Below are 144,179 nucleotides of genomic sequence, written 5' to 3'. Positions count from 1 at the left end.
GACTCCGCGCTAATTAGGCCTCAACTGGAGTTTTGTCTCCAGTTCTGGGTGCCACATTTCAGGAATGACGTGGACAAATTGGAGAAGAGAAGAAGTCCAGAGAAGAGCGACAAAAATGATTCGAGGTCTAGAAAACCTGACCTATGAGGGAAGATTGAAAAAATTGGATGTGTTTAATCTGGAAAAGAGAAGACTGAGAGTGGACATGATAACAGCTTTCAAGTATGCAAAAGGTTGTTACAAGGAGGAGGGAAGTAAATTGTTCTCCTTAACCTCTGAGGTTAGGACAAGAAGCAATGGGCTTAAATTGCAGCAAGGGAGGTTTAGGTTGGACATTAGGAAAAAATTCCTGTCAAGGTGATTAACCACTGGAATAAATTGCCTAGGGAGCAGGGATGAAAGTAGGCCAGTAAGGACCAGTGCAGTGTACTACTAAGAAGCCGGTACCAGACCGTACGCAGCCAAAGTTAAAGTGCTGCCACGGCAGTGCTTGAACATCATTGCCCCTTTTTCACCCTCCCCCCCCCCCCGGGCCACCGACGGGCGTGGGGCAAAATGGGCAGCTGCCCCGGGCCCGGTGATTTAAAAGGGCCCGGGGCTCCTGGCCACCTCTACCACGGCAATGACCGGAGCCCCGGGCCCTTTTAAATCACCATTGGAGCCCCAGGCAGCGTGGATGGTCTGGTTGTGGGAGGCGGATCCCCGAGGCCCCGCCCCTTGCGCCCGAGGCCCCGCCCCATCCAGGCCCCCGAAGTCGAGCCCCCGTACCGGTAAGTGTTTAATATTACCTTCACCCCTGCTAGGGAGGTTGTGGAATCTCCATCATTGGAGATTTTTAAGAGCAGGTTAGACAAACACTTGTCAGGGATGGTCTAGATAATACTTATGCCTGCCATGAGTGCAGGGGACTGGACTAGATGAACTCTTGAGGTCCCTTCCAGTTCTATGATCCAATGAATGTAAAAAAATTGCTTGAGCCCTGGCTCCTCTTTCATTATAAATTGAGCACCGGCCGATACACATATTACACACTAGCCCATTCCTCCCAAGGCCTGGGCAGGAGAAGGAGGCCTAGCAATGCTCCCCACAAATAATTAGCCCTTTGTTTCCCCAGTAGAGGAGGAAAGATTCCACGAATAGGAAACCTACAGAATTTGCTAGCTTCCGGTACCTTCCACATTACTTTCAGAATGCAGTGAATGGAAAACCCTCTTTAATGAACCATAACTATGTTGTGATTAAGGCTTATTCTGTCTAAATATTTACTCAGATAACATTTTCTCTGGAAGAACCCACCGTAGCCCGTGAATCCAGCAACAAAAGATGGAAAGATGAATACGAAAGATGATTTTTCTGCTTGTTTGAAGAGAGGCTCGATACAGCCCAATGCAGCCAAGTCTCTAGTTATGTATAAGATCCAGCCAAACAGTTTTCAAGAGGCAACACTTTCCTATTCTCTCCCTGAGCTTTCAAAGTTCAGTAGAATAGCCCTGTCTTTCCCCCTCTGGAGCACAGCTGGCAGGCACTGCTATAGGAACAGAGAGGTAGGAATTTGTGTAAAACAACTCTATTGTCTGGGAGCAAAGATTAAACAAGAAGTCTTGCAAACCCTATTGAAGGATAACTGCTGGTCCTTTGACCTGCACCTGCAGGTAAAATCAGAACAAGTGAGGCATTTGGATACTAATCCCGGCCTAAAGAATCTAGAAGAGGAACAGGCTGACTGATCTTTGGAAAAAGAAAAAAGACTAATTAGAGCAGAGAGTGCTTGAAAAGTTTAGCTCAAAAGGACATTTTTTTCTGTACATTTGGACTCATGCTTGTGCCAATTTGTACAGTGTGATGTTTGCTCTCTCTCATTCTAAAAGCATAAGACTATGTTTTTAATGAATAAGCTGTATTGGTAAGAAAGGCACTTGGGTGGGAAAAGTGTTTAAAACATTTCTGTTCTACTTATTTGTATTATTTATTAATTGTATCAAAGTAGCCACTAACTGAAATTGGAGCCTTATTTTGCTAACCAGTGTACATACATTACCCCAAACAGCTTATTGTCTACACAGGTAAAAGATGGGTGAAAACCGGTATTATCATCCCCATGGGAAATTGAGTCACGGAGAGATTAAGTGATTGCCCAAGGTCACACAGAAATTCTATGGCAGAGCAGGGAATTGAAGCTACACCTCCTTAGTCCCAGTCCTGCGCTTTATGCACAAGATCATCATTCCTGTAGTCCACTGTACTACACAATAGACAGCTACATAATGGAAATAATATGATATAACCACGGGTGCTTAAATCACTGAGAACCCAGTGAGCGAACAGGCCTTTGAAATGGAAGGGCACAATACAACGTGAGAAGACGGAGAATTTTGTCTATTGATTCGACCGGATCATCGTGACAGGACTGCTGGGTTCTAAATTCCCAGATCTGCCACTGATTAGCTATGTGAATTTGGGCAGGTCGTTTAATCTCTCTGTGCCTCCATCCATCCGTTTGTAAAATACACAACAATTAACGTATTTCAAAGGGGCATTGTGAGGGTTATTTAATGTTTGTGAAGTGCTCTGTGACCTACAAATGAAGAACTCAAAATGTTATTGGTAATATTATAATAAATATCAGGTGCTTAAAATGGTGTTGAGTACGTTTCTTTAATAGGTATGACTTTTCCCCCTGACCCGTTTCCCCCTTCAACATTCCTGGTGCCACCAACATAGAGAAGTGAAGAGGGACAGAACATTAAAACCATGTGCTGCCCCCGAGAGACAGGTTTCTACATTCAGCTCAGAAACTATCCAAGTTGTTATAAGCAGCATTATTCTGCTTGAGGCACATTCCATTAACACACACAACGCTGCCACGAATTAAGCGACAGAGCCCCTCCAGCTGATTCTTCGGTCCCATGAGTAATGATTCCTGCAATGTATCTGAGTTTAAACCATCATCTCACCAACAGACGTGTGCCATCAGCCCAGTTGGTGGTGTTCGCTTCACAGTGACAGCGCACTCTGAAAGATCAGCCAGGCACTAAGATGGCATAAAACAGAATCTCTATCATCAAAAGATCGGTCTCTCTCTAAAGACGTAACAACACGGCTCTAGAGGTCATCCATATAGGGGCTACGTCTGACCATACTGTCTCATCAGCTGAGGCAGCAGCTTCACATACATATTAGACGGAAGAATTTGGTGACAGAACCAATCCATGCTCCACAGAGGACTTCTCAACACTGACTTATCCCTCGCAAAGCAGAAATTAATTAATTCACCCAATCCAGTGCTCTCATTCCTCATCACTGTTTTCCACAAGCTATGAGTAGGGTCCTACCAATTTCACAGCCATGAAAAACACGTCACGGACCGTGAAATAAGCCCTTCCCTGTGAAATCCGAGGTCCCCTTGTTCATAGGAGCACCCCAGCAAAGGGCGCTCTGGGGCGGGGATGGGGAGAGACCAGACCCACCTCCAGGTGCCTCCCCCTGCTGCAGGATGCTCTGGGACGGGGCAGCAGCCCCAGAGGTTTCTGCAGCTGGAGACTTGTGGAGTTGCGTCCGATCTTCCCTGTGCTGCTGGGAGTGCCCCAGCAAAGGGGGCTCCTAGCTCCGGCTGGGGTGGGGAGGGACAGGACTTGTCCATCCCCTGCACAGCTGTTCGGGGTCGGGGGGGGAAAGGAGATCAGACCCACCTCCATTCCGGGAGCCTCCTGAGGCTGCAGGAAGCTCTGTGGTTGCTGCCTTAAGAGTCCAGCTCTGAAAGAAGCACGGAAGTGAGGATGGCAATCCCAAGACCCCCCTACAACAGGTTTGCAAAACCCACACACACACACACACACAATTCCCTTTTAGGTCAGGACCCCCATGCTTACAACACTGTGAAATTTCAGATTTAAACATCTGAAAATGTGAAATTTACCCATTTTCAAATCCTATGGCTGTGAAATTGACCATAATGGACTGTGAATTTGGTAGGGTCCTCACGATGAGCCATCCAACCCCCTTCTACTTCGCAGACACTGTAGAACCCAAGCAGGGTAGCATATGCACTTGTGCCCTCTTTTCTTGCTCTTTATGACCCTAGAAGCTGGTCTAGCTTTAATGCAGCCAAGGATATTTTGTTGAGGAAGACAGGAAATCACTCACAGCACTCTGGCAATCAGATTTCTTCAAGCAAGAGACACCACCATCCTGCCTGTCACTCAGGCCTGTAACTTGGGCGTTATCTTTGACTCGGTCCTCTCTCAAGGCCCTCACATCCAGGCTAGGTCTAAATCTTGCCATTTCTTTCTGCATAAGATCTCTAAGAAACGGCCTTTCCTACCCAGCCACACAGCTAGAGCTTTCGCCCAGGCTCGCATCATCTTGCATCTCCGTTACTGCCACATCCTTCTCTCTGGCCTTGACAAGCGCAATCTTGCCCTGCTCAGATCCAAGCAGAATGCTGCTATAAAGACCAATTTTCCTAGCCCACCCCTTTGACCTTGTGTCACGGGTTTTGCTATTCATGATTGGGATGCCGCCTTGTGGCTCATCTGGGAATTAGCTCTCGACCAGTCAAACACCCCCGCCCTCAGTTGCTCACCATGTGGTGTCTCCGTCTCTCTCTGGACTCAGGTTACTCCCACTCTGTGACTCGGTCCTCCGCCCGGATCACTACAGTCCGTCCCTTCTGGGATAACAAAGGCGCACCAGCCAAATGATCTACCTGCAGTCTCAGTCTTCTGATGCACTTCTCAGTCTGTACCACTGTCCCGGAGGCCAGCAGGGGAACCAAGCCCCCCTTGGTACTCCAAGTTCCAGCCCAGGGACCCTATGCCCAGCAACCATGATCTACCCAAACTCAGACTCCCTGTACTCCTTCCAACCTCCCTTCTTTATCACACGGCCCACTGCTGGATTTACCAGCCCAGGCTTCCTTCGCTCCCAGTGGCTACTCCCCCCTCTCAGCTTCTTGCCAGACTCTGTAGTTCAGGGCAGGATGCCAGGGTTTACTCTCTCCCACTAGTCCCTAACCAAGCCCCTTTCTCTCTAGGGAGTGACTGCAGAGCTCCTGGCTGCAGCCCCCTCCTGCTTTCACCTTGCTGGCTTTATACAAGCTCCGCTTTCCCTGGCCCAGCAAGGCTTCATCATCTATTAGACTTTATCAGGTCCCACCACTCCTTCAGGTGCAGCCTATAAGGTTAATTGGCCCTTTTTAACCTTCTCAGGTCTTGGGTGGGGTGGTCACCCCATCACACCATGTCACCCCTGTCTTTGCATCCCCCTACAGGTTCCCCCTTCTCTATCACATCAAACCTTGTCTTCACTTTCAAGGTCCTTTCACTATCCCAACCCTCCCTATCCTCTCTCATTCAATATCAAGACATCAACTCCTGCCCCTTCAAGCAACCCCAGGGACCAGCTTCCACTGCCAACTTGTTACATTTTAAAACAAGCACCTTTGTGCTTTCTTACATGCTTCCCCTCATGCTTGGGAGGAGCTCCCTGTAAACGGCCCCAAAGCTACCCCATTTGGCTCCTTCAAAACCCTCCTCACAACTTTCCTTTCCATGAGGCCTCCAGAAACTTGACAACAGCAAGGCAGCTGGTGCGCTGAGATCGCAGCTGATCAAGCTAACCAATGTGGTCTCATTGTTTCCTTGTACTCCCGTCAGTCAGTCTGTATCCACCTGTTGTCTCTCGTCTTATACTTAGATTGTAAGCTTTTAGGAGAGGGACTTTTTGTTTCATGTCTGTACAGCTCCTAGCACAACCGGGTCCAGGTCCACGACCAGGGCTCATAGGCACTACAGTAATGCAAATAATACATAATAATATCTGGATAAAGCAGGCTCTTGACCACTCTAAACAGATCCTCCAGGCAGGTCCTTGCCTTGCCTACAGCTGAAGCCAAACAATTCTTTGTTCCTGCATATTACAGCCAAGGCTGAGCCACCAGACCCCCTCCGAGCAGTGTCAGCACTTCAGAGCACACATGCCGATTACAGACAAACACCTGCTCCTCCAACACAACTTGGCTCATCACATATCAGTAAAAAAGGTCACCGTTTTCTGTTCTTTCAACAGCCTGTGCGGTTTCCCTCTGAAGAGCTTCGCAGGTTATTTTCCAAGGAATACAGTATGTGTACTTGAAACAGTATTAATCAATAATAATAGCACTTTTAACTGAAGTATCTTGGACTAGATTACTTCACAGACTTAAGTAGAGCCCCACGACCTTCTTGTGTAATATATTATTGTACCCATTTACACATGAACAAACAGAGAAACACAGCGATTAAGGGCAAATTTGGCTGCCTAAAGTGGGCAGTGAGGCATGCATTTTTAAAGGCACAAACAGCAGTTAGGATAAATACATTAAAGATTGTGAAGTGCTTTTGAGATCTACTGATGAAAAGCGCCACATAAGGAAAAGGCATTATTGATATCCACACTGTACAAGCAAAGCCCCAGATTCTGGTTCTCTATTCTACCAGCTTTCTTCTGCTCTGCCAGTGTAAATCAGGCAGAAAGCCAGGTTAACCAGCTAACTAGGGATTCTCCACGGGATGTAGCACCAGTTATGTCAGCTCTCTGCCATCCCCCACTACTGGCATTTGTGCTTTTGAAAAACCTCTCCTCCCCTAATTCCACCTAAAGAAGTGGTCTGATTTTCAGAGCTGCTAAACATCCTCAGATCACAGTGAGGTCAATGAAAGTTGCCAGTGCTCACTGCCTCTGAAAATCAAGTTAGTTATTTACTACCTGAAGGGGATGGAGCTCAGCTGTTCTCATCGGTGGCAGATGACAGAACACGGAGCAGTGGTCTCAAGTTGCAGTGAGGGTTGGAGATTAGGAAAAACTATTTCACTAGGAGGGTGGTGAAACACTGGAAGGGGTTACCTAGTGAGGTGGTGGAATCTCCATCCTTCGAGGTTTTTAAGGCCTGGCCTGGCTGAGATGATTTAGTTGGGGTTGGTCCTGCTTTGAGCACGAGGTTGAACTAGATGACCTCCTGAGGTCTCCTCCACCCCTAATCTTCTACGATTCTGTGATTTAGGCACATAATTATGGGCACCTACATTTGAAAATATTGTCCTAGGTGACTTGCCCATGGTCATACTGAGTCAGTATTAGTAGCAGAGCCACAAATAATTACAAGGCTCATAATTTTCTCTACATTTTTAGAAGGCAGAGAGACATCCTTAAAATCAAGGATTTGTATTTTAATCCCTCTTTCATTGTTCCTGAGTTGTTCTCAGAACAATTTTGTAGAAATCTCATAAAGGCAGTTGATCTTGCAAGATTTCCACCATCTTGAGCTGCATCACAAAGCTAGTGAAATACACTGAGACACAAAAACCTCCCAGGAAACATTCCACATTTCTCAAAGTAGGGAATTACCCACCATCCACTCACATTTAATGTGGTAGTTTAGATTTACTCTCTAAATTGTACCCATAGACTGAAAGAACAACGGTATATTTCTGGGAAGTACTGCCTTCAAAAACTAGTTTATCTGAGATCGATATTGGTGAGCATCTATAAGGTTATCTTGACTATCTCTCGTGGGTAGACCTAAGCAACCAAATACTCCCAGCAAAGAAATGTCAAACACTTAATCAAAAACCTGACCTAGGAAGCAGGAGGAATCCCCCACATAACCCTAAATTCTGATGTTACATGTGCAAGGGAATTTTTAACATTATTTAGTATTTTAGAATGGACTCACTCAGAGAAAAGACAATTATATTAAATAGGAAACCAATGAAAGTTAACATGTCTGAAATTGCAATCCTAGCAGTGAACTGAAATTCAAGTCTCTCCAGTAGTGTCTAGTAATTTTTGTGGGGCAATGTTTAATGGTAAGAAATGAGAACAGTATTATTTGTATCATTTGAAGTCTAGTTATTTGTTGCAGCCTGATTCAGCAAAGTGCTTAAGGATGTGCTTAACTTTAATCATAGCCTTAAGTCCCATTAAAGTCAGTAGGCCAGATTTTCATTTACACTAAGGCCCCTTATATTGCTCCAGTGATGTAGAAGGCCCTTACTGGAAATGAGAATAAGGCCCACTAGGACCTATGTGTGTGCCTGCTGAATAGGAAAGGCTTGCTGAATTGGGGCCTGTGACCTTACAGGATGGGGGACTTTATCCGGGAAGCAGTGACTCTGCAAAAGATTTAAAGGTCATGGTGGATAATCAGATGAACATGAGCTCCCAGTGTGATGTTGTGGCCAAAAGGGCAAATGCAATCCTTGGATACATAAACAGGGAATCTCTAGTAATTTAACCGCTGTATTTCAAACTGGTGCCACCACTGCTGGACTACTGTGCCCAGTTCTGGTTTTCACAATTCAAGAAGGATGTTGATAAATCGGAGAGGGTTCAGAGAAGAGCCACAAGTATGAATAGAGGATTAGAAAACATGCCTTATAGCGATAGACTCAAGGAGCTCAGTCTTGAGAAGGCTAAGGGTGATCGATTAGAGTCTATAAGTGTCTACAAGGGAAAAATATTTAGTAATGCACTCTTCAGTCTAACACAGAAAGGTATAACATGATCCAACGGCTGAAAGTTGAAGCTAGATAAATTCAGATGGGAAATAAGGCATAGGTTTTTAATGGTGAAGATAATTAACCATTGGAACAAATTACTGGGGATCATGGTAGATTCTCCATCACTGACACTTTTAAAATCAAGATTGGCAATGGATCAGCATTCTCGTCACACCACAGGGAAGCTAATGATCCTCCAGCAAACTGAATTCTGCAATCTTATACTTGAAGAATTACAGTATCACCACTTCCAGTAACTCTAAGAATGTGCAGACCTGTGATTTCCATACCATCGGGCCCGCACTCCGAGTCTCAACTCAACATTGAAGGTTTATCAACAGCCAAGTGACATTTAATTGGCGCTCTCGCATATCAACATGCTATCGATGTGATCCGCATACAAAAAACTCATATTTCATCATATGAAGCTGACCGATATAAGGTTGATGGCTTCGACCTGATATGTCATGCTGCACTGCCAAAGCTTGCCCATGCCGCATATGTTCAGGCTACCATTGCAGACACAGTCCATTTGTTATCTATTGAATACTGTGATGTCATCAAGATCAGCATATTTTGGATAGCAAACACCTATAAGCCTCATAGCATTACCTGGGGTCAACAGACCCTTCCATGCTTATCGCTCCCAGCTGTTTACATTGGAGACTTTAATAGCATCATACAGGTTGGGGCTACTAAGTGGCTGATGACAGCAGTGCTGACTGAGCCTCACAAAATAACCTCTCTCTCTCATTCATGATCCAAAACAGCTCAGGACATTCCATTCTTCTAGATGGAACCACGACATGTGTTGGGTCAATTCAATACACGGCAACCCACATCCAGCATCATGCCACGTCTTGCACAACTTTCCACACAGCCAGCAGAGACCATCACTGATCCATATTGGCCTTCGGCTACCAATCATCATGAGCACAAAGAAATACTGGAGGAATAGGAGCAAAGCCAACTGGAAGAAATACAGTGAGGTACTCGAATGAAGCATTGTAACGATACTGCCCTGCTACATCCCAATAAAGCATGCTTACAGGAGTTTCTGTAGTACCATCTACAAAACAGCCACCAGAACCATTCCATGTGGATATCGCCCCGTGTACATCCCCTGCCTTGAAGAGGAGTGTGCCACTCTACTCAAGAGGTAGAAGTCAACTGGTGACCCGGATGTGGCCAACCACTTAATTGAAGCTTTGAGTTGTGCTTGCCAAGCCAAATGGGAGGAAAAGACCAAGAACCAGGACTTTACTCGTTTCATCCAGAAATGCTGGAGTTTACTTGGTCATCTTGGAGTAGCCCAGCGACCACCAACACCAAGTCAACCATCTGAGAGTGCTAACCAAGGAGCCAGTCACCTGCTTAGCATGGGAAAGAAACCTCTGGAAAACGAAGTGAAGAGTCAAGTCCAGAGTGAGTGGAGGGTCTTCTGCAGACAGCACAAATCCAGAGATTGCCCTGACCCTTTCAGAGTTCCAGAGCTAGACAGAGTGCTATATAACATCAAGTCTGGCACCAATGCCAGCTATGACCATGTCCTTTCAGAGTTCCTGGAACGTCTTGGCCCATGCGCCCAGTCTAGGCTAGCTTAGTTGTTCACAAGAGTCACCAAAGAGGGAAGACTGCTGAAAATCTGGAGCAAGTCATTGGCCTCCCAAAACCTGGTAAAGAGGCAAACCAGGCATCAAACTACTGCCCGATATCGCTGCTTTCTGTGTGTCTCAAGGTTCTAGAGCACCTAATTTTACAGCGAATAAAACCAGAGATGGAGAACATCTTGAATGTCAAGCAATCAGGCTTTTAATAAGTTCGAAGCACATGTGACCAAGTACTTGAGCTAATCACATTAATCAAAAATGGTTTTCAAAGAAACCTGAAAACAGGTGCTATTTTCCTTGACCTCACTGCAGTGTATGATATGGTGTGGCACACGGGTCTACTTGTTAAAATATCAAGAGTCCTCCAGACACAATCTTGTTCAATCTATACATCAATGACCTGCCACCGTCCCAGTCATGGAAATTAATCTATGCAATGACATCTGCTGCAGGTCATAGGCTCCAACTTTCTCTGAGCTGGAGAAGACCCTGAATGATGATGCTGCAAAGCTAGCCATCTACTGAAAGACATGGTGCTTTCAGCCTAGCACCAGCAAGACAGTCTCGAGCACATTCCAACTCCACCATGCCAAAGCTAAGAGGGAATTAAACATCATAATGAATGGCCAGAGGCTGAAGCTTACCCAGTTTACTTAGGCATGACCCTTGACCAAACACTGACATACAAAAGCCACCTGAGCAAGATATCAGCGAAGGTCAAAACACACAACCTTCTCAACAAACCGGCAGGTCCTTCATGGGGAGCAGATGCCCCAACCCTAAGGACCTCAGCCCTTGCCATCTTGTACTCAATAGCAGAGTACTCTGTGCCAGTATGGAATCGGTCAGCACACACCAAACTTCTTGATGTGCAACTCAAGTCAACAATGCACACCATCACAGGAACTCTCCCGACTGGCTCATCTTCCATAACTTCCAGTTCTGAGCCACATTACATCAAGAGGGAGACTGCAGCTGGCAAGCTGCTTGAGAAGGTACATGCCAATCCAAGCTTGCCCTTGTTCAGTGATCTTTTTAGCCCACCAGCTGCATGTCTTTCATCACAACACCCACTGTGGTTGAGGCTGCCATGCCAGGGCATGACAGCGGAGTCCCTGTGGTGGGAAGACTGATGCTTAACATCAACCACCCTGCCACACCATTAGTGAGCCCTTCTTAACTGATTCTGGACTTGGCAAGACCTCTGTGCAGCCAACCAGCATCGTTGGGGTCTTCAAGACAATCCAAGCTGCAGCAATGATCTACTTATTGGAATGCCCACTAACCAAATTCAGTAGAGGGCTACGGGAGCTCCACTTGGCCGCTAAGAACGCTATTGCTTGGCTTGGTGAATATTCAAATGCTAAATAAATAACTAAATCTAAAAGGTCTGCTCTAGGAATTATTTGGGGAAAGTTCTGTGGCATGTGCTATATACGAGGTCAGACTAGATGATAACAATGGTTCCTTCTGGCCTTAGAATCTATGAAAAATTTCTAGGACAAAGGTATACAAAACAGCTTCTCCTTCCCTTAGCTGTGAGACCTCTCATGACTTGGGGGGTATCCCCACAGCCATGGTGGGGCCTTCAGCAAAAGATAAGAGGAAATCAAAAGTATCTGACAATTACTTTTTCCATTGTAGTGCCACTTTCACAAACAGAGCCTCCTGCCCACCAGCCTTTTCGTATTACAGCCCCAATGCGACTGTAAAGTCCCCAAAGCTGGGGTCTGCAGTTCCAGCATTTCAAGATGGGCAGGCAGGAGAAGTGTGCAGGTTAGCAAAGTGTTTGCAGAAGATAAAATTGTTATTCTCTTTAAAAAAATAAATAAATACCTAACCCAGCAGATTTCACAAGCCTATTGCCAAAAACCTTAGAGTGATGTTTTGTCTTTGTACCGACTGCAGAGATCAGGCCTCATTTCAGGACATGCATCACAGTATCTGGCTTACCTTGTGTTTCACTGATATATAGGTGATGGGGGTGGAAAAGCAACATAAAGACAGAAACTAAAGTGGAAGAATTGTGGGAGCCAGGCTGGTAGTGGTGTTGATGCTAAAGTATTCCCTGTGATTGCTAGCTGGCAAATGAAGTGGACACCCAGATATTTGAAACAATGCCAAATAGTTTGGCATGACTCTTACTGGCACGAAACAGTCTTGGGTACAGCCTCCTGCTGCTGCTGGCACTCTTACAGCTGTCTTTCTTCATCTTGCTCTTCCCACTGCAGCAGCCAGTCAACAGGTGTTGCCACAGACGCAGTGAGTTTGACAGCTTACAAGCTTTCAGTATTATCTCCTGCATACATTTTCCCCCTCCAACAGCATGATTTGGGTCCGTTGCTCCAAGGCAAAGCGAGGCAGGCATGGCAACCAGAACATCTGACCAACTGGAATTGCAAGGGAGGGGTTGATATGTTTGGGCCGTCATGTATGCTGCTTTGAAAGGAATCTGGCTGATAAGAGTGACAGGAGAAGATCAAACTTTAGCACGTCCCCTGAACATTGACCTATGACTGACAGAATTTAGCTGAAATTTTCCTCTCTTCTTTAGCTCAACCAGAACTTTCCTTTCCTTTCCCTACCTGGATCCCTTTCCTTGATCTCAATCAGTGCCTGGCTTTCCACTTTCTTTCCTTGACTTTGAAGAGATTCCATAACTACCCAGCTCTTGATTATATTGCCCCAAGATGAAGGTTTCCTGGCTAGAATTCTCTTTGCCCACCTCTGGCTGCCAGCAGTCTTCAGATCTGATGAGTTTGGAAGATTTGCTAGGGTCAGATCCTGAGACAACAAACTAAGATTTCAAGACAGGAAATGGCCAAGCAGAAGTTTCTCAACCTGGCGAGACCCAGAGATCCAGCACCGTTGAGAAGAAAGTTTATCCAAACTGCAAAATTAACATTCATGGTTTCGCTGGGACCCAGGCCAGTTCTCATTGTCTTTCTTATTGGCTTGCTCGTCCTTAGTTAGAGTTTAGGATCCTTTTTTTTTTTTTTTTTGCCATGACTAGGCATTATTATTTTGCTGCCATTGTAGTACCCATAGAATATTCTCAGCTCCTTGGGGAGTGCGTTAAGAGGTCCAAGACTTGCTAGTTTAGGTAAGCTGTCTTGATTTTTAATTTTTAATTTTTTTTTTTTTTGGCAAATGGTGGATTCTGGAAAATGTGCTGAAGATATTTCTCACAAATGTATATGCAAGATCCACCAAAAGGACTTTTTTTTCTAAGTCAATCACTCTCATATACACACTCCCACCTATAAACTGTAGATAGGATTATTAAGAACATGTCTCATAGTATCTCTGAATAAAACAATGCATTAATTCTTAGTCCAGAACATCATAAGCAGTTGCTTTATGATCAGGACCTACTCCAAGTCTGTTAAAGCCATCTTCCACTCCAATGTTGCCATTAATATGTAAAAGCTTAAGCTTGCTAAAGGGATTATTTCACATCCTATCTGATTGTAAACTGGCATTTCAATGATTACATGTATCTTTTTGTCATTTTCTCGTAAAACATCTTACTCTTGAGCGGCATAATTGGCCTCTTACTAATGTTTAACGAATGATTAAATCAGCATAAATGCAACATACAGCTTTACATGGAAAGCATGTTTGCAACCTCCAGGGCCACAGAGATGTATTTTTACACTATTGTTTTTAAATCTTTATAATTTACTAATGATATGCTCTTTGGTATATGTTGCCTGATGTCTATGGAGTGGGGGAGTTTTCCTATATGTATACAGTGGCAACAAATTTATTAATCACACAGTGGGGGTGCAGGGGTTTCACTCAGAGGCCAGCAGCCCATGGCTCATCAATTCCCAGGTGCCCCAGAGTTCTCACTACAAGGGGGAGAGTGGGGGAGGGAGAGAAGGTAGGAGGACCCAGGCCCTCCCTCTCCACCAAGTCCCAGCCAAGGGGCCAAAGGGGAAAGGCATGAAATGTCTTGTTCTCCTCTTCCTGACTGCCTCTCTTGGGCCAGTTCCTACTTCCCCACTCTCGCTTCAGTCTGGGGTGTGGTCACAGCCCCCTTTCCTCCCAGCGAGAGTTCCCAATCAGTCCTTGCAGTTGTCAGTCAGTCAACAGAGCATTCCCAGCTCTATTCCCAGCATCCAGCAGGGAGTGAGGGAGGAAAAAGAGGTAGGCCTCTATCCTCCCAGTGGGGTCTTACTCCTGCTCCAGCCTCTCTACTATGGATCACTTTGTCACCAGAAGCTACAAACTGGCTTTCTCCTTTCAACCAGCTTCTCCCTCTCTGCTTGACTATCAAAGTCCCCTTTTGAGCAGACCCTCCATTTGGAGCATGCTCTGCAGCTGCTGAGGGGTGGAGGCCTATTGGTCCAGTACTGCTTCATCACTCCCTTATTCTCTATGTGGGGTCTGTAAACCCCATCATAGGCCTTCCCCCTCAGGACTGGAGTTGCAGGGTTGCTGTGTGTTGGCAAGTTTCCTCTGTCGCATGAGAAGAAGTCTGCATTCTTGTGATCTTTTCCTGCTCGGTGCAACACCTCAACCAACATGACATGAGCTGAGCTTTGTGGTCTTTCAGGGCATGGAACCACTGGAGGGGTGTATGGCCCATCACCAGGTGGAATCGCTGGCCCCAAGGGCCTTGAGAGCCCACTTCACTGCCAGAGCTTCCTTCTCAATTACTGAGTATGAGACATCTTGGGAGAACAATTTTTGGCTGATGTAAGGATTGGGCGTTCTACTCCTTCCACCTCCTGGGACAACATGGCCCCCAGGCCAATGTCTGAAACATCAGCCTGTAAGACAAAAATCTTTGAAAACTAGAGTGGAACAAGATAAGTTCTCAAGCCAAATGATTCTTCAACATTCTTAGAGCCTTAAACCTTGAGAGCACCAGACCTACTTTCACCAAGTTCGTCAGTGGGGCAGCAATTATGGCGAAGTTTGGGATGAACTACCCTGCTAATCCCAGGAAATGTCCTACCTGCCTTTTTGCAGTAGGCATGGGGAATTCTGCCAAGGCTTGCATCTTTCCCACCAGGGGATGTAGGCAACCCCATCCCACTGCAAGTACATCACCTCTTGGTTAGCTGAGTGGCATTTGGATGCGCTGGCTGTAAGCCCCATGCTTTTGAGAGCCTGCAGGATCACAGCGACATATTTCATGTGATCATTCCAAGTCCTGCTAAAATCCTTCTTTTGACCTGTCCATTGGCATTCCAGGCAGCAGAGACAGTACTCTTGCACTTCTTTGTGGACACATGGCCAATAGAAGTGGAGTGTCACTCTGTCAAGTTTTTCTACCAGCTGAGGTGTCTTCCACTGGATATTGTGTATGACAGCATAATATTTCCATCCAGTACTGGATTTGCAAGCATTCATTGGGGCTGGTGAGGCTAGATGTGTTTGTAAGAGTTCGAAATACTGAGTCACTTCATTATAAATATTTCCTGTACACTTTTCACAGGCAGGTTTTTGAAATCAGGATCATTGTTATAACTCTTAACAAAAGATCCTCCAAATCAGTGAATAGTTTATATTTGGCCACTTTCTACCACTAGTAAAATTCTTCAGTTCCACATAAACGCTTTCCAGTGCCCCCCAAGGCTGTAGAACATATCAAAAGCTGGTGCCCTTCCCAGAAGAAGGAATTTAACATCTCTGTCCAAAACATGGAGAGCAAGAATGTTCGGTTCCATCTACTCTACCATACAGTGTCTAGATACCACAGTGACTGGCACACTGGAAACACACAGATTAAATAGATTTTTTCCTTTGTATAATCCTGTCGTTCACACTGACACACAGACACCCGCTGTCTCTTTTTGAAATCCCCATCCTTCTTTATAAAGGAAGGCTAAAATGAGCTCTATTTAGATTGCTGTTAATTTAACCCTCCATCAGCCAGGAAGGGATGCTGTTGAGCAAAAAAACCAATCATGTCCAGACAGAATGATGGGGTACATAAACGACTCATTAATTTATTAAGTACACAACATGAGGTGTCATCCAAGGGACAGAGGTCCTGATCCAAAGCCCATTGAAGTTAATGGGGCACTTCAGTGGGTAGTAGATCAAGTCAGGAGAAGGTCACTCACTCCCAGCTGTCCAGGAAACAAGCCTGGGGGGTTATATTAAGGGTTTGCCCCCAATAATGCATAGCGCTTATAGAAAAAAGTATGAAAGCTGCTGAAATGTCATGGGCCGGATTCTCCTACCACACTAATTTTTCACTGATGTAATTCCACTGAAGAATGGAATTATTCACGTTTACACTGGTGAGAGGAAAGCTGGGCTGAATGTATATATTCTAGCTATCTCTATATTGTTACCTGCAGTGTTCAGAAGGAAAAGTTTGTCAGCAAAACCTATGAGCAAAGAACCACAGTACAGCAGCATTGTTAGGTCACGTACCAGGTATGTGGCATTTGAGTGCTACCTCTCCATAGTAAGCGGGAAGAAAGCTTGACACAGATTGAGAAGCACTGACAGCTAAACATTAAGTCCTCCAGCATCGTTCAGATTATTCATGTCAGTTACTCCATTCCACTCAAAGTAAATTTAGTTAGCATCAAATTACAGATTGGCTTAAACAAAAATTCAGGTTCAGTTAAAGGCTAAGTTCATCAAAAGGAACTGTCAAAGCCTGACATCTTGTTTGGTTAGAACACTGCAGTAAGATTACTCTCGCAAACACGATCAGCTGGCTAACTTTCTGTACCAGATCGGAATTAGCACCTGTTCTCAAGTTATTGAACAAGAGTCGGCTTGTGCCAACAAAGCTTAGCTCATACTTATTTAGTCAAAATAGAGTCCAGCAGGTTAAAAGAAAATAACGACAGGCAATTGCTTTAAAAACATTAATATTTACTCAGAGCAAGTCAGGTACAGGAAAAGCTGCTTAAAGTATTTTACAGCACATTTGATGGTGTGGTTAGCGATACGTGTAACACATGGGAGACCAGCAAACAGCCTGAGGATTTTCTGGGACTGGTGCAGAGGTGACATTCCCACTGTGTATGGGCAGAGGGTAAAGATTGCTTTTGTCTCTCTGAAACACTCTTAATTAATGGGTAGCAGCCCCCGTATAGGCTAGCTGACTGGATTTCTTTTTGCAGAGTGTGTCCTGAGTATTATTTAGGGGGGTGTTTTTTAAGGGTGGCCAAAACCGTATTATAAAAAGTACGTATAAGAATATGGCTTAAAGGTAAAAGGATGGCATGCTTAGGGTAGGTATAAAAGAAGAATATGCGAGTGGTAAGAATAAATATAAAAATTAATAATTTCTATAGCACTTTCACCTGAGGATTGCAAAAGACTTCAGCAACGTTAACCAATTAACCCTCACAACGCCTGTAGGAAATAATGAGGAATGTGTACACACTTTTCACCCACTACAGAAATGCATCCACAGTAGCTGGGCAAAATGTTTTCAATTAAACTTTTTTTTTTAAATGAAAAAATGCCTTTTTTCTAAATTGAAAACTTCCATAAAAAGCTTTAACATTAGAACAGCCAGACTGGGTCCCAGTGGTCGATCTAGCCCAGTATCCTGTCTTCTGAGAGTGGCCAGTGCCAGATGCTTCAGAGGGAATGAACAGAACAGGGCAATTATCAAGTGATCCCCTGTTATCCGGACCCAGTTTCTGGCAAATCAGAATTTTAGGGACACCCAGAGTTTGCGGTTGTGTCCCTGACCACCCTGGCTTTCATTTTTGGAAAACGTTCACAATTTTGAAAATGTTGGTTCGATGAAAACCTGTTTTTTCCTTTGAATTAAGCAACAGGCACACTGGAGTTTTGAGGGAACGGTAAATTCTGCAAAACCGACACGAAACGCTAAATGTGTTTGAGAAAACTGAGCCAGGACAATAGTTTTTGTGAAATACCAAACGGATAATTAGGCATAAATGAATGAATGACCATGCTTTCCAGCTACTGAGAAGGTGGCAGACACACCTATCTGTGCACGTCATACACTCAGCTTAGCGGCTGCTCTTAGATTTTACAAACACAATGGTAAAAAGGGAGAAATAATCACGTGGTGTCAAATCCTTCAGGCAACCACGGAACTGTCACTGAGGAAATCCTCATCAGTTGGGTTTGAGGGCTTCACGTGAACCATAACAATATCCACTAAGCGGCTGTATTTGCACTCTCCGCCACAGTACAGTAGCTTCAGTCAACACGGATACCTGGAGATGGCTGGCTGTTTATTAAGCAAACACCCACCGCGCTGCTGAAAAGACAGACAAGGAAAGGCGAGAGGAAAAGATGGTTGAGTATCAGTGTGTGACAGAGCAATGAGACAAACTGGCCAAGGGCACTGAATTGTCAATGGCAAACAGTTTACTGCAGGGATTATTTGGCTGGAAGCATCTGGCAGAAATGGGGCAAGATGAAATACCTACTGTATTAAGATACTATAACTCGAGGGCAGTGTTGGAACATAGTTGACAGTGACATGGGGACCCGCTTTCTTCTAGTCCAAGTCCCCATCTTAAGAATTACTGGGGCTTCTTGAACCACTCCGGCTCAGTCCACAACGCATGGTATAATAATGCCAAATACCAACACAACACACGGAATCAGAGATGGGTGAACGGGCGTGGTTAAAAAAAACCCCCAACCCGTGCTTCAGCCCTTTCCCCACACCCAAATTTACCAAAGTGATGGAGAACAGTTATCCCCTCCCTCTTTCTAACTCCATCTTCTCAGTCCCAAACTTGGCCCCTCGTTCCCCGCAGCAATCCCCACCCCATCCTTACCCCATTCCCAAACATGGCCCCTGATTTCCCCCCCCCCCCCAGCCTCACTGGACTGGACAGCTATCTATCTAGGTGCTTATATGGTCCCCATTACTGCACAATTTGAACATTGCAGAATGTTTAGCGTATTTATCTTCACAACAGCCCTGGGAAGTAGGGAAGTGCGATTATCCCCATTTTATAGATGGAAACTGAGGTACTGAGATACTAAGTGACTTACCCAAGCTCACACAGGAAGCCAGTGGCAGAGCAGGGAGTTGAACTCATGCCTCCCGAGTCCCAGGTTAGTGCCCATCATTCCTCTCTGAGCAGCTCATGCCCATCCATTCTTGTATCCATTCCAAATGAACAATGGATGCCAACATATGTACACCCAAAATATCAGAGGCTCATTGGGTGCTGGAAAACGTGCCAAAATTTCGCCGGTGGAGCCAACTAGAAGTTCCAAAATGGGATGCGTAACCCTGGAAAAGAGAAGAGGCCGAGAGAGGAATGGGAGGCAGAGAAGGAAGGAAGGAAAGATGAAACCTCAAGAGGTTCAGATAATTTCAGAAAATTACTCTGCCTTTTCCGGGTTTCTTCAAACCAGCCTGCTAAATCTTGTCCATCACTGCAGCATTCTGCACTATGGGCACTGGGGAAATGCAAGAGAAAGACCAGAAGTGATAGTAAAAGATCACAAATGAGCAGGAAAGCCCATTGCTTCTTCACTGATCTGCAGGGCAGAGAGAAGCTGGACAAGCTGCCAGTGTCTATGGCTTCACTGGGCGGAGGTGTGGTGCTGCCCTCTCTAATAAACTGCTCGTATTGCAGCTAACATGGAGGTTGCTGTTAACAAGTGAGCTTTAGCCGTTTGTGCGTGTGCAGGTCATGCATGTAATATAATGTGCTTCAGACATCCTTTCTAAAAGGACAAAACCTTCCAGAGACTGGCAATTTAGAACGATTGCAGATGGATGAGCAAAACCACAGTTGGCATTTCTGAGTGTATTTAGACAATTAAATAGCTTGCCAGCAGCCGTGGTTTTGGAAGTGATCATTCCCTAAATATTTCACAGAGGGACAGAGAACTGCCCATGGCCACTAAATATTCACCCGGACCAGAAAACTCTCACAACCCAAACCTGACTCTAACTCTTGGTTACCATCCGCTTCTGCAACTTCTTCAGAACTGGTCTGGAGATCGTGTTTCACGGGACTAGACAAACACAGCTGCTGCCACTTACTGGAGTTTTTCCTTGTTTGTTTTGCAGTCTCAAGAGTTCAGCATTTCCAAATATTTTAATTTGAAAAGAGGATTTTGTCGAAAAACAATAAAAATGGTGCCTCCCAAGACAAAAGTCTTAGCCTGCCCTGGTGAAGGTGGAAACGAGGTATGCAAACACAGGGAGCAGGAAGCAATTCTTCCCACATCACCACAACACAGAGAAAGGATCGAGGAAAATGGAACAGCAGCAGTGCGAAATATACATACATATTCAGGCCCTTTGTCAAAAACCCCTGTGCCGCAGCATTTCAATAAACAAAGTAGGATGGTTTACCTGATAAAATGCTCCCTGTGTGAGTGTAATTACATATTTATGCCCCACAGAGATTTTTTAATTTCTATTCAGTTTGTTTGCCTTGAAAGTATTTGTCACTGGAAATGTTCTTGATGTGTAATTTTAAGGCAGCATTGGCCAAATGTGTCACTTGTTTTCATTTTAGATTTATTTCTGTGAGGAAGGGTTTGAAGATGATGCCTCTTTCCAGGACAAAAAGAAAAAAAAACAAATTTCAAGAAGAAAGACAATATTTCAACAAGCAGTAGAAAAAAACTATGAAAAGGACACTGTCAAGTACCCATTGTATAGTTCTCAGTGTCTGTTTTTCATCCTCCGTTGTTCGTAATACACTCTCAGAAGCCTGAAGTAACTTATTACCTTTCCAGTTTTATTCTTTTTTACTTGGAAAATACTGAATCTTCCTTCTGTGGTTCAATAAACTGAAATTAACATTCCTTTTTTTGTTTGTTATTTTCTTGTATATCTGTCAGCACCATCAGCGACCCCGGCGAGGTCATGGAATGGGGTTTCTTTTCTTGTGGTCTCACTGCCTGATATGGGGCTTTAGTGCTGAGGAGCCACCTCTCCAGTAAAGCCCTAATCCACGTGTATAACTTTAAACATGCAAGCAGTCACATTGACTTCAGTGGGACAGTTCAAATGCTTAAGTAATTTGCTGGATCAGGACTTCTCTCCTCCTGTGCCTCTCTGTTCCATGGGGAACAAAGGGCCTTCACCACTCTCTTCCACCTTTGCTGGTCTCCTGCAGCAGTCTTAGTTTCTCCCCATGTCGTTCTGATACTTTTCAATTCTGCTTCCATTCTGCGTGTCCATGTTATCCTTGGTCTACCACATTATGTCTTGCCCTGCAGGTTCCAGTCCAAGACCTGTCTTATGTTATGTTATTTGGGTCTTTCCTTCATACATGTCCTAGCCATGTCTATTTTCATTCCATAACTTCCTGTCCTTTAGGCTTCTGTTTTGTCCTCCTCCAGAGTTGTGCATTTGTGATTTATTTTCTGCCATCTGATATTAATGATTTTCCTAAGGCAGATGTTTATGCAAAACTGGAGTTTAGATAGTAAGGTTTAATACGTCTCCAAGCATTAGCACCATATAATGACTTTTCAGTGGTGTTAAAGATTCAAAGTTTAGTTTAGAGGACAAGATTCATATTTCTCCAGATCACCTTCAGAGTTACAAATGCATGTCCAGCTTTCAGCATGCTGGCTTTAACGTCTGTGTCTGTTCCACCTGTTATACTTAGAATGCTGCCAAGTTATGTGTAATATCGTACCTCTGCTATGTCAGTCCCAGACAGCATTGCTGGTGTTTCTTGTTGTGTGTTGATTGTCACAGTTTTAGTTTTCTCTAAGTTGATTTTCAACCCGACTAACTGTGGATAGGTCTGGAGATCATTTGTTTAGATTTGCATGTTCCTGTGGGTACAGGATAACAAGGTGATATCTACAAAGTCCTCCTCTAACTTCTGTGTGAACGTTCATTGTATGCCCCCTGGTTGTTCTATGGTCTCTCGTTACCCAATCCACTACAAGTAAAAAGATCATGGGTGACACAAAACTTCTTTGTCTGATGCCCGTGGTAACCTGAAATATCTTACTTCAGAGTGGTAGCTGTGTTAGTCTGTATCAGCAAAACCAATGAGGAGTCCTTGTGGCATCTTAGAGAATAACAAATGTTTTTGGGCATAAGCTTTCGTGGGCTAAAACCCACTTCATCAGATGCATGGAGTGAAAAATACAGTAGGCGGTATATATATTATAGCACATGAAAAGTTGGGTGTTGCCTTACCAAATGGAGGGTCAGTGCTAACGAGGCAAATTCAACCAAGGTGGAAGTGGCCAATTCCCAACAGTTGACAAGAAGGGGTGAATATCAACAGAGGGAAAATTACTTTTTGTAGTGACCTAGCCACTCCCAGTCTTTATTCAAGCCTAATTTGATGGTGTCCAGTTTGCAAGTTAATTCCAGTTCTGCAGTTTCTCACTGAAATCTGTTTTTGAAGTTTTTTTGCTGAAGAATGGCCACTTTTAAGTCTGCCATGGACATTGGCCAAACCAGACAGTCTCTCTGCAAAAGAATAAATGGACACAAATCAGACATCAAGAATTGTAGCATTCAAAAATGATTGCTAGTTCAGTCATATTTTATTTTCTTTCCTTTGCCTTTCTTTTGCCTTCAGCCTTGTGGTCTGTGCAGCTTTTAAGTGCATTTCAGACTCATGGAAGATTCTAGGTTCTGTTAGATTCACACACACACACACACACACACAAACTTCACATAATTGCTTGGAAATATCTGATTTTTTCAGCTATATGGTAATGTGCACTGTGCATTTGAGATTAGAACATGGCCCTAAGGTGACTATGCATTTCTCTCTTTTACTGCTGACAATGGGTAGCATATTTTGATTAGCTCTACTTTTTAAAGTATTTGCTCCATTTTTTGGCTATTCATGTTTTGGGCCAAATCTTCAAAGCTGGCCTCGAATTTTGATCCTTCAATCACCATCTTTGGACACACAGGCTCAATAGATGACTCCATGTTTTGTCCATATCAATAAGAGAATAATGGGGCTCTGAATTAGCTGAGGCTTCTGCGTGCTGCTGTAATACAAACTAATAAAGTGCAGGGCAACAAACCACCACGGTGGTTTTACGGCAGATGTTCCTGATGGGCTCGATTAAGCCCATCACCATTTCATTCGGGACTCACACCCAATCTGAACTCATCTCCAGAAGCAAGAATTTACAAACACGATTTAGTTCCTATGTGAACAGTGTTTTGAAGATGTGAAGTGCTCAAGTGTGTGTGTGTGTGTGAACAAGAAAATGCGTCATTTCATTCTGCGTTCAGGGAACACAAGATTTCCTCCCCTGCCCCTCCTTTCTGGAAGGAAGTTTACTGCTGAGACCAACAGAGAAAACGCAAATGAGTGGACTGTTTGTTAAGGCTGCAGGAGAGTAAGCACAGGCGGTTGTTACCATGAGTGTTTCTATGAAAATGGGAAATCTTTGTCTTTAAAGTGTATTTATTTAGCTAAAGAAAGTTTGCACAACTTGTGGAGAAGGGGTCTGTAGGAAATTAAATTCCAGCTTCACCGCTGCATCATTTCTACACCTGCCAATTCTCCCTACCAGCTACATGTCCTACCCACTGTGGCTCAGTCCCTTAGTGATGCCCACAAATGCTAGAGAGTAATCATTGTGCAATACCACTACTGCCTATCACCAGAGAAATATGCACTGAATGTGCTTCTGCACAGGAAAACAGATGGTCTATTAGGCACTGACCCCTCTCCACCCACAAACCTTCCACTGGCAAGAACAGGAGAGAGGGTGGGTTTGATACACCCGTGTGGAAGTTTGTGTTTAACAGTGAATGCGATTGCTCCAGGACAGGCTCAAGAGAGACAACGGTAATCACAGTCCGTTAGAACTCCTCCCACCGCTTAGGAAATCACCACCAGCTGCTCCATAAAACAACAGTCCAAGCAGTGGTCCAGGCAGGTGAAAATGGGTGTTGGAAACTGTGAGGCTGAAGATGTGACCATTGGCCAAACCAAAGGGGTGTTGGGCACACAGGACAGTCAAGCGAGTTCTTTGAACATAAGGAGGTTAGAATAATGGAAGGTAGCAGTAGATTTGCTCGACCCGAATGGGGTTGTGAGACTCACTTGAAGGCCCTTGGCACTACCTATTTGCATAAACAGGTATTTGCTTCTAGGAACTTTATTGAAGTTTTTCAAATTTGATGAAAATATTGGCAACGTTTCAAAAAATTGCTATTTACATTACGGTAGCACCTGGAAGTCCCAGCTGAAAACAGAGCCCCAGTGTGCTAGGCATGGTACCAACTTAGTGAAAGATGGCTGCTACCCAAGAGAGCTTAAAATCTAAACAGACAAGACAGACAAAAAGGTGGGAGGGGAGACAAGCACAGAACAGAAGTGTCTTGCCAAAGGTCAAAAATCAGGTTAGTAGTAGAGTGAGGATTAGAACCCAGATATCCTGATGGCTTGTCCAGTGTCTTAGCCACTAGCCCACGCTGCCTCTCCGACGTAAGTGGATTCATTATTTCTTCCTGCATTTTGTGATTAGGTTCAACATTAAGAACAATTCTTTAGATGAAAAATTCTATAATATTTTAAGACCAAAACGTTAATTTAAATGTGAACCTCTTCTCACAACTCTACTGGATCCAGCTGTACTGCATTGTACATATTCTTGTTTTATTAGCTTCAGTTTGATGTGCATATGTATATCATTATTGCATTGTATATACAAAATCAATGAAAACACAACCAAAATAGCATAGTAGTGTAATGTCCTCTCCAATTACATTTTATTACAAATCTAAATATAGAATCATAGGGGTAGAAGGACCCACAAGGGTCATCTACTCTAATCCCCTGCCATGATGTAGGATTTGTTGTGTGTAAGCCATCCCAGGCAGGTGGCTATCCCGCCTCCTTTTGAAAACCTCCAGCAAAGAAGCTTCCACAATCTCCCGAGGCATCTGTTCCATTGTCCTACTGTTCTTACGGCTAGGAAGATTATGCTGTAGTGTAGTTTGAACCCATTGCCTCTTGTCCTGCCCTCTGTGGCAAAAGAGAACAACTTTTCACCATCTTTTTAATGGCAGCCTTTCAAGTATCTGAAGACCATTATCATATCCTCCCTTAATCTCCTCTTTTCCAAATTAAACATATCCAGGTCTTTCAGCCTTTGCTCACATGGCTTGCCTTCCATCCCTTTGATCACCTTTGTCGCTCACCTCTGGATCCTCTCCAGTTTCATTACATCCTTTCCATATATTGGTGACAAAACTGGACACAGTATGCCAGCTGAGGCCTCTGATAATGCAACCTAACATTGCATGTGCTTTTTTTGCAACAGCATCGCATTGCTGACTCACGTTGAGGTTGGGATTCGCCACACCTCCCAGATCCTTCTCAGCAGGGCTGCTGCCAGGCCAGTTATCCCCCATTCTGTATTTGTACTTTGGGGTTTTCTCCTCTAAGTGCAGCACCGTACATTGTCTTTGTGGAATTTCATTTTGTTGTCTCTAGCCCAGTTCTCCAATTCATCAAGATCCCTCTGGCTTTTAGCTCTATCCTCCCAACTGTTGGCAACCCCCCCACCCCCAGTTTTGTGTCATCGGCAGACTTGATCAGCATGCTCTCCATACCTACATCCAGGTACTTAATAAAGATGTTAAACCACACTGGACCCAGAACAGATCCCAGTGGAAACCCACTGGAGACCTCCCTCCAATCCTCCAATCTGACATCATTCCATTCCTAGTTACTCTTTGTTTGCCATTGTTTAACCAATTATGTATCCACTTAATGGTACTTCTGTCGAGCCCACATTTCTCCAGCTGGCTTATCAGAACGTCATGTGGGACTGTGTCAAAAGCCTTGCTGAGGTCCAGGTATATTATGTCCACTGCATTCCCCCTATCCACCAAATCATTTACCCTGTCAAAGAAGGAACTCAAGCTGATTTGAGTTCATCCTCCAGGTATTCACAATTTGAATGTTTTAGACATTACGCTAGTAGCTTCCCAGGTATCAAAGTCAGGCTAACTGGTCTATAGTTCCCCTGCATCTCCTCCCCCCCCCCTTTTTTTAAAATGGGCACTACAGTAGCCTTTCTCCAGTCTTCTGGGACCTCTCCTATCATCCATGAGTTTGTAAATATTCTTTCCAGTGGCTCCAAGATTTATCCAGCTAATTCCTTCAATACCCTGAGGCGAATAGCATCCGGCCCCGCTGATCTGAATTCAAATTGGTCAGAAGAGCTCTGATGTACTCTTTACTTATCCCAATCTGCATCCCTTCCCCTTTGTCTGTGGTAACTTCACTAGTCGTCCGGTGACATGCTATTTTTTGTGAGAAGACTGAAGCAAAGTAGACAGTATAAAAGTATAAAATTAGTCTTATTTGGAAATAGGTATTCTAGTTGTCTTATGTGCATTTGTACTGTGCAGTGTGTGTGTATATATGTACAAGATATGTGCATATCAATACTGACTACTTTGCTTTTTGTGAGATTTTAGTGCTTATCAAGTGATCCATCTAGCTCCCTTTCATACACAGCAATAGTGTACAGTGACAATAAATATATAGCTCAAGGAACCAAGAACCAGCTAAGTTTTCATAGATTCATCTTTTCCAAGGCCAGAAGGGACCATTGTGATCATCTAGTCTGACCTCCTGAAGGACATAGGCATAGAACAGTGGTGGGCAACCTGTGGCCCATCAGGGGAATATGCTGGCGGGCCGCGAGACAGTTTGTTTACATTGACCGTCCACAGGCACAGCCACCCGCAGCTCCCAGTGGCTGCGGTTCGCCATTCCCAGCATCATCATCTTGTGCCTTCACATCTGAAAGTGCGCTGTTTAATTCACTTTCTGTTATATTCCTAGCCGTTCGATTGCTCCTAAAACCCCTATGGAAGAAAGGCAATCTCAACAGATTTTAAATTGGTTAGCCTCTAAGGTGCCACTAGTACTCCTAATCTCAACAGAGTATTTCTAGTTTAAGTAATATAATGTCCCATAATACTTTTGGAGCAGTTGGGTCACTTTGGAGTGGCTTTGAGAGAGATTATTCTCATCACTTATTGAGCCCCACAGGAACTATTGGATACGATGCAGATTTTTAAAGGGTTTTGATATCTTGGTGCGCAGGAGTGAATATCTTTCCATCTAATTAATACTATAGACCACATGCAAATCACTGTCCAGCTATAGACTTTCTACCTCCAGTTCAGTTAGCGATAACCACAGAAATGCTAAACAGAACAAACAAGGATTTACCCTGAAGTAATCAGCAGGTGCCACATCAACCAATCTCCCCTTCGGACAAACAGACACACAGAAAAGATAATGCGCCATATTTAGCAAACCACCTTTCTATTCTGTTTCATTGCCATCTCAACAGAAACAAATATATAAAATGGGGTGGGGGCAGGAGGCGATAAAAATAGGGAAGTATAACATTACAGTCCCTAAAGTCAGGCCTATTGATGTACAATGTAACAGGGAGTAAATCCAAGTATTTGGCCAAATTCTGCACTGAGACAAACTCCAGCTCATGTCCCTTCCCCAAACAATGTTGGACTTAAGGGCATCGTAACCTGGCGAAAGAAAGAAAAAAAGAAAGAAAAAGAAAGAAAAAGAAAGAAAGAAAGAAAGAAGAGTACAGGTGCCTGTAAGAAAGCCCAGAAACTACTGGACATCATAAAAACAGTCATCTCATCACATAGCCGCCGCCTGGTGCTGGCAATAAATGCAAACAGCATCCTGATAAAGATAAATTATAAAGCAGATCTTTAGTCTTCTAAGAGCCTGGGTATTGTGGACAGCTGCCTGGCTGCCTGAGTCGTATTTAATGAGATTTATGCACAAAATGGTTTGCACGTTTCAGCGATACATTTCACAATGGCACTGAAAACAATTGGGTGTTGTGGGCTAAGTATCTTTTACAGTATACCAAGGTCAAACATTTTACTTGATGTACTTAACTAACCATGTAAAATATTACATCAGCAAGCCTATGAGGCACTTAGAGATATATTCATATTTGCATAATGTCCTCTGTAAGTTAGTCTGCGGTCCTTCAGGGTGTTTAGAATAACTGCATGCAAGAATATACTTAATCCAATCTCATTTTAGCTTTTGCTCTTTTAAGATTTCAAAATTAATAAATCCTCCTGATACTCCAAATTACCATGAGCTTTTATAAGCATAACTTTGTAACTTTAACCCATTTATGAACATGCCCTACAGGCATATGTACTAATGAATAAGAAATAACATTAGAAGTTTAAAGATGGTCTCTTTATGAAGTAATGTAAGAAAATCCTGTTAGCTGGATCAAGTACAAAAGTGTGATTTCTTAAAAATAGAAAATCCTTCACAAAATGACTTGTAATTACAATAACCAAAGGATAAAAAGTACGCATAGTTTAAGTATTGCGCATCATTTAACTTGGTACATGAACTATTTTTTGTGTGTATGGATGAAAGCATGCAAATAGAAATCGGATGTAAACTATGCTTCCATGACTACGGGGTTTTATTTATTTATTTATTACGGTACATGCCCCCTGCCAAGAATGCAGAGAGCATGAAGGATTTCAAGATCCCTCATATACCACAGGGTCCTTGGAAGGTTCTGCACATTGAAATGGGCTCTTCTCCCTGAAGATTGTGTCATCTGAGGAGAGCAGGGGAACCCTTCCAGGTCAAAGAGCCTCCAAAATTTCTACAAGTTCTCCAGGATCCAAAGCTAAATAAATTCACTGGAGAATTTAAAAAGTGGGGCTATAATAGACAACAACAGCAGCAATACATTTGAAATGTCTTGAAGGCAGTCCAAGGATGCATTATTGATTTAAGACAGCAATCCCCAAGCTATGGGTGAATCCCGTGCCTGGTAGCCTGCAAAATAAAACATCTTGGTAACCGAGCAATGGGAAAGCAGGGAAGGCAGTTGGTCCATGGGACTGACAGTGAGCCCAGAGAACCAATGGTTTAAGGGCTAGAAAGGTCATATAGAAACTACATGGGCATGAGAGAACAAGGGCCAGTTCATCCACCTACTAATATCCATACCACATTCTTGGGTTTGGGCTCTTTCTGCTTCAGGTTAGCGGTTGAATGACCAACTTACCGGCCCTTCTCCCCACCAAACCATCATTTATTATACCCACTGCATTTTGCACCTAGATCAACCTGAACCACCATTCTTCCAGGACAAACAGAAGAAAAAGCTAAATAAATAAATAAACAATAATAATACCGATCTCTTACACAGCATTTTTCATCACTAGATCTTAAAGCACTTTTCAAAGAATGGCAGTAGGGGATTGTATTAGGCGTGGAACAGATCCTCAGGTGGTGTCAATCTGTATAGTTCCTTGGAATCAATGGAACTATGATAACTTACAACAGCTGAGCATCGGGTCCTTAAAGTTTATTACTGCTACTAGGCTAACACTGCGTATTTGCTAAGGAAGGGCAGTTCAACAATATGTCCCAAGAGGTGCTTCTTTGTGAGTGCACGTTCCAGACATGAAATGATTCACTCTTTTATTCCACACTAGTCAAACCGGGCCAAAAACTAAAGGTTTCCACTCGTCAGATGCTGACTTTCGCAAGATTCTGCCCCTATCTCATGGAAGCGAGCCCTCCTTGGAGTAAGAATAGATCCTTGGTGGTAGCCTCCAAGTCAGTGATTCTGTGGAGACACTCCGCTATTCTTCAGAGAATGTTCTTCCACTGGTCACCACCCAGACATAGAGCCACATCCAGATCCTACACAGGCTCTGCCCAGGGGAGCTCTGCAGGAGCAGGTGGGGCAAGTAGCTAAGTGGCCGCACAGTTGTTAATGCAGTCGAGAGCTGCAGTACCTCTTGTGATTACTGGGTCCTCCTCTGTGGCCAAGGTGTTGGCCCTGAATACAGTACACAGAGCGCAAATCCACCACCCCTGCCACACCTCCCCCATCCCTCACTGCTCACTAAGGGGGTGGGAGAGGTACAGCAGGGCTGTGCACTCACTAGGCAGTCTCCCAGGTTTCTGCTGTCTCCCCCCATCTTTGCTGTGCTGCATTCAAGGCTTCCCATGGTTGCAAGGGGAGGGGCAGACAAGAATCGCCACCGCACCCATGGCTCCAACAGATGGCAGCGGTGATGGGCTGGCTTTACAGAACCTTTAAAGAAGCCATTGGGTGTTCTGGGCTCCTCTCTGTTTTGTAATAATCTCCTTTCCTATAAAATAAGTGTATGCATCTCAAGTCACTAATCTTTGGCCGAGAGGTGGGGCAGGAGATGAAGCGATGGGGCACCATAATATTCAGAGCTGGAAACTGTTTGCAGGCCACAGCAACAAGGAGTTCTGTTGGCCCTACAAAAAACCAGAAACTATGGCTTGGCCGCCACCTATTTACAAGAGAAGTTTCTATATAAGTAACAGATAGGGCATGGCCAGGGTAGTGGGGGGGAAATCCTGGGCCTACTGACATGAGTGGAAAAACTCCCATTGACTTCAGCGTGGCCAGGATTTCACCTGTGATGCTGAAATGCCATCATCGCGTACAACCGCCATTGCAGTCACTACTGCTGCCAGCCAGGAATAGTGGCTCACTCTAGTGCTCTTAAAAGTTGCCCTTATAAGTTACAGAGAGCAGGGCCATCCATGAGAGCCAACCACAAACATAGAAATGCTCTTTGAGCTCTAACAACAGCTGCTCGGTGCCTCAAGGTCTACAGTGGGCATGCGCTAGACCCTGAGTGTGCAGTGACCTCCTCTTACTTCATAACAAAGCATCATGCACAGCAACCCAGCTGGCGGTTCAGATCTGCTCTCTGGCCAGCCCCCTCTACACGCTGGCAGGACTGAGCCTAAATCACACAATTACTCTCGGACTCCTAGAATCTTGTTTAAAAATTCGAAAGTATGGAAAATGTGCAAGTGCGTTCTGGGGCCTTCCTTTACTTCCAGGGTCTCAGAAGCTTGGTGAAGGCTGCTGGGAAGTGAAGGTCTAGGTGCTCTCCAAAAGCAAAGTTGAGAACAGAACCCAGATCTCCTGGTTCCGTAAATGCCTTAAACACAAGCCCACCCTTCTACTGCTGTAATTTTGCAGGAGGGGGAGAGGAAAAGGGATGTGGGGGGGACCGCAACATCACCACCAAATGTTATGTACAGAGCTTTATAAAATGTGCTGATCAAAATGCATGGACAACGCCACACCTAAGTTAAATGACAGTTAACTCATTTGCACCCCTGTTGCAAAGATTCCTACCCCTGCCCTCTACCTCACCCCGAAAAAAGACTAAAAGCAGTTTAACTCTCTCTCCAGCCACCTCCCACAGACAAAAATCTGTATCTCAACAAAAGATATTTTCAGAATGCCCTTACGGTTAAAAAAAAGAAGTTGGTTACTGTCCTAAAATGAGTAACGAACAAAAAATAAAGAGGGTGTGTAAGGATTAGACACGTTAGCATTTTAAAGTTGAATACTCTAAGGGAGAAAGGGGTATGGATTTGTCACAATATGAGTTGTGCTCTGTGTCCTGGCTTCCCTTCATTGAACAGCCCTCTCACCCACTTCCCTTTCCATCCTGGGGCCATTAGCTCAAGTGCCTCAGCTAATTTGGTTTGCAAGCAGACAGTGAGGCAGATTCCAAATTAGCCAAGACTCAAACCATAAAATATTGTCTAGACTAGACCAGCCCTTTCAGGTACCCCAGGAAAAGATTATGGAACACAGGAATCATGCCCCCAATGAGAAACACCCTAAGTGGACATACAGGGAGCTGAAGCTTCCAAGTGACCTTTGTGTGTAGCCCCAAGAATGAGAATATTGCTATATTCCAACCTAGAGGTGACTAAGGTCTGGGGAACTGTGGGGAGGCCTGCACTGGAAAAGAGGACTTGGGCTTCTTTCCCCATGGAGGGGCTGGGACTTATGCCCAAACACTAAATGTCTCAATCATAATGATGTGGTGTGACTACAGGGCAGAGATAAGGTTTCAGCTTAAGGAGAAACTTTCATTTATTATTAATAAAATAAATAAATAAAATAAAATATAATAACAATAATAAATTAACTTTAATTGTGAATTTCCAAGATTTAGAACACTTGGTTTTGCAATGATTATAACACCCCTATAATGTAGTTTTCCAAAATTGAAGCTGTAAAGTCCATTTTAACATAGTTTTTGTGTGGGAATTTCTTTGGGGTTTGTTTTAATTAAAAATGTATATATGTACAAAAACTCAAAAAGAATGTTAATGCAATATTTCTAAAGATTTGAAGTTATGAGGTATCACCTCAAACCATTTTATAACTTTAATTTTTAGGACCAGATTCACTCTGGTTGCTTTAACCCCCACTGGAGTAGTACAAACAGTGAGACCACACAGGCCAGATAAACTAGTTTACAGCTGCTTTGTCTTACCAGTGCAGAGTAAAACAGCTAGCATCTATACCCCCCATTTCCCCTTGCTGCTGGTCTATCTGTTGAGTGAATCTGGGTGGCTTTAGAAAAGATAGGATTAATAGTATTTTTTCCTCATTATTTTTCACAAAGTTTATCTGTCAGGAAGACTTGCTTCCTTTCAAAATGGCCACCATCTCCCATTGTTCTCAATAGGTCTGATGCCACAGATGCCCTCAGGAAAGATGGCGGCCCTGTATGTTGTGAGCAGGCTGGGACACTCAGTCCCGTACGGTAAGAAGAAGTCAGCAGCAGCAAATCTCAGAGCCCGGGTCTACTGACTTGGGTTCATGTTATAGTGCTAAAAATAGCTGTGTAGACACAGACTGGAGCTCACGCTCTGAAGCCCATGAGAGAGACCCTTCTCAAAATGGCCCCCAACTGAGGTAGCTATGCCTTCAGTAATCCCTTTGAGAACAAGAGAAGATGGCAGACATTTAGAAAGAAATCAGGTTTTTTGGGAATTCTCTGTAGCCAGCCATTGGCATTCTTCGGTCTCTACTGAAGGAGAAACCTTCAGTTATGAAGAACAACAGGAAAAATACTATTAATCGACAAAATCAAATATAACCCATAGAAAAGTTTTCAGTGAGGTTTAGCAATATGGGAAGTTTGAAGAGTCTGTGTTACTCTGCACCTGGGATTATTATCAAAAAAAAAAGTCTGATGCTGAGAACTACATTTCTTAAAGGACCAATTTTTAATTAAATTCCCAAACTAATTAAAAGATTTACTTGTAAATGCTCATGAAAATAATTCTGTACTTAAAAAAAATAAGTGCTGTAATTTTGGGGAGGATACACTGTATTTTTCACACATAACAAAGTTTGAATCCTTGCTACAAGTGCAAGGCTCACTTCAGCCTCAACTGCGCAGTCACTACTGATGCCTCCATAATAAATTAAGGCAGAGATTTGCAAACCACCTAAGGGATTTAGACGCACAACTCATCAATTTCAGTGGAAATTGTGCATCTAACTCTTCTAGGCAGCTTTGAAAACCTCAGGCTAAATTCCCCCCCCCCCCCCCCGCTCTATTTCCAAAAGTTTGTTAGACAATAAAGTAGTGGAAAATAAAACTAAGCAGCAGAAAGATCATTTTACCAGAGCTATGAATGTTAGCAAGATAAAATAAAAAAGACAAGCTTAACTTAGTGACCAAACAATAAATAACCCGTTTCTAAAATTGCCACCACGCATGTCCTGCGTATGCAGTTCAATTATGTAACACTGTGAAGCTGTGTTTAAAAAGAAAAAGTTCAAATACGTATAGTACTTGGCCAGAGATGACAATGCTGCAGAAAGGTGAAGACCTATTGAACGTGGCCCAAGAAAGACAGATAAAGAAAGGAAAGAAATGTATCCCATTTCAATTCACTGGAAGGCTGAATGGAAATATTTCAAGTCTGATGCTCCTGTAGAGGATGTAAATTTTGATGAAATTTAACACCCTAGTGCTGATTACGATGAACGCTCATTGAAGGCATATTTTGCTGGCGATAAGGAGCCACGTGACCTTGGGATGGCCCTGTGCTCAAAGGCAGAATGCCAGGAGCCACACCTTCCTGCAGAAGCAGTTCAGTCCTTTTGCAGGGAAAGCAAAATGATGAAGCGGGCTCAGTTCAGACACAAAACATCTTTTAACTCAATTACTGGTTTGCAAACACGGCTTGATTCCTGTCTGGGGAAACAGAGCCCAGATACTGTCAAGTCTGATAATGCAATGGAAAACAAAAAATGCCTTTCCATTCTCCTCGCCCAGGTGATTCAGAAAAATACTTACAATCCCACATGGAGACGCAGGCAGCGTCTGCCTCTCAGGAGGAGAGGGGCAGCATTAAAGTCTGGAATGTACTCTGCTGTGCACCCATCACAGCAAGCCATGAGAATATTGGATTCACTGTTGTGCTACCACAGATATAGAATTAGGCCGACAGAAGTCTGGATTCAGGCCCTTGCTCCATACTGCTAACTTGTAGACAGCCGGTAGCCAAAAGTATTTGGAACGGTAGTCTCTCTCCAGATGCTGCCATTCATTTCTGTGGGAAAAGGACCACTTATATCTAATTATAGTTTCTGCTCAAGTTAACAGGACAGAAATGACAGCAAAAAAAAACAAAACAAAACAAAACACCCTCCTTTTCTGGACTAACTGGGAGACGGTTAGCCGAATGGCTTATGAAGCAGTTGGCTTTCAAACACACCAGCTTTTACGTAATTTTAAGTTCACATGATTCAACTGCGCAGTTTGGGGCATCAGCACTGAAAAAACAATAGCGAAAGAGGAAGGGGGGGGAAAGAGTCATGATAGAAAAAAACATCTCTCGTGCATGAAAAGACTTGTGAAATGTCTGTGCAGTCAACTAGGGCACTCCAGTTATGACCATCCTGCTATAAATCTTTGCCTTCATTGCTGAAACGTACAAAAATTAAAGAGTTTATATATTTATGATTTTTATGTATGATTACACACACACACACACACTACACCCCTCTATTTGACACTACATATGTATAGGGCCCTACCAAAGTCACGGTCCATTTTGGTCAATTTCACAGTCATAAGATTTTTTAAATTGTTAATGTCGTGATTTCAGCTATTTAAACCTGAAATGTCACAGTGTTGAAATTGTAGGGGTCCTGACCCAAAAAGGAGCTGTGGGGGGTTCGCAAGGTTACTGTAGGTGTATTGTATACCCTTACTTCCGTGCTGCTGCTGGCGGCGGCGCTGCCGTCAGAGCTGGGCAGCTGGAGAGCGGCGGCTGCTGGCCGGGAGCCCGGCTCTAAAGGCAGAGCCGCCGCCAGCGGCAGTAAGGATGGCTTGGTGTGGTCTTGCCACCCTGACTTCTGCGCTGCAGCTGCCAGGGTGCTGCCTTCAGAGATGGGTGCCCTGACAACAGCAGCCGCTCTCCAGACACCAGCTCTGAAGGCAGCGCAGAAGTAAGGGTGGCAATATCGCAACCCCCCTAAAAAAACAACCTTGGGACCCCCCCCTTGCAATTCCCTTTTGGGTCAGGACCCCCAATTTGAGAAATGCTGGTCTCCCCCATGAAATCTGTATAGTATAGGGTAAAAGCACACAAAAGGCCAGATTTCACTGGGGGAAACCAGATTTCATGGCCCATGATTCGTTTTTCATGGCCGTGAATTTGGTAGGGCCCTACATATGTATGTGTGTAGTCTCACAGCCTCATATACATATATATATACACACATACTATGGGCCTTATTCTGTTGTCATTTATACCAGTGGAATGCAGGAGTAATTCCACTAAAAGGTAATATTGGTCACATTGGTATGCAACAAATATATAACATGCACTCATACACCCACCCACAGAGGTTTTGTCATCCCAGATCACACCAGTGAACCACCTAGTTTAATACCCTTCTGTGTGACAGTGGCCAGTGCCAGATGCTTTAGCGAAGGGTGCGATGGAAAATCATGGTGGTTAAGTATGCAATAATCAGCTCATGGGCAAAGTTCCTTCCTAACTCCAGGCACTAAGTGATTGGCTTCATGCTTCAGGGCACAGAGCTGGTGTTTGTCCTGTCTAGTGTAAACTCAGGTTTTCTTAGTCAGATAAGTGGGTATTAAAAAAACTCGTAAGCTTCAAAAATAGATTGTTGAAGTAAAATTCCACAAGTTAATTCTGGGATGTGCAGAAATTATTTCATTTGTTTTAAATTGGTTAATTTATTGGGTGCCTCCTTGTTCTTGTTTTAAAAGAAAGGGTGAAAAGCAGGGGTGAAATCCTGACCCCAAAGAAGTGAATAGGAGTTTTGCCACAGACTTCAGTGGGACCAGGATAATCTCCTCAGGTCTCAACTGACCTTTCCTAGATCTCTATCGTGTCTTACCTCACAAACAAAGGACTTATAATTTTCCTAATAGCACATTCCTACAGAAACCTTTCCCTGCTACTACTCATTTTTGTTGCCGTTCTTTAGACCTTAGATATTTCTTGTATATCCTTTTGATACATGGTGACCAGAAATGGACATCGTACTCCAGGTGTGGGTGTACCATTGATTTATGTAGCAACATAATATTTTCACTTCTTTTCTTTAATATTACATAATATCTTGCTCTTTGGAGTGGTTTAAAATCACTGCCAAGCTCTACGATACAACCGCATTTGCTCCAACCCCTCAGACAGAGACAAACACCTACAAGATCTCTATCAAGCATTCTTACAACTACAATACCCACCTGCTGAAGTGAAGAAACAGATTGACAGAGCCAGAAGAGTACCCAGAAGTTACCTACTACAGGACAGGCCCAACAAAGAAAATAACAGAACGCCACTAGCCATCACCTTCAGCCCCCACCTACAACCTCTCCAGTGCATCATCAAGGATCTACAACCTATCCTGAAGGGCGAGCCATCACTCTCATAGATCTTGGGAGACAGGCCAGTCCTTGCTTACAGACAGCCCCCCAACCTGAAGCAAATACTCACCAGCAACCATACACCACACAACAGAACCACTAACCCAGGAACCTATCCTTGCAACAAAGCCCATTGCCAACTGTGTCCACATATCTATTCAGGGGACACCATCATAGGGCCTAATCACATCAGCCACACTATCAGAGGCTCGTTCACCTGCACATCTACCAATGTGATATATGCCATCATGTGCCAGCAATGCCCCTCTGCCATGTACATTGGCCAAACTGGACAGTCTCTACGTAAAAGAATAAATGGACACAAATCAGACGTCAAGAATTATAACATTCAAAAACCAGTCGGAGAACACTTCAATCTCTTTGGTCACTCGATTACAGACCTAAAAGTTGCAATTCTTCAACAAAAAAACCTCAAAAACAGACTCCAAGGAGAGACTGCTGAATTGGAATTAATTTGCAAACTGGATACAGTTAACTTAGGCTTGAATAAAGACTGGGAGTGGATGTGTCATGACACAAAATAAAACTATTTCACCATGTTTATTTCCCCTCCCCTACTGTTCCTCAGACGTCCTTGTCAACTGCTGGAAATAGCCCACCTTGATTATCGCTACAAAAGGTTTTTTGTGTCGTTCCCCCGCCCTCTCCTTCTGGTAATAGCTCACCTTACCTGATCAATCTTGTTACAGTGCATATGGTAACACCCATTGTTTCATGTTCTCTGAGTAAATATAAAATCTCCCCACTGTATTTTCTACTGCATGCATCCGATGAAGTGGGCTGTAGCTCACGAAAACTTATGCTCAAATAAATGTTAGTCTCTAAGGTGCCACACGTACTCCTGTTCTTTTTGCGGATACAGACTAACACGGCTGACACTCTGAAACCTGTCATAAAACATAGTGCTGCAGAACATTACAACTGTGTAAAAAACTGTGGACATGCATATTATTCCTTGCCAAGTGTCCAGTCCAACCCCTATGAAATCAATGGGACTTTCCGGGGCCCTTGTTTTCCCAAGTCACTTAGGTGCTTTTTAAAATTCCAGCATAGCCGATGAAGTGAGCTGTAGCTCACGAAAGCTCATGCTCAAATAAATTGGTTAGTCTCTAAGGTGCCACAAGTACTCCTTTTCTTTTTGCGAATACAGACTAATACGGCTGTTACTCTGAAACATAGTCACTACGGGCCTGTTTAAAAATCACACTGAAGTCACAGGAAAGACTCCTGTTGATTCTGATGGGTTCAGGACCAGGCCATTAGGCCCCTGTGCAGTGAAGCAATTAAGAAAATGCTTACCCTTAAGCATGTGAATAATCCCCTTGAAGCCAATGAGGTCATTCACATGCTTAAAAGTTAAGCGTGTGCCTAAGCGCTTTGCTGGATCGGCACCTTATCATTTTTGTGTAATGATACCTTCCACCCTTCACTCCAGGGGTTTCCCTAGCTCAAGAGAACTCCTGCAGTGCATTTCATAACCTTGTCTTGCTTTCTAGAAGATCTACAAGTCCTTTCTGGGGAGAAAGCATTACATGTTGAATTAGTATCATGATTAAACAGACAGTTACCAGTTTGTGACCAGCTGAGCCATCCTGCTCTTTCCCAGCAGCGACCTCCCTCCAGCCAAATCTTAGGGTTATTGTCAATTCATTCCAAGAAGAAATGCCTGGAATAACACTGTCATGAGTTGACAGAACGCTTTGTCTACAGGGAATATAATATGGAACGTGCTACGGAACAGATTTTTCATTTGAGACCCATTCCAAAAGCTGCAAAACTACAACAAACAATTAGCACAATGTAGGTCAGACGACCCCAGGTTATTGCCTTTCACTCAACGTGTTCTTCATGGCCAATTCTTTAAAAATTCACAAGAACATCTTTTGATACTGCTCGCCATGAAATTTTTTCCCCAGCCCCTAATTCTTGGATGCAGCATTTAACAATCTTACCGTAAGCTCTTCTTTATCTCAGGAGGAAGGATGGTCTTGTGATAAAGGCACTCAACCAGGACTCAAGTGATGTGGGTTTGAGTTCTACCTCTGTCACAAATTTCTTGTGTGATTTTGCACAACTCATTTAATCTCTCTGTGCCTCTGTTCCCCACCTGTAAAATGGGGATAACAAGTCCTCTTTTCTCAAGTTGGAATCTTTCAGAATCCATTTAATCCATACTGTTTTGTTTATTGGGAAATGAAAACCTATTCATGAGTATTTTGGTGAATTCTCAATAGAATTTTACTTCTGTCATGTTCCCGCTCCTTTTCACTTGTGTTCTGGGAATCTCCATGCCTGTGAAATTTTGTTCCCAGAAATCTGGGCCCCTAAACTAAGAGTCATAGAATCATAGAATATCAGGGTTGGAAGGGACCTCAGGAGGTCATCTAGTCCAACCCCCTGCTCAAAGCAGGACCAATCCCCAATTAAATCATCCCAGCCAGGGCTTTGTCAAGTCTAACCTTAAAAACTTCTAAGGAAGGAGATTCCACCACCTCCCTAGGTAACGCATTCCAGTGTTTCACCACCCTCCTAGTGAAAAAGTTTTTCCCAATATCCAACCTAAACCTCCCCCACTGCAACCTTGAGACCATTATTCCTTGTCCTGTCATCCGCTACCACTGAGAATAGTCTAGATCCATCCTCTTTGGAACCACCTTTCAGGTAGTTGAAAGCAGCTGTCAAATCTCCCCTCATTCTTCTCTTCTGTAGACTAAACAATCCCCGTTCCCTCAGCCTCTCCTCATAAGTCATGTGCTCCAGTCCCCTAGTCATTTTTGTTGCCCTCCGCTGGACTCTTTCCAATTTTTCCACATCCTTCTTGTAGTGTGGGGCCCAAAACTGGACACAGTACTCCAGATGAGGCCTCACCAATCTTGAATAGAGGGGAACGATCACGTCCCTCGATCTGGCAGTGATTTAATTGGCATTTAATCATGACACAAAATTTGTTTTGTGACTAAATAAATGTTTCCGGCTGAAGCGGAAGTTTTTAGGTCATCCAGCTGGAGAACAGAAACAGTAACATGTGACTTAGGTGCCCAATCACATAGCTCGAACACTGAATAGTCAAATGAATACCCACGGCAAACATGAGCGATTGATTGGCTGAAACTGGTTCCCATAAAATCGTCAGGGCTGGACTGTGGCAATTAGTACTAAGCCCTGCACAGAGTGCAGGGTGGAACAGGGCTGGCCCAAGGAAGCAGGGGCTGTTTGGTGCACCAGGAGGTGCACTTTCTGCTGCTCCATCAGAATGGTGCTGATCATTTCTCTCCCACCCCCTGTGGTGTTTTGGCCCCGCTTCGTGGGGAGAGGTGCATAGCTCTGCATCCTTAGCACACCCTTTGGGGCAATTTGTTCCCAGGAGGGAGCAAGCGCAGAACAGCCCCTGTTGTGCCAGTACTTTAGAAAGGGTCAACAGGACAACAAAGGCATAACGAGATCCAATGGCTGGAAGTTGAAGGCAAAGTGCAAGTTAGAAATAAGGTACAAAATTTTAACAGTGAGGGCAATTAACAACTGATACAGATCACCAAGGGAGGTGGTAAATTCTCCATCACTTGAGTCTTTAAATCAAGACTGGAGGTCTTTTAAAAGGGTATGCTCTTATCCAACCAGAGGTTGTTTGGCTGGATGCAGGAATCACTGGGTGAAGCCCTATGGTCTGTGTTATGCAGCAGGTCAAACTAGACGACCACTGTGGTCCCTTCTGGCCTTGGAATCTACTAGTCTATTGTGACTGATCCTTGCCCAGGCCACTCCAGGAAGGGGGAGGCTTCTTGTCCCCTCCCCTCCCCCAACATACAAGGTCCCAGTTATGATGTGACACTCAGACAATTGTGAATAGCAAACATATTTCTAGGAATTGCTGTCTGTTCACTGAGTATTTGCAAACCAGGCAAAAAAGCCTAAATTTTGCAGAATAAGCTCTGCAAATTGTTCACTCAGCTCCACTAAACCTCATTAAATTACCTCAAGGTGTCCCAGTTAAGCAGAATTACAATCCCCATTAAGTGGCACTCACTGCCATTAAGCATCATTTCCCTTGTAGATGTCTGGATTAAGTGTTTTTTGCCAATTCAAAATCTCCTCTTTGGGAGTCTGTGGCATGGACCCTACTGTATCTAAAGCAGTAAAATACATATATTTCAAACAGCAGGAAAAGTGGCTGCTGCTGTGGAAATCAAAATACATTTTATCTGTTGCACCAAATCTCAATACATGTGAGCTTTCAGGGCAAGGGCAATACATTTAATCAGTTGCCATATATATAATCAATAATATATAGCATTTGCTTTAAGATGGAATCAAATGGCTTTCTTAGCACTCCGCCTCGTCTGAAAACAGGCTTATGAAACAAATCACACACTGGATGTTGGGAAAATGTCAGTTCACCAACCAAAAAAAAAAAAAAAAAAAAAAAAATTAAAGAGCATCAACATCCAGGAACCTTGAAGCAAAGCTCTGAGAAACTGTGCATCACAATGGAAAATCCTAAGGCTGGTGAATGTGTCTGTTTTCAGCACGGCGTTCAGCGAGCAATGCCTGTTTCATTGGACACTTAAAGCTCTAGAGTCACATCTGTTTGTACCAGCGTGAGACTGGCACACTCCACTTGGCGGATGAAAGCTGAAGGGATGATGCCAAGCTGCCGGGTAAAGGCACGGCTTTCAGGATTTTCCTTTCACTGCAAGTATTCTAAAACAGTGCCAAGCCAGAGAAGGTGTGAGCACACACAAGTTTCCTTAGCCTGTGCGGGAGAAGAGGGGAAGAGGGCCACACATGAAAGCTGAATTCATTCTTAAGACTATTTTCTATTTGATGATAATAGAGCAGATCAAAATCATGGAACCAATTCTGGCATTGAAGTAGATGGAAGTGTTACCATTGACCTAAATAGGGGCCACTTTAGTCTGGCATGTTTACTAATGGAGTCTAAGCAGAGGGTGCGTACATCTTGGCGAGATCTACGTTTTCAAGAGTGAATAGTGGTTTTGGGTGCCTCACTGTTTGGGGCCCAACTTGAGACACCTTCAAGGGGCCTGATTTTTAGAGTGTTGAGCATCCACATTTTAAAAATTAGATCCCTTTAAATCGTGGCAAGTTTGGCACCCACGAATTTAGGCCTCACTTGCACACATACATGCTGCTCTGAAGAAAGCGAGACAGAGACCGTAGCCAATTAAACAGATCATTAAAATAGATCACAGATGTGTTACCCAGTTATGAACTGTGATTGCATTTAGAGTGAATTCCCAACACATTCAAAGAGCTTGATAATCTACAATAAAATATCCTTGGCACACAACTAGGAGTATGCAATATGTACTTCCCTTTATGCACATGAGTAGTGTGCAAGGGGACTGCTCAAGCATGGGGAGCAAGAATTTGGTAACAAAGGGCTCTTCAATTTAGCAGACAAAGGCATAACAAGAGCCAATGGCTGGAAGATGAAGCTAGGCAAATTCAGACTAGAAATGAGATGCAAGTTTTTAACTGTGTGGGTAATTAACCATTGGAGCAATTTATTGTGGTGGATTCTCCATCATTGGCATTTTTAAAATCAAAACTGGATGTTTTTCTAAAAGATGCTCTGGTTCAAACTGGAATTAATTGAGAGAAGTCCTATAACCTGTGTTATACAGGAGATTAGGTTCGTAGATTCATAGATTATAGGCCAATAGGGAACACTGTGATTGAGTCTAAAGTCACACACAAGTGTTTGTGAACTCAGGGTCTTGACCCTCAAGCGTTAGTAGTGAAGGAATTCATTGTGTTTAATACAGTTTATCTGTAGAAGTAATAATGTATCATATTCTCAATAACTGGGCCTCTTCCATCTATTGCAGTTCCTGGGTTTTACCATCATTAGCTGGCTGGAAATGGTGACTTTCCCTCTCTGATGCAAACCACACCATAGTTATGCATGTCCCACCACATCCAGGGCTACACTTCAGAAGCTTCATCTAGTCCAGAAAGTGGCCACGCATCTCCTGGGTCAGGGGTTAGGATGATGTGAGCAAAGAATGCTGATGGCTTCTTGCTTTGCAAGGGCTTCTAATCAGCTCTCAGGTTCAGCTCAAGCTTCTAACTATGTAGTTAGCCAAGGGAAACAACTGTGGGGGTTTCCACTTGGAGATTGGGGTTGGATTAATTCATACCTTCAAGTGAACTTGAGGGGGCTGGTTTGCCTCCATCCGGAAACCCAAAATGCATGGTTCAGTCCTTATCTCCTTTGACATTTTTTGCCCTAGACTGAGTCAGGTACTGGATGATATCTGTATTTGAGTTAATGATGTTACAATTAGAAATGGGTCTGAGCTGCAAAATTCTGATCCAGAATTTGACTCCTCCACATCTGGAGTTTGGTTTCAGCCCATTGTGGAGAAAGATAGGAGATGAGAAATCCAGAGCCAGATGTGGATTCAGCTTTTAACTCCCTCCCTATCTGCACTCAAATACATCTGTGAAAGTTTAGATCTGGGTTTGTTTTTTTTTTTTTTTATTAGGCCCACCTCTCCTGAGACTAGTTCATTTTCATTGCCTTTATTTGTTTACTTTTCTAACTTTATTTTATATATATATATATATATATATATATATCTCACACATCTTTGCTTTTCTCATTCATCTCATCATTTTAACCTCATCTTAAAAATCTCTTTTCCTTCCCTTAACGCTCATTGTTTTAATGTTTTGATGTTCCGCTGGCATTTTTTTTTCTCTCTTTCTAAACAAAAGATCTGTACCCAAAGTATGAGTGTCAACTACAACTTGGAATTCGACAAACAGGGCGGGCTCCAGGCCCCAGCGTTCCAAGCAGGTGCTAGGGACGGCAGTTCCTCTGGCCACGGCGGCAATTTGGCAGCAGTTCCTCTGCCCTGCCGGCCGTGGAGGCAGTTTTTTCCACTGCTTGGGGCGGCAAAAACTGTAGAGCCAGCCCTGATGACAAAACAAGCTTTTAAAAGTCAGGAAATGCAGAATTAAAAACAAAAGCTCATCCTTAACTCAGCTTCCTCTTCTTATGCCTTAATATGATCTCTCTATGCAATTATTTGCCACTTAATACAATCTGGCATTTCTTGTACAGTCATGCATCCAGCATGTTATAGTAGACTATACATAGTTTTCAGACTTGACTTGATTTTTAAGTCTCACTGAGCTCCACAGAAGAAACCAACTTAAAGAAACCAGCTATTCAAACCACTATAAAAAAAACCTAAAACGGCAAGAAAAAAATGCCTCTTCCTTCGGCATGTCTGCATACAGAAAGTTTCTCCCACAAAATTACAGTGGTCAAAGCCCACATATGCCAATATTGAACCCTGGAATAGTGACAGGTTTAAAGTGCAAAGTCTGATGAACCCACCAACCAGGAAACAATTGTGTTCTAACGTCAGAAAGCTCTGGATTTCCCTTTCCAATGGGATACAGCACTTGTTTCTAGCCCTGGCAGTTCATGAGAGATCAGATATTAAATATACAACACTACAGTGGGTAGAAAAAAATTGGATCCTTTTTAGAGGGCTCTAAACTCCGTTAGTTATCATTTCAGTCTTCTGACGGATGCCTCTCAGTACAAAAGTGCTTGATTTTACAAGCAGAGGGGTACATAAAAACAGTACCAATTAAAGTAATGTGACTGCTATTTTATAAGTATTTCTGTGAAATATGCAGCATAAACAAAATATATGACGGTAATGTGGAAAATATGTTTCACAGGCAGTCGTCGGGAGGTCATATTTCACTTCTGAGTAATGTAGCTGTCTCAAAACATAACCAATAAAACCTTTATACCATACCCCATTATCCTGCCTTCTCTCATGTTATACAGGTAAAGATAACTATTATAAAACAAAAAGAAAAGGAGGACTTGTGGCACCTTAGAGACTAACCAATTTATTTGAGCATAAGCTTTTGTGAGCTACAGCATCCGATGAAGTGAGCTTTAGCTCACGAAAGCTTATGCTCAAATAAATTGGTTAGTCTCTAAGGTGCCACAAGTACTCCTTTTCTTTTTGCGAATACAGACTAACACGGCTGCTACTCTGAAACCTGTTATTATAAAACACATGATAGTGGGATGTGATATAAAGGTTTTATTGACATGAGTTTGGAGTGACCCTGGTACTCATTGGAAGGAAGTGGTTTGGGTGAGCCCTACAGGTGGGGTTTTCAAAAGCTCCTAAGTGAACTAGGAGCATAAATTCCATTGACTTTCAACAGGATTTGTGCTCCTAAATCAGTTAGATGCATTTGAAACTCCCACCCTACAACCGCAGCATAGTTAGTATTAAACAACTATATTCCAATAACTCAGCAGCCTCAATCTGTTTAGGGCTCTGTTGTCCTGTGCATTGTACTGACATGAAATAAATTGCAGTCACTACCCCAAAGCTATTCCAGAAATCCAAAACCGAATCTGAACTTAAGTGTTTCCCCTTTATTTGACACTTAAATCATCAGCCAGGGGAGTCAGTGGAAGGTTTACTCTTGAGTTCAGTGGGAGTTGGATCAGGCCTATAATCAAGATCACACAGAGACACAGTGTAGTACAGATTAGTTAAGCTTCGTTAACCTAACACTGATGATCCCTCTGGAAATTTCAAGTTCTTTTCCCTTTCCAATATTTTAAAAATTCCTACCAATGTATTTCAGCAATCAACTATGCAATAGCTAGACACCCCACAAATCTTTGAATCCAGTGTAAAAAAAAAAATCTTAAGTGTTTGGCTGACATCTATGATTACTATTTATTTGTATAACGGTACTGCCTAGGGGGACCCAATCATGGATCAGACCCCATTAGGGTGACTAGATAGCAAGTGTAAAAAATCAGGATGGGGTGGGAGGTAATAGGTGTCTATATAAGAAAAAGCTCCCAAAATCGGGATTGTCCCTATAAAATCGGGACATCTGGTCACCCTAGACCCCATTGTGTTAGGTGCTGTACAAACACAAAGACAGTCCCTGCCCCCAATCTACTTGTATAAACACTGTCTGATCCCTCTTTAATATAGTGAGTTGAGGTGCACTTTGGGAACTGACTCTTTTGTAGGGTCACGGATTCCATGAGCAAATCTCCTTTGCAGTTGCAGCAGGGCTGATATTCCAAGAAGGCACCGTAAAGCCGAGCCGACGTTGCCAAATTCATCATAGCAGAGCACCTTGGAAATACAGCGTTTCGATTAACATAGCATGGAGACTGTTACAAGAGCTCTGTCTGTATATATAAACATGCCAGAAGATGGCGCTCAAGAACACCTAGTACATTTCCTGCGGGGTGGTTTTGTACAGACAAATACCACTTGTTGTGCATAGCAAGTGGCTTCCTCTGTGAACTCTTTACATGAACTCTTAATGCAGGCAGGTCAACTGGGGAAAAGGAAAAAGAAGCCAAGGATTGGCAGAGAGGCGCCCGAGAGCAGCAAGATAGTGAGAGGAAGCAAAGCTGGAGGGAAGCACAACAGCAGAAAGAAAATCTAGAGAACCCTGCTTAGTGGCGGTGGTGGGGGACTTTTGTGCAAACCAACGGAGAAGGAGCAGAAGGAAAGACCAAGTAACGGACAGATGGCACTGTAGATGCAGAGAATGAGACAAAGGCCCTGATTCCAGGTGGTGGCCAAGCACCTTTGCACCTCCTGGGTTCTGGAGGCAACCGGGGATCAGATTGGTTCTGCTGTAAATTATAGGTGCTCAAGTGGCTGTCCATCAGTAACAGAGCACTTTGGCCTTGCCCCTTCCTTCTCAAGCCCCCCTGACATAGTTCTGTGCCAGGAGCTGCGAAATGCCCCACCCCCTTTTCTGATGCCCCACCCCCCACACTCACTCCAGCCCCTCTCCCTCTGTCACTTGCTGTCCCCCACCCTCACTCACTTTCACTGGGCTGGGGCAGGGGGTTGGGGTGTGGGAGGGGGTAAGGGCTCTGTGGGGGGGTGCAGGAGGGGGTATGGGGTGCAGGCTCCGTGATGGGGCTCAGGGCTGGGGGAGGGGTGCAGGCTTTTGGAGGGAGTTGGGTGTGGGAGGAGGTTCCGACCTGGGCAGGGGGTTGCGGTGCAGGCTCCAGCTGGGTGGGTGCTTACCTCAGGCAGCTCCTGGCTGGCAGTGCAGTGGGGCTAAGGCAGGCTCCCTGCCTGCCCTGGCTCTGCAGTGCTCCCAGAAGAAGCTACATGGAGGCACGGCCAGGCGGCTCTGCGTGGTACACACTGCCTGTACCTACAGGCACTGCCCCTGCGGTTCCTGGCCAATGGGAGCTGCAGAGCCAGTGCTGGTGGCAGGGGCAGCATGTGGAGCTACCCTGATCACCCCTGCACCTAAGAGCTGGAGGGAAGTTCCGGCCGCTTCCGGGGAGCTGCGCAGAGCCAGGGCAGGCAAGGAGCCTGCCTTAGCCCTGCTATGCCACTGACCGGACTTTTAACAGCCCAGTCAGTGGTGCTGACCGGAGTCATCAAGGTCCCTTTTCAACTGGGCTTTCCGGTAAAAAAAACAGATGCCTGGCAAGCCCTATGCCACAGGGGAATTCCCTCTGCTATCACTGGGTTATATTCCCTAGTAATGAGGTGCTCTGGCTTTGCAGTTTCTGTACATTCACAGAGCCCGTGTACAGGGTTAGCAGTAGAGAGCAGAATCTGGTCCAAGGTCTTGTGTACACAGAGCCAGGAAGAGTCCTGCAATGAGACTGCATTAGAGAGAACCCCTCTGGAAAATGGTAAAACAGTAGCAAGATCACAGTGTAAATGACTCAGAGTGACTTAGCAAAAAGAAAAGGAGTACTTGTGGCACCTTAGAGACTAACCAATTTATCGGAGCATGGGTTTTTTTCATGCTTTGTGTGTATAAAAAGATCTTCTATACTTTCCACAGTATGCATCCGATGAAGTGAGCTGTAGCTCAAGAAAGCTTATGCTCAAATAAATTGGTTAGTCTCTAAGGTGCCACACGTACTCCTTTTCTTTTTGCGAATACAGACTAACACAGCTGTTACTCTGAAACCTGTCAGAGTGACTTAGGTCCCTTAGGAAAAGAACAGAATAATCTGGAGGTTGATCCTGAACTCTTTACTCAGGCACAGCTAGGGGAGTGGGGAATTTCCTCTGTGACAATATGTACTGGAATAAAGCCTTAGCCCACCAGGGCTCCTCCCCAGCAGTTCAAGAAGGAGCCCCCAGTGCCATTCATGAGAGAAAGGCAGAATGAGTTAAATATCCCCCCTCCCATCAGTTCCAAACACTGGAGCTATGCAAAATGAGTTCAATAAAATATTTCATCAGGTTTGGGGATTACACTATATTTTGTCTAGCACAGTACTGAACTCCACGTATCATCCTATAGTGATGATCTCCTGCACTGTCTAAACTCAAGAACAAATTTTGCAGACCAGGACTTGTGCTTATATTGCATTTGCAATATCAAAATATTACAATGTACAGTACACTGGATTACATTCTAGTGTAGCTGAAATCCCCAGCTGGTGTGAACTGGGATAGCCCCACTAAAGTCCATAGAGATGCACTGATTTACATGAGCCGAGAGTCTGGTTCCACACTTACGAGATGCAAAATAAACACAACTCCATCAACTATCTGACGCAATGCACTACATCCAGGATGTACTTGCAACAGAAAGGGTTATGTAACTGGGGTTTACAGACGTGCATCCTATGGCATCTGACCCTGCTGGTACCCTCTGTTGACTTGAGGAACTAGTATGTGTATCCAAAGCAATTACAGAAGCATGCCTCATTGAGGCAGTTCACTTGTGTAGATATATTTTATTTCTCCCACCCAGCAAAGTAAAAGGCCAGGAAAGAATTGTCAGCTGAGCCCATGTGTTAATCTAGTCACAAGTATAATGTGATTTCTCTCCACCGCAGCAGTAGGTATCTCAACACCTTACATATGGATCATTTTAATCTAATATAATCTGGCTGGCTATAAAGGGGGTTTCCCTGCACTGCACCTGCTTGTGATTAATGCTCAAATATAGATGCCAGCTTTCAATCTACAGAAGTGTACAGCTTAGGAACCATGTATTTGGTAAATAAACAGTAAAGCGCCATCCTTTTAACAGACATGCATGAAAATCTGTGCGGTAAATCATACCAGATTGTTTGCATCTTTCTGTAGTAGTTTTTCTTTTTAAATATGTGCTGTTTTTTTCCATTTCTTTGAAATGGATAGAGACCTGTTACCATTTATCCTTTAAGCAAAACTGCTTTTAAAAGCTGCTGATCACAGAACATAAGCAAGTATCACCTTGCCTTTAAAAATAACAAATGTTTTGAAATAAGGTCATTTACCTGCTTGTCATCTTTATTTTGCATTTGTTTTTTGTAAACGCCAGCAGGATAAAGACGACGTTTTTGTGGAAACCAATATGGAGCATGTGTTATAGTAAAAAAAAAAATTTTTTTAAAGTCAATGAATAATAGCTTTTTAATCACTAGTCAAAACAAAGATATTTTATTATGATTATCAAATTAGGATTAATATAATCTTGTATATTGCTTCCCTTGTGGTGATTTAAATTTTGTGAAAAGTTTCCTACTAGTATTCTTACCCAGCAAGAAACATTTTAATTGTAAATGTGCCTTTTGGAGTCTTTAAATTACACACACACACAAACACAGAGAGAGAGAGAGAGAGAGAGAGAGATGACAACGATGGGCACTGTGTATCCACTAATCTGTAAATAGACTCTCAGTCCAGGACTCATCTCTGAAATGTGGCATCAATTGCTCAGGCTCCCATTTAGTTTTAGTTGAATAAAGCACCCTAGATATGCAAATAACATCAAACTTGCTGGATTAGAGAGGGGCACCTCATACTCTAAATCATGATTGTCAATCATCACCCGGGATTAAGGGATATAGTTTAAAAACCTAAAAGCAAGCACTTCCTTTTAACTTCTGCCTACTGTGCATTTTGGACTATCGCCCAGAAATAGTATTACTTGAAACAAGAGTGCCTCCCTTCTACCATCTAAGGGAAGTGCATTGTTACCATCTGCTACCCTGGATTTGGCATAAGAATCAGCAAGGCGTACAATTTAGATCTGAGATATATTGCTGACCGTGGTTATATTTAGGATTCGCTTGTCACATAAAAATGGGGTTTATTTTTGGCTTAAGCGTTTTCTGAACACACTAGCCATTCTTATCACAAAGATGTAAGGCAGTTAAAAATCAGTGCAGCCAACCTATTCTCATACAGCATTGGCAACCTTCCTTACACGCGATATTTTACATTGAGGATTTTGAGATAACGGCTTGCAGTTTACTTCCCTGCATTTCTAAAAACTGAACAACAGCATCACACAAATATTCCTGCCTGTTTCGATACATACAATACATGAATATAACCTTTCCATTTCCCCCCCCCTTCTTAAATTCTTATGGTTGAACTGAATGATGTTTTTCCACAACCAGAGATGCTGCTTGCTTGCGTTGCACATAAAATCTCTTCTACTTTACTCCAATTGACAATGATCAGTTGCTAATGTCAAATGCTAGGCATTTTTTTCAATGGCATTATGATCCAGTGATCTGAGATGAGGATCAGGAGCCACAGACTGCTGAGATATAATCCTGGCTACTCTGTGTGGCCTGTAACAACTCAGCACTTCGGGCTGGATTTTCCAAACAAGTCAGGCAAACAGTTGTACAACTCCCATTACCGTGTGCGCAACGTCTGATAATTGCCTGTGCACAGGGCTGATTGTGGTTAATTGCGTGATTCAAACACAAAGTGGCGCGCCTGCCTGCGCAAGGTAGGCGCACAGTTGTGCACAAGTTTCAGCCCCAATTGTGTCATCAGATTGGCACAGCCCCATTATCCTTGCAGCCAATGGGATCCTTCCGTTGTAGATCTGGGATCCTTACAGAGTGCAACTGCATGTCTACCTTGTCTGAAAACCCTGGTCTTCCTGGTCTCTGTGCTCTAGTTCCCCTGTCTGCCGTCCTGGAGGTAACAATACTTATCTGGCTCTCAGTTTCCTCCTACTAACGTGGGTTGGGGACACTCTACCTCATAGGATCTGACCCAGTATAAAACATTTTTTATATATATTTAAATATATAAACGTATAGAAACAAACACACACACACACATCAGGTCTAATACAGTCAACATGCAAGTGAGGCACAACAGACCAAGCAGGGAAAGTATCATTATTGTTATCTATACTACACACATTCAGCTAATTAAAAAAACGCATTTTTTAGGAATAGCTTCAATTAATCAGATCCTGTCCAGAAACTGAGGACTAAGATCAGATCCTCAGCTGGTGTACATGGTCACAGATCCATTGAGCTACAATGATTTACACAAGTTGATGAGCTGGCCCCTAAGATATAGTTTATGGCTAGATTTAAGACTAGAAAATATACACTGGTTCTTTAAACAAGGGGGAAAAACACAGCTAAGGCTAATCTTATCAACACAGAACCTTTTAATCAGATTATTGAAACAACGTGTTAATTTATGAAAAGTTCAGCATTCTATTAAATTGCAAACAACATAGTGAATTGCAACCCAACAGGTTGCTTCATTGAATTCATGCAGCCTCTCCTGGCAAAGGCATTCCAAATTTGAACTTAATTAATATTCCTACTCCTGGTTTCCATAGTTTCTTTTTAAACACAAGTACCAGCAAAAACTGGCAGTAACTTTACCCATATTCTCAATAATAACCCCCCTCTGGCTGTCAATATGTATGAAAGGGAACATTTTTTGCATACCCAGAACAGCCTGTCATTTTCCTGTCTTTTGTCAAAAAATATGTTGGCACTTTTTTTTTTTTTTTGCTTACACAGCTTAAGATGCTTAACTGTTTCTCCTCCCTCGCCTCACAGGTTCCAAGCCCAGAAAGGCCCACTATGATCATCTAGTCTGACCTCCTGCCTACCACAGGCCAGAGAGCTTTGCCAAAATAATTTCTGTTTGAACAAGAGCATACCTTTTAGAAAAACATGCAAGATTCAAACCATACTACGTATTTATGTATGTGAAATATACAGATTTCATTCCATGCTCACATACTCACGGAGCCACTGTAGACACCTAGCAGGTTGCACCTGCTAGCTCACTCAGGCTTCAATCATAGGTGTAGTTTGGCTTATGGATTTGGGGGGCAGCTCCAGCCAGGCCAACAGGTCATGGGGGGAAGGGGCGGGGAAGGAATTCTGCACCTGCCTGAGGCTTGCAGTTGCGGGGGAGCAATACCCCCCCCCCGATACCTCCCCTACGAACTACTCCCATGGCTTCAATCCTGCAATGAGTTCCATGCTGTTCTAAGAATCTGTTCACATAGTGCTCGCTGCAGAATCAGGCTCTCAGGGGGGAAAATGCTCTCCTTTTTCCTGCATGGCCTCCTTCAAGTCTAGTTTAAGGTCTAAAACTATACAAATTTGACAGCTCCCATAGGAGTCCAAGAGAACAATAATGGTTATTACCAAGACACTTTGTCATTTTCTGTATGCCGCTTTGTGTCTCTCTGTTCCATCAGCCGCAGCCAAAATGGCCAATCATCTCACTCAGCGTTTGACTGAAACTGGGGCAGTAGAGGGGAGCTGGCTCACTGAGCCTTATTCCAAGCAAAGCTGAGGTGATACTGAGTTGGCTGAGGTTAGCCACTGGCCTGAGTAATATCCGTGCCATTGACTGAAGGTGTGCATCCAGCTTGTGTTGATCAGGTCCACAATCTAAAAGGACTGCTTGGGCTCCCAGTTTCCACTAGCAGATCAGGTAACAGCAACAATCCAGTTAGCTCGTTAGCTTTCACGTATGAGATGGTGGCTCTTCCTTTCGGCTGCCGACCTCGCATCCACCATCCGTGCCTCCATCGCCTCCAGATGCAGTATTACAATGCATTCTACAGGAGGCGACACCTTGAACTCATCCAGAAGCTGAAGCGGCTGCACTGTGCGGCAGCATCCTTGGTAAGCAGAGAGTCTCTCCAGGAGTATATCCATGATGTGCGCTGGCTGCCTGCGAGTTTATCCATCATGTGCACTGGCTGCCTGCGAGTTTCCAGGTGAAATGTAAGATGCTGATTTTGAGCTATGAAGCCTTACACAATTTAGGACTTGCCTGAAAGCACGCCTTCCTTTCCGTGCCACACTACCACAGCTGAATCAGGGGAGGCGCTCAAGGTGCAGACCGAACGGTACAAGCAGGGGCTGTTGGCAGGGTATTCTGTATGAGGGTCCTGAGGCTTTGAATTTGCTTCCTTCCTTGGTTCAAAATAGCCTGACTGGGAAGGCCTTCACATTGTAAAGCTGGTCTATTTCCCCCTGGCATTTGATAACAGGTAGAAATGCTCTGAGTGGTGTTTGGTGCCATGGTGCTTAAAATGCCAGCAGCTGCCTTAAGCCTTGGATACATCTGAGCTCCCCTGTTGCTTTCACCAGTTCACCTCCCCCAGTTACCGCAAGAGTGAGGTGTATTTGAGGGAAAGCCTATCTGAGAGATTCCCCTTCTTCCTGTATGGACATGTACATATTTACATATACATAAACATACACACACATTATAGCTGCTTACCTAATGAAAACGGTATTCACAAATAATGTATCTGCTAACTGATAGGAATAAGTGCTGAATAACGTTTTTGACAAATATATTTCCACCATCTATAGAGCCGACAATATTTTATTTGCAAATATTTTTTTAAATAAATGAATCGAGGCGAAATAAACTATTTGCAATTATTCCACCAGTTCTACTACACACACACACAGGGAGAACTGATCTGACTTGACTTCTTAGGTTTGCATCCCCAGTCCCCTCTCCAACAGAATATTCAAATTGTAATAGAAATTAGTTTACCTAGAAATCACTGTACTACATACATGGTATTAAAGGGATTTCCCCTCCCACTGAACTAATGGGGACTTTCAGGTTAGCAGTGCTGAATGATTATTCATTTGCTCCCCGGAGGTGCTCAGAACCTGTAAGTACTTGTAAGTAGGTTTGGAAGAAAGATGCAGAGAGCAGCCAGCCAGAGACTCCAGCTGATAGGGGCTGAAGCAGCCAGAGCAGGGACTGCTGCATTTGGGGGGATGGGGGAGAAATGAGGTTTGAGGGTTCCACCCCTCCCCCTCAGCACCTCCTTGCACCCAGAACTCCCTCCTATGCCCAGGGGCACTAGGACGGGTGTAGTGTCTTCCTCCCTTTCCCCCCATTAGGCTTGAGAGGAAGCTGAAAAGAGGAGCCAGCCATTGGAATACACATCTACGCAGCAATTAAACACCCGTGGCTGGGACCCCACAAGACAGGAGGGGCCCAGAACCCAGGCTCCAGCCCAAGTATCTATACAGCAGTTTTTAGCGGCGGAGCTTGAGCCCCAAGTCAGCTGACCCAGGCCAGCCACAGGGTCTTTTATTCCTCAGAGAACTTCCTAGTTTTGACTGGACTTTCTCTGCCCTGTGCAGATTGGCTTCTTTGCTCCAACCCTCGCCCCTACATCTCATCACCTCAGTATCACTCCTCTCGCCCTCTTCTCCCCTTCCCTGTCCCCCTCTCACTTCCTTCTGAACTAAACCCACCAGAAAGAAACAAAGGTTGCCACCATCACAGGGTTCGCTCTGCTTGTGTGAGAGACCGCTCCCCCAAGCCTGTGCCTGCCCTCTGGTTTGTGAGCTCCTCTGGTCAGGGACTGTTTGGTTCTGTGTTTTCACAGCACCTAGCACAACGGGGTCCTGGTCCACGACTAGGGCCCCTAGGTGCAACGGTAACAAAAAAAAAAAAAGATACTTAATCTTATTGAAGTCGAGGAGAGGCTTACTATCTCCTCCCCTTTGGCAGAAGTAGGCTAGGTCACACAGTACTCACCCAGTTCTCAGCAGCCAGAGGTCTCATCAAGATTCCAATGAAGAAATTAATCCCGGAATTCTCCACTAAATCATCCACGCTCGGGCGTATAATTAAAACCCGTGGTGGACCCAGCCTTCTATCCCTTGCAAAGAGTATTACAAGCAAGCTGCTCCTCCCACGTGCCACAAATGCTAGGACAATTCAGCCAAAGCTGGGTCCCACCAACCATCAGCTGCAATCCTGTATTTCCATTATCCACCAACCTGTTTGTCCAGCAGATGCTGCTTCGGCCACAAATCCAAACTGCAGGAGGGGAAGGAACACTCAGAAGTCTGGTATAAAGGAGACCTAGTTAAGAAAACTGATATTAACAACCCAGATCTTCCCTGGGGATGTCAAGTTCATTGCTTTTGGCATATATAGGAATAAAAGCAGTAAGACCCCCCTCATGCCCAAAAATCCAGTGGGCACATGGCAAGTCCTGTTGTTGAGATGGCTACACCAAATTCTAAAGGTGTCTGTGCTATATTACAATGGGCTCAGGCTGATAAAGGCTAGCCTCTCTTTCGGTATCACATTAAACTGGTACTGGGGGCTAGGGGCTTATTTCCCATCTGGAGCAGAAGCATCCATTGATTCACTGCACTATCAAATAAGCTCTTAAATGTTACCAGGCAGAAAGACCACCCTCTCCGCAAAGGATGACTTGAGATTCCAGGATCACATATCCCCATCTTCAAGAAGTGAACGGTGATGACCTGCCTTGTCTCTACACCATCCACCAACTGGAGATCATAAACGTTCTATTGTGTTCTGTGCCAAACCTGGAAACAGCTTCCTCCACCCAAAAAGTAGGTGTTCCTCCCTGCCGTGGAACATACTCCTCAAACAGAATGAAAGGCTTCTGGGCGTCTGGAGCATGATGGGCCAGCCTGGGTGTTCTTTGGTGGCAGAGCTGAATGCACAAGCTTCCTACATCCTGCAGGTTAGGAAAACTCTAAACAGAGTAGTGTAGGCAGCAAAACGCATGCACCCTGCTTTCTCACTGAATTATAAACAGGCAGGCCGGCAGCATCTTGATTCACCAGGGTTATGATGAATTAAGCTGTTACTTAAGGGTCCAGAGGAACTGGGGCATCACCGAGGGAGGGACTCAAAGGAAGACAAGAGATGCTGAGGGTGATACTGTTCAACAGTAGCATATGCCTAGCAGTGAAAATAATATGAACCTTCACAGGAACAAATGCACATTCATCTCATTACCTTGTGCAGATCACTAAACTGCCAGTTGCTGGTTAGAACTCAGGCCGATTGAAAAATGGTTTTTCAAATTATACAAATGTCTTTCACAAAAGCGTTCATATTGTTTGAAATTTTCCAGCATTTGATTAATGAAAATGTTTCATTTGGAATCAAATTGAATGGAATTGAAAATGAATGTTTTTCAATATTTTGTCTCCCCCCCTCACCTTTCTTTCATTAGCATGTTTTGACTAGCCCTAATCAAAATGGTCACTGAGTTGTTACTCCAAAAACAAAATTGCTTATCCTCTAGCTCAGTGGTTCTCAACCAGGGGTACGTGTAACCCTAGGGGTACTCAGAGGTATTCCAGGGGGTACATCAACTCCTCTCGATATTTGCCTAGTTTTACAACAGGCTACATAAAAAGCACTAACAAAGTCAGTACAAACTAAAATTTCATACAATGACTTGTTTATACTGCTCTACGTATGATACACTGAAATGTAAGTGCAATATTTATATTTCAATTGATTTTCTAATTTTATGGTAAAATGAGAAAAATCAGCAATTTTTCAGTAATAGTGTACTGTGACACTTTTGTATCATTAGGTCTGATTTTGTATGCAAGTCATTTTTAAATGAGGTAAAACTTGGGGATACACAAGACAAATCAGCCTCCTGAAAAGGGTACCGTAGTCTGGAAAGGTTGAGAGCCACTGCTCTAGTTTATCCCCCTGCCCCCAGATCAGCACTGCCATGAGCACATGAAGTTTTCATGCCTGTATCATGCCCTGCACTGAGCCACCTCTGGGCACATCACTCTCATTGGAGATAAACCTAGATGCCAGGCCCTGCCTATACAACCAACTGTACTTGCAGTCCTGATAAAGATGCCATTATACACTTTTAGGAAGGAATCCACTCAATCCAAGCATTCCTCTCTTCACAGGATTTTCTAATGAAATTATGCCAGCTATAGACTCTTCCATTTGCAGTGGAAAAAATGAAACCCAAATGCCCTCCTGGGAGCCAGGCAATTTTCAGGTGTCAAAGCAATGAGGGCAGCTGGTTTAAAGTGACTTTCTTGGCTTGTATGTTAACAACGTTTGGAGACGGGCCAGTTCCTCACTGAGGGCCTGGATTTACCCACCACCAAGTCTACCTTGAAGCCCTGAGGAGTCAACCACCATTTAATGTCCATAAGCTATGGGGAGCCTTGCGTACCTCTGCGACTGCTCAACAAGATTTTAAAAACATGATCAGGCAGGTATTGGCACGTCTTTGATTTTTTGCCACCCGAAGAGAGATGATCACACTGCCCAGACTTCAGCCTGCTCTAAACAAAGGACTTGAACTTTCATAAATGGTGCAGGAAACTTCATTATTCATTGGCATCGTGTCAAAGAAAAATTGGCCAGAAGAGAAAATTCCTAGCCAGTCAGACTCTCCCACATACCGTACCCAGGAAGAAGGCAGATTTAATATATTTTGATATTAGCACTCACTCTCACCGTGTGTGTCACATAATCATAAGACAGTAATACACCAGAAGGTCAGAAGCAATACAATTTTAACGGAGCTGTTCTGGGTATGGAATTGGTGGTGGTCTGAATTTCTCCACGGCCTTCTTGAGCATAACCCTTAAAGGAGATGTGCCCTCTGACTGGGATCTAGCCAAACCTTTCAGTCCGCCTGGGTTTATATAAATGCCTATATATGCCATACATTACCTAAGATTCAGCAGGTGGCACTCTTCTCATTTTTCAGAGGACAATTCAGATGCTGACTATCCATAGCAAGTTTTTTTCTGAAGAGCAGGGCTGTTAGCCCTAGTGTCCTGCCCCCAAATACGGGTAATTATATTCCCCCTGTCCTTTCAGTGGGTCCATTTCAGACACACATTGTGGTGGAGAATGTAGCTGCATGCTTTGCATCACAACACATTTCCTCCCTGAGCTGGCTGCATTCCATTTCCTTCCTAGAATTCATATAGCTCTATGTCCAAAATTAAAGTGAAACTAAAAAATCCCTGTTATTCCCTTTTCTTGGCTCCCCAGTACATCCAATCTTTTCTATGCCTATTTTTACGGCTATAAACTCTTCAGGGAAGGGACCATATTCCTTTTTGTCTTGTGCAGCACAAAGCAGATTGTTGGCACTTGAAAAACCCAAACAATAATAAATGCTTCAGATTAAAAGCACAATATATGTGCAAAATCCTGTATCTGATGCCACATTGTGTAATTAATACACATTTTCTAGCTTGGCTTGACAGTCCAACCCCCAGTCACTCTCTTAAGAATTCCCAAGGAAAAAACACTTTTTATACACTTTAATGATCCAGTTCAAAATCACCAAAAACCTGGAAATAAGGAGTCATGAACGCTGTCCCTTAGCTGATGCTGCTGTTCATTTCTGCCCTCACAACATGAGTTCACAGCTGAGTATTCAGCATCCACTTAGGGTTTTTCTTTTCCCTTCTCCTTTTAAGCTAGGCCCCTAATGTTTCTAAAATGCACCATTTTTGTATGAAACAAAACACCAAGCTGCCCACCTCCATGTACTCTACCTCATATGGTGGGTCTGAATTGAAAACAGCAATGCGGATTGCATTATTAGTTGCACAAAGAATTCCTTGGGTTTTCTCAACACGTGCAGTGTCTTAAAAGAGTAATGGATAAATTTTGGATCATCTCACTAATGTAAAAGGCATCCTCCCCCTGGTGGTATAATCTGAGTGTACACTTTGGAATAATTTCCTAGAGAGTCAGTCCTACTGCTTTTTTCCTATAAGTCCTGCATCTCCATTCATCCCAGATTTCTTATGCACTTTTTAGGACCAAATATTAATATATTTTTATTCTGTAAAGTGTTTGAACTTCATAGTAGCCCCTATAAAGATGTGGAGTACTTGTGGCACCTTAGAGACTAACAAATTTATTTGATGGTACTCCTTTTCGCGAACACAGACTAACACGGCTGCTACTCTGAAACCTATAAAGATGAGGTAACGGTTTTATCTATTGTACTTCATACTGCAGATGTTTGTAATTCCCCAAAAGTAACTTTGAGCTATTTTTCAATTCCCAGAAAAGGGAAACTGAAGTACCATCCAAATATCCAAGTCACCAAAAAATGAGCCATACCGAATATGCATACCGTAAGGTTAGCATTAAGTTTATGTACCAGCAACGTATCTGACATTGTGGTAGCTTGTATCTTAGTTTGTGATTTGAGCAGAAGCAGCTAAATAGAAATTGTAATGCCTACACACTACTTTAACTAATTTTGATCCTCAGCTATCGAATTTATTTAGTAATATACAGGGGGCAGAGGTTAATAGACCAACTTGAAAATGGTGATGCACGTCTCCTAAATTAGAATTCAGCCAAGCAGTTTATCTAGTTTATCTCAAATGTGTGGGAATTGTTACACTGAAGCAGCATTAGTGGTTTCAAAGTCATGCTGGATTTATGCGCCAAAGGAAATCTCCCAGTGTATAAGAAGCCCAAGGTATGTGTCTAATGTGCATGATTATAATAAAATAATTAAATATCTTAATTCCGGTCAGTGGAGTTGTGCCTGTTACACTACCAATGAATTTGGCTCAATATGCCTTATTTTGCCTAGGTAACAGTCAGATAGTTCTGATCTCAACCAGTAGAGCGACACTTAACCCTCTACCTCTAAATTATTACTTGTGCTCTCACTGTTACAGGGGAAAAGCAAGATGATTCACAATAGCTAAGCAAGTCTTTATTTGTCCATCTCAGCAGGGTGCTCATTCACACTGATGCAAATGGCAGGTGGTGTTAGATACCATATCAGGCTGCCATTGCATTTTAAACAAGCTTTTGGGATACATGATGTTACTTCAAGATAAACAAGTTTCAGAGTAACAGCCGTGTTAGTCTGTATCCGCAAAAAGAAAACGAGTACTTGTGGCACCTTAGAGACTAACCAATTTATTTGAGCATAAGCTTTCGTGAGCTACAGCTCACTTCATCAGATGCATTCAGTGGAAAATACAGTGGGGAGATTTATATACACAGAGAACATGAAACAATGGGTGTTACCATACACAATGTAGCGAGAGTGATCAGGTAAGGTGAGCTATTACCAGCAGGAGAGCGGGGGGGGGGGGGGAAGGGGGAACCTTTTGTAGTGATAATCAAGGAGAGCTGAGGAAGCCCACATCCCCTGATGCCCCTACTCTACTTGCGCTACATTGATGACATCTTCATCATCTGGACCCATGGAAAAGAAGCCCTTGAGGAATTCCACCATGATTTCAACAATTTCCATCCCACCATCAACCTCAGCCTGGACCAGTCCACACAAGAGATCCACTTCCTGGACACTACGGTGCTAATAAGCGATGGTCACATAAACCCCACCCTATACCGGAAACCTACTGACCGCTATGCCTACCTACATGCCTCCAGTTTTCATCCAGACCACACCACACGATCCATTATCTACAGCCAAGCTCTACGGATACAACTGCATTTGCTCCAACCCCTCAGACAGAGACAAACACCTACAAGATCTCCATCAAGCGTTCTTACAACTACAATACCCACCTGCTGAAGTGAAGAAACAGATTGACAGAGCCAGAAGAGTACCCAGAAGTTACCTACTACAGGACAGGCCCAACAAAGAAAACAACAGAACACCACTAGCCATTACCTTCAGCCCCAACTAAAACCTCTCCAATGCATCAAGGATCTACAACCTATCTTGAAGGACGACCTATCACTCCCACAGATCTTGGGAGACAGACCAGTCCTTGCTTACAGACAGCCCCCCAACCTGAAGCAAATACTCACCAGCAACCACATACCACACAACAGAACCACTAACCCAGGAACCTATCCTTGCAACAAAGCCCGTTGCCAACTGTGTCCACATATCTATTCAGGGGACACCATCATAGGGCCTAATCACATCAGCCACACTATCAGAGGCTCGTTCACCTGCACATCTACTAATGTGATATATGCCATCATGTGCCAGCAATGCCCCTCTGCCATGTACATTGGCCAAACTAGACAGTCTCTACGTAAAAGAATAAATGGACACAAATCAGACGTCAAGAATTATAACATTCAAAAATCAGTCGGAGAACACTTCAATCTCTTTGGTCACTCGATTACAGACCTAAAAGTGGCAATTCTTCAACAAAAAATCTTCAAAAACAGACTCCAAGGAGAGACTGCTGAATTGGAATTCATTTGCAAACTGGATGCAATTAACTTAGGCTTGAATAAAGACTGGGAGTGGATGTGTCATTACACAAAGTAAAACTATTTCCCCATGTTTATTCCTTCTTCCCCCCTGCCACCACTGTTCCTCAGACGTTCTTGTCAACTGCTGGAAATGGCCCACCTTGATTATCACTACAAAAGGTTCCCTCTTCCCCCTGCCCCCCCCCCCCCTTCTCCTGCTGGTAATAGCTCACCTTACCTGATCACTCTCATTACAGTGTGTATGGTAACACCCATTGTTTCATGTTCTCTGTGTATATAAATCTCCCCACTGTATTTTCCACTGAATGCATCCGATGAAGTGAGCTGTAGCTCACGAAAGCTTATGCTCAAATAAATTGGTTAGTCTCTAAGGTGCCACAAGTCCTCCTTTTCTTTAAGCTATCTGTGTGGTCTTGACCAGAAATTCCAGCCTAGCCCTGAGAAATCTTCTTGACTAAGGAGTCCAGGAGAGCTGGCTGTATTTCAAGGAATCCCTGTTGAGGTTACAGGGACAAACCATCCCGATGAGTCGAAAGAATAGTAAATATGGCAGGCGACCAGTTTGGCTTAACGGTGAAATCCTAGCGGATCTTAAACATAAAAAAGAAGCTTACAAGAAGTGGAAGTTTGGACATATGACCAGGGAAGAGTATAAAAATATTGCTCGGGCATGTAGGAATGAAATCAGGAGGGCCAGATGGCACCTGGAGCTGCAGCTAGCAAGAGATGTCAAGAGTAACAAGAAGGGTTTCTTCAGGTATGTTGGCAACAAGAAGAAAGCCAAGGAAAGTGTGGGCCCCTTACTGAATGAGGGAGGCAACCTAGTGACAGAGGATGTGGAAAAAGCTAATGTGCTCAATGCTTTTTTTGCCTCTGTCTTCACTAAAAGGACAGCTCCCAGACTGCTGCGCTGGGCATCACAACATGGGGAGTAGATGGCCAGCCCTCTGTGGAGAAAGAGGTGGTTAGGGACTATTTAGAAAAGCTGGACGTGCACAAGTCCATGGGGCCGGACGAGTTGCATCCGAGAGTGCTAAAGGAATTGGCGGCTGTGATTGCAGAGCCATTGGCCATTATCTTTGAAAACTCGTGGCGAACGGGGGAAGTCCCGGATGACTGGAAAAAGGCTAATGTAGTGCCAATCTTTAAAAAAGGGAAGAAGGAGGATCCTGGGAACTACAGGCCAGTCAGCCTCACCTCAGTCCCCGGAAAAATCATGGAGCAGGTCCTCAAAGAATCAATCCTGAAGCACTTACATGAGAGGAAAGTGATCATTAACAGTCAGCATGGATTCACCAAGGGTAGGTCATGCCTGACTAATCTAATCGCCTTCTATGATGAGATTACTGGTTCTGTGGATGAAGGGAAAGCAGTGGATGTATTGTTTCTTGACTTTAGCAAAGCTTTTGACACGGTCTCCCACAGTATTCTTGTCAGCAAGTTAAAGAAGTATGGGCTGGATGAATGCACTATAAGGTGGGTAGAAAGTTGGCTAGATTGTCGGGCTCAATGGTAGTGATCAATGGCTCCATGTCTAGTTGGCAGACGGTGTCAAGTGGAGTGCCCCAGGGGTCGGTCCTGGGGCCGGTTTTGTTCAATATCTTCATAAATGATCTGGAGGATGGTGTGGATTGCACTCTCAGCAAATTTGCGGATGATACTAAACTGGGAGGAGTGGTAGATACGCTGGAGGGCAGGGATAGGATACAGAGGGACCTAGACAAATTGGAGGATTGGGCCAAAAGAAATCTGATGAGGTTCAATAAGGATAAGTGCAGGGTCCTGCACTTAGGACGGAAGAACCCAATGCACCGCTACAGACTAGGGACCGAATGGCTAGGCAGCAGTTCTGCGGAAAAGGACCTAGGGGTTACAGTGGACGAGAAGCTGGATATGAATCAGCAGTGTGCCCTTGTTGCCAAGAAGGCCAATGGCATTTTGGGATGTATAAGTAGGGGCATAGCGAGCAGATCGAGGGATGTGATCGTTCCCCTCTATTCGACATTGGTGAGGCCTCATCTGGAGTACTGTGTCCAGTTTTGGGCCCCACACTACAAGAAGGATATGGATAAATTGGAGAGAGTCCAGCGAAGGGCAAAAAAAATGATTAGCGGTCTGGAACACATGACTTATGAGGAGAGCCTGAGGGAACTGGGATTGTTTAGTCTGCAGAAGAGAAGAATGAGGGGGGATTTGATAGCTGCTTTCAACTACCTGAGAGGTGGTTCCAGAGAGGATGGTTCTAGACTATTCTCAGTGGTAGAAGAGGACAGGACAAGGAGTAATGGTCTCAAGTTGCAGTGGGCAAGGTTTAAGTTGGATATTAGGAAAAACTTTTTCACTAGGAGGGTGGTGAAACACTGGAATGCGTTACCTAGGGAGGTGGTAGAATCTCCTTCCTTAGAAGTTTTTAAGGTCAGGCTTGACAAAGCCCTGGCTGGGATGATTTAATTGGGGATTGGTCCTGCTTTGAGCAGGGGGTTGGACTAGATGACCTCCTGAGGTCCCTTCCAACCCTGATATTCTATGATTCTAAAGTTTCACAGTGTCTGTGCAAACTTTTAGTTTCAATGAGTCAGTATTTTCTAATGGAAAAGAAATTGGGAAAAAGTTCCCGACCAGTTCTAACTTTGGGTGCTCAACCCGAGACATGTTAAAGGGGCCTGATTTTCAGAGGGTGGGTGCTCAGCACTTTCTAAAGCTCAGGCCCTTTTAAGATGTATCACATTAAGTCACTTTGGAAGTGAAGACAAACTAAATCGAATTAAGGCCACTTTAATTCAAAAGGGTTTAATGCGGTTTTACCAATCCAATTTAAATTCCCAATTTTAGTTAATTTGGATTCATTTTCCTGAGCATCCCCATGTAGACAAGCCTTTATATCTGTAGTAAATATTCCTACATACTCTTAATTCTATACTTTATTTACCTGTCCTAGAGATAACTTATGTAAGTCACTTGTCTCTATCTCTTCACACTCACCTTGCCACCCTCTTTTAAATATCCCCTCATTCAGACAGTGGATACTATACACACTTCACTAATTCCCAATTTTACTGACATTTTAAAAGAAATAGCAAGGTCTTTTGGTTTTTAAAGGAGAGAATTAATTCTGGTCTTTAAATATTTTTAAAGTTAAATCTAGCCCAGCTTTGCAAATTTTACCAATTCGTTCTGCTTTCTGCAGAACACAGCAATATAAATATTGGTATCGCTGTTAAAATGAATTATTGACCATTTTAATACATGTTGCACAGTACATATTAATACAGAAAAGTACATGTTATCAGCAATGTAATGTTGACCATGTACTAATCCATTCCACCTGCTCAAATATTAGTGCAAATAATTATATATTTGTAATGCATCATTGCTGTCTAGTTTGAATCTATGCCTCCAGAATAAATGTCTCTTCTCTGAAGTTGTTTGCTATTATGAGTTAAATGTTATACATTCAGACTCAAATTGACTTTGGATGGATAGGTAAGTAGAATGAGCAACCTTCAAAAATCCACTTGTCTAAGCCTTAGCAAGTTATTTTTAATGAATTGTTTACAATAAAATGAATGTTATAAAAAGGTTTCAGATTAAAGCTCACGTTAACTGGCTTTTCTATGGCTGCACTGTAATAGTCAATATTTTGCTAAGTTCAAAATTACTGCACTTAAACTGGCAAGATCGTTAGTCTAACCTAGGCTCAATGGAGACAAGCAACGCATTCTCCTCAGTAGGCAACACCTAACTCATTTTGGTTTAGAAACAGTACGCTCTTTCCACACTATATATTGACTGAGTACACCTTCACTCATCAGGTTGGTCTACCCACTTTTAGATGTTGCCACCCTCCTTTGGAGACCACTAAAAAGAACTCATTTCCACAGAACTGCAATTCTTCTAGAGATCACTAAAATACAAAGGCATTTGGAAACAAAAGCTTTCTTACAAGCTGCAGAAAACTATCAAAGGTAATCAAAAGGTGAAATCTACTCCAGTGATTTAAAGCCCAAGAAACTTGGCTCTAATGCAAGAGGAGTAAAGAGGGACTGGGAAGTGAAATCCACTCAATAGCAGCATTGCCAACTCTTGCACATTTACTATTATTTATTAGTATTAGGATAATGCCAACCAAGAGTGAGGCACCATTTATGGAGTAAGAGACAATAGCTCCTGCCCCAAAGAGCTTATAATCTAAACAGGCAAGACAGAGATGGTAGTGGGGAAAAGGGATAAGCAGATTGATCGGAGTGATGGTCTGCAAACGTTAGTCCCACCATTTTTTTATTATTAAATTCACCTCAGAGAGGTGGATTAACTACGCTGATGGCAGAAGCTCTCCCATCAGCAGAGTAGTGTCTTCAAAACAGCAGCACAGCGTAGTACTGTACATGAAGACAAACTTTTACAGTGAGGAGGGTGTGTAATGGACAAATCAGCCTGCAGGCTCCACTTCCCACCTGCAATGCTCAGAAGGGAACTACCCCTGTGAGGTGCAGAGATGCAGGGCTGCAGCCTTACCCACAGGCATAGGGAGATCGGGGAAGATCACAGCCAAGTGTCGAGTTGTCAGCAGTAACTGAACTCTGACTCCACTCCCTCAAATGAGGTACTTTTGTGGGGGAGGGTTTTCTTGAGGGTGAGAGAGGAAGGGGGGAAGATAGTTGCCTGCTCTTTCTCCTGATATTTGAGGAGGTGATGGCAATGAAGCTGGTGCCTGTCCCCCAGCAGCCTGCACTACCGAGTCAATTCAGGGGTCTGATACATATTGACAGAGCCCTTGCCACAACAGTCCAATGTTATCTCAAAGGTCACCTTTCCTTCAGGAAGCCTCCATGGCAGATAAGATCAACCTGTGCACTAGGTTTATTGGCGCCCATAGACAGACTTGAGGAAGCTGGGGATAGAGCCAGCAGGCCAAAGCAGGGCAAACTTCCAAAGTAAGGCAGGATAAGTCCTAGCCTCTCAGTCATCAAATCACCTTGTAAGATGCACCTCATTGCCATTGCATTCCCCACAGAAACAGAATGGAAACAGCCAGCATTAAACCTAGTGCAGGGTGGAGACTGAACATCCACCCACAGGGACACCAGTTAGATACAAAAGACGTCTGACTGCCTCTGAATCACCTCTCACTGTATTTGTAAGTTACGTGCAGCACATCATAGGTGCTTTATAGGCACTTAGAGATAGGTAGAAAAAACAAAGTTCTTTTACCGATTGCTTGAGACCCACGGTAAACGGACATTCTGCATGACAGTATCTTGCAATTCAAACAGCCACGTACCATTCTACAGACCACTGATAGCCTTGAAAAAGAAAACAAGCTTGGCTCCAGGAAATTCTTTCACTCCAGTTAAACTGCAGATTGCTGGTGTATTTCCCACTCCTCGCAGAAAGCAGTGGAGCCCACATTCAGACAGATATCTACCCTTCAGAGTAGATTTACACTCTGAATGTGGAAGCTTTTTCTTTTGCATTAAAAAGGATTTTGAAATCCATGATTGCTTCCAAAGCGAGGCATTTTAGCCATTCCCCTTCTCTAGCGTCTCATTTAATATAAGGATGGGATATTGTATAAAGAATTCTGATCACAATCCTATCTGTTCTCGCATGTTGTTGATATATGGGCCAGGTAAAATCATATTTTAGGACTCTAGCCTTCCCTTTTCAGGTGCTGGGCTTTTTACTTACAAATTGCTTGTTCTCCAGATGCTTTTAGCTTATGTCATCTTCATGGTCTTTTTACTACCCTCTCTTTCCACCCACGTAGAACTTCCTTTTCTCCAGCCTCATCTGCCACTTCCTCCATTTGGCTGATTTTTATTTTTTCTTTTATATTTGTTATGTTGTTGAGAAGAGCCTTTTTTCTGCCCTCTGTACTTATGCAAATACAATAGCAAGTCATGTCAATAAATTATAGGACTTGTAAAAACAGCTTATTTTCCAACCTACAATAATTCACTGCAAAACCGTTTTAACCAATTGGAGACAGCATAATTACACACACATACACATACCTCAAACATTCACTTGGCTGCCAGCCTGTTAAAAGCCAATGTTCCAAGAGTGAACGTTAGAAAAGTAGTACTTCTAACTCATTACATGAACATAAAAAAGCATATTTGTATTTTTGATAGTACTGCTATTATATTCAGAAACTCCTGGAAATATTTTCCTAAATTACATGCTATAAAAGCTATAAACGCCGAAATGTATAAAAATTATAGCTCCCCCATCCCAACCCAAAATTTATTTTTAAAGTAAACTTCATGGTAATAACAGTCTCTTATATAAAAGGTTTGTGTTAGGTTTTTTATTTTGTTGTTTAAAATTGGGAAGGGAAGGCCCACACTATCAATAAATTTGATCAGTAAAATTACTTTTATTGATTTTTTTAATAAAAGGGATTTATAAAATTGCATATAAAGATAAGAATATGGAAATGGAATGAAAAAGGCACGTGGAGGGAATATCTTTTATTGAGTGTTTACATGTCTAAGTATTCACCTATTCTTACCTCATCATTATTTTAATAGACATAATAGAGCATATTGCACTGAACTTATGCATGGAAAACACCACAGTTGAAGTAAAGTACATTTTATATAATTTTAAAATATAATTCAAAACAAGAAATTTACAACATAAGACATTTTGAAGCACTTCTGTAATTTGTAGTCTTAAAATGATGCCTAGTGGTTTTGTTTAATGTTCTGAAGTGTTTACAAATTGACACTTTTTGTGCAAAGATTTTATATTGGTTAGTAAAACCACAGTCCTAAAATTGTTGGCTTTAAGTTACAGAGATAACAGAGAGGTATAATTTGAATTCACATCAGAGCTTTCTAAAAATGGCAACAGTACAAGCATGTGCCTCCTCAGGTATCCAGAACTCTTTGTGATTCTGCCATGGCCAAGGAATAGAGCTATACATCTGGACAAAGCTGCCATAGTTTCCCAGGATGCTTTGGAGGAAAACCTGGCATACTTTATTTCTCTTGTTTACCAATATAATACTCTGCTCAATATAAAATAAAGGGGAAAAAAATCAATATTGACTGAGCCTTGGAAGTTTTAAAAAATTTGGCAGAGAATAGCTGTAATTGAGAGACAAAGTAGATTTTAGGAAAACCTACTCTGAAGAAGGGAGAGAAAGTTCTGCAGAAAATATGCGAGGCCTGCAGAGTAGAACTAAGAGTGCTACAGATGATCCGCACAGTGATGATGAGTGGAACTTAGGACATTGAAACAGTGGTTTCCACAGGAGCTCTCTGGCTCTAAAACGTCTCCACTTACTACAGAATTTTCAACTGTTGAAATATTTGGGGTAATATTTTCCATCATCCCCATTACTTCACTTTAGCTACTGTACCCAACATGGATCCAGCTCAGAGGCACCTTGAGTAAGTTCCTATTGTTTAAACACACATACAATAATAGTTAACCCCAGCACTAAAATTATATCAGGGGGAAGAGAAGTTTCTGCACCTTCAACTATTTTATGTTGCTCAGGTATTGAAGATAGTTTAACTTTAGGACACGAAGTTTCAGCTTTGGATTTTGGCTAGATTTAATACAAATTCTTCCCATCTACAGATGAATGTGTGGGCTGTACCTCATCCTTTCACTTCTGTTACAATCTCAATTTCTTTATGTATAGAAGGAAAAACAGAAACAAGTTTCTATTATTGTAAACTGACAACAAGCATCTTCACCTCACAGTAATGAAATCTAAAACAAGGTGGTTGCATTCATTTAGGAACATATTTAAAATTAAAAGTGCCATTGATCAGACAGATAATAAACAGAGTGCCGTGAGTTCATACGAAGTTGATACATTCCAGTGGGCTCCAACAACAACAACAACAACAAAAACCCCGCTCCAATTTAGCTTAGCTTAAAGTTCTATACAATGAATAAATTACATCTTTCTTGGGATAGTGTTTCTGTTACTCCTACATCTCAGAAAAATTCAAAGCTAATTAATTAAAGTAAGAAATTGTATAGCATGGGATAACATTTTGAAAGAATGAAATGATTTAGAAACACCAATCAGCAAAGATAATTTGATTATGATTAGCTGTGCGGAAGTTTAAGTCATTAAAACTGATTAATGTTTTTACACAGTTTTATTCTATGTAATCCATTACCTACTCTATGCTCTGTAGTTAAAGTCTAACAAATGGTATCAGATAATTCAAGACTGAGGACTAAAATACTTTCGGTTTATCACTTGCCTTCCTTCACCAACATTTTTCCAATGGAAAATTAGTGGCAGTAGTTTTGCAGAAATTCATATCTGGGGGAACTGTAGTTTAAGGAATCCGAATTAAGGATTATATCTGCTCACATTCTTCAAATAAATTCTGGTTTAAATATGGCTGCTGTTTTGTTCTGAACAGTCATTGTCCCACAGAAATTACAACTGCTGTTTAATAAGAAATTATTCCCTGTGCTTTCTAACACCCCCGGCCTGAAAACAGTACAATGTGTTTGTGTGCACTCTCAGCTGAAGTGGCGAGCAAGGCGAGCAGATCTATAATCAGCTCGCAGCTGAACAAAGGAGTGAAGGATGTTCTTGTCCAGATTTGCTAGTTGCTCTCCAGAGCAGACCTGCTTTAAGTTATCTGGTGCTACAACCAAAAGATTGCAGAGCGCATGGAGGGTGTCAAAAAGCTGTAACACCAATGGAATCTGTTTGAAAGAGAGAGAGAGAGAGAGAGAGAGAAAAAAAACAGTAAAAATCCTCAAAGTGTAAGTCTTATAATGAAATAGCTGCTGCAAAGTTCATCTAGAATGTCAGTGCTATTTTCCACACAGGAGACTCATTTGTGTGTTCTGTAAAAAACAGACTAAAGCAATTTTTAAAAGCCAGATTTAATTTTTAAAAATGTATATGAATTTGAGTACTTTTGTTTTAGAACAAATGTGAGATGTGACCATTCAGAGAATGTTTGAAAATTGTTCAAAAAAAACCCAAAACAAAACAAAACAAACCACCACTACCCCTCACCAGTATTATAGTTACACTACTTATGACTGAGGTGGTATTTTTATAATACCCAGTTACATGCAATTATAGCTTTATGGAAGAAGCTACATGCTTATTTCTCATTTTTGGTAAAGTTCAGTTTTATTTTTGTTATCCCACCATGAAAAAATAGTTTGCACAAAGAATTTTTCATATTTTTTGTGTGCTCTAAAATGACATGACCTTGATTTATTAAAGCTTCAAAACTGTCATGAACTTAACTTTCATTAAGGACAAGTGCTTCTGCTATTTGAAGGAGCTTGGTTTGGAAATAAAAATGAGTCAGCTTCATAACGCTTTAAAAGCATATAACAAAATGAATTATATGGAGATGGCTGGGAGCTTCTGTTCGGTCTCAAACACAAGAATTAGCGGGTGTTCAGTTAAATTAAATATGGCATATTCAAATCCAGGAGGAGGAAATACTTTCATACAACATGTAAGTAAACTGAGGAACTAATTGCCACAGGAAGTTGTGGCCAAAAAGTTAGCACAATTCAAATATGGATGGAACATTTAGGATAAAAAGAATATCCAGAGTTATTATAGTTGACGGTAATAAATTTTGCAAGAGACTAATCCTCAGATGTTTGTAGTCTTAAATCTCTAACTAAAAGGAATTAGGAGGACACCTAATATGCGGGGCAGATTATATTACATCTGTCTAATGCAGGGTTTCTTGCACCTGCCTCTAAAGCTTCTGGTACTGGCTACTGTTGAAGACAGAATACTGGACTAGATGGACCACAGGTCTTATCTTGTCTGGTAGTGCGTACATTCCTAACTTATTTCAATATGCAATCCTACATACACATGAAAACACTCAGTGTGTTTTTGAATTACATTGAAAATAATGCATGTTGGTGTGTAGCAGGCATTTGCTATTCCCTGTTGAAATACCCACAACGACCTTGACCCGCTCCACCTTAAGGTGTCTGTGACAAAAAAAGCAGCCAGTCTGAACCAACAAGAACTGTCTAGAGGCCATTCAAGGTCAGCTGCTTGCAGCACCAATAAGGATTAGCTCTCCAGCAGCTAGAAGGGCTGGAAGCAGGCAAAAGCCAATCAAGGCCCAGCAGGCAAGATAAAATGGGCTGACTGCTTCTTCCAAGGGCCAGTTCTGGTTGGCTGGGACAGGGAGGAAGGATTTCTCCTGCTTTAACCCAAAAGGCCTGGCCTGGTCAGGGACCTAACTCTGACTACACCATTTGGTTAAGCCAGCAAAGGACTTATGTTTTGGAATTTTAAATCCCAAGTGGCTATTATGATTTATAAAATCAGGGCAAGCTTGCTTTGTGAGATGCTCAACTGACTCAGGTAAGCTCATGACACAAGGCAAGTGAATTTAGGAGACAGATATGAAGACTATTCAGAAAAGACGGTCTTGCTGGCATAATTTATTAAATGATTAAAGCTGCTGCCATGGTACAAGGGCAATCTAAAGTCTAAAATGTATGGTAGGTTGTGAATAGAAGGCAAAAGATGTGAAATGTGGCTATATGAAGGAGGACATTTTTCAACAAAAATATTGTTTCACTATCCAGGCATTTTATATATGCCTCTATAACACCATACATATTAAGTATGCATACACTAACCTTGAAGTCTTTGGCACACTTCCTGTATTCAGCCACATCACAAATTGCTAACATGCCTCCCATGCAACTGTAGGAATATTGCTGTAGATGTTCATAAATAAGTCGATGAAAACGAACTCCAAGCTCCATCAAAACTGTGTCCACATTTTTACCATCCATAGACTTTCTAATCTTTTCCACTTGCTTTCTGACATAGCCACATACTTTGACACAGGCCTATAAAAAGATTGCTTGTAAGTTAACTGATTAGAGAAAAGTTTCCCCTCTTAAAAAACATTTGGAAAGCAGAGTCTCAGATTAATCACGAGCAACGTATAGAGCACTGGCTCACACATAATGGTCTGTGGATCAGCAGCTGACCACTTGCTGCTGGCGTTCCTCATTTTCAGCAGAAAAATTGCATTGAAAGACATCCATAAATACATTAATATGCCCTAATATTACTTTTCTGGGTAAGAAATTGTTGCCATTATCACTGGGAAGACCTGCAAACGGGAAGGCAGATCCATAACAAACTCTCTATTAAGTTTTGGTCCATGTTAATTTAGGTGGTATTTTGGGGAAGGGGGAAGTTTGTGTTTGTACAGCACCTAGTCCAGTCTGACTGGGGCTGTTGGACACTACGATTATACAACAAAACTGAGAATACTCCCACCAAGTTTAGGATCCACATTGTGAAGGCGTTTGAGAATCCTTGGCATAGAGTGAAACAAGCCTGAATGTTAACCAGATGTATGTGTAATTGGGCGTACACTATCAAAATGCCAATACTGGTCAAATTATCTTCAAAATGCTACTGTTTATTACTGACAAATCTCTATTTGTTTACTCACATTAGTATATTGAATCAAAACACTGTTTTCATCTTCTGGTTTAAAATCTGTCTTCTTTTGTTCTGCAGCCAAGATGTGCTTCATCTGTCCAATCATACAATTCAGTGTCCTTTAAAGTTAAAATATAAGACGTGTGTTTTAAAATAAAAGTTTTCATTTACTTGGTTTTAACATTTAAAAATTCTGAAGTGATCCCACATAAAATATAAGCAATTAGTGCACAGTGAAGTAGAAATCCCCCATGATCCACCACTTCTACAAATTCATGAACATTAAATGAGTTTCACCATTTAATAAAAAAAAGACGTTCACGGTAAAATGAACTGCAAAGACCAAAAATATTTTTGAAGCTGCTGTGCAATACAATTTTACTACACAAGACAAGTCTGGTCTTCTGAAGGTGGTAGGCGCATGAGAGACAGATAGAAGCTTTTGAGAAGTCTCTGCTCCAAAGTTCTCTTTAACCTGGAGTGCAATACAGTATGTGCTGATTTTAAAGGAGACACATTAATTGAAACATAACCCATTTAAAGCCAGTTCTTCAGAATAGCCAGGCACTCTTCTTTGCTGGGGAAACCAGAAAGACTCTGAAGTGGACTTTCTAGACCTAGTTCAGTAACTTTATAAATAATAATACACGGTTCAAGCGAAACAGCATCACAGAACACTTGCAACAAGAAAGAATCTTTCCATTCACCAGTGCTGGTCACTTGTCTTGAAATATCCAGTGCAATTTTATTTGCATCACATTTCTTCTCTTCCCCCTAGCAGTTATCCTTCCTGAACATTATCTAAAAGTCAGAAATGTTTATTTTACAGTCAATCCCAAAGCTGATCCAGGCAGTGCTTGAAGAGCAAGCAGCTGCAATACATAGAGCTCATTCTCCCAAGTGACTCTCCCTGGAACACTCATTTTTGCAGAACAGATTCTCTCACTGTTTTCTAGGGACTGTAATCAGCAAAAATGAAGCTACATAGCTTGGACTATGAAAGCTCCACACGATTTGAGGGAGGGGAAAATACACCTAATCCCAAAACAAGGAATCAAATTAATTATTTTCCATGCCTATGAAACTCAGACTCCCATTCTGGCTGTACTTCACTTTACAACCTTGCCCCAGCCAATAACAGAAATCAGAGTTACATCCCCCTGCTCTTCCAATTCCCATTTTTAATATACATGAATGTAAGGCAATCTATTATGGATATGTAGAACAGCAATGCTAGTTCATTATGATGGTCCCAGGGACTAAAATCAGTTCAGCTAATCATTAGAGGGGAAGAAACATCATTGTGAATACTCTTCAAGGGTCTGCTATCAGACATTGTCAGATTCTGGATAACATTGAAACCAACAGTGCCTGGGAATCTACCTTTATTTGTTACCAGACAGTGCCCAAGTCCAGCGTGATCTATTCTTGGGGCTCTTTCTGGTATTTTGGTGCTCATGTAGACAAAATGGTGTGCAAGTAACCACATTTTTATATAAGTGATTTGTCTCAAAACTGGTCTCTCTTTTACAGAACCACCACAGACATGTAGTTGTCTGCAACACATAGGGGCTTGTGAAAATCCCATCCTAGGTGACTTGGGAACACAGTACCATTGACTTCCAACTGGACTTGTGCTCCTCCATCACTTAGGCACTTTTGAAAATCCCCCCACAGTCTTTAGAGATTATTTATTGTACACAGAACTTAATTCATCTACTACAACACTGAGGGCTCAGGCAATCCTGTCTAGGTTTGAACCCGTGGCTCCAGAGAGTCTAAGTATTTCAGACTTGATGTTTAAACCATTAAGGCATTTCCAGCAGCAGAGGCTAAAATCTCCATTGTTATCCGTGTACTTTCTCCCATTTTTCCTTTCCTTCCATCACCATAGCAAATATTTTTACCAAACCACCCCTCAATTCCTTTGCAATTTACACACTTTGAGACTCTTGCTCACCATGCAGAAGGTAACAGAGGTAGGATACAAGGATCAATGCTTGTTTTCTCTTCTACAATTCTGTTATTTGCCCTTCGAGATGGAGTGGACACCTAATAAGTAATGCTTATATGGCACTTTTCAAGGCATCACAGACATTAATTTTCAATTCCCCTGGGGGTGTATTATTTATATCATGAAGGGGAAACTGAGGCACGGATCTTAAGTGACTGGTCGAAGGTCAAACAACAAATCATTTGGCGATATGGGAATAATACAAATTTCCTTGGTACAAGTAAACATATAGATACTCTGTAAGTAGAGTACTTACGTTGTGGCTCTGCTCCCTAACATTTAGCATTACCTCTTTCTTGTCTTTTTCCACTGCAAAATGACAATACTACTTGCATTTATAGTGCTTTTTCCATCCATAAAAATCACACCATTTTATATAGGAGGTAACTGATGGACAGAGATTAAATGAATCACTCAGTCTCAGAGCAAGTCAATGTCAAACCCAGAATACACTCAATTCTCTTGACTCCCAAGATATGCATTACACCACGGTCCAACACAAGCAAGCCACTTAATCTCTTTCAGTCTGTCACACATACTGCTCTTTAAATACTTTAACATTTCAAGTTTCAACATTCTGTATGCGAGCTTTTCCCCCGCAGCCCAAAACAGGAAGTGTTTTGGGGGTTTTTTTGTTTTTGTTTGTTTTTTAGAGAGACGGAGGAAAATTGTGAATTATCTCGTTCCCTCAACACAAAAGTGGATGAAGGATTTTGCTCACTCTTCCCAAAAGAATTAGTCTCAGGTCAAAAATCAAGCATGGAAAATTTCAGCCTCCCAAAATTAGTTTTTTCTTGACAAAAGTTCAGTGTGATCAATGATTTTCTGTGGTTCTAAATGATTACTTCCCAGCAGGAAAATCATGCTAAGGCAAAACTTCTTTGTGTTAAAAATGGTAAGTAGAGCAGTGATTGATGGGAAGTTTAAAACTTCACTTGCCTATCAATGCCCACGTCCAGTTTCATCTCCATTTGTTCTATTATATCCTTTTTCTTCTGAAGGCATTCAGATAACTTAGGAGAAGAGCTATAAAATAGTAGGGAAAAAATCATAACATAGTCAAACATAATGCAAATCAAATCCATTTGCTTTGGTTGCTAGCGAGAATAGGAGTACTTCAGGATTCCCCACCCATCCTCTCCCAGAAAGTACCAGACTGGATGCAATTATCTGTCTTTGTAATCAAGGACTGATGGATGGAGCTACTTCAAAAGCCAGAGACCCCACAACTGTATTTGCTGACCCAGAGGTGAGCGACACTCTTCTGTAGTTCAGAGGGAGTTGCCCCTGGACTGAGCACTCCGCTTCCATTTTGCTGCCAGTCCCCAGTGGACCAAAGAGTGAGCTAAGACTGCTGTGCATGCCAACACGCTGCACATCAGCATAATAGACTAAAAGATTCATCTTCCAAATTTACTGATTAGAAGTCAGATTTAAACAAACACTGTACTTTCCACAACTTCCATCATCAATAACTTGAAATTATTCTTAAAGCAAATTTTTTTTAATAAAAATATTGAACTGTATTAATAGTAACACAAATGAAATTCATAATTTCTAGCAATGATGACCATACATATTCACAGAAGAAATGCAAAATAGAACACCTGACATACCTGATTAATGGCATCAGATGATCATTAAACTGCTTGTCAAACAAGTGGAAAATAGTATTGGCCTGGTGTACAACATCCAGGAAATAAAGGTTTGCACTTTTAGAGTCAGGAGAAGGAATGCCTAAAGTGGAAACATTTATTTAGGATCATAAAAAAAGAAAATGCATGTAATCTGTATCACTATCCTTTCTAAGCATAAGGGTAAATTTTTCAAAAGTACTTAAGTGAAAATCAATGGGATGTAGGCTCCTAAGAACTTTGAAAATGGGAGTTAAGCATCTAAGAGCACGTCTACACTAGAAACTAAGTTGACCTACGTTAGGGTGACTTACAACCACTGCAGTGGTGCACGTCCTCACCATGAGCACTTCCACCGACTTAAGAGGGGCAGTGTGGAGGACTGGGAGCCTGGGCTTTAAGTTCTACATGTAGTTCCCCGCTGGGAGCCGGACTGCACCTCTGGCTCTCAGTTCCCTGCCGCTGGGCAGCACCAGGGCTCCCTGTGGGGAGCCAGGTGGGTGCAAGGAACCTGGGCAGCAGCTGGACTGGGAGCCAGAGGGCAGCCAGGCTCTGAGTGGGACAGGTGCAGCCCAGCTGGGACTGAGGAGCCTGGGAACAGCTGGGCTCTAGCTGGAGCCCCTCCACCCACCCCAACTTTCTTGTCAATTTCATGGCTCCATGCTGGAATGACAGCCAACAGCCAAGTTAAGTAATGCAGTGTCTACACAGATACTGAGTCAACCGTCAACCTAATTATACCAACATAAACTCTACGCCTCTCGCGGAGGTAGAGTTATGATGTTGGTGTAATAGGGCACTTATATTGGTGGGAGCAAGGCTGTAGTGTGTACACTGACATAATTAAGGCAGCTTATGCTGCCTTATGTTGACCTAATTCTGTAATGACAGGTTACTCTGAAAGCCGTGTTAGTCTGTATTCGTAAAAAGAAAAGGAGTACTTGTGGCACCTTAGAGACTATTGGTTAATTCTGTAATGTAGACCAAGCCTAAGTCTAGAGATTTTTTCATAATTACCCTAAAAGCCTATATACAATATTCCTTGTATGTAGATAGGGTAACTTCAATGGACTCCCGCTAATATTAACAGGAATTTTGCCTATCAATGAAAGGCAGCAACTTGTACTAAAGACTTATAACTATGTAACCATATCTATCATATGAAACAGGAAAAAAAAATCTTACTTTGATAAGTTTCCCTAAAATATTAAAATATACACACACAAAAGAGGTTTTTTTAAAAAAGTAAATACAATGAGAAAAGTCTTTCTATATAAGAAATGTTCCTCTATACAACATATACATGTAAAAACACAAACACACTAAATAAACATACTATATAAAAACCTTATTCTCTTTTTATGGAGAAGGTAAAAGAGGTAGGAAGGGAATGATCATACTCAGATTCTTATGATGCAGGAAATAAAGCCTCCAGATATTTCTGAATAATCACTGTCTTTCAATCTGTACTGATTTCCCATATATAAGGTGTGCTTCAGAAGCTTATACTTTGGCTTCCAAATAAATGAGATAAATTAATTCCCTTAATCAACACACCTTGCACAACACTAACTTGCATAGAACTCAAGGCCAATCACTGAAGAGTATAAAGTGCTCTGAATGCATTGACCAATGAAATTAGAAACATTAATATATGCTATTTTATAATGAAATACCACACATTTAAGAAAACAAAGACAGAATTATGCTTACCAGCAAGTCCAGTTTCCAAGGCATAATCAATGTGCTCAATACACAAAAACTCCACAAGCATAGAAAAAATTCTGAATGCATTCTTCGGTAAATCAGAATGATCAGAGAGCTTTAAAAAGAACAACAAATATTTTGATACTTAGTGTTAGAACTTGTTGTCTACACTTGGAAGTTTATTTGAATTAGGGTACAATGTGAATTTAAAGCATACAAGGTATTTCAGAATAACTCCACATGTGGACACACTTATTCCAGAATAACAACGTGACCACACACAGAGCTGTTCCCGAATAACTTCATGTGTAGACAATCCTATGTACACGCTTTTTAAAAATATATAAATAGTGATCGAAGACTTAGAATTACAGAGCACTTTCAAAATAATAAAACAGATCCTCAGACATGGTAAATTGTTATAGTTCCATTGAAGTCAATAAAGTGTTTACATTGGCTGAGGATCTGCCCCTATATATCAAAATATAATATAGGACTATAGACATTCATCATGTTGAAATTTTCATACATATATTTGAGTAGGCAGGTATGCTCAGATTTTTAGAGTTGCATGTTTGAATAACTGATACATACTTATTATGACCATATGCAGTGTCAGGGTAACAGTGCACATCTAACTTGTCTTTTGCATGGTCAGTTACCATGCGCACAAATACAATTCCAGTAACTGCATGGTGTGAGTACATTTTTATATGCACATAATTTTAAAATCTCATCTTAGATATAAATCTGATGCTCTGCCTTTTCTTTTTCATAAAACAAGCAAGCAAGCAAGCAACACTATTTGGGCTTTTAGAACTTAAAAAAGGTGGCTCTTAAAGTTGTCTGAACATCAACTGGACTTTGGTCCTTTGTAGTTAAGAATATCTGCAAAAGTAAGTTACCACCTCTTCCTGCAGCCCCCATGGACCTGGAACGGTGAACCGCAGCCTGTGGGAGCTGCGATCGGCCGAACCTGCGGACGCTGCAGGTAAACAAACCCTCCCAGCGGCTTTCCCTGAGGGGTCGCGTGCCAAAAGTTGCCGACCCCTGCTATAGACCTTTGCAGCACAGGAGACCTGGACCGCTGGCATTTGGAGTTAAACGTATGCTTAGTTTAGGTGTACAAAAAAAACCCAAAACCAAAAATAAAAACGACACATTCTTAATTCTTCAAATGCATTCCTTTGAAGTTAGTAATTTTGAATATTCTTTACTTTTAGAAGTTTTTATTTTATGTCTCCCTGATAAATTGTGCTTTAAAGTTTCTAGTTTCATCTGTTTTAGTTATGAAAGTGCAACATTCATTCATGCATGCAGAAATACCTGAATTTATTTTACTCTAACTTTACAAACAAATCAATCTTGGGCTGAGACCAAACTTGAAAAATTTCATCCGAAAAGGAATTTGTTTGGGGGGGGGGGGGGAATTATGCACAACTGAAAAGGAAGGTTAGAACAGAAGTTAGAACGGAGCTATAACTACAGCAGTTTTTACCAATGACCACTATAATGATAAAATGACTAATTTGTGTATGCATCATGCTGTCCCTTTGACATTCTCAATGTTATCTGGCTGTTATCTGAATATTAACCACGGTTGTATCTATTTCTGCTATAATCATGGTTACACTGTATCCTCTCAATATCTAATATATTAAAAGCTATTTAACACACAGACTGTTCAGCAAAATATTTTGAGTTCCGTTTTGTTAATTTTAAGGATAATTCTTATAAATAGATGTGTGTATTTACAAAAAATAGTTTTGGCTTCTCTTTAAGTTAAATTTTGTAATTAAACTTTAAATAAGTTAAAGTTTGTAATTAAATCTAAGGTTTTTATTAAACCTTTAAAGCACTACACCCACACAGCCAATGAGCCACAGAAAAACCTATGATTTATATCAATAGTAAAAATTCTATTTTGTATTAGGCACAAACATTTGAAAACAGTAAAGGATTAAAAGAAGGTGAACAATGCAACAGTAAAGATTATTCCCCTCAGTCTCTCAACAGTAGTATTAATTAATAATGGAAGATTGATACATGTGACAGTTGAATGTTTGGAGGGAAATTATCTACTATTTTATTTTATCTAAATTAATTTTATTTTTGTCACAGAGTTTAAAAGAAGAAGTTACATTTGTACAACATATCAAAGTTGTTATACTAAATGCTAATCAATTCTAAGGACTGATTTAGAAACAAAAACAACATTAACAGCTATTTTTATTCCAATTGGTTATAAATAGTGTTTTTAAAACAAATGGTCAGAAGTTTCCTGTAACTCACTTTTGTTAAAAAACAAGAAGTCTATAAACAATGTCTGGCGTTAGCTTACCATGACCCTGATTTTAAAAAGGTAATTAATTTAATTAAATAAGACCCAAGTCCTTGCCTCTGCACAAAGTCCCCTCACCTCCTATTAGACTTCAACTAATGGTAAAACAAGATGTGATCTTTACATTGAGAGTGTAAACAGTTGCTTCTTCTAGCTCAATTTTGGTTTTGTGTGCCATTCAGATTATATCTATTTATAGCAGTCACAGAAAGCAGACTTACTCTATGACATCTCTCAAAAGCTTGCTTGGTTTCTTGTAAAAGGTTAACCACCACTTCTTGGGAGAGAAAGGTTTCTCCATGGGTATCAATACTTGGGCCCAATGGCAAGTTTGTACGTTGTCTTATTCTCTCTTTGAGATCTTGAATACTAGAATACAATACACCAGAGGGAAATCTCACTGAGTGGAAATTTTAATGTTCAAGTTTAACAATACATTGGGAATATTATAGTAGTTAACATGGTAAACAGAAGCGTAAAATATAACTTAATAGGTGCACATCTGTATTTTGAATAAAAACTTAAATAAATAAAACCTTGCGAAGCGGTCAAGAAAAAACTTACCAGAGCTGACAAAAACCTATTGACTTTACCAAACACGTTAGTATGCACAACCCACTCCTCAAATCCCACAACCACGACCACACCCACACTACTCTGCCATGCCCCTCCACACCCTGGGGACTAGATACTCCCCACTGCATGACACAAGTAATTCCCAGTGAGTTCAATGGTGTATATTTATATCCTGTTGTGGGAGTTTAGTGCCTCCCCCCACCCCGAGACTCACACTTAACACACACCTCTAAGACACACACAACTCCCATTGGACTCTCTTTCCACACTAGTTTTTCTGTCTCTTACACACCCCAATGCACCTGACAATCATACCACTCCAACATTCACTCAATAAGCAGCCCTGGCTCAGTCTCACATGCCCAGACTCACCTCCATGCACACTCCCCCCAATTCAGCCAGCACTCCAGTCATCTCAGTCTGTTTGTTTTCTCCCCTGCAACATCAGATCTCTTCCTGCCACGGCATTATTTTTCTCTTCTTTCCCTTCCCCCAAATCAGTTTTCTTCTGTGACCCACCAAATCCAGTAAACCTCAACAGCAGCTCTTCAAAGATGCAGAAGCCTCAGCCTCTGTCCCCCAGCTAAGTTTCAAGCACCCTCCTGATGGCAGGCACCTCACCCCTCCTCCTAGCTGCCCCACTTGCTGTGCCACGGTAGAGCCTGCGCGGATACAAAATTTGTATCTGCAGCCGATCGACAATCTGCAAACATGGTCCGTGAATACAAAGGGGATGTCCGCAGATTTGCGGGGCTCTAGTAATAGGGATGTGTTATTTGAGAAATGAGCTTAAGAGGACTGAAGTCATCGTTGGTCACCAGCGGGTGGCACTTTTGGTCATAAAGATCACTTTGGAGATAAAATCCCTGCACACTGAGCCCTGAAGACAGGACTTGCGACCAGGAGGGGACACTTTCTGGGCACAGACTGGTAGCAGCCACAGGGTCGTCCATGATTAACCTGGCTACACCAGATCAGTAATAACCCTGTGGAGCTTTTAGATGCCTGAAATAAAGCCGTATAATGTGGCTATGCGCATTCGGTGCTACAGACCCTCACCATCTAAGCGTGTGGTTGTTGCTGAGGAGGAGAACCAAGAGTTCAGCTCTAGCCCTCTCTGCTGCTGGATTCTTTGAAGGATTTTATGGAACTTACTCTCTTCTCCTCCCTTTCTTATGTCTCAGCATGAAACTGCCAGAGCTGGGCAGAAGAATACAGGGCAAAACAGCAGGGCGACTCCAACTCCTGCTCCAGTCATCAGAGATAAAAGAGGGAACAGACATGACCCAGGGGAGCGGGGAATTACAACTGCTGGTCTTCAATCACCTTCCCTCTATGCACTCAGGAGAGAGGGAGGCTGAAGGATCCAGCAGGGCCTATTGGAGCTCTCCTTCAGGCCAACAGTGTAACTACAGCAGCTGCACTCACCGCATGGCAACTTAAATATTAGGTACATTCAGTTTGTTTTTGCAGCCATGAGGGCTAACAACTAAAGAGAAAACTTAGATCATGCAATTGGTCATACTCGCCCACAAAAGCTTCGTATTTGTCCCAGATGAGTGGGATGTCTTAAAACATACACATTAAAAAATTCTGATTCCTTCATAAACAAAAGGAAAGAATGCATAACTGCTAACACACTTTCAGCTGTGCACAGAGTCTACATTTCAAAGATCCCACTTTGAGTCTGTCCAATATGATCACCTAGGCTCAAATGTAAGGCTTCTTCACTATATATTTTGCAAAAAAATTCTGAAGCACCAGAAAAACTACTCCTATTCAACTTTTAGTGGTCAACTGTTGCACAGGTGGTAGTGTGATGCGAAGTTATTTCAGGGTGTGTCAGTCTTTAGCCTTATTACAGTAATAAGGCTCACACTAAGCCTGAGAAAGATATTAGATAAAAGTATTATATTTGGTGCAGAAAGGTCTGCTAGACACTAAGGCTTAAGTTTCAACTTACTTGATGAAGACATTAAGTTTAATTTCATTTAATTTTAATTTTATATAATGGATTTATCTAGCATTTCCTTTGTATCCAGGGGAGCAAACCTTTTAGTATATGGTAATATAATGTGACAACACAAGTAATACAGAAAATAATGATTGTTTTGGAAGCCAGCTTTTATGCAGATGATCAATGTACAGTTTAAGTGATGTTCACTGTATTTTTGCCCTTTATTATATTTTTCCCTCTTTAAAAAGAAACTCACCCTCCAGTGCCAATGGACCTCTTCTGGTGGTTTTTAGAATCATAATAGCGTTGCAGAATCATAGCGCTCCTACTTTTCAAATAACCAATTTCCACCTCAATGTAATTCTCCAAGTAGGAAATGAAAATGGATTTGATAAGCTTAGACAAGAAAGTCTGCTTATCAGTACCCAAGTTAAACTCCATCAATTTGCTTGAAAGATTAGTAGTTCTTTATGCAAAGGAAACAGAGAAAAAAAAATGTTGCATTTGTATGAATTACAGTATTACATGTTTGCAACGTACCCAGCACAATGGGGTCCCAATCCTGACTGGGATATCTGAGCCTTACCAAAGTTAAATGACAAAAAACTCTGTATAATTTATGCACATATGTACTGCTATAAGAAAATGGCAGGCTGTGATTTTGTTGTGGAAACTGCATCTTTCAACACTCACCACAACTTGGCCCAGCCACCCCTCTCCATCATGACATGGTGGGAGTGATGGGGGACGTGGAGGAGGAGGACAGTGGGGCCTGGGACCCGTGTGGATGAGGGCTGCACAATCCTGGGGGCTCGTCCCGCTTGCTGCCTCCCCTCTGCACCAAGTGCTACCACCTGCACTCAGCCCCACCAGCACTGGCGCTGCCAAGTTTTGCTTCTGCCAAGTGAAGTGGGCTGCGTCTGCTGACCAGTCATATCTCCTGTGTGACCTCAAGGATTTTGCCTTCCTCAGCTGCCAGAATGCACTGGGGGACAGACTTGGGGAGGACCCAGTGAGTGGTGCCAGGCAGGAGCTTATGCTTCCCACAGGGTGCAGGGCTGGGACGGGGAGGCCCAGCAGTGCCAACCACCCACAGTATCTCTAGGAGTTTCTGAGTTAGGGCCAGCTCTAGGGTGCAAGGGCTTGGGCCCCCCTACCCCACCCCGGGGATTGGAGGAACAGGGGGGTTCTCCAGACCCTTGTGGAGGGTAAAGGGCCCTGCTTCCAACTCAACATCTAGTCAGTTACAAAGCAAGAGTTTAGGTCCTGTAACCCCAGCCACATACACACCTGCACCCCAAACCACAACTTCCACAAATTGTGGCCACAACTTTTGGACCCCCCCACCAAAAGTCACAACTTTCTTACAGCTTTATACATATGGGAGAAGTGCAGTCAAATTGTCAATTACACTTTTCATATTACAAGAGTAGGGTGTTTATATACTTTGCTAAATAATAATTTCAGTCTCTGATTCCTCAAAAATCTAGATACTTTCTTTAAAAGTACAACAGCTGTTTTCGAAAAGGTCACACAATTTAAAAAGGAAAACTGTCAAGGCAGATGGGCAGCAAAATAGTTGTCCAATTTTTAGAGGAAGTTGGAATTTTCGTCCTTTCTTCCCACCTCTTAACAAGAAATGAACCTTTCACAAGATGCTACTGACAGAACAAAATGTTGATAATCAAATTTATAGCTACCTTGTATACAGCTCATAAAGATTCTTAAGATACTGTTCTGCATCTGACTTCCTGTGTTCTTCTAAATGATCCTTTACATTACTCTATAAAATGGAGGCGTAATCTCAGTTAATAGAATAAGAAAAATCAACATTTCATATTATCTACAATAAATATGGCTCCATGTTTGTCATGGAGATCACGGAAGCCATGGATTCCATGACTTTCTGTGACCTCCGTGACTTCTGCAGCAGTCTGGTCAGGCTGGCCAAGGAGCTCAGGCAGCCCTTAGGTCAGGTGCACCGACTGCTGCTGGGGAAGTCTCGGGCTCCCCCCATTTTCCCAGGAGTTTGGGGGGGGGGGGGGAGTCAGGGCTTGGTATTGGGGTGTGGGGTATTGCTTACCTGGAGTGGGGGCTCCCCAATCCTCCGCTCCCCTAGCTCCACATGCTACCTCTGCTGGCAACCAGGTACCGCCCCCACTAGCTACGGTTCCCAGGAAATGGGAGCTGCAGAACTGGGGCTTGGGGCAGAGCGGAGGCAGCAAGTGGAGCTAGGGTTGCCTCTTCCCAGGAGCTGGATAGGGAGCCTGCCCCAGCCTCACCAACCCTGCACCCCCCCTCCCCTCCCCGAGCACCCGTGGCGCCCTCCCCACCCCAGGTTTTAGTCAGGGGTATTTTTAGTAGAAGTCATGGACAAGTCATGGGCAGTGATTTTTTGTTTAATGCCAGTGACCTGTCCATGACTTCTACTAAAAATACCCCTGACTAAAACTTAGCCTTAACAATAAACCCTCAAGAATGTACTGCATCTTATATAACATAGTCATACATATTTACTTTTTATCTCAATTTACAGATATCTTACATTTAACTCCAGGGTTTTAGTTAAACGTGTTCAGTTTAAGGAAACTAGTTTGGAAATGCAAGACATCTGCTGTTTGAAATATCTTTGAACTGCTTATGCACAAGACCCAAGAAATAAGTGCCAAAGCATCTGATTTTCAAAGCAAAAAGACTGGAAGTGTACATGCATTCTTAGTACACAGACAGAGTAAATGAACACAACTGATGAACAAGTGAATAATTTAGATCCACTGACATGCTCATAAGTGAACAGATCATTCCTCCTTCAAGGAAAGCCCAAGAATTAAATCTAAGAACCTTCAATTTTATAATTAGGTTCTGCCAATATTGTTCTAGATAGGAAGAACAAGATCTTCCACACCTACAGGGAAGTGACTTTACACATGCGAGTAGTCATGCTGACTTTACTCACATGTATAAATATATTTGCAGAATGAGGGACTGTCATTTTCAGCTACAGCAGGTTTTCATACATTAGCTGTAGGACCCTATTCCTTGGCATAAATTATTCTGGCATATTCGATGCTAGCCTCACACTAGAAATCTGATTCCAAGAGTGAAAGGATTAAAGACATTTACTAAACATAAATGTTTCTTCTCCCCAAATTTTTGATGTTGGGTCTGCAGAGATAGACTAAGTACGTGCATGACATTACCAGAATCACTAGTGAATATATGTATTCTTCCAGTTTATGTCTGCATATATTTGTATTTTATGTATTCTTGATTACATTGTGCTTACAGTACACAAACAGCTACTTTAATATTCTTAATTGATAGTTTAAGTTGTAATTTTTAAAAAAGAGCAATCAAATGTGATTTTTCCATGATTAAGGTTACTCAAAATATTACAAACAATATAGATTCTTTGGGATTTTGTTACAAGAAGTACTTAAGGAATTGTCTTACTCATTCTTAACAACAAACTTTAATATGCCATATTTAAAATACCTGAAGTTTGACTTCAAATATATTTTGAATAAGTTTGGCCAATACAGTCTCTGGACTACTAAAGATATCTCCAACTTGTTTGTTCACTCGCTGACAGAGGATGGCTGTATCTTCAAATATATCATTCTTCAAGTAAGCTCCCTAGAGATTAAAGGCACATTACAATGTAATATTTCCAAACCAATAGATATCAACAATAGTAAAATGTATGCACAAATAATTGACCCTAAAATAAAGGTACATCTGGTTTTAAAAACGTTACCTCTTGACATTGTTTTATGTATACATCAACACAGTGGGAATAGCCCTACGGGATGGAAAAAACAACCCAGAATTAAAATATGTTGTTTTCTATGATTACAGTATTGTGAAATATTATCATTACACAAAGACAATTAAATAAAGAAAATGCAGCAATTATGGAAAACGGTCTGCTTAGTTTTAACAGAAAATTTATCGAAAGGATGAACTTTCTCAGACCCATTTTCTTCAGAAGTCTAGATCAGCTTCATTACTGTATTCTGGTACAGGTACTTAATGCATCATGTGCTTTTAGAGTTAAAAACTCAGTCTTTACCTTGAAGTGAAGTAAAACAGCTGCTACTTCTCGCATTCTGGAAATTTCCCCCCTTCTCTGTGCATTGGTAAACTCCTGAATCAGTTGCAACTCTAAGTCATGGTACTTACCTGAAAAGAAAAAATATTCATCAGGCTTTGCAAGGAAGTTTTTGACAAAGAAACGAAGACAGATGAATGTTATCAATAAAAGCAGATTAAAGAACTAAGCAACGCAGGTTAAGATTGAGCAAAATTGGTTGAATGGGAGAGGAAACTTACTTGCTATTTTTGATTTTACTTCAGAAAACCTGTTAAATCAAAAAACATACTATTAATCAAAACCCACATCAAAAAAAAATTCAAACGAGTATTAACATGTTAATTGAACACTTTTGCTGTCAATTGTAGTTAAGGGTTTAACAACATATGGAGCAGGAAGACAATGATGTTTCAAGCTTTATCTGTAAGAAATCCATAAGAAATTAGTATAGAATTTACAAGGAAATAAGTACACTCAAATTAGGTTGTTTTCAGCAAAATTTATCAAGTACTTTGAGGTGTATGTTCAAAGATGATCCTAAATACACAAATACACTCATCATGTCAAAAACTATTTTAAAAAATCAGCTGAGGCCAGGCACCGCGAAAAAAACCCTGAAGTTACACAATAAAGTTATAGCTCTTCCAATGATTATTTAAAATGTTTGAATTGGATTTTACCTGTCAAAAGGTAATTCCTGTGCAATCAGATGCAACTTCTGAATAATATCAGCTGCCTCTTTAATCTGTTGGGGGAGGGAAGTCACAAGTTTACTAAAAAAAAAACAAACCCTAAAAGTTATGGCCGTAGGACTTCTCTTTTTCTTCACAATTTCCCCCTCTCCCCTCTTTTTAAAGTTGCTTGGTATCCACATGGAAAGTAATACCTGCTTCAGAACTCTCAGCATGTTTTTATTAGGTCAGATCAATCTTCATGTCCCTAGTAGTCGCTCATATAATTTCATGTAAACACAAGCCTCTTGTTGTTATAGGGTCACAATAAAGCATCTTAAATCTCTAAAAACCACTAACTTACGTGTCTAGTGCTACTGCAACGTTACAGGGTGCAAGGGATCAGAATTCAAGATTTAGCTCAATCTCCCACTTCTGAACTAGAAAGGTCAGAATAATGCTGTGATGTTCTGCTAAACCCCAGGGTAAAGTGGCTTGTGACCATTCCAGCCAGGTCAGAAGCAGCACTAATAAGTCCCAAGTAAAGCTGCACCCTGACTTTTTTCAACTAGAAAGGGCAATCATGACACAATGCCTGGAGGATTAAAGTAGAGCATGTCGAGAGTTTCTAAGATCATGCTAGGGGAGGGGGATGGGGAAGATATCACATACAAATTATTTCCTCTGAGGCAGAGGCTATGTTTCAGATGAAAGGGAGTTTAATCCTGGGGCTATAAAATAACATCTTATAACAAACAACCTTGTCAATATTTAGTTACAAAAATATCCCAAGTGCAGTTAAAGCAGTTTGCAAACTCCTATTTGCCCATAGACAGGAAAACTTTTGATAGGTGACTAAGATAATTTGTCTTTTCACTGTCAGTCATGATAAAGGGTGGCTGAACAGATTTTAGTGACAGCTTTGGCAGGTTAAGTTAAAATTATGAAAATGCAAATCACAGCTTTTGCAACTTTAAACATTACAGCTGGATGTTACTGAAGCCCTTTAAAAGCTAAAGTTTGTGGACAGCCCCAAACAAAATTCCTCCATGATGGTTTTGGAAGCTTTATTATTGCAGCCCTGGGAACCGGCGTGTACCTTGAGGGTGGGGGGTGTAAAGAAAATCCTAGCCACTGTGTTAAAACTGGGGCTGTCAAGTGATTAAAAAAAGTAATCGCAATTACTTTTTTTAATTGTGCTGTTAAACAATAATAGAATACAATTTATTTAAATATTTTTGGATATTTTCTACATTTTCAAATATATTGATTTCAATTACAGAATACACTGTGCTCTCTTTATATATATTTTTGGTTACAAATATTTGCACTGTAAAAAACAAAAGAAATAGTATTTTTCAGTACATCTAATACAAAGTACTGTAGTGCAATCTCTTTATCATGAAAGTTCAACTTACAAATGTAGAATTATGTACAAAAGAAACCTGAATTCAAAAATAAAACAAGGTAAAACTTTAGAGCCTACAAGTCCAATCAGTCCTACTTCTTGTTCAGCCAATTGCTCAGACAAACAAGTTTGTTTACATTTGCAGGAGATAACGCTGCCTGCTTCTTGTTCACAATGTCACCTGAAAGTGAGAACAGGCATTTGCATGGCACTGTTGTAGCTGGTGTTGCAAGATATTTACGTGCCAGATGCACTAAAGATTCATATGTCCCTTCATTCTTCAACCACCATTCCAGAGGACATGCATCCAAGCTGATGATGAGGTTATAATGATCCAAAGCAGTGCAGACCGACGCATGTTCATTTTCATCATCTGAGTCAGATGTCACCAGCAGAAGGTTGATTTCTTTTTTAGTGGCTTGGGTTCTGTAGTTTCCACATCAGAGTGTTGCTCTTAAGACTTCTGAAAGCATGCTCCAACCTTGTCCCTCTCAGATTCTGGAAGGCACTTCCGATTCTTAAACCTTGGGTCGAGAGCTGTAGCTATCTTTAGAAATTTCACATTGGCATCTTCTTTGCATTTTGTCAAATTTGCAGTGAAAATATTCTTAAAATGAACAACATGTGCTGGGTCATCCTCCAAGACTGCTATAACATGAAATATATGGCAGGATGCAGGTAAAACAGAGCAGGAGACATACAATTCTCCCCCAAGGAGTTCGGTCACAAATTTAATTAATGCATTTTTTTTTAAACGAGTGTCATCAGAATGGAAGCATGTCCTCTAGAATGATGGCTGAAGCATGAAGAGGCATATGAATCTTTAGTGCACCTGGCTCAAATATCTTGCAATGGCAGCTACGACAGTGCCATGTGAACACCTGTTCTCACTTTCAGGTGACATTGTAAGTAAGAAGAGGGCAGCATTATCTCCCATAAATATAAACAAACTTGTTTCTCTTAGCGATTGGCTTAACAAGTAGGAGAACTGAGTGGACTTGTAGGCTCTAAAGGAGATGGTATGATGGAATAACATGATTTTGGCAATTAATTGATCTTTAAATATTCATGGTAAATAGGCCCAATGGCCTGTGATGGGATGTTAGATGGGGTGGGATCTGAGTTACTACAGAGAATTCTTTGCTTGATAGCTGCTTTCAACTACCTGAAAGGGGGTTCCAAAGAGGATGGATCTAGACTGTTCTTAGTGGTAGCTGATGACAGAACAAGGAGTAATGGTCTCAAGTTGCAGTGGGGGAGGTTTAGGTTGGATATTAGGAAAAACTTTTTCACTAGGAGGATGGTGAAACACTGGAATGCGTTACCTAGGAAGGTGGTGGAATCTCCTTCCTTAGATATTTTTAAGGTCAGGCTTGACAAAGCCCTGGCTGGGATGATTTAGTTGGGGATTGGTCCTGCTTTGAGCAGGGGGTTGGACTAGATGACCTCCTGAGGTCCCTTCCAACCCTGATATTCTATGATATTCTATGATTTGCTGGGTATCTGGCTGGTGAATCTTGCCCATATGCTCAGGGTTCAGCTGATCGCCATATTTGGGATCAGGAAGGAATTTTCCTCCAGGGCAGATTGGAAGAAGCCCTGGGGTTTTTTTGCCTTTCTCTGTAGCATAGAGCACGGGTCACTTGCTGGAGGATTCTCTTCACCTTGAAGTCTTTAAACCATGATTTGAGGATTTCAATAGTTTAGACATAGGTGAGAGGTTTATCGCAGGAGTGGGTGGGTGAGATTCTGTGGCCTGCATTGTCCAGGAGGTCAGACTAGGTGATCATAATGATCCTTTCTGACCTTAATATCTATGAATCTAACAAAAAAACCTACATTTGTAAGTTGCACTTTCATGATAAAGAGATGGCACTACAGTACTTGTATGAGGTGAACTGAAAAATACTATTTATTTTGTTTATCATTTTTACAGTGCAAATATTTGTAATCAAAAATATGAAGTGAGCAATGTACAGTTTTTATTCTATGTTGTAACTGAAATAGATATATTTGAAAATGTAGAAAAACATCCAAAAATATTTAATAAATTTCAATTGGCATTTTATTGTTTAACAGTGCGATTAATCACGATTAATTTTTTTGTAGTTAATTGCGAGTTAACTGTGATAAACTGACAGCCCTAGTTAAAACCACCAACAAAACAATGATGCTAGATTTGACAGGATTAAGGAGATATGATCACCTTGTGGTCTCCCTGCCACTTCTGGTCTTGTGAGCTGGAAGAGGGCTCATAGGCACTACAATCATACAAATATTTTTATTTTTGCACAATTATTAACCAACTTCTTAAGTGAACGCCCAGAATTCAATATCACCTGTGTACAATACAGCCATAACAAATCAATTTTCCATGGCTTCTACTTCAATCCACACATTTAGTTTTTAATTAAATCAGACCTCAATGAACTGTGTTAAATCTAAATAAATACAGATGCTATAAAAAAAAAAGTTAAAGACTAGAAGTACCTAAAGAATTTAGAAAAATGTGGACTGAGATAAACAGGAGGAAGTTTTAATAAATAATTCAAGGTAATATATTTTAATCCATGTAAAGGACAAAACAGCAAAATGCTGATTACAGAGCGGTAATGCAGAGAAGGATTTGAAGATGACAGCAAACACATTAAACATGAGCACATGGTGCAATGATATTGCATAAAGAGCAAACACTAATCTGGGTATATCTGATAAAACTAAGAAGGTGATTATTTTATCCATCTTTAGAAAAGTGACATCTGGAGCACTTTGCTCACTTATAGGCTTCTCATTACAGAAAGAGGATTGGTTAAACATTCCCTCGAAAGCAGGGCAACAGAAGTGATGAGGAACAGAAGATATGCCTTCATAAAGAGGCTGAAGAAATTGGATACATACAGTTTGGGGAAGAGACTGCAAAGCAGAGATATGATATTACAGAAATAAAAATGTGGGAGAATTATTCAGAGTAGTTAAAAAGTGGCAAGATTGAAAGAACAATCCAAAAGTAGAAAAGAGAAAAAAATCCAACTAGACTTCAGGAAAGAATTTGGAAGCATGAGGTCAATAAGGCAATAAGGTTTACCCAGGGAAATCATCAAGGCACAATCATTAAGTGTCCAAGAAAGAAATTATTTTAACTGTGGTAAAACTGTTAGAGTAAACCCTGCACTTATGTGGGGATAATGCAAGAGTAACCCAGGAGGTGCCATTAGCCCCAAAAGCAGTGATACGTACAGAGACATTTGGCCTCTAAGATCATATAACAGACAAAACTATTGATATTTTATTTTTAGAGCGCACACAGAATTGGACTTAAATTGTTGTGGGTACAGGGTGATGGTAAAGCATATATCTAAGCAGGTTCTCCCTTATTCCTATAAACATTATCTCAATTTATTATTTGAATTAGGAAGTTACAGAGCACAATCAATATGCAAGCACCAGACTTACATGGTATCTACATAAGATTACTTGTACCTAGAAAACCTAGTTTTTACTCCCAGCTCTGCCACAGGCTTCCTTTGTGGCCTAAAGCAAATAGTTTGGCCTCTGCCTCATTTCTCTCCTTCACACCCACATCTGTAAGATGCAGATCCTACTTCACCGGATGATGTTAGAATTAATTCATGTTCATCAAATCCTTTCTCCACCTTAAAAATCTATTCAAATATTTTTGGATCTTCCAGTGTAAAGTGCTACGGAACTTCTAATTATAAATGGCATGAAAATACTAGCTACTTAACAATGACACTTACTGCAGTAGGCTGAAAAGTAACTATTCTAACCTGCGCTGTTCTATTTAAATCCCATGTTACCACATGGGATTTTATATGGGGGAGAATGGTAACCACTTTTTTAAAAAAATGTATGCAAGTTTTATTTGTGTCTAGCTTAGAAAGTTACAACATTTTGACAAATAACTTTTATATACAGATCTGGAAAAGGTTTTGCCTGCTTGTGATGCTTGCTTTTTTTTAAGTTTAAACCACTTCTCATTTTTCTTGAAAGACAGGAGCACTTTTTCACACAATCTCACTGATTAATGCAGAGTGCCAATCACCAATTACTGTATACCCACAATGATTCAAACAATACTGTGCAACTGGCTGCTACGGAGTATGGACATATGAAATGGTTAGTTTCTAATTTCCTTATGATATGTTTTCAGCTAAGCAGTAAGGGGATGACTATTAACACTGAGCTATGACTCACATCTCTCCCACAGGATGTATTTCAAGTAGAGCCAGCCATCCTTAACATTTTTGCCAGGCCTGCAAAATTAATTTTTGCCATCCCAAATGTAGCAACTCCTATCCACCATGCACACTATGCACAGTACTTTGGGTTAGTGTGATGATTCTTTGGGATACATCTCAAATGTAACATTCATTTTACATACTGCATGGAGTTCTCTCTGTGTCCTGTTTCCTGCAGCAGCTGGGCTCCACTTCTGCAGTTTGTTCCTTTCAGTCCCACTGGTCAGTTTATACTGATTTATGCTTTCACAGCGATCTTCGTAAGGAAGGACAACTAGAAACTTTCTTCTTTTCAGTTCTTTTAAGAAGTAACTCAGCTTTCATGTCTAATTTGCCCAAATCTTGGTGAGGGGAGAGAACACACTACCATAGGCTGTACGTAGCCCAAAAGCACACTCCAATTACAAGTATCCACAGCCAGTAAACTGGCCCAGCACAACAAAATCTCAGAAGTTGTGTTCAAAAACTTTATGGATTATTGGGTAGAATTGAAGTGAGGGAGGGGTTCAAAGAAAAAAAAGCAAGAGATTTCTGTGGGCATTCTAAAGCTGCCCTCTCAGCATTTTTCAAATCTCTTTAATTTCATAAAATGAAAAATGCCAACATTGCCAAATTAAGAATCACTGAATACAAATGCTTTATCAGCAATCTGCAGGCTAGTGTTGTTAATTTACATTTCAGAACAATGAAACTTTAAGAAGTCAGTCACTCACTGGTTTGAAGTCTGACCATGGTAAGTCATGGTAGCAGCTTGTAATTAGGGCAGTACTGCTTATTGCTTTGAACTGCTTTTATCCCGCTGACAGCTCTTACCTTTTCAGAGTTTGTAAAAACATCAGACTTCAGCTCTCCATCCAGAAACTCATTAAAGTATTTCATCAGTTTCTGAGCCTCCACAGCCCGTTGCCGTGGCGTGTTTACCCCCTCCAGTTGGTCACCAAGGTGACAGACCTTAGTTGCTACATAGCTGATGTGCTCATCTAGTTCTTGGAAATGTTGGAAGGCAACCTGGGAGAACACAGACATGCCTATAAAATACCCAATTTTTCCATTTACTGTACTTAAAAAAAGTAAACAATCGATTCTATCTAGTATCAGTCACAATGACAAGCAAACCAAACTGGACCCCTAAATTACAAGCTCAGTGCTCTCAGAGCAGGAGAGACAACTCCTGTGATGGGAAAAGAGATATATGCTTCATTTAGAGTGTACCCCTAGTTGCCCAGTGTTCACTTACTTGCTTTACACTTTTCTGAAGAGCCATATAACCCAGTGGTTCTCAACCCATGGCTGGTTTCCAGCCCAATCAGCACACAGCTGTGGCCCATGTGACATCCTCAGAGCCATACAGGTAGTATATATATCGTGTGGATGCAGCCCACATAACACAAAGAGCTGCATATGCAGCCCACAATGGTAAATAGGTTGAGAAACAAACACTGAAGATGAAAGGCAATAGTCTATAATCCGACCTGGGAATTTTAGTATTTTAAAACTAATAAAACAGGTAATGGCCCACTGCTCAGCTGATGTAAACTGATGTAGCTTTACTGAAATCAGTGAAGCTATGTTGATTTACACCAGCTGAGGATCCGGACCCATATCTTTTAGCAGAGATATTTATGTAAAATACCAAAAATAACTTGTAAAGTACCAAAACCAGATGTGACTTTAGTTACAAATGTGTATTGTACCCTAAACTTTGTCTTTCTCTATGCTAAAAGATATGGGGCCAAATCCACACACATACATACAGACTTCGTATGTATATGGTTTTAAATGAACATTTTCAGTTATGCATAAGATATTGCAAATAAGATTCACATTTTATAATTTTATTCTTAGTTGACTGATACTCACATCCCAGACTAGCACCCAAAATTTGGATTTGTAAAGACATAAGAATGCCCATAATAACCCAGTATCCTATCTTCTGATAATGGTCAATGCCAGATGATTCAAAGGGAAGTAACTGAACAAGACTGGCAAAACCACCTTCTGGCAGTCAGAGGTTTAGGGACACCCAGAGCATGGTGGGTTCAGGGTTGCATCCCTGAACATCTTGGCTAATAAGTTCATTGACAGGTCCATTAATGGCTATCTAATTCTTTTTTTAACCCAGTTATGCTTTTAGCCTTCACAACATCCCATGGCAATGAGTTGCACACATTGACAGAAAGATACCCCTACCTTGTGTTCTGCATGTTCCTGAGCAGCTCAATAGCAGTGGTGACTCTTGTTCATCACTATTTTAATTCTTACATAATTATGCTCCAAACACTTGACATGGCTGGCTGACTATTGGCACCTGGCCCTTGCACTCACTTCACTGTGGAAACATACCAGTCCTCATGCATTCTAGAAAGCAGGGCAGGGTTTGCTACTCAACAAAGCTTCACTCCATTATAAATGGGTTTCACTCTAGTACATAGCCATTAGCAACTACTGTTTAAGTACTGCATTTAAAATATATTATTTTCCTCCCATTTAATCCTCTCCCCTAGTAGATAGTTGCCAACAACTCCCAGGAGAATGGGGAGGAATTCCTAGCTCTTGGTTTTTTTGCAGAGGCTCCCAGCAAGGAATGAAGAGGAGCTGGTCTTGCTAAAGCTACTCGCACAGTGATTGAACATACGGCCTTCATGAGAACCCCTGCAGTTGCCAATACCTCCCGCAGGGGTTGAAGAGCCCAGCAATCCCTGAAGTAAAGACCTGTTTTACATATAAGACTAAGACACACACACTTTTTTTTTTTTTTTAAACGAGAACTGTTTACAGAGATCTGATTGCAAATTATGGTCCCACAGTATTGAGAATTTTTGTATAGGATAACACATTTTTCAATAGCTTTTATAATTTAATACTGACTATACACCTTAGTTCTTACCTGGTTGCTTTTCTGCAGCTCTTGTACTTTCTTGGCAAATTCCTTGGCTTCTTTTTGGCAATGCTGTTCTAACTTCTCCACCTTTCTTTGAATCCTTTCATCCATTACCTGTAGTTCTTGGATATGATTTACAAATTCTTCTAATAATCTGATTTAAAAAATGATGATTTGATAAAGCAGATTTTAGTATGAAAAGGTTTATCTTACTACAGTAAAAACATATTAAAGGCACAGGCCTAAGAAACCCACTGATCTGCAGGCAGCGGGAAGCTTTCTTTGGCTAGTGATTGAACCTAAGGTATCAATCTCTGTAGAATTGAAGCTTCTGGCTTTTTTTTAAATTACATTTATAGCTCTTACACCTGTGCATTTCATATTTTTATACAGATATAGATATAGCAGCTTGGAAAAAAATTGCCAGGCACTTACTAGCCCAAGGACTTGTCTCCATTAGGGATTTTTACAATGGTTTTCTTGCACCAGTGCAAAAATTCCTAATGTAGACAAACACTAGGCCTTCTCACCAAGGTGAAAAATGTAAGGAATAAAACAGCCACAGGACTAACCCTAATAACAAAAGACAAATGAAAGATCAGGGAACTCTGCATCTGGGGAAATGCTGGATTAGCCGAGGAGAAGGTGATGGCATTTCTTCCAGGATGCTGTTCCTGGACCCTGTTTGGAGGATCCACTTTTTCATATTAGCCTCTGGCAAGTAAGTGTCCAAATAATTTGAAGCCCTTCCAACCTGATCCAACTACTAGAAGGGAGAAGGAGCACACACTCTCTGCTCACTTCTCCCATCCCAAAGAGTCTCCAGGCAACTGTGAAGTGAAGGAAGAGTGGTATCTCTGCTATTCTACCCTTCCTGTGCCTCCTCCCAGTGAGTAGCTCCAGAGCCTACCTCCTCTGAGGCTTATAGCTTTTCCATCAAGCAGCTGCATGAAACTGACCTGATTCTTGTCAGTTTCACCACTACTCCCACTGGTCTGAATGTCAGTGTTTACTGCTGCTAAGACTGACCAGCTTTCACTTAACTGCAGCTTCGCAAAGTTACGAGCAGAAGCAGTACTGGAGTTGTCTCTGCACACTGCATTAGTTTATATACTGTTCACATTTCAAAAGCCATCATTGTAACTGTAAGGACTAAAAAAAAAAATCTTAACTTATTAAATGTTAGATTGTGCAGAAGTTCATGAAACTTACCCACCATGGGCAATATGGTAATGCTGCCATGTTATTATTCTTGAAAATCTAAGCTTATGGTTATGAAAGTAATCTTTAAAATGTGGCCTGAACGTAAACCACTGACACAATGACTATTGTTTAAAAATAATGACTCAGAAGTGTGAACCTCTTCCATTCATTTCAATGGGTAACTTCAGTTCTCAAGTCTAATTCCAGGGACAGGACCATTCTAGAAACCCCCATCCCAACTGCTGCAGCTGTCATGGAGGATAGGTCTATCAATGGCTATTAGCCAGGATGGGCAGGGACGGTGTCCCTCACCTCTGTTTGCCAGAAGCTGGAAATGGGCGACATGGGATGATTACCTGTTCTGTTCATTCCCTCTGAAGCACCTGCCATTGGTCACTGTCGGAAGACAGGATACTGGGCTAGATGGACGTTGAATCTGACCCAGTATGGCCTCTCTTATGTCCAAAGGACTGGGCTTCTCACTAGGGGGTTGTCACTGAACCTTATTAATGAAGCCTCTATCTTGGTCTTTCATATGTACCTCTGGCTAGAATGGGCTTGTCCACATGTGGAGATATCTAATTCCATGTGCAGACCTTCTTTTTGTGGAATAAGAGTGCTTTGTTCCTCTTTAGCTTGATCTACTGTAGATTAAGTTAAACAGGAACCAGACACACTTAATCCAGAATGTGGGAATTCACACATGGAATTATTCAGGAATAGCTATTGTGCTCTACCTTAATCCAAGTTAATTTAGGTCTACCCTAAATTGAGTCCTACTGAGCACTCCTAAATTGTGACTAAAAAAGGAAGAAGGGACACCCACCCACCCCCAAAATACTCATACTCTAGTCAGTGATGGCTTTAAGAACAGCACTGGTGAGAGTAAAGTCATAATGAACAGCACTGATTGAAACATGGATTCTTTTCAACATATCAGAAAATCAAAATTGCTTAAGCCAACATGGCCTTCCTCATGCTAACCAGGGTAACAAATGAATATTTTGTGGAAGATGCTGAGACACCACAACAATGCTCCATCCTATAAAAACCAAAATGGTACAGAATATTTTCACTCCCCTCCCCCCCGCCAAGGGTATTGCTACATAGAATTTTTACTTAATTGACTTTACTTGGTGATTAAAGTTATTAACACATGAAAAAGAAGGCTGGCCTTGTTGCCTAAGGACACTCCTCAACCCACCTCTCCCTCTTGACCGGACAAAATTACCACTGCCAAAGCATGAGGCCAAGTAGAAGCCATTCCCTTTTATTTAAAAAGGGATTTCCCTGCTCATTTCTTACTGCTATATTTTTTTCCCTAAATAAAATTGTTCTGAAAGTTCATTAAAAATCTGGCTTGTGGTCACATATTTTAGCAATTCTCCCAGTTGGAGATCTTCTTGGATACATGCCGACATTGCACATAGCTCTGTTACAGATGTAAAAAACAATTTGAATAATTAAAGATTGTTAAAACAAATTATACATTTTCATTTACCTTTTGGGATCAAAAGCTTCTGCGCCACCTCTGGAACCTCCTCCAGGAGTTCTCCATGCCAGGCGTTCAATGTACTCATCTGCCACAAAAGGCTCCTAGCCACAGAATAAAGACTCTTTACAATGTGCCACAGTGGGTAATTTACTAAGTTGCAGTTTTCACATCATTACGAAAGTGGTTAAAAACTCCGTTGCAATAAAGGCCATACACAGTGTTGACAGTAACCATCACCTTTCTTGTTTATATATTTAATCTACAAATCTACAAACCATATAAGAATGGTATACTGAACATCTAATTCAAAGATTGCCAAACTATGGTCTGTGCGCTACTAGTGATCCACAGAACAATTGCTGGTGGTCTGCGAAGAGCTAACTGTTAACAGGGTGCTGGCTCTTCTTGCTTCCAGAGGAGACAAAAAGACCAGAGGCAAGGGAAGGATACAAAGAAGAGCAAAGTGGACAGTGTGATTAATTTCAACAAAAGCAGACAATGCCAATTATCGTTTTTCAAAAAGGACAACATACTTGGACAGCTAAAATACAAATTTACTAAAATAACTTTCCCTTAAAAATAAATGCTGTACCTGCCAGAGACATTACACAACAGTGAATGGGAGGGAAGACAGATTATTTCTCCGTTCATTCGATTAAGATGCAGTCCCCACTAACTAAAACTTACAATTCTCTTTTTTTAAAAAACAGTTACTCTTATAACAAATATTGAAAAATACACAATTTAGTGACACCCAGCCTCCTTTAAATCAGTATATTACTCACCATTTCTACCCCAGTGCTACATTAGCAGCCATAGTCTCATGAATCCCAAGAGTTCAACATTAACCCTTTATGGGCCCAGTAACATACATAGGATCAGGATCTTCCCTTACCCCATTTGAAAGCTTTCAGATGATATATAGTATTAGTTCTAGTACTAACATATCTTGAGATAGTCACTCAAATAGAGTCAGAACAAAAGTAGAAGGAAAGTAGAATTTTAATGTTTGATACTTGAAATAGAAATGTCTGCTTTCCAACTATTAGTTCATCAGACGCATTAAAATGATTTCTGGTTGCTCAAACTAGCTAAGTTGTTTTGGCACTAGTCCAAGACTTTAAGTAGCAACTCCCAAAATTCTGACCAGAGTAATACTGTGACTTATCCATAAGTAAACAGAAAAGCTCTAAATACACATTTTAATACACTGATACAGACTTTACATGTTGAAATGTGTCATCTGACAGAACACACAAGCTCCTCCCCTCCCACATGGCACTTAAGTGATACTGTGAGTTAGGAGCCTTTGCCTTTCAAGTTCGAGGCCTGGTCTATATTACAAAATTCAGTTGACATAAGCCACCTTGCAGCGACCAAGTTGTGCACGTGTCTTCACTTAAATGCATCTCCCACTGATGTAAGCGTCCCCTTACAGCAATGCAGTAACAGTAACATCACCGCCCAAACCAGCATTGTGCCATGGTCAATATACAGAGGTTGATGCAGTGTGAGCACAAACACTGCATTACCTTTGTTGATCCTAACAGTCCTCCAGCAACTGTCCCACAGTGCCCGACACTGACCGCTCTGCTTACAATGAACTCCACTGCTCAGGGTCATGGAGACCAGCAGTCAATCCCCACCACTATGGTTTTAAAGCTCCACAAATGTTTGAAATGCTTTGAAATGACTGTCCAGCTGGGCAAGCACACCTAGTAGTCTCCATTATTGTGTATAACTAGCTGAGCATGCCAGCCTCAGTATCTGGATGCGCTTGCCTGGAGTAGACAGGAGATATTTAGTTGGGGATTGGTCCTGCTTTGAGCAGGGGGTTGGACTAGATGACCTCCTGAGGTCCCTTCCAACCCCGATATTCTACGATATTGGATCTCCTGGGCCTGAGGGGAGAAGCGGCTTTACAGGCACAGCTACAGACCAGCAGTAGAAATGTGGACATCTATAAGCAGATTGTGCGTGAACGTGAAGGAACTGCAGCAGTCATACTGGAAGCCAATAGCTGATCTGGTGCTGAGCTGCAGAACTCCGCTTTTACAAAAAGCTGCATACCATACTTGGCAGAGACCCCATCACCACCCCACAGACCACCATTGATACTTCATAGACTCAGACTTTAAGGTCAGAAGGGACCATTATGATCATCTAATCTGACCTCCTGCACCACACAAGCCACAGAATCTCACCCACCCACTCCTGCAATAAACCTCTCACCTATGTCTGAGCTATTAAAGTCCTCAAATCATGGTTTAAAGACTTCAAGGTGCAGAGAATCCTCCAGCAAGTGACCCGTACCCCACACTGCAGAGGAAGGCGAAAAACCTCCAGGGCCTCTTCCAATCTTCCCTGGAGGAAAATTCCTTCCCAACCCCAAATATGGGGATCAGCTGAACCCCGAGCATGTGGGCAAGACTCACCAGCCAGACACCCAGCAAAGAATTCTCTGTAGTAACTCAGATCCCACCCCATCTAACATCCCATCACAGGCCATCGGGCCTATTTACCACAAATAGTCAAAGATCAATTAATTGCCAAAATCATGTTATCTCATCATACCATCTCCTCCATAAACTTATCGAGCTTAATCTTGAAGCCAGATAGGTCTTTTGCCCCCACTGCCTCCCTTGGAAGGCTTTTCCAGAACTTCCCTCCTCCAATGGTTAGAAACCTTCGTCTAATTTCAAGTCTAAACTTCCCGATGGCCAGTTTATATCCATTTGTTCTTGTGTCTACATTGATACTGAATCTCCCAGGAGCCTGAGGCACAGGCATCTGAATTGAACAGTGAGGACAAGAAGGTGGTGGAAGATGATGAGGGATGTGCAACCGGGGGACCTAGCTATGATGTGAGCCAAAACCTGTTTGAGACTCAACCACAGTCCAGTCAGGCCCGGCAGTCACACACACAGGTGAGCCCAATGTGGGGGAAGGAACCTCAGGTAAGTGTATAAATGTATTTTCCATGACAATGGTTTACTGATGGAGCCCCCAACTTAACATGACACAACTATTGACTTTTCATTAATTTATTTGTACTAGAAGAGGGAGCAGTAAAACAAGAAGTAGAGTTATCTGCTTTTCATTCCCCTGTAGAGTTAGGCGGGGGGAGTGAAGGCGTGTAGAGCAATTTGTTTATTTACACAGGTATGTCCCTTAAATCCTCCTGAGAGATCTCAATGAAACTTTCATGGAAGTACTCTGCTATCCTCTCCAGAAGGTTTCGAGGGATGGCAGCCTTTTTTCTTCCTCTCCAGTAGGATACTTTCCCCACTAGTCGGCAATAACTTTGGCAGGCACCATTGCAATACACAGGCTAACAACACACGGGCCCAGGCAGCTTCAGGTCACCAGCAGCAGCTGTGCGCTCTGTGTCTTTGTCACCCTCAGGAGTGAGATATCAGCTAAAATCACTCTCACCTATGGAAAATGGGGCCAGTATTCAGGGCTGTTGCCCTATACTTGTCATTTCATGTAATTGACCAATTCCCTCCCCTTTTTCCTCATTCTTGAAGGCCAGTCTCACCATGGCTGGTGCTGCGAGTAGCATAGGATTGCCAATTTTGGTTGGACATATTCCTGGAGATTTAATCACAACATAATCTTTAAAGATTAATCTTTAATTCCTGGAGACTCCAGGCCAATAGTGGAGAGTTGGCAACCATAAAGTGGCACCGTGCACAAGCATTCTGAAGCAGAAGTGTCAGTGAGCATAAAACTTGCTTAAAACTTTAGCGCAACAAGGGAAGGGAGTTCTGAATCTTAACTTTCGCTTTCCATTGACGATGGTAACTGACAATGGGTGTGTTTATTTGTAGCTGCTATCGTAGCAGTCTTGAGGGTTCGGCCTCCACACCCACAGAGTGCCTGAGAAGAGATAAGAAGGAGAAAGAAGAGGACTTGGGATGACAAATTCAGTGAGATTCTGCAAGCCGGTGCTGCATCACACCACGAGCAGAGGACCTGGGGTAAATAATGCAGACTGTAGGGAAAAGGAAAGAGAGGACAGTAAAAAAGGTTCAGGAGTCACAGTAGGAAAAGATAGGTAGATGCACCAGGACACAGTGGGGCTTCTCCAGCAGCAAACACAACTGCAAACTCTTGTGGTTCAACAATCATGGGCTCACCTCCACCTGCAGTACCCGGAGAACTCCATTATAGCACCTCCCTACACTCCCCTCAACATTCCACATGGCATCAGAGGCTGCATCCCTACCCCTACCACTCCACACCAAGGGACATTAAGGACAACCACAGCTTCACATACACTGACGTGAGAGCGCCCTGGTTGTTGTATGTGCAGCTAAAATGGATATGAACATTCTTTCCCCTTCTTAAACTCTGTTCCTAAGTTTTTAACATATTTGATTTTAATTTGCACAGAATTTTTTTTGCACTGTATTGGTTAGTAAAATCCTATTGTTTGGAAAATAATTCATCTTTATTAGTTCCCAACATATGCTGCAGAATGCCTAGTGGTATTGAAAACACCAACTTACTTGTTACTGTACAGTGTGACAACTCATAGGATCAGTGACAAAAAACAGCATAATAAACATAATTGTACAACAAAAAGAACAGGAGTGCTTGTGGCACCTTAGAGACTAACAAATTTATTAGAGCATAGGCTTTCTTGGGCTACAGCCCACTTCATCAGATGCATAGACTGGAACATATAGTAAGAAGATACATATACACACATAAGTTGGAAGTTGCCATACAACCTGTGAGAGGCTAATTAGTTAAGATGAGCGATTATCAGCAGGAGAAAAAAAACTTTTGTAGTGATAATCAAGATGGCCCATTTAGACAGTTGACAAGAAGGTGTGAGGATACTTAACTTAGGGAAATAGATTCAATGTGTGTAATGACCCAGCCACTCCCAGTCTCTAGTCAAACCCAAGTTAATGGTATCTAGTCTGCACATTAATTCAAGCTCAGCAGTTTCTCGTTGGAGTCTGTTTTTGAAGCTTTTCTGTTGCAAAATTGACACCCTTAAATCTTTCATTGAGTGGCCAGAGAGGTTGAAGTGTTCTCCTACCGGTTTTTGAATGTTACGATTCCTGATGTCAGATTTGTGTCCGTTTATTCTTTTGAATAGAGACGGTCCGGTTTTGCCAATGTACATGGCAGAGGGGCATTGCTGGCACATGATGGCATAGATCACATTGGTAGATGTGCAGGTGAACGAGCCCCTGATGGCGTGGGCTGTGATTAGGTCCTATGATGGTGTCACTTGAATGAATACGTGGACAGAGTTGGCATCAGGCTTTGTTGCAAGGATAGGTTCCTGGGTTGGTGTTTTTGTTGTGTGGTTGCTGGAAAGTATTTGCTTGAGGTTGAGGGGCTGTCTGTAAGTGAGGACTGGTCTGTCTCCCAAGATCTGTGAGAGTGATGGGTCGTCCTTCAGGATAGGTTGTAGATCCTTGATGATGCGCTGGAGAGGTTTTAGTTGGGGGCTGAAGGTGACAGCTAGTGGCGTTCTGTTATTTTCTTTGTTGGGCCTGTCCCATAGTAGGTGACTTCTGGGTACTCTTCTGGCTCTGTCAATCTGTTTTTTCACTTCACCAGGTGGGTATTGTAGTTTTAAGAATGCTTGATAGAGATCTTGTAGGTGTTTGTCTCTGTCTGAGGGATTGGAGCAAATGCGGTTGTATCTTAGAGCTTGGCTGGAGACAATGGATCATGTGGTGTGTCCTGGATGGAAGCTGGAGGCATGTACAACAAGCACCACAAAATTAATAGGTGCATTGACAGTGTAATATTCATAGATATACATCAAGCACCAAACAGCTCCTAACAGGCCCCAAAAACCACAGTACACCACAGTGCATTACTGTTGCTCACTGTTAAAGTGCTCGTTCAAAGCCCGAGCTGTATAACTCCATGTTGAACTCTTTTAATAGCCCTTGTGTCTGGCTGTTCAAGCTCAGCAAATAGCAGCTCCATCTCTACCATCTGCCATGGCTAAAAGTTTTCACCCTTTGCTTCACAAGTATTATGCAGTACATAGCAGGCAGCTACAACCATGGGGATGTTTTTCTCACTGAGATCCAATCTTGTGAGTCAAGGACACCAGCATTCCTTCAATCTACAAAAGCACATTCAGTTGTCATTCTTCATCCACTCAGTTGGTAGTGGAATCTTTCCTTGGTACTGTCAAGTTGGCCTGTATATGGCTTCATGAGCCTGGGGAACAAGGAGCAGGCTGGTCCCCAAACATCACTAATGGCATTTCAATCATAGCTAATGGTAATCCACCAGTCAGTAAAGAAAATCCCTGCCTGTAGCTTTCTGAACAGTCCTGCATTCTTAAAGATGCGAGTATCATGCAGTTTCCCTGATCAGTCAACATTGATGTCAGTGTCCCCATAGCAGAAAAGTAGCCCTTTCTGTTGTTGTACTCTGTGTAAGTAAGTTTGAGTGCTTTGTCAAGTCTGGTTATAAAATTCCAAAAGTAACTGGGATTTCACCACATCTCTAGAAAGACTTCTCAACAAACTAGTACATCTCAGTGTCAAAGTTTTTACTGATATGCAGACTGTCTTCGCTTTTTCAGATTCATCCCATTAGCTCTAAATTAAAATCCTGTGTATTATACTAAATTTAACTCCTCTTCCCTGATCTTTATTATCCAAATATTTGTGAAGATGTTTCCATCTTTATTCATAGTTTTTAATTTTTTCTTCATAAGTCAATCTCTTCAGCTTCTTAGCCATTTTGTGACTCTTCCCTGAGGTTTTTCTGTAAAGATGTGCTAGGCACCTCCAATATAGGTAAGAAGTCCTTTCCCAAACAGCTTGCAGTCCAGTTGCAGCTACCTCATTCAGTGATGTGGTGTTCCAAACTGAGTACAATATTCTAGGTGATTCATACCACAGCCACACAGAGAAGAACTGTTACCTCCTGTTTTCTTGACGTGACATCTTTGCATATGCATCCAAAAAAAAAAAAAAAAAAAAAAATCACATTGTAAGATGTGGCGGCTACCAAAAAAAAAAAAGCCAGTTTGTCTAATGTGCTAACCTCTATTACTTCTACAATCTTTCAGCGTTACTGCTTTCTAGGTTTCTCCTTCCCCTCAAGTAAGTGTGTTTCAAATAATTTTTCCCTGAAGATTCATTAGCTTGCAAACTTACTTTATTTTACAAAAACTATTTTAAAAAAGCCTAAAGTAATGTGAATAGAAATGTCTTCTTGTGATTTTGTGTGTCAAATTCTTCAACTATTTGTTAAGCATTGACTGTGCTCAGCACTGCACAAGGCAGTTCCTATACCATGGATCTTACAATCTAAACACACAAACAGTTTTAGATAAAAGTTTTTTCCATGTGACCTGACACATAAGAATACAAGGTAAACACTCAGATTTCATTGAGAGAGAGAGAGGTTTCAGTACATTTTACATTTGAGAATATTGCAGGGACTAAAATGCACATCAGTACATAATGTATAATATGACTCAAGCCCACAAACAGTACTGAATTTGAAATCATTCAATATGGTATGTGTGGGTGTTTTTTGGTTCTTCGGAGTAATATTTTCAAGGGAAAGCAACTTGATATCTAATCAAATTTTTAACATAAGTTAAAACTACATTAATGTAGCAGACAAGTCCTTTTACCTCCTGGCCAACTTTGGTAATTTTACATTCACATTTTCTTCTCCCCATTGTTGTGTGAAAGTTACACACACACACAAGGGAAATACAAAGTATTGATCAATGCATAAAGTAAACTTAGAAAATAGATTTTCCCGCCAATCTTTCAGTTATAGTAATTTTAGAAGTTAGTGAGCTGTAGCTTATGCTCAAAAAGCATCACTGTCCAATCTTTCTGCCTCTTTAAAAACAAGCAAACAAAATAACATAGCTTTTAATCATCAACAACAAAAAGAATACTAGTACTGAATTATCTGTTGCTGCTTCTCTTTTGGCAAGAATTAGAATAGTGGAAAGTATTACATAAAAGCTCAAACAGCTGTGCAATAAAAGTATCTAGAGCAATCTGATGGCTGAGTAAGCATTTTATATTTCCTTTCCACAGTTGCAGAAAACAACAACATTTACTGTAAATGTCATTTCTAAGCACCCAATCCATTAAAGTGATATCATCAGATGAACTCTAACAGGCATTTTCTGTGCAGCTTTGAACCTCCCTCTAGCACCAAAGCAATATATGGGACCATATCTATATGGCCAAAACAACCAAATTTAATGACAACTGTGGTTGAATTGGGCAATAATGTGGCTTGGTCTGGCCTGGGCAAATGGAACCAAACTGGATCAAACCATGTTAAAATCCAGCTCAGCCATAATCATGACTGAACTCTATTTTGGCTCAGTAAACAGATCGATCCTTCACGTCCCCTCCGGCTCATCAATTTTCACTAAATCCCTGTCCACACCAGTGCACATAATCAGGTTGAAAATAGCTCTCAAACATAGTCTGCCCAAATGTGGCAGTAACACATCTTCCTCTATCTATGTTCAACCCAATTACCACCATAAGATGCATCACTTTTCAAATTCAAACACTAGTAGGAGGGTTCCCACAAGCAGCTTATTGACTAACAGTCATTTAAAAAGCTATTACAACTTCTTATTTGCTTAAGTGGACAGAAAAATAGACCATATAGCTGTATTAGGGAACAATGTTTCAAACCTGGTATCTAGGGTAAGGCTTCATCTACACACTACAATTTCAACATGGCTGCTATATAGATATCAAATTCTGGTACATGATAGATACCAAATTTTGCCATCTGAAATGGAAATTCCACAACACAAAGAAAAAGGAAGCAAAACTTAACAGTAACATCTACTTCCTGGGCAAATGCAAGAAACAAAACATTATCAATAACACTCTGACCACTACATACAACTCCAAATACACTGAACAGCTCTGCAGCAGGACTTCAGAAAAACTGAGGAACCATCTCTTGTACCTTACATACTCCAGAAGAGACGACCTCAAACAAGAAATGATCACATACTCCCATACACTGGAAGGAAAAGAACAACAACAGGACAACTACCTGGGGATTATGCAAAAAAAAACACCTATCAAAAAACCTGATGACAGCCATCCAACACCAAAACAAAAAGCAAAACCAACTAGAACAACTCCACAACCCCACAGAACCCCAACACCCCATCATCATCATTTGTCAAGACCACCCCTAACCCGAGCTGAATTATCTTTAGTCTCCAAGGAGCTGAACTTCTGCCGCACCATAGAAACTGATACCATACTAACATGGAGAATTAGAAGAATTCTTTTGCAGACCCATCCTCAACGAATTATTTCACAACGAAGAGACAACCCACAACTAACATCTTCACCAACAGGCATAAAAAAGAATCATCTGACTGGATACCCCACAGTGATGAAATCACACACTTTATCATTACATTGATTGCTTTAGGAAAATTGACTGTGAAATCCGTAAACTTTACATCCACCACAATCTCTCTACCGCTGAGAGGACAGCTACACAGTCCCTGAAATCATCAGTGATCAAACCAGGAGACAAAGGAGAGACATGTCAGTTCTCAACCATGATGACTACGTTAACAAGACAAAACAACAACTCTCTGACACCACCTACTATAAAGAAGTCAAAGAACACCCCATACCACAATTCACACAGGAACTTAAGGATATCACCAAGTCCTTCAACTCCAAGAGAAACTCTACAACTTCATTTCCCATGAAGCCACCCGAGGGACCCTCCACATGCTTCCCAAGATACACAAACAAGGGAACTTAGGCAGATCCATCTTACCTGGTGATGGCACTTATTGGCAGATGATCGGGACTCAGAAACCATCCTCAAACTACTCACCACACAAAGGGCCAGCTTCCTCCAAGACACAACTGACTTCCTCCAGAAACTCCACAACATTCATAATTTCCCTCAAATCATCGTCCTTGCACCATGGATGTCACCTCCCTACACACCATTCCCCTTCATAATGACGGCATTGCTGCCTGCCTCAAATATCTACAAGACAATGGACAACACTCAGATAACCACTCCAAACACACCACCAAACTCATCCATTTCATCCTCACCCATAACAATTTTACGTTCAACGACACTTCGACCAAACCATGGGAACAGCCATGGATACTAGGATGGCTCCCCAATATGCCATCCTCTTCATGGACCACTTTGAGGAAGAATTTGTGGCCAAATATACCACAAAAGCAATGATATGCCTGAGATACATCAATGATATTTTCATCTTCTGGACAGATGACCTACAGAGAACCACTCCAACTGCACACACCTAGTTGTCACCTACACCTCACACTGCAACCCATATGGGGTATCATTAAACAGTTACAACCTATACTCAGTGGGGACCACATCTTGAAAGAAATTTTCTCCAACCCACTCTTCTGGCCTTCAAACAACCCCTCAACCTCTCCAAGCTCATCATCAGAAGCAACCTCCCCACAGGACCAACTCAAAGCAGCACCAGACCCTGCCAGAACAGATGCAAAACCTGAAAACATATCTCCATTGCTATGATGATCAATACCCCCCACAAGACATCTTTCAAGATGTCTATCACAACATGTGGAGTAGTTCATCCAGTGCACTAAATGTCTCGATAACAACTATGTGGGTGAAACCAGACAATAACTACACTCTCAAATGAACTCGCACAGAAAAATGATAAAAGATAAATAAGTCACCCATGGGTGAACACTTTTCACAAAACCATCACTCCATAGCTGACCTCTCAGTCCTCATCCTCAAAGAAAACCTACACAACACCTTCAAAAGATGAGCCTGGGAGCTTAACTTTGCAAGATACTAAAAATCATGAACCCATTAAAGACACTGGATTTATGGCTTATTACAATAATCTAACCACCCCTTTTTTGTCCTATGATTGTAGGCGTATTAACAGGCCATTTCCCCTTGAATGGTCTCTGACAATATGTGTTAGCTGCTTATACTAAACAATCTGCTCCACCTTGTATTTAGCTGTGACACTCTGAGTACCTTCCCCACACGTGAAGAGGAGTGCTTTGTTGCTCGAAAGCTTGTCTCTCTCACCAATAGAAGTTGGTCCAATAAAAGACATTACCTCATTAATTTCATTTGGTGGCCCCTAGTTCTCATATTATGGGAACAAGTAAATACTCTTCCTTATTCACTTTCTCCACACCACTCATTATTTTATATACCTCTGTCATATCCCCCCTTAGTCTCCACTTTTCCAAATTGAAAAATCCTAGTCTCTCTAATCTTTCCTCATATGGGACCCGTTCCAAACCCCTAATCATTTTAGTTGCCCTTCTCTGAACCTTTTCTAATGCCAGTATATCTTTTTTTGAGATGAGGAGACCACATCTGTATGCAGTATTCAAGATGTGGGCGTACCATGGATTTATATAAGGGCAATAAGAATTCTCCATCTTATTTTCTATCCCTTTTTTAATTATTCCTAACTTTAACTAAATTAATGTTGTCTTCAGGCTGAGGGGCAAACGTATTTTTCCAGACACAATTATAAACTAAAGGGTGCAAATATATGGCTCCTTAATGTAGTTATAACACAGTGTTTCAACATTGTGTTTTTCTTTTGATACAAGCCAGAAAAAAGTGTTATAACATGGATCAGTCATAAATATGATTCACAATGTATCTGACTCAAATACAGTAGCAGAATAACTATTCCCAGGGCCAGGGTTAATGCAAATGTTCCCAAATTGGTCCACGGAACATTTCCAGGTGATGTGTGAAGCAAGTGCTGGGTACTTGATGCTGACTTGCCTCCATGCAATGTCAAATGGAGATGGTCATAAGAACAATATCGCTACTACAACGGTCCTCATACCATGAAAAAGTTATATTATTTATAGCACCTAGAAGCGCTAGTCTTGGACCCCAGTACTAAGTGTTATACAAACAAATAGCAAAGAGTCAATGCCTGGCCCCAAAGAGTTTACAATCCAAGTATAAAAGAAGACACAACAGGAATTTCTTTGTTGGGGCCCTCACTGCACCGAACCCAACACAGCCACCACTATTTTTCCTTTCTATCCATTTCCCCATCCTTTTATATCTATTCTTTTCCCAGCACAGCAACCCCTTCTCAAGGTCTGCTTTCATTTCTATGTTGTTTCCCGTTCCATCACCTGTGTATGAAGTTGAAAGCTGCATGCTGTTTAGAGTGGGACAGGAGAATTTATTTTTGACAGCCAAGACAGAACTGAGTTTAGGCTGAGCTCACAACACTGGACATCTCCGTTTCTCCAGCAACCAGCTACGCCAGGGACGAGCACAGAAGGAAACCAGCCCCCAGGGACTCAGGTGTCTCGGCTTTCGCCACCACTCCTCTCCTGAGGGCTGCGGCACCCATCTATTCTAGCGCCCGCCGCCCGTGGGGCTGAGCCCCAGGGGAGGGAATACTAATTGGGGGAGAGGCAATCCCACCCACTGTGCCCTCTGCTTCACCTCAGATCAGACACCAAACGGACCTCAGCGTGACCTCCCCCACCGCTGCCTGCCAACCTGTTGAGCCTCACATCATCCCCAGGACCTAAACCCCCAGCCCCAGCGGACCCCCAGCCCGACCCCCCTTCCCGGCCCCAGAAGACCCCCAGCCCCACTCCCCCTGCAGCCCCAGAGGACATCCCCCACTCCCGGCCCCAGAGGACACCCTCCTTCCCCGGCCCCACTGCCCCTCCAGCCCTAGGCCCCAGAGAACCCCCCCGCCCCTCACCCAGGGCCGCCCCGACCCACCTCGAAGAGCTCGGCAGTGGCGGCCATGTCTGTGTTTGTGTCTGTAGCGGCCGCAGCCCCGAGCTCCGCCTCACCGAGCCCCTCACGCCCCGCCGCCGCCGCCGCCGCCCATTGTGCCCCTGACAGGCCCGCGCCGCGGCACCGCCCCCGCCCGCCGGAAACGGGCCTGGCCTGCGCAGAGGAGCCGCAGCCCGCGCGGTGCGCAGCGCCCGGCCCGGAAGGGCGGGAACGTCCCGCCCCCCGATTTGCGGTCCGCCATCGCCGGGCGGCGCCTCAGTCGGTCCTTCCGCCGGGCAGAGAGCGGCAGTGGGGTGGGGGTGCCCCGGGGCCTGCTCTGGCTTGGGGGGCTGCGGTTGGGCAGAGGCCAGGGGAAGGGGCCTGCTCCGTCTTGGGGCGGGGGCGGCTCTGTTTTGGGGGGCTGGGCAGGTGCCTGCTCTGACTTGGGGGGCTGGGGCTTGGCAGAGGCCAGGGGAAGAGCTCCCGGTTTGGGTCCGTAGGCTCTTACTGGGGGGCAGAGGAAGAGGGTGTTCCTGGTCTGGGTGGGGAGGGGACAGAGATTGGGGGGGGGAAGCTTCTGCTTTGGGGGGGGCATTTTCCAGCAAAGGGGCTTTCCCCTGGGTGGCTTGTGGGGGTGCCTGTTGCTGAGGAAGGAGGGGCTGGGGGGACGGGGACTTGTTAGGGGGAACAGGCAGGAATTTCACTGTTAAATAATGCCCTGGGCAGCCAGTAGGCCTGGGATGCTGGGCACCTCAGGTAACTGCCCATCATGGTGAACTGAAGTGCAGTGGTCCTGGTCAGCTCGCTGTCTGTGATGGCCCTGAGGGGACTGTGGCTCATCAGCTACGAGCAAGGGGCCTGTGGAGCCGTGCTGTTCTCCAGGTAACACTGCCTACCACCTGGCTGAGTCTGTGTTAATCTGAGTCTCCACTGCTTAAAGTGTGGCTCGTGCAGACCTGGCAAAACAAAACAAAAAATTAAAATCAAGCCAGGTCATCGAGTGATTTTGTGTAAATACTGTTTTACTAAAATTGCTACTCTCAGATTATGATAGACCCAATAACTTTAATCATTGTGAATCTCATTGTGTCAGGGAACCTTGACAGGGCTAGTAAATATCTCTCAGTGAGCTTTGCTTCATCAGAAAATCAGGTCATGTTCCTACGTGACCTAGAAGAGGCACATTAACTGTCGCAATGTTGAACATGACTTTGCAGTTAGCATAGACAGGGACAAATAGTGTTTAATGTCCTGTGTACTGATCATGGCCTTAATAGGGATGCCCATGACCAGTGGCTCAATAGTAAATGTGATTTGGCTCAGTTTACACTGATTACAATGTTAGATAGGACTTTGCATTATTTATCATGACTCCGCAGGGTTAAGTTCTAACATATTCTAGTGTTTCAGTGGGCTTGTCTTCACACAGCAAAATCCTCCATCCTCCCTAGAGAATAACTGTAACATATATGCACTGCCCTTCAAATCCATCCGCACTTAAGGAAGAGAGAAATGCTGAAAGGTCATTTAGGTCCTAGTTCTACAATCTAATATGTGCAGGCTGGACCCTTGTGCTTTCCCAGAGCCTCACTGATTTCACTGGAGCGCCATGCTGGTCTGCCTATGCAGTGCTTGTTGCAGGGCTGGGTCCATGGATTATAACAAAATGAAATAATTTTTTTAAATGTCAAATGCTACTAGGAACAGGGATAAGGATTTATTTTTTAGAAAAATCTATTTTCATTTGGGGAGAAAGCTGGTACTTTTTTCAGAAGCGTATGGAAACTCAAATAACTGCTCAAATTATATGGGGCTGATTTGAACGGACAAAAGCAATGTAGTGCTAAACTGAGACTCCCACTCCATCCTTAACCTGAAGCTTGGTAATTCAGTACATATGCATAACATTACCCACTATTCGGCACAATAGAGTGAGAAACTGAGATCCAAATTTTTGTTTATGTTGGGCTCTTTGCATTATTTAAAGACTAATATTAATTGCAGAAGAGTATACAAAGCATTAAACAACTTACATGACTGATCAAGTGCCATAGTAAAGCTTGGTAAGTATGAGGACGGGGCTAAAAAGTGAATAACTAGATGAAATATAATGGAAATACAGTGATGTGGTTGGATACAGTTTTGTCAGTAAGATTTTGGTATATAGTGAAAATATATTTGATATTTCTGGGCTGTGATTGCTTATTTATTCTTTTGTTATAATTTTATAGCATTTGCTTTATTTTTGAATAGTAACTCTTACCAAAAAAATTACCAATTTGCAATGTAAGAACATCAGTATTTTCATAGCAGCTTGAATGATGATATATGGAACGTTTCGACTCCTTCTGCAAAATAAACAAAACTAATCTCCATATTGGGTTTAAACTGCATGATGCCAATTAAATCCTTTTTCATTAATATTGTACTTCAAGTTGACAGTGTCTTTTTAATTTTAGAAAATAATTTTTAAAATTTCCAATATCTGAGAGAGCAGTAAAATAACCCATACTATTTAAATTCCTTTTTAACAAATGTTAGTGGTGGTGTTTTTTCTGTTCCTCTGATGTTAATGAGGGTCTTTTCATTAAGAGAAAAACCAACTACAGTATCTGGTGGCACACAGAAAACCATGAAGGTGACTGTACAAAATGTTGTCAAATGATCAACAGAAACAACTGAAAATGTAGAAAAACATTGTTAACTTCTTTTGAGTTTTAGTACTCTTCTGTTTGTAACTGGAGAGTAGGTAAAGTATTTTCGGCCAGAAGTGTGATTTTTGCCCAAGTTGATTGTAACCTTCATATAGAGAGAGTTCTTTGGGCACTAAACGGGCATTTTCCAGGAAGAATTTATTTATTTAGGACTCTTAATCCTTTAGAACTGAAAGCACAGAGCAGAAAGGCTTCTGACCAGAAAAGCCAGTTGTGTTTTCGTGGGAAGTCTCCTGCCTGTTTGAGAGTAATCTGTATGATTCTAGAGGATTGTTGTTCTCTAGAGAATGAGAGAAGGGAACCTGGATATATTTGAGACAGGAAAAAATTGTGGGGCCTGAAGAAGGGGTAAAAGTGGAGGACTGCAATCTTATTCTCAATTCAACACAATCAAGAGAGAATCCAGAACAAGACAAAAAGAAAGTAGTCTCACCTCCAACCTCAGATGAAGACTGCTCTACCCTAGAAATTACTCCTCTTATATGTATTAGAGTAGTATTTAGAGGTCTCAGCCAAGATTGGGGCTCTGTTTTACAAACGCATAGTAAGAAACAGTCCCTGCCCTGAAAACCTTACAGTCTAAACAGACAAGCTGGATAAATGGTGAGAGAGTAAACAGAGATAAGTGAAGAGCCAGGAAATAGAACTCAGGTTTCCTGAATCCTAGTCCAGTGCCCTATTCAGTAGACTATACTGCTTTCCACAAAAACACTTTAATGTTTCTCAGTGAACTACATGGAAGAGGACAAAGAGCACCTTAGACTTCTAGTGATGTCCAGACAAAGATCCTGTCAGTTTTCTAGGGGAACTAATAAACCTGTTGCGCATAGTTGTGTTGGAATACCCAAGTTCATCATCATCAGTGACCTTAATTTCAACATAGATAATATAAAGAATGTCTTAACATCCAGTCTCCTTTCTCGCCTGGGTTTCAGAAAAGTCATCTCCAGACTCATGCACTCAGCTGGATGCACTCTAGATCTGATGTTCAGCATAAGCAAGGACATTGGAGACATCACAAACATTCCACTCTCTTGGTCTGATCACATTCACATCCAGGCAAAGATCAGAGCATTCACTCTATCTTATAAAGATAGGTGCACCACCACAGCTGATTCACCAGTGGAAACTTTTAAATTCATGAGATTGTCAGTGTATCCTTGAAGGGAAAACCACAAGGCTAAGAGACCAGCAAGTCAATAAAGCAATATAGTCATCTGATGGTCACCACCATCAGTGCTTTGAATTCAAGCCTCTCCTCTGCATGCATAGAATGAGATCACTGTGGTTTGCTGACAGACTTCAAGCAGATGAAGTGTGCTGGCAGAAGACTAGGATATTAGTGATGCAAAACTTTACACCCCAAGCATTTCCTCGTACCATATTTTCAAAAAAACAGCTAAAAACAAGAGGTAATCCCCAAGGCAGAAGTTGGTCCCATCCTATTTAATTATGTTTCACAAGTCCTGAGAAAAATTCAAGCTGTGAAACAGAGCCATGCCCCCTACTCTTCATCATGTATATGAGACCACTTGGAGAGATGATTCTCAAACTTTTTCGTGTGGTCCATGTGTAAATCACACAGTTCTGGCTTCTTTTTTTGTTATGCTTTCTTATCCAGGCTCTTCACTACAAAGGCCTAGATGCTTGTAAAAGCCAGCTGAAAACAACCAGGAGAAGCCAGCGTAGCTGCCTCCAATGAGGGCTTCTGCCAAGAGAGAAACCAAAAGGGACTGGAGCTGTTTGCCAGCCAATGGGAGAAGAACTCTCTAACTAACGAACAATGACCAGAGGAACAAGGAGTCAAAGGGAGCAGAACACATGGAAGGCACAGATAAAATGAAGTGCAAAAGGACTGAGAGACTCATCCTATCTTTTTAATTTCTGTAGAGTCATGTAAATAGTTTGTTTTAAAAATTCATATATATATATATATATATATATATATATATATATAAACTTTTGCTCCACTATTGCTTAAAAGGGTCTTTTAGGTGGGTCTGAGAGCAACACCAGCAAACATGCTGTGGCCCAAATAGGAATCCATTTCAGGATGATTAGGGGAGGGAGTAAACCAGTGACAACACTCTTCCTCTTTTGTCAACTGTTAAAAAGTCAAATCTTCAGTTGTTCCTGGTAGATATAAATTAGCCTAAGAAGAAAATAGGGATTTCTCCCCCCAACAAATAAATAAATTAATATTGTTTGAGAATAAATTACCAGGTGTAGCATAAAATAGCTGGCTTGATTTTTCTCAGATTCTCTCACTAGAAAATCAGAGACAAATATGTAAAGAACATTTATACAAAACAGAAATTTTAAAATATATAAAATCTTTTAATGTAACATTAAGATTATAACTTTTTAAACAGTCAAGAGATGTATAAAGTAGTTACTGTAGTCTTAAATTACACATACTGTACATACAGTTTAGAATCCAATTTTACCCACACACAAATCCAACTCCTGTTGAAAAAAATGGACTTTTTTTATTGAAAGGCCTTTGTATATTAAAGTAAAGGTTGCTCACTAACCTTAATATTAGATTAATTTAAGTAATCACCACTCTACAGATTTTATGATGTAAGCTCTTGCCTATTCAGTTTTGGAATTACAGAATTATGGAAGTCCACGGTGGAATAGCAATGCAAAACTACATAGAATCATAGAACTGGAAGGGACCTCGAGAGGTCATCTAGTCCAGTCCCCTGCACTCAAGGCAGAACTAACATTGATATTATGTATTTATGTTCTTCCATAGTCTTATAAGTATTATTATAACAACACTAAAGGTAGCAGAAATGTTGTATTGTACAAATACAAAACTTATTTTTCATTTTTCCTGGAAACTGTCTGGAAACTAGTCCTCAGTGAATGAGACCTAGCTTCCTGGAAAGTTTCAACTTTTAAAGTTCCGTTGCACAGGAGTTGTTTATGCTTGTTTTATTTTAAATAGTCTGCATCTTTTTATAACAGAAAAGATACATATCTTTATTCAAAAATGGGTGAGTACTTTTGCTCAAACTTTCCAATAAAATCCACTTGTTGCTAAAAATCTTATTTATTATTAGCAGTGATTTAGGCTCTGATTTGCAAGTTGCTCCGGGTGGGCAGACTCATTCACCCACATGCTTCATTAGGGTGCCATAGGGGTCCATGAGCACAACATAATTTGCAGGATGAGGGCCTTCAAATGTTCTGTCTGTGCTTTTATATTTGACTGAACCTCAACCCTGACTATATCCATCTTCCATAGTTCTTTGTAATACTCCCTCTCAGAGCAGCAGCGGAATTTCTGCATTTGGATAATTAGAAAAGACAAAGTATAGCTCAGACAATATTAGGAAATGTGTGTGTTTTGTATTATGGGCGGGGTAAGATGAGTAATGCAAATGAATTTCTGCTTCTGTATTACAGGCATTACCCCACTGTTGAAAAACGAGCAAAAGCCTTCAATGGAGCAAGCTATGTGACCGTACCAGAGGACAGTGTTTTTCTTAAAGCATTGCTTTTTGAACTTAAGCTGACAGATCCAGACAAGAACTTTGTGGAATATCGAGATAGCTGTTCTCGAATCAACAAGACTTCTGTGTATGCGCTTCCAACAGGAGGAGGGGACCTCTGGCCTGTCCTTGCCTTTCAGAAGAGTGGTTTGATATATGTTTGTCTTCCCCTAGTTGAGCAATTCTTGAAGCCACGCCCACCCCTCATTAGCATTAGTGGAATCTCACAAGCCTTCGCTCTCTTGTCAGGATTGCTGGTCTTCATTAACTCCAGTCAGAAGAATGAAGCTGAAATGAGTGCAAAAGTGGGCCAACTTCCAAGTTTGCTCATGCAGGCCTGTCCATATGGCACCCCATTAGATACAGACTTGAATGGCTTATTAGATAACATTCATGTTTCTACAAACCACACGCAGAAACAACCAATTTGGAGAATTAGCACATACAAAGGCAAACCTCAGGTTAATGTTTGTATCACTGAAAAAGTCAAGTCCATGCAATATGACAAAACGGATGTTGCAGATATGTGGCAGGTTTATGGAACTGTGACTTGTAAGGTGAGGATATTTCTAGTACAAATCTGACTAACCTGTTTAGCATATGAGCGGACTAGCAAAAGTAAAATTTCGGTTCATTTTACCTTGGCATATGGGGCAATCGAACGAAATAGCTTTTATGCCTAAATGTGTACCAGAGGATATTTATTAGATTAGTGAGCTAAATCAGAATAAAAAATGTTGCTTTACTGTTATTTTCTTGCATTCTTCACACATTTTTTTCACTAGCTATTTATGGGAAATACAACCAACACTCCTTTCTAGCATCATCCATATCCAAAGTATTTTACAATGTTCTTATTATTTTAAATGAAATAGTAAGTGTTTGCATTTAAGGACAGGGAATGAAAAATGACAATTACAGTGCTAAGTTTACCCCAGCCATCTAATAAATGTCTTGTTTAGTAATGATCACCAAAACCAAAATTCTTAAATGAGAATGTTACAAGTGTCTTTGCATTAGCACTTTAAAAATTGCTTGGTGGGTTTCAAGTAAATGAAAGTTTTTAATTTTATATCTTGCTTTCTTCTATTAAAACAAAATCATGCATCCACACATGCTATTTATAATTCCTAATGTTGATAAATCTAAGAACATAGATTCTTATGAAAGAAAACAGTGTTATGATTGTTTTAAATAGCTTGTGTGTGTGTTTCAGGTGTTCATTTTTATTAGTAAAAATGAGGAAGCATATTGGTTAAGTAGATCAATAATATTTTTATGAAACACGCTAATATTTGTATCTTTAATAGTGAATCCAGTAGCTGTATCAAATGATTTAAGGTTTCTCTTCTTTATCATAAATTGTGCTGGAGAAGTGTGTGACATTATTATAACTAACCATTTTTTTAGCTGCTATTGTTTGATAAGGAGAAAAGAAATTCTGATAATGTGCATCATGGTAATTTAATTATTAGCAATAAGTGGCAGCATGCTCATCATAGGGAAGTTGACCAAAGTCTACTGTTCTTGAAGACTCTGGGTTATTTCCCACCAGTTGTGCTGGTGGGGATTATCTTGGTGGAGAGATTCTTGTGCTCAGTGGAGCAGGTTTCTGGGTCACTTTGCAGAGTAGATAGCCAGCCATAAAGAGAAAGTATTGGTGTAATCACGCACTGCTGAGCTGGCGCACCAAGTGACTAGACAGTGGATAGCACTGCAGGTCATCACTGTGAGAAAGCTGACGTGGTATCTCAGTGGACATTAATAGCATGTTTGAATCTATTAAACAGATGTATGAATAACTGAATTAATTGGACAGACCATTATTGAATATGTCTATCAAATTCTTAATAATGTTACTGCATGTGCTTGGTTCAGTTGCATTTTTTACCAAGGAGTGCTTATTAATTAAAAGACTGTTCTATAAAAGATTCTGTGTTAATGCTCCTTAGGATATCAGAAAGTTAAAAACTGGGGAAAAGACATGGGTTTGAAAGTATATCTGTCATTCACGTGCGAGCCTATTTAAAATTCTTTAGTGGGATCGTTTAGTTTTTGTTTTATTTTCAAATGTCTAGTTCTGATTTTAGAAATACTATTGAGTAATTTCCTGACATTTTGTGTTCAAGTGTGATTTAGAAGGAGCTACATCAAATGTGACTGTCAGCTTGAACCTCCCTGCCAATGGCTCTCCACTCCAGGATATCCTGGTGCATCCCTGTGTGACTTCCCTTGACTCTGCAATTCTTACTTCCTGTAGCGTTGATGTCATGGATGATTCTGCGTTTAGCGGGCCATACAAACTTCCTTTCACTCCTCCTTCTGACTTATTCAATTTGTGCTACTATACTTCCCAGGTAACTACATTTCCTGATGGATATAACTTACCAGTCTTTCAAGTGGGTGGGAAGGGGGGAGAAAATCTTTTTTTTGAGAGAGAGAGAGAGAGAGTTTAAATGAGCTTCCTCAGGGATTAGCGAACTTTATTCTGACACAGTAGAGCAAAGATAAGGTGCCAGGAACTGTTCCTAGCACACCACAAATCTATGTAGCATAAGTGACCTGAAGAGCCTGGCTTGCAGGGTCGTTAAAAATATATAGTTTTCAACATAAATTAATCAACTATTAAATTACTTATTATTAAAGAGTATAACTAACTTCTTTAAGGTATTGCTGAATTATTCCTAAAATTAGTCTACTCTTTTCAGGTGCCTGTACCACCAATTTTGGGATTTTACCAGCTGAAGGAAGAAGAATTGCAATTAAAATTAACAGTTAATTTAAAACTTCATGAAAGTGTAAAAAATGCTTTTGAGTACTGTGAAGCTCGTATACCTTTCTTTAACAGGTAAGAGTAAAGAAATCCTAAATAATTTTCTTCACCTCCCTAGTAGGCTTCTTAGAATGGGCTCTCATGGATCAACATATCAGGTTTTGTTCCCCCTCAAGCATATGTCCAAGGCTGCTGTCATTGAAAGTCAAGAAATCACCTAAAAAGTATTCAAACTCAAATGAGATACTCAGGATATTCAACTGGATCCTGATTCTGGTATCCTTTTTTTTTATCAGTGATGCCAGCAGTCAGGACAGATGCTTTCTCCAACCAGATTTATGCTGCTACTATGAAAGGATAACTTGGATCACTTTCACTGAATATCCTATTTCCTTCTACCATTCTTTGTGTCAAATTTAGCCACCACCAACCTGGTGGTGTAAGTCTTGAGGTTGCTTTAAACCAGGATCTCCCAAATGTAAAATCTTTTAATCATTGTCAAAAATCAGCTTATCCAAATATAGGTTTCAGAGTAGCAGCCGTGTTAATCTGTATTCGCAAAAAGAAAAGGAGTACTTGTGGCACCTTAGAGACTAACCAATTTATTTGAGCATAAGCTTCCATGAGCTACAGCTCACTTCATCGGATGCATAAAGTGGAAAATGCAGTGAGGATGCTTTATACACACAGACCATGAAAAAATGGGTGATAAACATTGATCATAGCAGTGGTAAAATGCTGTCAAGGAAATAAATGAAATAAAATCACCAAAAGCTCTACTGCAGTTAATACGTTAAAACAGTAATGATCCCCCTTGGCTGTAATTTCTTTCCACAGCATGTATGTTCCGTTCAGTGTGATTTCTCTGTGCACACATAAATAGTGGCATTCGTTTTAATACATTTCTTGCTTTATTCAATAAAATACCTGTCAATAAATAGTTGTCCGCTGTTCGTTCCAATGACATTTTATTCCCTTTTCTACAATAGGGGTCCAGTCGCTCATTTGGAGTACAAAGTTAGTTATGGCCAGCTAGATGTATCTCGAGAGAAAAGCTTATTGGTTTGGGTCATAGGTAAGCTGAATAAAATACAGCGTTCTTTTTTCTAGAGTCATTTTTTGTGTACATTTGTTTATCTAATTTTTTACTGAGGCAGTTTTTGTTTCTAGGACAAAAGTTTCCCAAATCATTAGAAATTTCTCTTACTGGAACTGTGACTTTTCGTTCTATGAGCAAAGAGCAACCAGTTGATCCAATTTGCACTGGGAGTACTGCATATGTAAAAGTGAGTTGTAGTCTTTATGAGAGTTAGTAATCACTTTTTATTAACTAAAATTGGCTATGAAACTACATTGATTTGCATCACACACAATCAGTATCTTTGTTCTCTATTTTCTCTAGGATGCTCCTTCCTATCAGTTTTATGTCTTTGCACACCAAGAGTGGCATAATTTAGATTACCAGCATTTCTGAAGTAAGAATAAAAATATGCATCTGATCATGTTTTCTCCATATTTTTGTAGCTTTATTTTAGGATCCCAGACTACACACTTACTGGATGTTATGCAGATCAGCATTCTGTTCAGGTCTTTTCAACAGGAAAACCAAAAATAAGTACATGTGAGTTGTTCAAAATTATTGAATATTTAGTTGAAACGGTAAAGTGGAGTTGTGAAGTACAAATAATTGGCTGAGTTTTAAAATTAGATTATTTTTGTTATTAAATATGATTTTCAAAGTTAGTGAATTTCAGTGTAAAAATCACTAAAGCAAAAAACATGTATCTCTTTAAAAAAAAAAAAAAAAAGTTTGAAAGTACCTTTTTAATCAAATGATGTGACTGAGTCTGACAAGAATGTAACGATCTAGTGACATGGTAACTAGAAATATCACACCCGCTCTTACAATAAATAGTGCGGTCTCTTTGACAAGATAAACCATTATGAACTACACTTGGAAACTGAATTAGGTACTCCAGGTAGAATAGCTACTGTATTCTAGCTCCAGCTTAAATTTATGTGTTTTTTAAGACTCTCTTATAACATGTACCTGATAAAAAAGGGTTATAGAAGAGGAACAATATTCACATGGCATAAGTGGGTAATCTCTATATTTTAAATATTTATATGGCCCCCATTATCAAAGTATCCAAGTGCCTCACAGTCTTTAATATTCTTTAATATATTTATCCTCACTGCAAATCTGTGATGTAGGAAAGTGCTGTCATCCCCAATTAACAGTGGGCCATTCTTTTTCCGATGTGTTTGAACACTTAAGGTTCTTGGGTCTTCACCAAAAAAGTACCACTGTTGGGCAAATATTAGACACTCATTAAATGTGAGTAGGCAGTGGTGGCTAATAAAGTCACTGTTTTATTTGCTGCTTCTTTATTTTGTAACTTGTTCCAAGTACCTGAGCAGAAGCCCAGAAATTCCTCATGAGAACTCAAGCGGTGCCAAACCATTCATCACAGTAGTTAGTTGTCATGCCATATATATATATATATTGAATACGCAGTTTATATTCACTAAACAAAATCCAAACCATACGCCTGCTTTTGAGTTAGCATCTGTTTGAATTATAAGCTTGTGACCAATGTATTAGGAGAGGTAATTGAAGCTGAGACTTTAAATATCTCCTCTTCAGAAACAATTTTCAAATAATAATTTGGGTATTACAATTTAAAGAGTGGGTATTACACTTTTTGGGTATTACACTTTTTCTGTCAATTAGTAAGAATGGATCAATATTTTCTTAAATTGAATAAAGTGATATCTTAATGCAAGACACCATTTAATGTTTATTTTGTCTATCTTTTTTAGCCCGGGAATTGATTTCCTCAGATTATTACATCTGGAATTCCAAAGCCCCAGCACCTGTAGTGTACAGAACATTATTTTTCTAATTTCCCTGTGAAGAATTTTTGCATTTGAACAAAAAAGACCGCTATCAAAAGTAATGTTAATATATTGTAAAGAAGAAAAAAAAAAGGTAGTATTTTTAATGAATATATTTGTATTTAAGTTCCTGTTTTGGGGGAAAATGTATCAATTTATTTCAATTAAAATTATAATTTATCTTGTTTGCTTTAATGTTTTTAGTCTTAGATACTATTTGAAAGAATACACTTTAAAGTCTGATTCCACCCCTCCATCTCTACCCCACACACATCTTCCCGCTGTTTTTAACTTTTACAAAATAAAGATCCAATGCTGCAAGCTGGTATGGACGAGCCCTGTTCGTATGCAGAATGCCACCAACTTCAGTGTGGTTCTGTGCAGGCACCAGCGGTCCATCAACACACACAAACTTACAGGCCCACATAAAGTGCCTGATCTTACTCCTATAATGAAGTGAAGGAGTCAGACTGGACCCTAAATTAATAGGGCAGTCCAATAGCAAAGAATCATTTTAATCTTTGTCTTCATATAGTTGCTCTTCCCCATTTGTTTGACAAGATGATTTTTGTATGTGGTTCTGTATGAAGTACATATGATCACTTTAGCTCATTTATATTTTAGTAATGGCAAATGAATTGTATCGTGCTTTTAAAGTTGTGAACAATAACCACATAATGACATTGATAGCAATAATCTGGAAATCTACCTTTAGATAGCATTGTTATAGGAGACAGTAGCAAAGATGATACAGAGATGCAAATACAATTTAAAAAACAAATCATCAAATATTTACAAAAAATAGCAAACAAAATTATCCAAGTTTGTTAATGTGCTGAAAAGTATCGCTAACTCACTTTCGTTAGAAACCTGGGCTTCAAGCAAAGGGAATATGAGTTTACAGAGATAAACCTCTAATTTTCAGAAGAAAACTGGTATCTGGAGGAACACAGGAAACAGACTTTAAGAGAGATATCAGGAAACGAGCAAATTGTGAAAGGCTGCTGGAAAAAACTGTGGGAACCTGGAGAGTAACACAAAAGAAGAGAAGAATGCCGCCTCTAATAACTGAGCACCGTGGTTGCTGCTACAGTACCTCTTGTTTAACTGTATGCTGTGTGATAAATAAGATTAGTGATTTATATAAGGAGGAAAGTTTTAAGCTATAATTTAAATATGCTTAGATTGAGATAGTAATCTAATTGGTTAAACGTTCTAAAGAGTAGATTAATTCATGTGAACCATGCAGCTCTGCTGAAACTGCTATGCAAACTTCTAAAGGACAGCTATAGTATGGTGGAATTAAAATGACCCATTTTACAAAGATGCTGCATTCATTTTTACTACTGGACAAATAGTGCATTCATAAATTCCCTAGAGTTTTGGCCCCTACCCTTGCCCCCCCAAAACCCTGTGGTACACACAGACCAACACTGTGCTTAGATTAAGTTAGAGATTTTTTTTTTAAAAAAAGGGAGGCGGGGGGGCAGATCATGCCCTATGTACAAGAAAGCTACAGAAGGGCCATGAATCTGAATTTCAACTTGTGGGGATTGCTTTGCACCATCCCAGTAGAGGGAAAGGGGATTTGTTCACCCTTCATAGCAGGCACCACCTTTGTAATTCACAGATGTCCAAGAATCTCCAGGACAATCCTGTGTATCTTGGAGCATCAACAGGGCTGAGGAATTAATTGTGTGACAGGAGAAGCTCCCTTGACCATGATAGCAGGGCTGCTTCACAAGAAGCTGTGCTCCTTTTGGTTCGCCTCCTGTCCATGCTTCCAAATCTCCCTAAGCGAGGAGGACTTCAGTATGCAAGAAGGGAAAGTGATTGGCAGGATTAAATTACGTGGGGATGTCAGTGAAGGTTTGGAGGGGGATGATAGTGCAGGTGATGTCTCTCCTCAGGCCATTAGCAGCCTCTCCCACCTCACCTGAAACCATGGACATCACACAGCAGAGAAATCCTTCGTAGTCAGAAGATGAGGGAAATAATGCTACTAATTCTCAGTCCCCTTCTGACAAAATGTGGCTCATTGGCCTTCAATGGAATGTTTTGAGAGCATAATTTGACCCGCATGTGGGAAAGCAGCTATGAACTAGTCAGTCTCAAAGACAAACTCAGGTAGACCAAGCATGTTTGAGCTAAATTGTTTAATAGCCACAAGATCCCTCTTTGGTGTGGTGATTGCGAGATAGCTGCAGCCTGAACAATGGGAAACAGTGTTGTTGTTTTACTGCTAATTATAACCTCCACAATCCCCCATGATACCTAATGGAAATGCTATCTGAAAATGTCATGTCCACAGCTGAGATTACTATACAGGAGAGGTTAGAGAAAAAATTCTCTTAATTTGTTTACTTTGTGTATTTGATGGTATGTTGTGTCGAGCCGGGTTTGCTGTTTCCTTATCAGTTTTCCCTATTTGTGTGGGTCTTGCGAGAGAAACTTTTTTTTATATCAGGAAAATGTGATTGTGAACCCACAAAAAACTCAAGGGTAGGTGTTCCTGCAACTACTTCTGACTTGTTCTGATGTTAACTAGACATCAAGTTGATGTCCCTTTAGTTGCTTAATAATGTACCAAGCCTCTCTTTCAAGATAAGGTCATCCATTTAATACTTACTTCAAATAATTACTCAATATTTTCTGTACCAAAGGGCAGTTTTAAGAATCTTTTTTTATACAGAGTGCTCTTTCTGAGAGGAAGGGCCCTGACTCTTGTAATTCCATATTTGCACCTCTCTCATAGATACAGCTGCTAAAGCTAGACATTTTTAAATCAGCATGTCCAGATAATTTACATCCAAGAGTTTAAAAGAGCTGGCCAAGGAGCTTTCTGCACCATTAATGTTTATTTTCAATAAGTCTTAGAACACAGGGGAAGCTCAAAAGGAGAGGAAGAAAGCTAATGTTATGCCAATATTTTAAAAAAGGAAATGAGACAACATGGGTAAGTATAGGCCTATCAGCCTGACATCAATCTAGGGCAAAATAATGGAATTAACTTAATCTGTTTTGATTACATAAGCTTGTTTAATAAAGGTAATAGTGTTTCTGTAATATACTTTGTACTGCACTTCATTTTGATTAAGAAATTAGAACGACGGAAAGTCAATATGGCACACATTAAATGAACTAAAAACTGCCTAACTGATAGGTCTCAATGTAATTGTAAATGGGGACTTATCGATTGGGTGTGTTCCTAGTGATGTCCTGCCATGATCAGTTCTTGGGCCCATGTTTAACTTTTTTATCAATGACCCAGAAGAAAACATAAAACATCACCGGTACAATTTGCAGACCTAATTTGCACAAGTGGTAAATAATGAAGAGGGCAAGTCACTGATACAGAATGACCTGGATCGCTTAGTAAGTAGGGCACAAGCAAACGATATGTGTTTTAATATGGCCAAATGTAAAGTCATACTTTTAGGAACAAAGAATGTAGGCTCTACTTACAGGATGAAGGACTCTATCCTGGGAAGTAGTGACTCTGAAAAGGAGTTGGGGGTCATGGTGGATAATCAGCTGAACATGAGCTCTCAGTGTGACGCTGAGCAAAAGGGCTAATGTGATCCTCCAGTATATAAACGGGAATGTTGAGTAGTAGAGAAGTTATTTTATCTCTGTATTTGGCTCTGGTATGACCACTACTGAAATACTGTGTCCGGTTCTAGTGTCCATGGTTCAAGAAAGATGTTGAAAAATTGGAGACAATCTTGCAGAAGATCTACAAGAATGGTTACAGGATTGGAAAACATGCCTTTTAGTGAGAGAATTAAGGGGCTCAAACTGTTAACAGTAAAGGTTAGGTTAAGTGGTGACGATCACAGTTTATAAGTGAATACATGGGCAACAGAAATCTGATAATCAGGCTCTTTACTCTCAAAGACAAAGCTTCAACAAAATCCAATGGCTGGAAGTTGAAGCTAGACAAATTCAAATAAGGTGCAAAATTTTAACAGGGTAAATTTACTTTTGGAACAACTTACCGAGGGTTGTGGTGGATTCTCTGTCGTTGGAAAGGTTTAAAATCAAGAGTGGATATTCTTCTAAAAGGCATGCTCTAATTCAAACGGGTATTCATTCAGGGAATTCGTATGACCTGTATTACACAGGAGGTCCGCCTAGATGATCACAGTGAGCCCCTCTGGGCTTGGAATCTGAATTTCAACTTACTGTACAGTCTAGTTTCCCCATGCACTACTGTTGTAATCCTTTGGGATGAAATTCAGCAAGGGGCAGAGGGCACATACAAGACTCCCTGTGCCCTAAAGCACCATAATGGCACTGCACAGTGGAGGAAATGATTGCAGCTCTTTGTTCCCTAAATGAGCCTTTAGGAAGAGGCTAGTGCATCCCTGCTTGTGAAGATGCAGTTGTGGCATTATGCCCCATATTCTTCATAATAATATTACGAGTATGACCTAATTATGATGTGCAAGATAAGGCATGTGAGATATCATTGGAAAGGTTATGATTTACGGAATATGATTATCCTACTTGTATGCATGTAGTATTTGGGTATCTGAGGTTAGGAATACTGTCTATGCATCTATTACAAATGTGTTTACACCTGGGGAATGCCCACTAGACAGAATGCATCAGTCTAGATGGCTGGTTGGGAAGGGCCATTAAGGAAAACAATAGGACTTTGAAGATGCCAATCTCCCACCGGGAAGCCTTCCTGAGGACGTTACGAACAGTCTCGCTCATGGCTGCTATGGCCTTACAGAGGCATGTGACCAAGTCACCTGGTACTGGACTCCATCAGAATACTAGTGTTTTTCCACTGACCAGATGTGGGAATCAAACCGGGAGACAAAGGGTTCCTGCCGTATGCTAAAACTATTTAAGGCAGGGGAGTGACATCGTCATGAGTCGTTCGTCACTGACTCCCCGCCCAAGATTACTGCTGTAAACGCCTAAGAAAAAAACACTAAACTGGGGGATGTGACGGGTTGAATCACAGAAACCCCCTGTGAGCTGCCACCTGATGTGCCAAGACTACTTCTGCCCCTGCTTTCCTGCCCTGTCAGCTTAGGACTTCAGTGCCCTGTCTGGTTTGAGCCTGCTGCAAACCCAGACCCAGGTCTGAACCACGTCCCTTAACAGCTGTAGGCTTAACTGAAAGCAGCTTACAGAAGTGTTCCTGCCTTTAACACTCAGATGCCCAACTCCCAATGGGGTCCAAACCCTAAATAAATCCGTTTTACCCTGTATAAAACTTATACAGGGTAAACTCATAAATTGTTTGCCCTCTATAACACTGATAGAGAGATATGTACAGCTGTCCCCGCCCTCTCCCCCGCCCTCCCCCCCCCCGCAAGTATTAATACATGCTCTGGGTTAATTAATAAGTAAAAAGTTATTTTATTAAATACAGAAAGTAGGATTTAAGTGGTTCCAAGTAGTAACAGACCAAACAAAGTGAATTACCAACCAAAATAAAATAAAACCTGCAAGTCTATGTCTAATAAAACTGAATACAGACAAAACCTCACCTGTTCCAGTAAGCTTCCTTTTACAGACTGATCTCCTTCTAGTCTGGGTCCAGCAATCACTCACACCCCCTGTAGTTATTGCCCTTTGTTCCAGTTTCTTTCGTAGGGGTGGAGAGGCTCTCTTTAGCCAGCTGAAGACAAAAGGGAGGGGTCACCCACTGGCTTAAATAGACTTTCTCTTGTGGGAGGAGACCCCCTCTTCTCTCCTATGCAAAGTCCAGCTCCAAGATGGAGTCCTGGATTCACCTGGGCAAGTCACATGTCCACGCATGACTCACGGTTTTTACACACAGAAGCCATTGCCCACATGGTATCTTGAATGTCTCCAGGAAGACTTCTTATGTGGATTGGAGCATTCCAAGATACATTGTTCATTAAATGCTTCTTGATTGGGCACTTAACTTTGCGAATTCCTTTCTCCAGGAACTGACCAAATGCTCAACTAAGGTTATTTAGAAATCAAGCCAGTACACGGCCAATATTCATAACTTCAAACACAAAAATAATATATACATACAAATAGGATTAATAGATTCAGTAGATCATAACCTTTACATAGATATGTTACGTGGCATATGTAGCATAGAACATATTCCAGTTGTCATATATATTCATAAGCATATTTCCATAAAGCCTTATGGGGGGCACCGTCACAGGGGAGAAGGGCTGAACCTAGGCTAGAGAGTTTTCTAGCCTGTGAAAGGAATACCTGGAGTTTTAAGCTGCAAGCAGGTGTAGCTTGCCCTCAAGAATCTCTGCAATCTGCCTAAAACAACATTTAGGGTGAGAATTTTCTACTTATGTCCAATTTCTTTAGCATATTAAGCTTAGATTGCATTTTGTTTTATTTGCTAGGTAATCTGCTTTGATTTGTTTGCTATCCCTTATAATCACTTAAAATCTATCTTTTGTAGTTAATAAACTTGTTTTTGTTTTGTCTAAAACCAGTGTGTGGAAATCATAACTGTGGGGCAGAAAGCTGTGTATATTCCTCTCCACATTGAGGGAAAGGGCGACTCTCGTGAGCTCACACTGTACAATTCTCTGTGCAGCGCAAGACGGTCTAATGTTGGGTTTACACTCCAGAGGGGGGTGTGCACTTGAGTAACTGGGCAGTTCCTTAGCTAAGCCTTCCTATGCAGAGCTGATCTCAGCATCTGTGTGTGTAGCTGGAGCTGGGTGTGTCCCTACTTGTGTGTGTGTGCTGGCAAAGTGTAGTCTGAAGCTTGGAAAAGGACTTGGCAGGCTTGCCTCAGCAGTAGTGTAAAGGGAGCCCAAGCTGGTGGGTCAGGCAGGCTCAGCGGTACCCCAGTTCCAAGTGGCACCCTGGGGGTAACCCGGACAGCAGAAGCTCCAAACCTCAGTGGAAGAGATGCAGCATTTGCTCTTACAGTTGATTGCCACAGAGGGGCTGCATTGCAGCTCCATAGCCTGTTTATGGGTTAGCTCCCCTGGCACCAGTTCTTAATTTGCCACACAATGTTCTGTTATTCACACAGTGTGCAGGGGAGGGAGAATGGAACAATTGGGGCCTAATCTTGCTCCATAGAAGTCAACGGCAAAAATTCAGTTGACTTCAAGGGCAAGTATGGGCTCCTTGTAGACCATCGAGGTATGCACCTAGCAGATTTTCTGCAATTCTCTTCTTATTTCCATGAAACCACAAATCTGTTTCTGCTCTAAGATCCACTGATTGCAATATCAGGAACAGGACTGTGACTTCAGGTGGGCAAGTGGGAACTGAAGAAATAGCTCCTGTTCTCATGTAAATGACTTTATTAATCAATAAACTAAGGCGCGAGAGAGATTTCCTCCTGCCCTCGCCTCCTTAAACTGAATGCTCTAAGGTTTTCCAGTGAAGGGATGGCCTTCCACTTGGAATGAGGCATAGCTTGTCATGGTAGATCTTTGCAATGACACTTTGCAGTTTTTGACAACAAGGGACCGTTGGGCCCTGATTCAGCAAGGTACTTAAGCATGTACCTGACTTTAAGCATGTGAGTAGTCTCATGGATTTCAGCTGAAATCAATGGGATTCCTCGTGTCCAGCTGAAGTCAGTGCTTAAAGTTAGGTATGTGCGTAAGTATCTTGCTGAATCTGGGTCTTGGTCATTAAAATCTCTTTGTTGCTTCCACCCACTGTCATTCTTAGTCACTACGTTTCCTTTCATGATTTCCTAATTCTTGCTGCACACACCTGGGCAGCAGAACAGCTGTCTTCATCCTCAGTTGAAGTTTATTCCTCCTCTTGATCAACTGCTAGGGAGTGCCAACAAACAATGCGCCTTGGACTTTTCTCTTGGGAAGAGACCTTGAGGGAAACCATTACCCTCAAGCCGATTCAAGCCCCCATTGGCTGAAGAAAGACTACCCCTGAGGTCATTCCTGAACGAGCATCTCTTGTGTGATAACGCTATCAGCAGAGTCATCTGACAGGCTAGGCTAACGTTTCTCTACCAGCTGAACAATTTTCTAGGCATTTCAGTAAAATGAAATGAGCCAAGTGCCGAGGTCAGCAATTGATCTTAGCGGTGGTTTGTATTTCACTGAGGCAGATCAAGGGCAGTAAGTAAAAATCATCTTTTTCATGCTAAGGCCTTTCCCTCTGCCTTAATAGAGCATTCTAGAAAGCTGGGTGAAATCTCGACAATTTTTGTTAATCTTCATGGTATCTGTAGCCATCCATAACAGTAGAGAACTAAAACCAATTCCAGTTCTCATCCCATTGAGATCAGCTGGTCTCACTGTGTGACGCATTTTGATTTTGTCTAGAAACCTATCTCTTCAGGATAATTTTTTTGAAGACAAAGTCTGTTTCCCATTTGGTAGGTGACCTGTTTAATGTTTTCCCTGTGTCTGGGAACTCCTTAGTGTAATTAGTGACCTTTGAACTCCACAACTAATCCTGAGCTATTTTGTATTCCTTACTCATCTTTAAGGCTGGACCTTTCTTTTCTTTTGAGTCCGCTGCCACAATTAAAGAAGAAACAGCTGCATTTCAAAGGGATTCCGATTCCAGAAGCTTAATCGTGATTGACATGTTCTTATTCTAAGCTATAAGAAACTCTAAGAGTCCTTTCTTGGGTTAAAACTTCAATCATTTTCTAAAAAATTATCTCAATATGGATTTTATTCATTTTCTTTGATAACCATTCTTTGCCATTTTTTTAACTTGAAAGATGCTTTGAGTTTGCAATGAATATGAACTGCTTCTATTGAAAGACTGAATGGTGTCAAACATATTCTCAACGCAAAAGTGGCTAAATTCCATTTAGTGTCAAAATCTGATTACGAAATCTGACGTCTGCCATGTATCCAAACTTCCTGCCATGTATCCGAAAGGTGAGAGAGGTGGAAAGCGCCTGAAAATGAGCACATGGAGAGCTTGTCTTGAGACTGATGATAAAAGCAGTCACAATAATTGCACGGTTTTCATATTTTTTCCAAAGTTTTCATAGCTCAGACTAAGAATGCCACAGCAGTCTAAAACCTGTTTAGTCTCCTCATCTTCTGTTCCACCACAGTTGGGTTCCCTGCAACAACAACAACAAAAAAGACAATTTACTGGCTTTAAAAATCTTTGTATGATTACACATTGAAAGACTGTAGGTCTCTGAAACTCTTATGAAAATAGTTTCTGGAAAATGATGGAAGCCTGTTGTTTTCATTTATTTAACCCTATCCATCCTGCTTCTATTTGTATTCATTCATTAACTCAGCAACACAAGCTGTAAAATAAAAATCTGAAATTGTATCTATAACCCAACTGGTTTTATAGCTATCCTCCAAAATAAGTCATTAAAAGTAAACGTATATGAAATTATCAGAAAGGACTCCCGGAGGCTGGCAGGTACAGAATAGTAGTTTCTAAGACAAAGGTCAAATAAAAAAAAAAAGAGGATGTTAATAAACAGCCCTCAGGTTTAAGGGACTTTTTTTAAGGATTACATCTTAAATTCCAACAAATCAGATTTAGGAGTTACTGAAAGTGAAATTGATCCATCCCTCATCCAAACTTTGCAATACTTTCCTGTTCTGACATCATTTAGATAGTTAGCTGTATTATCAGATTAGAAGCCATTGTACAGGGCTGCTGAAAGGAAAAGGAGGCAAAAAGCTAAACACTGGATGAATTCTGAACCTTTTAACCTGGCTGAAGTACGTTGGTCCCTGTTATGCAAATACCTTCAATCCTTTGCTAAGTTCAGTGGAAATAATTTTCTTGAATGACAGGTTTATTCAGCAAGGATTCAGTTGGTGATTAATCCCCCTTTGATCTAGGGTATTTCACTTAACTACCAGTTACCTCGTTCTGACAAAGTGCAACTGAGATTAGGGAGATCACTAGAACGCTACCAGGGTGTGCATTTATTCTCCATAACCTTTTCAAGCAAGGGCCAAGAATGCAATCTCTTTTCTGCATTTGAAGATGTAAAGTCCTCTCTTCTAAGTTAGAAAGTCAACTGAATACCAAATAAAGTTTGTTTCTTACATAATAGGACAAACAGCTCCTCTTGCTTTGGACAATAATGATTTTAGGAAATCTAGGCCTTTTCTTCTCCAAAACAAGATGGTCGAACTAACAGTATTTTTTGCTACATGCGCTATTCTACATGATGTATCTCAAGGGAAGGGCCTTGTCTTCTAGTGAGAGAAGAGCTTCTTTTCTGCAAAGCTGGTCCTCCAGTTTCCATTTGATTACCGAACAGCATGTGGCGTGTGTGAAGGATCCATGGTTTTGAAAAAGATACTGCAACACACAATTCTCGATCTTAATCTATTAAGCTTTTTCCCCTTAGAAGTCCAGTGTGGTGTTGACCTCTTGTCTTGGGCTGGAAAATCCCTGCTATATCTACATGGCTATTGTCAGATTCAATACACGCATAGTTCTATATTTTGTTCCATAAAATATTTTTAAAGGAACACATATTATGATTGATGAGGGAAAAAAGGGTTCATTAGAATCACGTTTTTCAAACTTAGATTTGCTGGTGGTCTCTCATCTGAATCTATATCCCGCCCCCCGCCCTTGTTTATGCATTCTCTAACATCCCTCTCTCTGTCTTGCCTTCTGACTTATTAAATAACTTTGTACTAATGTAATCTGCAAAATATGAGATATGGATGGTAGTATAAGAATAAGACCTTGATTCTGTAGCTGGGTCTGCCACTGTGGTTCTCGTTGCAGGCCAGGGGCCTCAGACTGTATTTATTTTTAGTGAAATAAGAAAAGGAAGGCAATATTGTTTATGTCATTTCAGGTAAGGTGACTGCCAGCATTTTCACTCTACCCACTCTCATTTTAAGGCTTTACTATTTGCACATAAATGAATGTTAATCAAAAAGGTTATGCCAAGAGAACATTTATTTTATTCCTAATTTAGGCTCTGATCCTGCACATGCTTAACTTTATGCCTTGTGAGCCGTTCCCATTCAGGTCAATAAGTTAAGTTAACCCTGGCCCAGATCATCAAAGGTTGATTTCTATGGAAGTTAGGAGCGTGAATACCTTTGAGGGCCTGGGTGCTTAAGTCTTTGCAGAATCAGGGCATTAGAAGCTATGTGTGGCTACTTTTAAGTTCATGACTGAACTTTAAAAAGTTCTTAAAATGCATTTTTTTGCTAGTATTCTATTACTTGAAAAAGCCTGAATTTGTAAACAGCTGATCTATAGCATGAGTGTTTTAGGGCACCAGGGAATAAGCTTGACTTGGATATTCCATTCTGATTCAGTCCCCCATCCTCATTTCAGTGAAAATTTCATATGGATTTCAGAAAGCAAACTTATTGCACATGCCTCACAGCTGAATCAACACAATGGTTGCTGGAAGGCTCCATCACAGTCTATCAGGTCACTAATACACACACTAAGAAGGATTTACACTCTAGACAGTAACAGCTTCTTAAGAGCCATTACAGTGTGGTGGGTTTTAAAAAGAAATCCCTTTTTAAGAAATGCCAAAATCTGGAGTTACATGAGACTTTGTAAAGGCTGCTGAGGGTGCTGTTAGGGTCTCTGGTAAATAAAATGTTACAGTTATTCAGTTAAAAAACAGGTGTATGTAACAAAGTATTCTATGTATTTACTGTGATGATCATATCAATTTCATAACATTCTTGGGAGGGAAGAGAAATTAAACCTAGAAAATAAACCAACAAGAATTTAACCTACATAATAATTGTAAGACCAGATGGGTGAGGTCATATATTTTACTGGACCAACTTCTGTTGGTGAAAGAGACAAGCTTTCAAGCTACACAGAGCTCTTCCTCAGGTCTCAGAAAGGAACTCAGAGCGACATAATAATTGTGACATACTTAAAGAAACAAAAACAAAAAACCAAACCAGGCTAATCTTTCTACAGTCTAGCTGATGTTAGATAATTAGTTACTAAATTAAGATAATTAATTACCAAATCAAACAATTTAGTAAAATTCATTTTATCTCTATGAATAAGACAAAATGTTTGGACTGCACCTCTCCAAGATAAGCAGGAAGCAAGGTGCAGTGGCTTCATTAGTTTGTACTGTATGTGTAATCAAGATGCAAAAAATTTGTTATTGAACAGCTGTATTGTGTTTAAGGTATTTGCATGTCAGTTCCCTACCAAGAGAAATAAATTCAAACAAATAATAATGAACTTCCAGGAAATACGAGGTTAAGGATAATACTCCGCCCTTATTAAGTTAAAAGTTTTTATCCCAATTAATGTTGTTAAAACATTCTTGAATTTCTTAAGAAATAAACAGTTCATGAAATTAGAATATATCTTAACAAAAATCAGTGCAACACTGTGTTCTCTTTGTTGATCAGCTGGTAACACCTCTAGATTATATAGTTCGTAAAGCATCATCCTTCGCACAGGCCACTGTTTTAACTTTGTAGGATATGACGGGTCAACATATTATTTGTAAAAGAGGTAGGAATTACTTAGAAAAGTGGAAAACGTTAGTGTCGTCAGGAATTTTAGTTAGGAGTATGGCTGTTATGGAAAATTATACTCTTCAAAGGCCTTTTCTGCCCCCTGGCGGCGGTGAAAAAATCTACTCATTTAAAAAAAAAGTCCACTGCAGAATTGATGAGAATGATGGAATATTTCTTATTGATGTGTATTTCTGTTGTTCCTAAGCACCTCCGTCATGGATCAGGATATTTGTGTGCTAGACACCATACAAACACAAAACATTTGGTTTTCGTTGCAAGTTTATGATGTCTCTCTAATAACTAAAATGGGCCAAAGTATTCTGTCAGGCCAGGTTCAGCTGTTCAGTTCCCCGTCCTTTCTTAGTTTATTCATGTATTTATTGCTCTTCCAATTGAAAGGTGCTTGCCTGCAGTGTTACAGGCACAGCTTGCTTATCTTCAGAGATCGCGGAGACTGGAGAAATGCCTCACATCACCAAGGTTCTGATTCTGCAGACACTTGTGCATGCACTTAGCTTTACACCTGCCAGGAGCCACAATGGCTGACGCACACAATTAAGCAAATGTGTAGAGTTCTTGTTGGAGTTTTCCCCAAATCCACTGCTCTCCTCAGCCAAAGGGTGGTGATGCCTTAAGGACTTGGGGACAGTTAAGGCAGGGATAATTATGGGACTAATTGGGCCTAGGTGAATGGGATTTGCTGAAATCAATGGAAATCAGACAACTTGGTTTCTTTGAAATCCCACTAGGCACCTATCTGCATCTTGAGGCACCGAAATAACTTTACAAATCTGGCCCTAAGTGATTTAGGAGCATAAATTCATTTGATTTTCAATGGGAGTTGGGCTCCTAAATAGTTTAGGTGCTTTTGCAAATCCCTTGTAGAATTGTTAATTAAGTACTGTAGGGCCAAATTCTCCCCTTGTTTACACCTCTTGCAACTTGCTGAGAGCAAGAGGGGTTTAGATATTTAATTTGAAGGTGATGGGGCTCTAAATGTAGGGCAATAAGTAATGGGCTTAATCTGCAGCAAGGGAGATTTAGGTTGGATATTAGGGAAAACTTTCTAGGTATAAGGGTAGTTAAACTCTGGACTAGGCTTCCAAGGTCAGTTGTGGAATCCCCGTCACTGGAGGTTTTGAAGAACAGTTGGGCAAACACCTGTCCAGGATGGTCAAGGTTTACTTGGTCCTGCCTCAGCGCAGGGGCCAGACTTGATGCCCTCTGGAGGTCCCTTCCAGCCCCACATTTCGATGATTAGGTTCAAAGGATAATATCAATGGATATTCTAAAGCATTGTTTTCTACATTTATCTATTTGAATTTTCACAGTTCTGCAAAATTATGGATTTTAAAAGGTGTGGGGTTTTTTTACAATTTTATCCATTTAAATTTACACAGGTGTGGGAAATTATGCGGGAATCAGTCAATAGACAGGGTCAGATAGAAATTATTTAATGACCGTAGATGCTGAGATTCAAAAAGTTAAAGCTTGATAACTGTTAAAACACAAATTGTCAACATCGCATGTTAAAATATACAAAGTAAATATCCTTAAATCAACCTCTAAGAAGTTCTCAAGCAACATTTTTATATTTCTTTGCCTATCTGTACATATTGATTATTATTGATAGAAATGTTTCATCGATTTGTGTGTGCATAGTGAAATTGACGTTTACTGACATTTACCAACAAAAATCTAATCATTCCAAGCCTATTTATGATGTAGGCAAGGGCAGAATTTGGCTGGTTTAAAATAATTACTTGTAGTTCTGTGGAAGCAGGAAGGACTCCAGGATGAGTTTGCAGAGTTGGCAATTGGAAAAAAAAATCTTTGCAAATTTGACCTCGAATCAAAGCGAGAGAATCAACATGGAATGACATCTTGCCATTTTTACAGAACCACTTCATTATTTAAAATGCAATTCTACTAAAAATGGAGTCTATTACATTTCCCTTTTTCATTATGTTTTGTGCGATGAATTGTGTTCTGGTATAATTGATATTACATAGCGTGCAAAATGTAAAACACTGTTTTATTGTATGATCTATTTGAAAAGGAAGGGAGGAACAAGCAACTTAAGATATAGCGCAGAAATGTCTCTAAAACAGTCATTTCCACATTTCTTCACCTTCTCACCAGGTGCAGCATATCTATTTCTGCGGCAGAGAGGAGCAGGTTTTATATGTGAAACCGTAGAACTGCACACGGGCTACTGGTGGCACTTCTGATTCAATTAACTTACTCAGTGGAACTGCCAAAGAAACTAAATATGACTAGAACAAGAGAAATGACTGGGCCAAATTAATAGAACTAGATCCTTTTACCGGCTCTATAGCAATCCTGATCACAAACCTTGAAAAGCAAATTGGAACAAGCAAATTGCTGTTGAAAAATTCTTTCAGCACTATGCTGTTGCTACTCAGCTAGTCATTGCTGGGAGTCAGAGGTTGAAAAATCCAGGTTTGGCATTAACAATAGAGGCATTATAATGACTAACATTTAAATTCTATTTATTGAAGTGTTGGAAATTTATTAGTTGCATCTTCAAATTCACTGAAGGGGATGCCTTGTTGTGCAGAACTGCTAACAGAAGTGAGCACTTTATTTTGAAGAAAAAACCCAAAAGCATTCCAATTTTGCTCATGTTTCCCACAGCTAACCAAGTGAAAGCAAACTCAGGTCTGACGATTATACTTTAGAGGGAGCTTGCCCCATAAATTATTCTTTTCAGGAGCCCGTATTGGGAGGGAAGGAGATTTTTTTCCAGACAATAAATCAAGTTATTTTGAAATTAAGATAATTTTACACATAAGACTTCACACATGCTTCATGCAATTGTGCTGCTGATCTTCAGCACGCATAGCAAACAATCTGTTCAAAGAGAAAAATCAAAGCCTCACAGAACTGCAAACGAGTGTGTATTGTTTAAGTGGATGTGTAATTGAATATAGTGATCAAATATGCGTGGGAAAACATCCATAGTTAGCCTGTAGAAAGAATAATTGCATGTTACACTGCAATTTACACTGAACCCTTTTACTGTAAAAGAGCAGTAGAGGGTTGAATTGTGTGGCAGAAGAGAGCTAGCATATCATCTGTATGTCCTTCCACCAAATTTATTTCCTAGCTGCTATTTTACATTGCAACAACACTATGTTAGCTTGTAGAATAAAAAAAAAACTAGACAAAAAGCATCGTATTAAGCGCTCAAACCAATGGCCATTAATACTAATTCTAAAGATTATTAATTAGGTTGTTAATAATAAAGGTTCTGAATCCTGCATTGGTACTTATGGCTCTAGAGTAACAATATCTATTGCTCCTGCTCCATTCTCTCCATGATCTTGCAATGAGAATCCTCTGCTCTGGTGAAAAGAAAGTTACACAGGGGTCGGTTCTCCAAATGATAATGATGAGCACATTTCTACTGATGTCACATGGAGCTAGGACAATTTGCACTAGCTCTAGATCCGGCTCACTGACATTTCAGAAACCCTGTGTCTTGATGCGTTAGAATTTGTCCATCCTATGAGATGATGTGATGTGGTTGGTTCTTCATTAGCTGAACCACTTGTCTCTAGTGTGTTTTGCAACAATAGATCAGAGAAATTTGTTCCTTTCTCTGGCCTTCCTAGAGTGCTCCATCTTCTCCGTTTGTGTCTATTAGATGGCAAGCCCTCTTGGGGCAAGAATGTCTTCATTTTGCATCTTGTACAGCACTGGGTACATTGTGGGCACTTAACCAACAATAGTAAATTCGTCCATTTCATATCTATCTATCTATACACACACACACACAGAAGCAATCTTAATTATCGCAATGTCTGTATGGATTACCTGGAAAACATGCCATTGGCAAAATCATTCTGTGCTCCTCATTCACAGTTAATTTAGGATATTCTAAAGCAGTGATACTCAGACCTCAGTGATTCAGGAGCCAAATAAACGATCAGCATTACCCCAAAGAGCCACAGTAGTGTGAATTCATTGTTTCATTTACTAGAGTACTATATAGTCCTATTTAAACAGTCTGATGGCAAACATTTAGTTTATGTGTGTGTGTGTGTGTATGTTTATATATAAACTAAATATTTGCCCTGTCATGCTGTTTAAATATATAGTCTATATAATATAGTAAAAGCATCCTGATTGGTTAATAACTTTGATGGGTTAATAATTCAGTCACACAGTGTTTTAATATTCTGTGCTGCAAAGAGCTGCAGGAGACCCATTAAAGAGCCACTTGTAGCTCGCCAGCCTCAGTCTGAGTATCAGAGTAGTGGCCGTGTTCGTCTGTATTCGCAAAAAGAAAATGAGGACTTGTGGCACCTGAGAGACTAACCAATTTAGTCTCTAAGGTGCCACAAGTACTCCTTTAGTCTGAGTATCATTGTTCTAAAGATTTAATTAATTAAATGGCATGTTAATTAAATAGAATGGGTTTTGCTAATTGAACAGGATGGATTCTGACTTTTTCACTGTTTCATTTTTCGCCCTCTTGATATTTGAGCCTGGTCACAGCTGAGATGCAATGGGCGGAGGCGGGGGGTGGGGCGGGGGAAGGGAGTTGGTTGCAGCCCCCTGATCCTTGGACCAGTTGTACACTGGCCTTAGCCCTAGCTCCAGCACAGATTGGAGTAGCCTGGGAGGTGAGGGGGGTGTAGTATCCTGTCTGACCCCATCTGCCAGCCAGGAATGGCTAGAGCATCTTGCACTCTGGTCCTGCCTTTACTCTGTTTGTCAAGTGCTTTGAATGTGGAAGTGGAGTGCTAAATATCTCTGACTCTTCATAGGCAGCACAGACCAGAGCAGAGCTTCAGCTGCTCTTGCTTGTGCCAGGGGCTGGTTTGGCTCTCAGCCGGTCTTCGGATCAGGGGAGGTAGAAAGGTGGCTTAGGGCCTCCTTCGCCTCCTGCCCCTTAAGTGCACCCAGCCTGAGGCTGCTTAGATGAGGAAAGTTACATACTTCACATTTTGCAGGCTCAGGATCCTAGGAGCTGCACTACAGGTGGGATTACCATAATTTTCCCATCAGAGCTGGATACGTGCTGCCAATTGCCCAAATTACATCTTTGCTCAGAGAGAGCAGCTGTTATGCTTTAGACAACAGCAACCCATTTGAGCTGTGCACGTTGAAAATCTATCGGCTGCTTCTTTTCTTTTTTTTATTAAACTTGTTATTAAGGGTACAATAAAATGGTAACATACTTCATTGTATATTTCTTATTACTTATTCAGGATCAGGTTAATATTCAAAGAACCTGACTAAAGATTCTGGCTTGCTGGCTGGGGACCCCTCCTCCACTGAATATGCTAGAAAGGGTGACCACATTTCTAAATGCCCATCCTCTTTTTGGCACGTCTCTTGCCTACGTACATGGTGTAAAAGCTTTTCTATTATAAGGACAGTCCACATTTTACTATACCACGCTTCTGTAGAAAGAGGGGTCACATTTTTCTAATAATGTGCAGTACAAAGTCTTGCGGCTAACAATAAAAAAGAAATGAATTTGTCTTTCTGTTTAAAATGCAGATCCTTTTCTGGAGCAATAGGGAAGCAGGTCAGGGGATCTCTGGGAAGCTGGTATTTTGTCATAAAATGAACCTTTTTCATAATTCCCCCCCCCAAATCCATCTTATTCCTGGACACAACCAACATATGTGCAAATAATCCCCCCTTTTCCCTGCAACCCCTCCAACAGAGCACCTCCCTAGTGGCTAAAATACAATGGATCTTAACTGGAGTCAAATGCCACCGCTATGGTAATTTATAAACATTTTTGTTCTGTGCTACACAAATTGAAGATATGTATCCTCTTTCCCGTAGAGAGACCCACTCATCCAGATCAGTTTCTTTGTCTAAATCCCTCTTCCATCTTTTTGTCTGGATTCTTTTCTTACCAATGTCTTTTTCAATCAACATTGTACATATATTAGTAATTCAACCTTTTGTTTCAGCTTGGTCCTGGGTCAACTCCTCCAGTGTTGTTAAGGGTCTAGATAAAGCTGTCTTGTACCCAGATTTCAGAATAAAATGTTTGATCTGTAAATACTGAACATATGAGATCTTTGTATTATTTATGTTACGACATATCTCTTGGTCTGATTTGAAATCAGGATCCAGGAACAGCTGTCCAAATTGAGTAATCTCAGTTCTGACCCACAAAGACTAGCCACTATAACGTTTCCTAGGGATAAACTCCCTGATTATCAATGAAAGTAGCTAATGGAGAGAGCTGTGGTTGCAGGAGTTTATAACATTTATCCAAAGCTGGTAAGGTGGTCTGGATGAATGGGTGTATTTTTATTTGGGGTGACCTAAATTTCTTTTTAACCCAACAATTACTATAAATAGCTATATATGGGCTCCAGTATTGTTCAAGTTTTACCCAGTGTTTGGATCATCTATTGTTAAACCAACAGATCCCATCTTTAAGTGTAATGCATAATAAAAAGATAATTTAGGGAAAGCTAGTCCCTCCCACTTTGTAGGCTGTAGGTTTAGAACTCGCCCGTAGTCTGCGTGACAGAGTGCTGGGAACCAACAGGTGAGACAGCACCCTGGGCACTTAAACATCAATTCATTCCCCACAGGGTGGACCTGATGGGCCTGATTTGTGGCTTAGAATGGGCTGGGGAGGACTAATGAGTAAATTGGCCCATTAACACAGGAGATATAAGAAGGCCCAGGAAGGGTTTGTGGGCTGGCTCTCCTTTCTTGGCAGAGAACTGAGGCCACACCGTAAGTAATATGGTGTATGGTTCAGCAAGGTGGTGGGAAGAGAAAATGCAAATTAACTGCACCAGGGTGCTGAACAGCGGAAGGTCTCTGAGCCTGTATAGACACAGCAGAAGGCAGGGGCAGAAGCTTGCCCTGTCACAATCTTTTATGTTTCCATCTGAATTTTAATAGTGCACCCTGCCATGGTTTTAATGTCAGGGATACCAATAGGGATGCACTGAAACAAAAATAATAACTTTGGGGGAACATCCATCTTTACCAAGGCTACCTTACCTAGCCAACGCATTTCTTATTTGTTCCCTCCCACCAATTTTTTTAATTATTTTACACCATGGTGGAGGGTAATTGGCTGTGAAAAGATTTTTGTTTCTCCATAATGTTTATTCCTAAATATTTTAAAGACCCTATTACCCATTTAAATGTGTGTAGTTGACAACAGTTAGTTTTGACCCTTGCAGGAGTATTCATTCCCAAACTTTCAGGTTTTATTGTAATTTATTTTGAAGCCTCTTGCCTGCCTAAATTCCAAGATCAATTGTTCTATAATTCTTAATTATGCTTCTCAATCCTGCAAATATGACAAGATATCATCAACATCCAAAGCTATTTTGTGCTCTGATCCAGACGATGTTTTGATAAAATCTATCAGTTTCTAATGTAGCTATGGAGATATGTTACATACTGCAATTCAACCGGATGCAATCCCAAGTTTATGGTGCACTAAGAATGGATACATTCAACAAGTGGGAGGAAGCTTGTTCCCTGAGTTTTCTTTTTCAAAAGTATGATTTCATTAAGAAGAGACTGTAGTGCCCATTTTAACTACTTAGCTGCCCATCTGGGGCAAGTTTACGATTATTTTAATAATTAATCTTGAAACATTTTACAAAGGAGATCAGTATCATTATTCCCATTTCACAGATGGAGAAAAATGATGCACAAAGATTCAACCATGGTCTAGCACTCCAATTTTCTGGATCCCCGTCTACTTAACAATCTATTAAGCTACAGAGCCTCTCTAGTAGCATTTACATTCCAGTGGTCTAAAGGGATGTTACCAGACCCAGGACTCTGGCCCATCGACTTCAGTAGGCCCAAGGTCTGGGACTGGTTAAATAAAATAACATGGAAATAAATGTCATTTTCTGGACTTTTTTAATCGCAGAAACTTTTTGGAAAATGTTAGATATTTTCTAATATTTTTAATTCAACTTATTTTTAGCTTTTTTTTTTCCATCCACAAATGTACAGAAGCTAACATACTTAGCCCTCTGCATTCCCCAGAGGCATGTATTTACCTATTTGTTAAAAGCTTTTTTTCATGCTGCCATGCTGTTACTGTGACAGGATGACTTTGAAGGCACAGTAGGTGAAATAAGATTGTATATAGCACAGCATTCCCAACAACTGAATGTTACTTTAACCAATAAAGTAACAGCACAGTAATTATAAT

General features: G+C 41.4%; 2 protein-coding genes across 3 annotated transcripts; one reads left to right on the top strand and one right to left on the bottom strand.

The window, feature by feature from the left end:
- Positions 1–67,672: 67,672 nt before the first annotated feature.
- On the bottom strand, positions 67,673–111,792 carry EXOC5 (exocyst complex component 5). The gene is made up of 18 exons (XM_074956455.1): positions 111,664–111,792; positions 98,890–98,984; positions 96,192–96,339; positions 94,118–94,312; positions 87,647–87,711; positions 87,206–87,234; positions 86,946–87,055; positions 86,631–86,675; positions 86,369–86,509; positions 84,574–84,656; positions 83,130–83,339; positions 80,562–80,709; positions 78,006–78,114; positions 76,275–76,395; positions 75,598–75,684; positions 72,655–72,763; positions 71,822–72,037; positions 67,673–69,886 (listed from the first exon to the last, which is right to left on the bottom strand). The coding sequence occupies exons 1-18, from the start codon at positions 111,688–111,690 to the stop codon at positions 69,698–69,700; spliced, it is 2,127 nt and encodes a 708-aa protein (XP_074812556.1). The 5' UTR covers positions 111,691–111,792; the 3' UTR covers positions 67,673–69,697.
- A 538-nt stretch (positions 111,793–112,330) lies between these two features.
- Positions 112,331–126,718, top strand: AP5M1 (adaptor related protein complex 5 subunit mu 1). Of its 2 annotated transcripts, XM_074956453.1 has the most exons (10): positions 112,331–112,542; positions 115,996–116,270; positions 117,792–118,434; positions 120,007–120,234; positions 120,586–120,725; positions 121,640–121,725; positions 121,821–121,936; positions 122,175–122,271; positions 123,474–123,642; positions 124,474–126,718. In XM_074956453.1, coding segments are annotated over exons 2-9 (1,395 nt in total). In that variant the 5' UTR covers positions 112,331–112,542; positions 115,996–116,268; the 3' UTR covers positions 123,557–123,642; positions 124,474–126,718. The 2 variants fall into 2 exon arrangements, with proteins under 2 accessions (XP_074812554.1, XP_074812553.1); XM_074956452.1 differs by lacking the exon at positions 115,996–116,270 and having other exon boundaries at positions 124,474–126,717.
- The last annotated feature ends 17,461 nt before the right edge of the window (positions 126,719–144,179 follow it).

The sequence above is a fragment of the Natator depressus genome, chromosome 6 (genome assembly GCF_965152275.1).
Source record: "Natator depressus isolate rNatDep1 chromosome 6, rNatDep2.hap1, whole genome shotgun sequence".
Taxonomy (NCBI): domain Eukaryota; kingdom Metazoa; phylum Chordata; order Testudines; family Cheloniidae; genus Natator; species Natator depressus.
Note: the sequence above shows the minus strand (reverse complement) of the source record. Positions and strands in the feature narration are given on the sequence as shown.

Bases quoted from the DNA above. Each gene is read 5' to 3' on its own strand.
- EXOC5 (XM_074956455.1), bottom strand. From the start codon at position 111,690: ATGGCCGCCACTGCCGAGCTCTTCGAG. The intron at 98,985-111,663 runs GTGGGTCGGGGC...TTCTGTGGCTAG, and splicing joins CCACTGCCGAGCTCTTCGAG to GAGCCTTTTGTGGCAGATGA. The intron at 96,340-98,889 runs GTAAATGAAAAT...TTTTTAAATCAG, and splicing joins GAAGCTTTTGATCCCAAAAG to ATTATTAGAAGAATTTGTAA.
- AP5M1 (XM_074956452.1), top strand. From the start codon at position 112,475: ATGGCCCTGAGGGGACTGTGGCTCATCAGCTACGAGCAAGGGGCCTGT. The intron at 118,435-120,006 runs GTGAGGATATTT...TTTGTGTTCAAG, and splicing joins ATGGAACTGTGACTTGTAAG to TGTGATTTAGAAGGAGCTAC. The intron at 120,726-121,639 runs GTAAGAGTAAAG...TTTCTACAATAG, and splicing joins CGTATACCTTTCTTTAACAG to GGGTCCAGTCGCTCATTTGG.